The following is a 126,624-nucleotide window of genomic DNA, read 5'->3' as shown; positions in this document are numbered from 1 at the left end:
ATTGGAGGGAATGGTAGGCAATGGGAGGGGGATGGGTTAGTGACATTGATCATCACCAAGGCCTCCACAAGGGAGCGTGGGCAGGATGGCCATCGTTAAAGTGCAATACCGGAGTTAAGAGGACAGGGAGACACATATTGATGAATTTCAATGTGATGGATCACCACAAGGGGGAGGCTGGATGGAAATGAACTATTAGAATAAAGGGAGGTAAAAGGGGACGTGCAAGACTTTGGGGGTACTTGCCAACCACCCCCCGCCAGGCACGGTGTCCATTGCAAGCTGCATTCCCTGCCATTACTTGCAGTTCTTTAAATGTGAAGTTCTGCTCCAGGCTGAGACAATGTCCAGGGCAGGTGAAGTCAGTGTCACTTTGATGGGTGAAAGCACAGGATCCACATTTGTTGAATGGTTAATTTGCAATCCTTTCATGGCCTATTATACATCCAGAGTGAAGGTGCTTAAGGGTCTATAAGGCTGGTCAAAGGCAATTTGCAAGACGGTATTTGTGCTTGCAGATTGAACTGGAGCATCTTAATGATTTTGAAGTCAGGAGCAATTACATTACAAAAGGCCAATGTTGGCAGGATTAATTGTGCAACTTTCAAGGGTGGGAGTGGTATGTCAATTCTTTATCTGACAGATCCATGTCATGAATTTAATTCACTGAAAGCAAAGTTGAACATTTGACGTGGGTGCAGTAGGAAGAAGTGTTGGAGCACAGCAGGCATTCCGTGTTTGATGCCAATGTGTTGGTCACTCAGCTAGTGCAGCCCATTCACCAAGTTGCTGCACTCTGAGCCTGAACGTGGATGATGATGGAGACCTGTCCCTTTGTTAGCTGGGTGCAGTTTGTCTTGGTCATAGAGTCATAGAAATGTACAGCATGGAAATAGCCCCTTCAGTCCATGCCGACCAACCCAACCCAATCTAGTCCCACCTGCCAGCACCCGGCCCCTATCCCTCCAAACCCTTCCTATTCATATACCCATCCAAATGCCTCTTAAATGTTGCAATTGTACCAGCCTCCACCACATCCTCTGGCAGCTCATTTCATACATGTACCACCCTCTGCCTGAAAAAGTTGCCCCTTAGGTCTCTTTTCTATCTTTCCCCTCACCCTATACCTATGCCCTCTAGTTCTGAACACCCCACTGTCTATTTACCCTACCCATACTCCTCATGATTCTGTAAACCTCTATAAGGTCACCCCTCAGCCTCCGACGCTCCAGGGAAAACAGCCCCAGCCTGTTCAGCCTCTCTCCTTATAGCTCAAATCCTCCAACCCTGGCAACATCCTTGTAAATCTTTTCTGAACCCTAGTGTATGGAGGAGTTGGCTGAACCCTTATCTCCAGGGTATGCCATTGAAAAGTTTTATGACATCTCAGAACCTCTTCCACCTCCTCTTCCCAACGCAGATCATTTCCACTGTGGGTCCTGCACCCAGTTGTTGGTGGCTGTGGCTGCCTTCCTAAGAAAGCAAAGGCACATACAGGAGGAGCAGCAGCTTGTTTTAGAGGACAAGGAGCCCCTAGCTCAGGGTGAGGCTGCTGCTTCAGGATGTGATGGGGGCACAAGAGGCCCTGATGTATTTTAGCCCTGACTCCATTTCCTGTGAACAAGTGAGGTGCAGTGTCAGTGCAGACTCTGTATGTCCTGGGAAACTGTGATGGTTGCAGGAAGCTGCCTTCTCTCTGCTGTGAAGGTGACAGCTACTCTGAGTTCCTACACTCATGGCTGCCTCCAGGTTGCAAAGGGTGATCTGTGCAGGATTTCAGTGGCATTTCAACAAAGCATCAGGACAGTGACCGATGCGACCTGTGCACAATCACACAATTTGTTTTGTTTCCTGATGAAGAGATCAGTGCTGCAGCCCCAAAAAGTAGGATTTGGGAACATAGCTAATTTCCCCAGGTGCAGGGTGTCATTGACTTCCCACATGGAACAGAGAAGGCTGTCAGCTGATGCTGCAGAATTCTTCAACATGAAGGGATTCTATTCCATTAATGTTGAGGAGATCTGTTTTACTGTTAGTACATCCTGGAGTTGTATGCCCACACTGCATGGGCAGCTGCCATGATTCCTCTATCCTGGAGCAATTTGTGGGCTTGGTTTGTTTGAGAGTCCAGATGCCATACAGGCTGCTACCACTGAGTGCAGATTTAATGCAGGACCATGGTGGAACAGAGTACTGGGCTGGTGAAGATGTGGACCAAGCTGGTGAGCCCTCCAGACAGGCTGTGCTCTGTGTAATTAGCACAGGCATTAAAGCGATATGCTGCATTCTGAACTACTTCAGCAAATCTGAGAAGGAGGACAAAGACATTGAGGAGATGTCTTTGAACACGACTGAGCTCACCAGGCACTACAAGCACTACAGGATCACATTGATATCTACTTCCAGTAGGTCAGAGCTGGGGAGAGCAGCATTGATTGTAAAATAGTCATTGGTGATATCAAAAGCTGGTTTGTATTGTGAGGGCAAACATTGTGTTCATTTTTGCTGTCTGCAAGTAAAAGCTCATGTTTGTATTTGTCCAAATGCTTGCCTGTATGTGATGTTCCTCTACTGGACAAAGATGAGCTGTACATCTACAGTAGGCACTGGGTCAGGGTAGCATTGAGATGGGATGTAGCTACAGACAGGCAGAGTGTCTGGTTTGGTGTTTACACAATGACTAGGGTAAACAGACAGGGGTTAGATTAAAGATTTTTACCTTTGTCCACCCCACTGCAATACTAGCTCCTCTACATCAAGGATAGGGGTTGTATGTGTGACAGAGTGATTTCTATGTGCTGTGGATGTTGCTGGACTGCCAACCCTTGTCCAGGAGCACAGCAGCCTTTGTTGAGCAGCAAGTTATTCTCAGAACATAGTGTGATAACATGGGGCCAGAGTTAGATGTGAGAGATGCCACAGGATTGGGGTAGGAAGTTAATTTAGTTGGATTGATAAGATAAAACAAGGAAACTTGCAAAGCCTTATGGTGAAATTTCTCCAAAAACAAACCCTGTGCATCTCAGCCAAAGAGTCAGCCTTTAGCAACTGTCTGAATAATACATTACCATGGAAAGAAAGATACTACATGCTGTAGGTGGGAGTGCAGTATATACATATCTCACGGAAAATGACCATCTAATGAATTCATTTAATCTATGCAGAGGAGGATGAGAGTAATACGTCAGCTCATCAAGCCCTCAAAGCCTTTCAATCCATTGGTAATCTACGTCTGATTATTCTACCTTGGACTTCTAGCACCTGCTAATCCCTAACTTGATAAATGTGAAGTTCCTCCCTCGACCTCAGAAACCAGCTTCAAGATGGGCTGTAAATATGTCACTAATTTGCAAGCCCCTTCTTAGCATATAACAACTTACCTCTCCACCGACTGACTGACTGAAATTAAACTTGAAATACAAATGGTATCAGCTCCCAAACACTTTATAGAAGTAGCTACAAGACATGACTGAGTGAAGCTCAGTCTGTTTACACAGTGTGCGCAAAAATACAGAATGGACATCAATATAACTTGCTCTCCCCTTCAGCATGTTTATCTGTTTCCCTTAAATGCAACAGGCATGTAATGTCATTATAGATTCAAGGCATAAAAATTGTTAACTAGTTGGTCAATGCATTCAAATTAACAGGTTAACTACTGCAAATCAAAGTCTATAACTCTAGCAAAACACCATGTGACCATGCCACTTTTAACATATCTACAATTTTCCTCATATTCTTCTGTCTTCTCCTGGCTACTCTTTCTGTGGGAAGAGATGGTTAAAGATTTAAGCACACCCAATTGATTACCCATTCTCAACATCTGGTTGTGGATAGTGAGTGGCAGTTAATTCTTTGTTGTGGTTCTGTTCGCCAAGCTAGGAATTTGTGTTGCAGACGTTTCGTCCCCTGTCTAGGTGACATCCTCAGTGCTTGGGAGCCTCCTGTGAAGTGCTTCTGTCATCTTTCCTCCGCCATTTGTAGTGGTTTGAATCTGTCGCTTCCAGTTGTCAGTTCCAGCTGTCCGCTTTGCAGTGGCCGGTATATTGGGTCCAGGTCGATTTGCTTATTGATTGAATCTGTGGATGAGTGCCATGCCGCTAGGAATTCCCTGGCTGTTCTCTGTTTGGCTTGTCCTATAATAATAGTGTTGTCCCTCCCAAGCACTGAGGATGTCACCTAGACAGGGGACAAAATGTCTGCAACACAAATTCCCAGCTCGGCGCACAGAACCACAACAACGAGCACCCGAGCTATAAATCTTTTCACAAACCTCGAGTTAATTCTTTGTCTGTGGAATCACCACACAGTTCAGCTAGAATTTTGTTCAGGCATTCAGCTTTTCCAGCATCTCATGCCTTCAACAATTTCTTCATATCAGGTGGAGTGAATTGAATTGGGTTAAGACTAGTATCTGTAATACTGGGGAGCTATAGAGGAGGCCAAGATGGATTATCCAAACTCCACTTATGGCTGAAGATTGTACAGTTCAGCTACATTCTGCATTTCCATTCAATAGCCTGGGCTCTTGCCATTGACTGGTTTTGCCTTTTATAGTAGTGGCCCCATTGAGAAACAGTTTGTTGAGTAATCTGGTTTCTTCTCATGCTCACAAGTATTTCCTGTTTGGTTTCATTTAAAAAGGTCTGTTTAAATGATTTGATATTATGACAATCTAACCAGGTCAGAAATATTGGGGGAAAAAATTATTTTCTTTATGTAATGATAGATAACATGTTTGCACCTGTCTGGGTAGTAGGCAATAACAAAGAAACAAACTCTCAATAGAAAAAATATTTGATGGCCACTTGCATTTCTGTTATGAAATATCATCTCAATTGCTTAATATTCACCCTTTCACTCAATTGGTTACAAAATGCAAAACTGAAAGACAGACTCCAAGTCTTTTATTTTCCTTTTTTAATTAAAAGGCAGTTTCACTCAAGTCTCAAGGAGTTTCATAAAAATTATCACCACTATAATAGTGCTGAACAGTCTGTACATCTAAGTTAACATGTAGCTACAGGAAGCAATTTAGAAAGAAAATTATATGATATATTCCAATACTTGAGCAATAAAGATCTCGAGAGAAGAGGTTTTACTGGCTTGGTAAGACCATATCTGGCATCTTCTGTACAGGAAAGAATATATTTACCTTAGAGGGAGCAAAGCAAGATTCACTAGACTGATAGATTAAGGCTTATATACCTTAGTGTAGAGAAGAAGGATCTTCGTGAGGCATATTCATGTGAGGTATTTTGCATGTAACGGAATTAAGAGATATGGAGATAGGAACTTGGGACCAGGGGTAAGTCATTCAGTCCCTCAAATTTGCTTTGCTTTCAATAAAATCATAGCTGATCTGTGACCTAACTCCATATGCCTGCTTGGCCTATATCCTTTTATACCTTTGCTTAATAAAAATTTGTCTTGGATTTAAATTTAACAACTGAATTAGCATCAACTGCTGTTTGAGAAAGACAGTTCCAAATCTCCACTACTCTGTATAGAAGTGTTTTTTCACATCTCTCCTGAAAGGCCTGGCCCTCATTCTTAGAATCTTCAACCAGTGGAAATAGTTTTATTGAATCGGTCTTTTCCTGTTAATATCCTGAAAGCCCCGATTAGATCATACCTTAACCTTCCAAACTCTAGAGAATAAAGGCTGACTTTGTCTAATCCTTCCTCATGATTTAATACCTGAAATTCAGGTATTATCCGTGTAAACCTGCATCCATCCAGGGCCAAAACATCCTTCCTAAGGTGTTGGCCAGATCTGCTCACAGTACTCTAAGTGAGGTCGAACTAGGGTTTTGTATAACTGCAGCCTAAATGTCTGTATCCGTATACTCCAGCCCTTTAGATATGAAGGCCAGCATTCATTTGCCTTGACTATTTTCTGCACCTGCTTGTGACATTTTAAAGAGCTATGCACTGAACTCCAAATCCTGTTGGACATCCACTATCTAATTCTGTGCCTTCTTAAGAATACCCTATTCAATCCTTTTTCAGTCCAAAATGGATAACCTCACAATTGCTGATATTAATGAGTCTGCCACAGCTTTGCCCTTTCACCTAATCTATCAATATGCATTTGTAAGTTTATGCAGTCAAAGTCAAAACGTGTGGCGCTGAAAAAGCACAGCAGGTCAGGCAGCAGCCAAGGAGCAGGAGAGCATAAGCCCTTCATTAGGAATGTCATCAGGAAGACCTGCTGTGCTTTTCCAGCACCACACTTTTCGAATCTGACTCTCCAGCATCTGCAGTCCTCACTTTCTCCTATGCAGTCATCAACACCATTGACAATGCTGCCCAATTTAGTAACAAAAGCAAATTTGGGTATTTGACTTTTTATGCCATTATCCAAGTTGTTTATGAATATTTTGAATAGTTGAGGCCCCAACACAGATCCACATAGGACACCGCTCGTCACATCCTGCCAATTTTAGTATTTAATCTGTTTCTTGCCACTTAACCAATTTCCTATCCACGTTAGTATGAAAAAGATAGAGTTGAGGCAGATTAGCCACAATCATCCTGAAAGAAGCACATGTTTGAAGGGTTAAATGATTTTTTTCCTTTTGTTTTGGAATTGGAGTGGGAAGAGACCATCGATCCTCTGGTATGGGAAAGAATGATTTGTGACTGTAACAACACAGTTGCATAGCATGTTGTGAGATTCTGAAAAGACTTATTTCAATGAGCTGCAAAAACTTACAGGCCTTTATATATGGAACTGAGGGAGCATTGACACAGGTTTAAGAAGCAACAATACATAGGAGAGAGATCAAGAATGTGGTGGTAGTTTGCAAGGACAGAGGGACCAAATGTATATTTTTAAAGAGAGGGACAATGAAACTGGATTTGAATGGAGGACAACAGTTCCAGAGGAGAGGAAACACTTAATATTAGCTCATGTGGATAAGAAAGAAATTGGACAGTAATTGGTTATCTAGTATGGTGACAAAATGTCTAAAAATGAACCTTCTAGCTCAGTAGCAAACCTACATCCAGAGTAAGTGGTTTAGCTGAAGGAGGGAGCAGGACGTAGGCCTCAAACGAGTTCAGCTTGGTAAAGGCAAAAGGGAAGATAGGAGGGATACTGGAGAAAGATGCAAGTTCAGGTCCAGTACAAGGGTTCTCTATTTGTTAAAGCAAGTTTTTTCCAAGTGCACTAGGAAGAAGGGAAACAGCAGAAATTACTGAATGCATAGTCTTAATCTTTGTGATAAGAAAGGTCCATGAGGCCCTACCTTTTTCTAATGAAGAGAGCAAAAGGGCATGTGGGTGAAGAAGGATACAAGGAATTAATCAAAGATGGGCTTATCTATAATTGGGTGGCCAAACATATAATGAAATAAGTTAATATGGAGGGAGAATATTCTCAATTGAGTTAGAGATTAACAGTAAAGTCACTTGCTACAGAAGTAGAGGGGACAACTAAATGAAGATATTGTGGTAAATTCTTCTGATCGGTCTTCTGAGTGTAGAACCTATACCGAACTACCTTCAGCCAGAAGTGCAAATTCAGTGAGCCATTTTGGTCCTGATGTTTGTACGATCACAGGCCAGTTAACAAACCAATTGGATTAATTCCACATTATATCATGAAATGGCTGAGCATGCAAGATGAGGCAAAGGCTGGAATAGGGTAGACAATGTCCAGCTACAGTGGAGGCTTGTGCTTTAGAACTAGCTACATTTCTAAACAAGCTATTTTACTTATCCTATATCTGACAACTTCCTGGCCAAGTGGAAAATTCTCAGATATATTCTCTCCACTCCACCCAACTACCACCTTTCTACTTACAATTCAGAAAGTGATGGAATATTGTTGACAGTGCTGTCATGGTTCACTTTCTCACCAATAACCCACTCACTAAGCTCAATTTGGGTTTGCCAAAGTAGTTGGCTCCAGGCCCCAATTCAACTTTAGCTCAAATATGGACAAGAAGTTAAATTCTGGACTGAATTGATAGTAACTGATTAGATTAGATTAGATTACTCACAGTGTGGAAACAGGCCCTTCGGCCCAACAAGTCCACACCGACCCACCGAAGCGTAACCCACCCATTCTCGAACTTTTACCCAACACTACGGGCAATTTAGCATGGCCAATTCACCTGACATGCGCATCTTTGGACTGTGGGAGGAAACCGGAGCACCCGGAGGAAACCCACGCAGACACGGGGAGAATATGCAAACTCCACACAGTCAGTCGCCTGAGTCGGGAATTGAACTCGGGTCTCTGGCGCTGTAAGGCAGCAGTGCTAACCACTGTGCCACCGTGCTGCCCAAACTGTGACCCTAATGAATTTAAATGAATTAGAATTGGAAAAAACTCACTAGCTAAGTCATACCTAAATCTATAAAATTAATATTAGTGAGTTTTGAGAAGGTTTGTAGCTGAGGTTGAGGTTCTAGATATAGGTTTGCTCGCTGAGCTGGAAGGTTCATTTTCAGACATTTCGTCACCATACTGGGTAACATCTCCAGTGAGCCTCCGGACAAAGTCAAAGCTCTGAATGAAGCTTTGTCCAGAGGCTCACTGAAGATGTTACCCAGTATGGTGACGAAACGTCTGAAAATGAACCTTCCAGCTCAGTGAGCAAACCTACATCCACCAAATTAATATGGTTGAGGAAGACCAATCATCTCAGACCCAAACTATAGCTACTTAATTTGCTCAGAGTCCAACTAGCTCCAGCTGTCTTCAGCTATTTTAACGTCCTTCTCTCCATTTCAAAAGGTCAAGAGTAGGTTGTTCTATTCAACTTCTCAGATAATCCTCAGCAATAAACAAACTCATTGTCTTCAACAACAGTCTGACTAATTCACTTGAAGTTCAATGGCATGATCTTTGTTGAATTCCTTCATATCAATGTGCTCGAATCATAACTGACCAGAAACTTAATTTGGTTATATAAACATTCTGACTACGAGAGCTGAAAACACTGCAGTGAGAATCTTACCTCCTAATCCCAAAATCCTGCCTATTGAAAACCACAAACTGGAAATGTAATGGAATATTTTCAACTTGCCTGGGTAAGTACATTCGCAAAATTCAAGAAGCTTAACATTATCCAGGACAAAACAGCCTACATGATCTGCATCCCTTACATCACCTTAAACATTCACTTGCCCCACCACGAGAGTAGTATCATCTACAAGATGCAGTAACTCATCAAAGCTTGTCTGGCAACAGCTCTCAAACCCTCAACTTCAACTGATATGAACATAGTGATATATGTTCATGTGTGCTTCCTTTCTAAATTTCTCTCCAAGTCACAGATGATTCGAGTGTGGACACATAATTATTCCATCGCCAAAACCTCATCTAAGTAAAACTCTCTAGCCACCAGCACTACCGGACTTCATTTCACACAAACTCAAGTGCGAAAAGGCAGCAGCTCAGCACCACCCTCTCAAGGAAAACTAGTTACAAGGAATAAATACTGGTCTTGCCTGTGACACTCGTGTCCCAACAAACAGATTTGTGAAAAAAAATCTTGTTGTACCATGCTACAGGTTGATTTGCAAAAGAAAAATAAATGAAAGCAAGTTATAAATTCTTAAGACAATAATTATATTCAGCAGAGTTTCTCTTTTTTTAAACCAAACCTGCAGACATTGACACGAAATATGGAACATAGATCACTTCAAGAAATACAGACGTGTATCACTTCAAATTGCGACTGTAGGCAGTTGTGGTGACTAAGGGCCTTATACAAGTCAGTGGAGAAGTGAATCCAGATCCCTGAAAGCTGCCACCCAGGTTGCTCGGATTGCTAAGGCAGTGTATGGTGTGTTGCTTTCATTGGTAGAGGGATTGAGGTTTGGAGCCACTAGGTCATGTTGCACCTGTACAAAACTCTGGGTGAGGCCACACTTGGATATTGTGTATAGTTCTGGTTGCCACATTATAATGTGGAAGCATTGGAAAGAGTGCAGAGGAGATTTACCAGGATGTTGCCTGGTATGGAGGGAAGGTCTTATGAGGAAAGGTGGAGGGACTTGAGACTGTTTTTGTTAGACAGAAGAAGGTTAATAGAGGCATACAAGACAATCAGACGATTAGATAGGGTGATCAGTGAGAGCCTTCTTCCTCAGATGGTGATGGCTAGCACGAGGGGACATAGCTTTAAGTTGAGGGGTGATAGAGATAGGACAGATGTCAGAGGTCGGTTCTTTACTCCGAGTAGTAGGGGCATGGAATGCCCTGCCTGCAACAGTATTGGACCCGCCAAAATTAAGGGTATTTAAATGGTCATTGGATAAACATATGGATGACAATGGAATAGTGTAGGCTGGATGGGCTTCAGATTGGTTCCGCAGGTCAGCACAACATCGAGGGCTAAAGGGCCTGTACCGCGCTGTAATGTTCTATATGGTTCAATAGTTATAACCCCCATAGGTGCTATGTTAGCAATACAAGAGATGATTTAGTGAATGTGCCCCCAGTTCCAACAAACGTCGAACTGGTCTTGGTGGATGGTACCACCAACTATTCTACCAAAATGGGAAAATTTTGTATGTGCGCCAAGGAAGGCAGAGCCAATTACACAGTCAGGGCCAAAACCGCTCCTGCCCTCACCAAACACCACCTACGTGTGCAATTTCCAGTTGTTGTCAAGGAACAATCAGGAGCAGGAGTGTTGGCCAACTCACCTCATTGAGGTACCCTTTGCTTCAACTATTTTTCTGTTGGGATCAAACCTAATTCTGTCTTGTCTATCGGGCCCAGTTTTAATAACTGATGCAGATATAAAAATTAAACTTTGATACACCGTTTCATAAAACAGAAATATTCACAAAAATGGTAAAGTGGTACAGATTAACTTAATTTATTTAATCAAGGTAAGACTTTTGTAAAATTTATTCTTCTATAGCATTTAATGTGTAAAATAATTACAGCATAAAAGTGACTTTGGATATAGTTTATTCAAGATATGAAATTGAATTATGAATACATGTATCATATTTACAAAAATGGAATGAAGACAATTACCCAAAGGCATTATAATAATGGTAATAGCCAGAATATAATGATTGTAAATATGTACACAATTTATAGCAACTACAAACCAGATAGTTAAAACATTATACATTCCAAGAGTAATGACATTAACAATATATGTAACAGTTTACTACTGCTGGGACAGAACCACAAGAACTTACTACACACCTTGAGGTGTCCAAGCCCTCACTTTATTTCCATGCAAAATCCTTTCAGAGAAGAGCTCAATTCAATTGTTGCAAAAACACACTTGAAACCAAACATCTATCATGAAGTAAATGGAAAAAAACACTATTAAATAACCAACTGCATAAGTAAGAGGCTTCTTAAAGGATGTTTTTTAGATTTTTCCAAGAGACCTTCAAAGAGTCAGGAACAAATTCCAAACATTTTTTAAATCCTCTACTGAAATTTTCTCAACAAGAACAAAGCTTCAGCTTTAATTGATACTTAAATACAAAAGTGAGCGGCATTCTGTTCAAGTTATTTTAGAGTGCTATCTTCAAACACTACAGGTTTAGGGAGGTTTTACATAAATCATATCCTCCTATTGCCACAGTATCTTTCCTTATACAATGGAACTTAAAAAAAACTCCACCTAAATCATGAATTTCAGAACTGTTTTTACCATAATAGAAGGTGATGAGCACCATTTTGATATCTGACCACACAAAGGACAGAAGAATTTCAGAATTTCAGAAGATGAAAATTTTCCACGATCAATACTCAGGCTGAGAACTGAGTAGTACACATATAAATCAGTGCATTATTTTGACTGGATTAATAGTACCTAACGTACAAAAAACATTGTGGATGACAGATTCTAGATATGGACTTACTGTTTGTGCAAAAATAAAGAAGGCGCGTAAAGGATATTAAAGTACCGAAAAAATTATCCTCTTAACTTTTCTTCCCTTTGCAATTATATCAATTAGGATGAAAGTTCCTCTACTGCCTTACTTAATTTGCCATTCTATATTTAGCAGAAGAGGCAAAAAAAGACTACATTGTATCAATGACCAGCTAGACCCTGTTCTTGCTCAATATTGTCCAATAGGAATAGCACTAAGGAGTAAAAAAAAACCCACTGATAACTCGCTCTTTGATTCATAGAACACTGACTGCCATTACTGTCATGCCAGCAAAAAATAAAGGGATTAAACCGGAAATTTCTGTTCAATATGGTCCAGTAACCTTGCTTTTTTTTAAAAAAAAGAAATTAATCACAGTTTTATATTATACAAAGAGTAACATCCAAAGATAAATCACTAACCAGAAATAACAGAATTAATTTGAAACAAATAACCGCTTCAGCTAATTTAGGACTAAATACATAGGTCTATTTTCTTGGAAAGGGGTGAGTCCTGAAGCTGGGACCATAAGCGGGTCCTGAGTCTGAACAGATGGGCAGTAATACCACAGTGGCAGTTTCCCTTGAAGAGGCCTCTTAATGAGCTGCTACCTAATCTGCGCTTAATTAAGATAGTGGCCAGGTAATCCACATTGCCAGTCTAAGTCAGACAGTTGGAAATGTAGACGTTTTCACAGTGCCACAGAGAGGTGGCCACTTCTGAGACAGTAAGGAAGGCAATTCAGTCCTACCAGCCTGCTCAATCATCCAATAAGATCATAGCTGATTTGATTGAGGCATGAACTTCCTATTTCAATCTACTCTGGATGACTAACCACTCCCTTTTTACCTCAACTTTACAATTATTCAATGATTATGCCTCCATTATTCAAGGGAAGAGTGCCCCAAAGATTCATGTCCCTCAGAAGAAAAGTCATCCCAATTTCTATTTTAAATGGAAGATCCCTTTTTAAACTGCGTTTTCTTGTCTTTCCAACAAAGGGAAAACCTTCCTGCTTTCTGATATCCTTTCAGCATATACCCTGTCAAATTCCATCGGTATTTTGTGTGTTTCCATAAGATTACCTTTCATTCTTCAAAACTCCAACAGTTCAAGGCCCAAATCTGCCTAACCTTACCTCTCTGTCCAATTAGTTAGATGGCAGTACAGAATAGCTATTGAACTTTTATAATAAAATTTATCAATTATGTCAAAGTCAGCAACTGTGTCATTTTCTTTGGATCCAATTAGTCTAAGACAATCAATGGATTGAAATCATGGTTGTGCACAGTTCAATAGTGTTGCATCTCTATTGGTCCAGCTAGTAAGACTTTTGGGGACAAAAATTCATTTACAAAATACTGACACAAATACCTGTGCACCAATTCATGTCTTAAGTTTTTTAAGATATTCAAAAGAAAGAAATAAAAGTCATTAGCTAAAGATATAGAAAAATGGTTTTAAAATTATGGTTAGTTTCTTTCTCACAATGACTGATAATTAAAACTATCACAGCATGTCTAAATCTAGCAGCTCAACTTTGTGCCATAATTAGGATTAGACCTCAACTGCATTCCTGCACTTTTCAACATGATTTGTTTAACACTGTTGATAGTCATTGGATAAATCAACACCAAACCAGTTCCTTACTCTTTTATATTACGTTTTTGAAATGTTTCATATTGGGTCAATTCCTTGAAGTCTTTATTATCTACAAAATGGGAAATAAAAATCCCCTCCAATCAATCCCTAATAAACCACCTCTTGCTGAAGTAAAGGTTGTGTTCACTCATCATAAATCTCATTCAAACAGCCATGTTTTAACGTGGTGAGCATTGTCAGAAACTATTCAAAGATTACTTAATACAATGAGTCGACCCTCATTCTTTTTACATGTCAAATATCTGCATTGGGGTATATTGGCAGTGGTTAGGAACGTGACTGTGAACTGAATTCACCCCCCCCCCCTTTCTGTTTCAGGATTGATAAATTCTCAGTGTAACAACACTCTTGCTATGTTCCCAACATCAGTGAATCAGAAACCATTTATCATTCTTATCTTAAATTTTGTCAAACCATTTCTTAGGCTTCCAGTAACCACACTTTCAACCAGGCATAAAAATCAGGCCTGCTAATCCACCTTTACATTTCATTTAATATTAGGCAAAACATTTTAATCAATTCTAGTTATCAAATGAAAATTAACCAGTTCATGTTGCAAATGTATTTTACAAAATGATTTTGGCAGGAACTAAATGCAATTTTGAAACCACAATTTCAACAAAATATTTCAAGCAAGTTCAATACTAACCTGCTCATCAAAAAAATGGGCATGTGCCAAGAATTAAAGCCATCCAATCAGGATGTACCATGTTGCTTAAAAAAAAATCATAAGTTTTGCATTTGTAGCATGTATAGGTGTCATTTTAAACATAGATTAAGAAACCTATCAAAGCAAGAAAAAAATTATCAATCAAAACTTATCCAACTGGTATGTTGGAGTTACTTGGGGAAGTAAAAAGGAGTTCAATTAAGAAAATTAAGGCTCAAGGTGGCAGGTTGCAAAGTCAGCAACCACATGAAGCAAACAAAGGAAATGTAAACAAACTCACATACTTCATACAGTACAGTTTTGTATCTGAAACCCACAGGCAGGAACTCATCTCTTATAGGTATTAACAATAATGATGTGTCTGTCACCTAATTTAGTAAGATTTTCTGAGCAGTCAGACATTGGAATACAAGACAAAGCAGTTTTTCAGAAATGGAAATTTCAAAAGCCATTAACAGATTACATTACTGGGATTTCTGAACCTGGCCAAAAAAAAGGTTGCTGTACAGACACAGAAAAACAATTGAACCTCAGTTTAAAGAGGTGAGGATCACAACAGTTCACACAAAGTCAAGGAACATTAGATACTACGCTTTACTAAAATTGAAAAAAAAGCCGTAATTTCAATCAAGTGCTAGAAAATTACATTAAAAGGGACTTAGTTCAAGAAAAACAAAATTTTCCAAAATTCCCTTAATTAAAAAAAAAATCAGTTTGGCTCAGTTGGTTGCACTCTGCACCAAGTCAGATGTTCATGGGTTGAAGCACACCCCCTCCTTCCTCAGTCAAGATTTGAGCACTTAAATTCTGCCTGATACAGAAGCTGGAGTGCTGGCTAAGCAGTACATAGTCAGGTGCTGTTATTTGGATGAGACATTTAATCAGGGCCCTGTTCAAATGAGCAAAAATCATCTCTCAGAACTATTCGAAGAGCAGCAGCAGTTCCACTAGTCTCTTTGTTAACATACCTCCTTCAACCACAACCAAACTTTTTTGAGCATTCATTCATTGCATTGCTTATTCTGGCATCTTATTGAACAAAAATTGTCTGATAATTTACTTTCAAGTTTAATAAATGGCTGCATTACAAAAGTAATCCATTGACTGTGAAGTGCTTTCAAATATCCTGAAAATTTTATAAAGCACGATATTTATTTCCTCTTAGCTAGCAAGCTAGCTAAAACATTGATGTTATGTTTATTAAGCCAATTTTCTTTTGCATCAAATTGATGTGCTTGGAAGCATATACTTATCGATATGTAGAATTTCTAATTAAAAGTTCAAACTGCAGAACAAGACTGTTTACAATCTGCTCATACAAATACTCCATGTAAATTTACATATGATGAAGGCATACTCGCTAGTAATTTACAGTTTGCCAAATAGGATTTTGCATTTGTTTTACTGAAATTCTGTCATTACTTCAACAATTCAGAAATGTAGACAGTCTAACAAAAACAAAATGCATTTCTAACATTCTCTGCACTTTGTTTTAGCTTGAAAGCTTTTCTTTTTATCTCAGTTTTGCTCTTTCTTGTGCAAGTAGTGATAGAATCATGAATGCAAATAGTGTTTAGTTTTCTTTGACAATAAATTACAGAGGATGCAATGTGGCAGTTTTTTCATTTTTTGTGCAGATAATAAGAAAATGGAGCTTCGTGCACTGGAACACATGGCGACTATGTTTACGTGTCAGACTGAATCTCAGTTTAAGAAATATTGAACAATAGAAGTGTAATCATAAATTGATGGATTGCTATAAAATAACTATCCTCAAAAGGAAGAAAAAAAGGTGATGACGAGTGAGAGTTTTCAACTGTATAATCACAATCAGTGCTCATTGCTCTATCACCATCAATTTCAATTTAAAAATCAATGATCAGAAGGAGAAATACTGAAGTAAACAAATTTTTTAAAGATACAGTCTCCCTAAACTTACATTTAAACTTTACATCACATTGGAATTGCACAAAGCCCTTAAATTGTGCACCAAGAATTCTGCAATAAAAACTAAACAAACATTCTGAAAACTATAAAAAAAGGTGGTAAACACATTGAATGAGTTTTAATTATATAAGCCCTCTTTAAACATTTTCACAAACTGTACAGTATTATTTTGATATTTCACTTATCAAATGTTTATGGATGGCATAGAAAGAAAGGCAGGAAACAGAAATCTACTCTACCAGGCTAGAAAGCAAAAAGTCCTTCCATCTACTGCAGTCAGCTAACCTTCAAAAGGGAAAGATAAATTTTGGAAGCGAACACCTCTTCCAAACCCATCATATTTGGAAAACAAATAAAGTTTTGTATAACAGGTTTTAATTCAAGCCAAATTTTGTCAAATTAGTTGCAATGAAAAATAATAAGTGCTTTGAACAACATTTGCCCAGGTGTCTTTTACTTCTCATACAGGTTTTGAAGATTTATGACTTCTATGGTTCCACTTATTCATTTTGATTACTTTTGTTTTCCCTAGCTTTTTCTGAATACATTTTCACAGTTTTAAATATTACAAATTATATCTCAAAGTTGTCATTTAGTGACATTCCCAAGCTCTCTGACTATGCACTGTGGTCACAAGTACAGGAAACTGATTGTAGTGTTGCTAACTATATTGCAAAAATGTGATTTTTAAAAACATGCAGAGTATTTGACAATAAGAGTGTAATTTGTTGAAGTCAGGAGATAATTGCCACTAAAAAAATGTCACAACACCAATATTAGAATGTGATTATATGCCACTTTTGAGACATTAAGTTGTTGTACATCAGTGATGCACAAGACCAGTGCTAGATAATGTACACTGGTCATTGGAGTATTTCCTATCTCATCTTCTAAAGAAATTTAAAAAAGGATACTACTCAGACCTGTAGGTTCACATTTAAACTTGCTGAATTCCAATTATGCTTGCATGTCTGCTTTGCCACTTCTCTATTTAAAAATAATATTCAGCTAAAATAAAATTTGGAGGGTCTCCCAGGCCTTCACATAATTAGTGTTGACCAATTCAATAGCTGAATACTGTGCAATGCCAAGGGTTTACTTTGTGTTCACAGCTGGTTGCTGCCTCTTATAACAAAGAAGGTTCAGATCACACACACATCTCATTCTTTTGTTCTTTGCCCTGTTATTTTGTACAGGATAGCACAAATGATTGTCAAAATTTCAAACTCCATGTTACTATTCCATAAGCTTTAACCTTACAATGGGAGAATAATCACCATCTAATTGTATAATGGAAAGATGATATTTTAATCCCACTGTTCATTAGAATTGCATTTAAATGCTGGCTGCATATTTAGTGGCTCCTGAGAGTGTTGCAAATGAAGTTTCTTTCTTGCATGTATTCCAATAAACAAGTTGCTGTTGTTTTGCTGATGCTGGCTGGAGTTACTTTACACATTTTGAGGACAAATGTGAATTTTGAGAGTTTTCATTTCTCTATTGATATTTACCAATAAATTCACACAATTGTTTCACTGGAATCTTTTCTTATGAGCTTTGATGAGAGGAGAGAATGCTGAGTAGCACTGTTATGGTCTGCAGCCATCAATCGGACCTTTTGGTTGGTCCTTCGCCATTCGGAGTAGAGCTGGCAGTGATAACGGAAGGAAACCTTTGGGCAAAAATCAGCATGTGTTACTTTTACAAGTACTGAACATATCTCTTCAAATTTCATTCTTCCCACTTACTGACTTTCCCCAAGAATCTGAGGATATTCTGGAATTGACTTTGTGTCAGCTTGGAAAACATATCGGTAGGCTGAGATCATTGATAAATATAGCTGTGTCCTCAAGAACAGCAAGCATAAGCAGGAATTTGAGTTTATTTCTTTCTCCCTTTCTTTGCACGGGGACACAGAGGCCAGTTACAGTATCATCAAGACAGATTCGTTGATAATTAGAGAATCTAAACTTGAACAGGGTTTGAACCTTATACTTTAGGCTCAGGAAAATGTCACTATGTGCTAATAAAGTCACAACACAGGGAGTTTGTCCTGTAATAATTCTATAGCTTTAATTTCACTTTGCACCATCGAAATGTGTTATTAAGTGGGAAAACATTCATGACAGACATTTGTCTCAAAACTTGTCATTCTTGGGTTTTGAGATAAAGTTTTAAAACTATGAGGACATGCATCATGTATCCAAAAACTTTGCAACAATAATTTTACATTTACATTACAGAAGGTGGGCAACAACTCCTGAAAATGTAGTGGAAGGTCAGTGTCTCAATTCACGACTCCACACATAGCTTCAGAGTGGCAATTCTACACACAGCGTATGTTGCAAACTACACTGGTGTTGGGAAGCAGCTAACTGGAGCTACCCAATGTTCTACAAGATAATTAGTAAACACCAGTCATTTTGCACCATTTTCACAGTATCCATGTGCCAGTTCTGAAATGATATTGATTGTTATGTATTATAGTTGAATATGTCACGTTAGAACAGTGTTTCTTTAAGAGGTGAGCCATTGGTGAGGTGCTTGGGATTGTTCCGATTTGTTTCAGGTTTTGAGAGTGCATAACTTTGGAAAGAAAGCATCCCTGTTGTATTGCAGCAAATGACAAGTTCATATATTCTTTAATTCTGACAGGAGCATAGTAACTGTCCAGTATAGAATACCAATGAAATGGATAAAGAAATTAAAGCAATTAAATCAATAACCTTAAAATAAAGGATGAGGAAAACAAAATTACGTGCATATTATAAGTCTCATCATTGCAGTAAGATTTGGAGACAGAATATTATCACTTACAGCATTGTATCATGTAGGTTGTTGGAATAAATTTGGAATAAATTTTATATTAAAATACTGCCACTTAAAATTAAATGGCTAAAACAAACAACCAACCAACCAACCAATGATTTGGAGAGGGTGCAGAAGAGATTTACCAGGATGCTGTCTGGATTAAGGAGAGCTGCAATTAAGATGGATTAAGCTGTAAGGAGAGGCTAGAAAACTTGGGCTGTTCTCTCTGGGGTGGCAAAGGATGAGGGGAGACTTGATAGAAGTCTATAAAACTAGGAGATGCATAGACAGGGTTGACAGAATCTTTTTCTCCAGAGTTCAAATGTCTAATACTAGAGGGTGTGCACTTAAGGTGAGAGGGGAAAAGCTTGAAGGAGATTTGAGGGGCAAGTGTTTTTTTTTTTACACAGTGTGGTAGGAGTCTGGAACACATTGCTATGAGTGGTGTTGGATAGAGACATGATAGGGGTGTTTAAAGGAATTTCAGATAAGCTCAAGGATTGGAGGGATGTGGACCAAGGGCAGGCAGAAGGGATTCATTTAATTTGACATCATGTTTGGCACAACATCAAGGGCTGAAGTGCCCGTTCCTGTGCTGGACTGTTCTAAGTTCTAATACTGGATAAGCAGCAATTTCCTGCAACTAGATACTAGGCAGACCAAAGTCACTGTCTTTAGTCCTTAACACAAACCTATACAACAATTCCATCTGCCTAGGAATCGCCCAGGCTCAACCAGCATGTTTACAACATTGGTGTCATACTTAACTCCAGCATGCGTTTCTGATTATATATCTATACTAATAGATCATCTGTTTTAACTTGTACTCCTGCCTTACCTCATGTGTCCTTCAAACCATAATCCATGCTTTATTCCAATATATCTCTGGCCAGTCTCCTTACTTTCTACTCTCAGTAAATTTGAGGTCATCCAAAACTCTGCGATCAATGTGCTAAGTTATGACAAAACTCATTCACCCATCAGGTCTGTGCGTGGTGACCAACTAGGCTCCCAATTAAGCAATGTCTCAATTTTAAAACGCTCATCACATCGTCAAATCCCTCAAGGCTTTGCCTCTCCTCACCTGTGTAACCTCTTCCAGCCCAACCTCCCTCTGACATGTCAGCTTTCTTCCAATTCTGGCATTTTGGGTAACACCGATTTTAAATGTTCTACCAAAGTACTCTTGGTGGCCATACCTTCAACAGCCAAGGCCCCAAATTCTGAATTCCCACCCTAAATTTCTCTTTTGTCAGAAAGAACCTGCAAACTCTCTGTTTGAATAAGATTTTGGTCATTGGTCCAAACATCTGCTTAAGCTATCTTATGCCCACAAAGTTCATCTGCCCGGAAATCTAGATCCATTACATCTCTGCCGCTCATAGCACATATGAAGAGCTCCATCAACTATGTAACAATGCATTTTGAAGTAAACGGCTTAATTAGGCAACACTGCTATTATTATTTAGAACTCTGAGGAAAACTTGCCCATAATCCAACCTGCAGCAACTTCAAAAGAACAAATTTCCACAAAACCATACAGACAAAAATAAACTTAACCTTTTTTTTATTCATTATGAGATGCCAGCATTTATCACCCATCACAAATTGCATCGAGGGCAGTTATGAGTCAACCACATTGCTGTGGTTCTGAAGTCACATACATACCAGAAAGATGAGGATGGCAGTTTCCTTCCCTAAAGGACCTCTTCCATTATGTTTGAAGGTATTGGCCCAGATGGTCTTTTTGTTTAAATAAGTAAACATATTGAAAATAGGGCTGACTCATTTCTTTAAATTTTTGGTGAAACTTGGACCAATGCTACCTGGTTGTCTCCGATGCCTGCCCTTCATTGAGTGATTGATTTATTCATTGAAAAAACTACTGAGGCCATAATGAGTTTATATTGGAGTGTATAACTCTGTTTATCTGTTACATCAGCCAGAGTAAAATGTTCATGGCGTACATATCAATTTAAAGGATGCTAAGTTTTTATAAAACATAAAATCAAATTTGTGGAGACTACAGAAACTTTATGGACTGAAACATGGTTTTGCAATTTTTTGCTTACTTAATGAAGGACAACACAATTCTCTAAGTATTTCAAAGACTTATTTCTGATCTAACCCATCAATATTTAAGATATTAGTTAATTAAAAAGGCAAAATCTATGAATTGAATTGGAATTTATCCAAATGAATATAGTTAATCCCACCTTCATAATGAGTGATAAAAAGAGGAAAGCATTGTTTCAGAGTGAAATTATTTTAGGTGTAAAGTTTAGTAATTCATGTTTATTAAACTTATAAAATCTACAATTGGAATGTTGGTGACTTGATTACTATTGTTTACCATCAATTCACAAAGTGACATTAATACATAGTTATCATTGCGAGATGAGAAAGGAAGAACCTGCTAGAATGTTTAATCTGTTTAAATAAACAAAATTACAATGGAATGACTCAGTGATGCTTAATCTCATATTTTTCTTAATGCCTTAATGGGTAGCATGGTGGCTGCTGCCTCACAGTGCCAGGAACCTGGGTTTGATTCCAGCCTTGAGCAACTGCCTGTGTGGAATTTGCACAGTCTCCTCATGCCTGCGTGGGTTTCCTCCGGGTGCTGTGGTTTCCTCCCACAATCCAAAAGGTGTGCAAGTTAGGTGAATTGGCCACGGTAAATTGTCCATAATGTTCAGAGATGTGTAGGTTAGGTGCATTAGTCAGAGGTAAATGTTGAGTAATGGGGAGGGGAATGGGTCTGAGTGGGTTACTCTTTGGAGGGTCAGTGTGGACTTGTTGGGCCAAATTGCCTGTTTCCATACTGTAGGGATTCTATGATTCTACTCACCAGTGTCCACAGGACATAGATGGTGAAAAGTGCAACAGTGAGTGCAATGAGTCCAACTGCCTCCAGGCGGCTGTTGAATTGTAGATGATCCTGTGCTCCTCGCAAACAAAGCCAGCCAGAGATTGCTGCTAATGGCGTGATGAAAAGAAAGCAAATCATGTCACAAAATAACGTCCTCTTCTCATTCCTGGGACCTGGATCTCTGAGCCACTGAAAGACAGGACAGTTGCATTATCTATCTAAATACAAGTACTTCAAAAGAAAGATACAGCAGAATTAACTTGTTGTGTCTTGATGAATACCATAAGGAAATGGTCACATTTGTAATGCCAGGAAAGTAGAGACAAATTCTAGTGTGCAATGCAACAAAACTATATACTTGTTCTTTATAAACTAATCTGTGATTTTTCTTTACAGGTAGTGTGTTGTGGAAACCTTCCCCAAACTGCACTACAAGGTTGGATGATTGTAGTCTGATTGCTACTATAGTCTCTTTTAAACTTGGCACCAATTCCAATGGACTAAATGCATTCAAAGCCCAATAACTTAGACTTGCTTTTTGAGAAGGATAATAATTCAAACATGACAGCATGCCACCCAGTACGAGAGACAACAAATTGAGTGTTTTTCTTTTCTCTCAGCTAAATAGAAGGTACAATATAAATTTGAAGTGCTGCTATAGTATTTTTTTTAAAAAATCTACCAATCATGTCAAGTAGTATCATAGACTACTTCAGGGCACAAAACATTCCCCTATTGTCCCTCCATTTCTTAGATCTCAGATGTCCGATTTTTAAAATTTAAAGTGAAACATATCAACAGCATTCACTACTCCTTCTCCATATAATTGTTCCTGAAATTACATGGTCTTCAACTAGAAACGTCACAGTTCATAGTTTCATAGTAATAGAAACAGGAGTAGGCCATTTGGCCTGAACAGAATACTCTGCCATTCATTAAAATCCTGGCTGATCTATCCATCATCTCAGCTCTGCCTACCTATATTATCCCCATAATCCTCAATTCCCCTGCTATAGAAAAACCATTCAACTCTGGTGTCTTGAATATATTTCTTGAAGCTGCCTCTACTGCTTCTTTGGGCAGAGAATTCCATAGATTCACTATTGTCTGGGAAAAGCAGTTCCTTCTCATCTCTGCCCGAAAACCATTCCCCCTAATGTTAAGGCCATGTCCCTAAGTCCTAGTCTCACCCACCAGCAGGAACAACTTGCCTGCCTCTATCTTACCGATCCATTTCATAATTTTGTATTTTTCTGTGAGATTCCCTCTCATTCTTCTAAATTCTAGTGAGTACGGTCACAGGCAGCTCAACCTCTCCTCATAGGGTAAACCCCTCATCCCCAGAATCATCCTGGTGAACCTCCTTTTCCAAAGCCAGTTTATCCTTCCTCAAGTAAGGAGACCAGAACTGTGCACAATACTCCAGGTGTGGCCTCGCCAACACCTTGTACAATTGCAACAGAACCTCCTGCTCTTAAATTCAATCCCTCTAGCAATGAAAGCTAATATTCCAATTGCCTTCCTGATTTACTATTGTACCTGCAAATCAACTCTTAGTGATTCACTAAGCATTCCCAACTCCCTCTGCACAATAGCATGCTTCAATCTTTCACCATTTAAATAATACTCTGACCTACTATTTTTACTTCCAAAGTGGATAACCTCACACTTACCAGCATCGTATTCCATCTGCCAGACTCTTGCCTGCCCCACTCACAACCTATCTAAATCTCCCTGCAGACCCTCCACATCCTCTGTACAGTTTGTCTTTCCATTCAATTCAGTTTCATCAGCAAACTTGGATACGTTACACTCGGTTTCCTCTTCCAAATGGATTATATATATCACGAACAATCGAGAGTGACCCCTGTGGCATCCCGTTCACCACTGATCTCCAACCATATCGGCACCTTATCGAACACCTTCTGGATGTCCAAGTATACAATATCTACCTGTCCCCCTCCATCCACTGCGCTTACTATATCCTCAAAGAACTCCAGTAAGTTTGTCAAACATAACCTTCCCTTCCTGAATCCATGAAGAGTCTGCCTGATGGAACCCTTTCCATCCAGATGTCTCACTATTTCTTCATTAATGATAGCCTCCAGCATTTTCCCAACTGCAGATGTTAAGCTAACTGGCCTATAGTTACCTTTTTTAAACAGCAGTGTGATATTCGCTGTCTTCCAGTCTGCTGGGACCTGCTCGGAGTCCAGTGAATTTTGGTGAATTACCACTAACACATCTACTATAACTTCCACCATTTCTTTCAGCACTCTGGGATGCATTCCATCAGGACCAGGGGACTTACCTACCCTCAGACCCTCAAGTTGCTTAACACTACCCCTTTAGTGATAACAACTAAATTGAGGTCCTCACCTCCCATTGCATCCTTAACATCATGCTTTAGCATGTTAGTCACATCTTCCACTGTGAAGACTGAAACAAAATAGTTATTCAAGACCTTGGATGTTTCAGCCTTACCCAGTACTAATTCCCCTTTCTCATCCTGTGAAGGAACTATGTCCACTTTAGCCCCCTTTTTTGTTTTATATATTTATAAAAACTTTTCCTATCTGTTTTTATATTCTGTGCTAGCTTGTATTCAATTTCTTTATTGCTTGCTTTGTGGTTCTTTGTGCTTTTTAAAGTTTTCCCAATCTTCCTGTTTCCCACTACTCTTGGCTACTTTGTAAGCCTGAACTTTTAATTGATGCCTTCCTTTAATTCTTGGTTATCCAAGGCTGGCTCTTCCTATCCTTGCTATCTGCGCTTTTGACAGGAATATACTTTCCTTGAACACTGTGAAAAACCTCTTTGAACGTCCTCCACTGTTCCACCATATAACTTGTGCTTCTGGTCGAATGTAGCCAACTCCTTCCTCATCTCATTATAGTCTCCCTTGTTTAAGCGTAGCACCCTGGTTTTAGCTAATACTATTTCATCCTCCATTTGTATCCAATATTAAGATCATACCATGATCACACTTCATAAGAGGATCCTTAACTACGAGATCATTAATTTTATCTGTGTCATTACACAGGACCAGATCGAAGATTGTGCGCTTCCTTGTAGGTTCGGTAGCATGCCGTTAAAAAAGTTATTATGGATGAGTTCAATGAACCCCTCTTAAAGACTGCTTCTACCGACTTGATTCAGCCAATCAATGCGCATGTTAAGCTCCCCCACAACTACTGCTGTTCCACTCTTACACGCATCAGATATTTCTTGATTGATCACTTTGCCACTGTACAATTACTACTGGGTGGCCTATAGACTACTCCCACCAATGACTTCTTCCCCTTACTATTCTTGAGCCCATGCAAATGGATTCAACATTTTGCTCCTTAGATCCTACACAGTGTCTCCTTAATCTCATCCTTAATTAAGAGCATGACCCCACCTCCCTTACCTTCCTGCCTATCCTTCCTAATTACCTTGGATATTTAATTCCCAGTCAACACCACCCTGCAATCATGTTTCTATAATGGCAATGAAATCATACCCCTTTGTACTGATTTGCACAACAAGTTCATTGACTTTGTTTCAAATACTATGGATATTCAGATAAAGTGCCCTTATACTCATTGTCCCTTTAGAATCTAGCAATCTCCCTGTCTTTTGCATATAGAGTCAGAGAGTCATAGAGATGTACAGCATGGAATTATTCTGTTGCCCAATTTCACTTTGCTCTTTCCTAACTTTTGCTCTGGTTTCTGCACTACATCCTTTTGCCTTTCTGCCTGGACTCCCATGCTCTAGTCAGTTTAGCCTAACCTTCCTCAGTCTTTCTGCTCGTTGTATCTACCTTTACACTCAGCTGCTGCATCTTCCGACCTGATGATCTGGTTCCCACACCCCTGCCAACTTAGTTTAAAGTTTTCCCAAAAGCTTTACAAACCTGTCCACAAGGATATTGTTCCCCACCCCATCGAGTTCAGGTGTAACCCATCCCTTTTATACCAGTCATACCTTCCCCAAAAAAGAAGCAAATGATCCACAAATCTGAAACCCTGCCCCCTGGACCAACTCTACAGCTATGCATTTGTCTGCAATACCTTCCTCTTCTTGCCCTCACTCGCAGCACAGAGATTACTACCCTTGAGGTCCTTGTTTTTAAACTTCCTTCCTAACTCCCTAAATTCACTTTTCATAACCTCATCCCTTTTCCTAGCTATGTCATTAGTACTGATGTGTACCATGACTTCTGGCTGCTCACGCTCCCTTTTAAGAATGTCGTAGACTCGATCTGAGACATCCCTGACCCTGGCACCCCGGAGGCAACATACTGTCGAGGAATCTCGTTCTCATTCACAGAATCTCCTGTCTGTTCCCCTAACTAATGAATCCCCTATCACTAGCACTCCCCTCTTGTCTCCCCTTCCCTTCTGAGCTACAAGGCCAGACGTAGTACTAGAGGCCTGGCCGCTGTGGCTTTCCCCTGGTAGGTCATTTCTCCCCAGCAGTCTCCAAAATGCTACACTTGTTATAGAGGGGAATGGCACAGTGGATCTCCGCATTGACTGCCTATTCCCTTTCCCTCTTCTGACAGTAACCCAGCAACCTTCATCTTGTAACCTAGCAACCTTCATCTTGTAACCTAGGTGTGATTACTTTCCTGTAACTCCTCAGCCTCCAAATGATCTGGCATTCATCCAGCTCCAGCTCCCTAATGTGGTCTGTGAGGAGCTGAAGCTGGATGCACTTCTTGCAAGTAAAGTCACCACAAACACTGATAGTGACCCTGACTTCCCACATCCTGCAAGAACTGTAGCCTCTATCCTCACTGCTCTAAAATAGAGGTGAAAAAAAATCTTACCAGAGCCTCACTGTTGTCCCCTCTCACCAAAATCTTCCAACACGAAGCCATGACACTTTTCCTGACACAGCATTACCCCTCAGCATGACTGCTCTTAAGATGAAAATCTTTCCTGTCCTCTTCAAAATACCTTTTTTGTTTGGTTAGAGGATTTGGGGCGGGTGAGCGGGGACACTAAATGTAGTGGGTTTCAGGCTTAACCACTCCCTGATACCAGTCCATCTGCGATGTTCAGACCAATCATGATGACTGCAGTGCCATCTCACAGAATGCCTCTCAGTGACGTCATTTCCAACGTATTCATTATCTCAGTGATTTCAAATTTTTTGGCTCCCAATTACCAGAGTCTTTCTTTGTTAACAAGTTTTAATTTCCTTCTCCTTTACAGCATCCTTCCCTAACATTGCAGCCTTCCCTTTCTGAAGACATTTTCTCAGCCTGTATTTCCTTCTTCATTCCTCTCGCAGTCCTCTGCCCTCACCCTTTGCAGGTTCCAGCTCCTACACAACTCATCCTGCAGCCTCTTCTCATCCCAACCCTCTGGTAGCCTCTTCCTGTTTCCACCAAACATCTTGCAGTGCTTTCCTGCTTCTCAACCATTTTGCAGCTTCTTCCTGTTCCCCCAAGCTATCTTGCAAGTGCTTCCTGCTTCCTCCAACCATTTTGCAGCCTTTTCCTGCTGCCCTCTCCTCTTGCCTGACACCCCAATAAACCTTGCAGTTGTCTCCACTCCTCTGGCAGACACACCTCTGCTGCCCCATTGCACCTGGCAAATGGCTCTCCACTGCACAAAAGACCCCCACCCCTCAAATCATGATAAAAGTTGATGCTAACTCCCCAATAACTCCCTCCCTTTACCATTTTTCCAACTGTTTGTTGTAATTTCAATCACAGGCTGTTTCTCCCCCATGTTTATTGCTGGAACCTATCAGTAGTAAACATGTGAAAGACAACCAGCCTATGCATGCAGATACAGCCAATCTTGTTCATGCTACCTATTGGGGCCACTTAACTCTGATTGGTTGCCTCCAATTGAAAATTGCCTTGCATTTTGGTGACTTTCAAAGGCAAATTTGCTCACTTTCCTCATGCATTTGGAGTCAAGCTGTACTTTGCTCTTTTTCTTCCTTCTCTACTCCACCAAGTTTAATTACATCATCATTATAAAATCCTGCATTTACACATCTGGTCAAGTAGTGGAAAAAGTATTACGTAAAATATTGCTCAGCTGAAACTGGAGAACTTTTGTTTTATTTAGCCTTTACAGTTTGAAAAAAATTAATAAAATATTGCTATTTATGATAACTTAATATTGCTTACAATAATTTTACTAACCCTACCTCTCTCAAAGGTCTAGGCCTTCGCTCCACTACAAACTCAGTGTGACAAAGTTCGCAGTAGCTGGTGTTGGAAGATGAAAGCCATCGCTCCAGGCAAGTTTTGTGAACTGTCCCAAGTGTTCCAGTGCAATCACAAGGTGAAAGCAAGCCTTCCATGTTGCTGCCCTCATGACATATTCGGCAAATCGGCCCATCACTGGAAATGAAACGTGTATACATAATTTACCATACAAAATGCATTTAGTAAAGTACCCTACTGCATGTTATAAGCTGATAGTGCAGGAAGCAAAGGAATCAAAAAAATTGATTAGGTATCCCACAGCAGTGAGACAGACTGACCAATATCATAAGCAGAATGTACAATAAAAGTGGAAATACCACTGAGCTGTAACCTAATCTTGGCATTTGATGAGCTTTATTAACTGTCTGAAATTCACACTCCTTCATTTTCAACCATTAAATATGGCTTTTGATTCCCTTTTGCACTATGACATGTTACTTATGCCAAGGAAAATCAAAACTTTTATAATAATCTCTCAGATATATAGGGCTCTTTATAATGTTTACCTGAAATTACATAGAATTAAAATACATTTTATATTTTATTAATTATTAAGGAATTCAGATTTATTCATCTGGTGAATCTGGAAGACAATGGAAAGGTTGAATTACTACTCTACAGTATTCAAATTCAAGAAAAACAAATAAAAGACCTGACATAATTCTGAAGTGAAGGGGGGAAAAGAAAATCAAAGTCTGCCTGTCTAGTGCTTGGTACTTCTCACTATCCAGTTACCCAGAAAACACTGAGCAAGAATATGATGTAAGTAGCTAATACTCACAGAGGTCCCCCCAACAACCCACCCTCCCATCTTGGCACCTTCCCTGCCACCGCAGGAGTTGCAAAACCTGCGCCCACACCTCCTCCCTCACCTCCATCCAAGGCCCCAAAGGAGACTTCCACATCCAAAGTTTCACCTGCACATCCACCAATGTCATTAATTGTATCCATTGCTTCCCAAGCGGTCTCCTCTACATTGGGGAGATTGGACGCCTCCTTGCAGAGCACTTCAGGGAATATCTCCGGGTCATCCGCACCAATCAACCACACCACCTCCTGGCCCAACATTTCAACTCCCCCTCCCACTCTGCCGAGGTCATGCAGGTCCTGGGCCTCCTCCACCGCCGCTCCCTCACCACCCGACGCCTGGAGAAAAAACGCCTCATCCTCTGCCTCGGAACACTTCAACCCCAGGGCATCAACATGGACTTCACCAGTTTCCCCATTTCCCCTTCCCCACCTTACCCGAGTTCCAACCTTCCAGCTCAGCACTGTCCCCATGACCTGTCCTACCTGCCAATCTCCCTGCCCACCTATCCACTCCACCCTCCCCTCTGACCTATCACCTCCATCCCCACCCCCATTCACCTATTGTACTCTTTGCTACCTTCTACCCAGCCCCACTTCCACACCCCCCATCCCCTCCACCCCGCCCAGCCCCACTTCCACCCCCCCAACCCCTCACCCGCCCAGCACTTATCTCTCCACCCTGGAGGCTCCCTGCCTCCATTCCTGACGAAGGGTTTTTGCCCGAAACGTTGATTTTCCTGCTCCTTGGATGCTGCCTGACCTGCTGTGCTTTTCTAGCACCATTCTAATCTAAACCCATCCTGTATCATCTCAACTTACCAGAAATATCTCCAGAGTTTTAATTCTGTAATAAGTTTAGCTTTGATTTTTCATTTCTCTCAAATTTTAATTAAGTTTATTTATGAATTTAAAAAATAAATTGTTTTTGCGACTCACATGGTTGTACTCTCATCTAATCAAAGAATTAAGGATACAGAAAACCATTCCTTGAGATAGGGAAACTGCTATGTCACATCCTATTTAAGAAAGGAGAGAGAGAGCACAGCTAGGGAATTAAAGAACACTTACCTAAACATCTGTTGTAGGAAAACTACTAAGCTTATAATTAAGGATAGGATGACTGAATACCCAGAGAACAAAAAAAAATCAGCTGATCAGACCAAGCCAGCATGGATGTGTAAACATCAAGTCACATCTGACAAACATTATTTTTTTTGAAGAGGTGATGAAAGTAAAGTAGCAGATGTTAAAGTAGTGGATGTTATTCACATGAACATACATAATTGATAAGTCACTCATAAAAGACCATTCGCTAAAGCTGAAGCTTATAGACTTGAAATCATATTACTAAATTGATCAGCAAATAGGTGGACAGGAAGGGGACAGAGAGGGGAAATAATGCACAGGATTACAAGATGTTACCATGCAGCGTCCTGCAAAAATGGAAGTTAAGGCCTCACTTTCACTGTATTCCTATATTAACAAATATATAAAGCTACATATCTAAATCTGCTGTGACAAAAGGTAAGTGGCATCATAAATAGTGTATAAATTAAAGTATAATAATATGGACGTTAACACGTTCAATGAATGGGTAAAACTGTTACAAAGGAATTTCAAAGGAGGCAAATGTGCAGTCATCTATTTGACATTTTCAAAAGATAAACAGATTACTTTACAAATGGTGAAAAGCAAGGAGTAGCTAAGATCCAAGATGTTAAAAGAGAAGGGATAAGGTGTAAAAACAGGCAACAGCATGCAAAAGCCTAATCCCCAGTGCACGAGACAGCCAGTAAGACTGCACAGGATCACACAAGAGCACAATGACTGAAAAGTCTAAGACCATGATTGAACAGTCAAAAAATTAGAGCTACGCCTTTCGGGAATTAAATTAGAAATCCCTTCTTTACACAAGGTGTGAAAGCTTAGAACTCTTTTCCACAAAAGGCAATTTATGCCAAATCAATCTTTAATTTTGAATCTGACACTAGATTTTAGTTAATCAAAGCAATTAAAAATACTATGCCCAGTTTTGTCTCCTTAAGATGTAATTGCATTTGAAACAGTTCAGAGAAGGACCACTTCATTGCCTGGATTAAGGGATTAGGTAAAAACAATCAATGACTGCAGATGCTGGAAACCAGAGTTTAGATTAGAGTGGTGCTGGAAAAGCACAGCAGTTCAGGCAGCATCCGAGGAGCAGTAAAATCGACGTTTCAGGCAAAAGCCCTTCATCAGGAATAAAGGCAGTGAGCCTGAAGCTTGGAGAGATAAGCTAGAGGAGTGGGGGGGGGGGGGGGGGGGGGGGTGATGTGGGGAGAAAGTAGCACAGAGTACAATAAGGCAAAAACAATGACTGCAGATGCTGGAAACCAGATTCTGGATTAGTGGTGCTGGAAGAGCACCTGATGAAGGGCTTTTGCCCGAAACGTCGATTTCGAAGCTCCTTGGATGCTGCCTGAACTGCTGTGCTCTTCCAGCACCACTAATCCAGAACATAGAGTACAATAGGTGAGTGGGGGAGGGGATGAAGGAGGGTGGAGTGGATAGGTGGAAAGGAAGGATTTGATTACATTAAATTACATTACAGTGTGGAAACAGGCCCTTCGGCTCAACAAGTCCACACCGACCCACCAAATCGCAACCCACCCATACCCCTACATTTACCCCTTACCTAACACTACAGGCAATTTAGCGTGGCCAATTCACCTGACCTGCACATCTTTGGACTGTGGGAGGAAACCGGAGCACCCAGAGGAAACCCACGCAACACGGGGAGAACGTGCAAACTCCACACAGTCAGTCGCCTGAGGCGGGAATTGAACACAGGTATCTGGCACTGTGAGGCAGCAGTGCTAACTGCTGTGCCACCGTGCCGCCCACAAGGTAGGCAGGTAAGACAAGTCATGGGGACAGTGCTGAGCTGGAAGTTTGGAGCTGGGCTGAGGTGGGGGAAGGGGAAAATGAGGAAACTGGTGAAGTCCACATTGATGACCTGGGGTTGAAGTGTTCCAAGGCGGAAGATGAAGTGTTCTTCCTCCAGGCGTCGGGTGGTGAGGGAGCGGCGGTGAAGGAGACCCAGGACCTCCATGTCCTTGACAGAGTGGGAAGGGGAGTTGAAATGTTGGTCCACAGGGCGGTGTGGTTGATTGGTGCGGGTGTCCCAGAGATGTTCCCTAAAGCGCTCTGCTAGGAGACGTCCAGTCTCCCCAATGTAGAGGAGACCGCATTGGGAGCAACGGATACAATAAATGATATTGGTGGATGTGCAGGTAAAACTTTGATGGATGTGGAAGGCTCCTTTAGGGCCTTGGATGGAGGTGAGGGAGGAGGTGTGTGCGCAGGTTTTGCAATTCCTGTAGTGGCAGGGGAAGGTGCCAGGATGGGAGGGTGGGTTGTTGGGGGGTGTGGACCCGACCAGGTAGTCACAAAGGGAATGGTCTTTGCGGAAGGCGGAAAGGGAAATATATCCCTGGTGGTGGGGTCCGTTTGAAGGTGGCGGAAATGTCGGCGGATGATTTGGTTTATGCGAAGATATGTAGGATAGAAGGTGAGCACCAGGGGGGTTCTGTCCATGTTACGGTTGGAGGGGTGGGGTCTGAGGGCGGAGGTGCGGGATGTGGATGAGATGTGTTGGAGGACATCTTTAACCATGTGGGAAGGGATATTGCGGTCTCTAAAGAAGGAGGCCATCTGGTGTGTTCTGTGGTGGAACTGGTCCTCCTGGGAGCAGATACGGCGGAGGCAGAGGAATTGGGAATAGGGGATGGCATTTTTGCAGGAGGTAGGGTGAGAAGAGGTGTAATCCAGGTAGCTGTGGGAGTCGGTGAGTTGGTAAAAAATGTTGGTGTCAAGTTGGTCATCATTAACGGAGATGGAGAGGTCCAGGAAGGGGAGGGAGGTGTCAGAGATGGTCCAGGTAAATTTAAGGTCAGGGTGGAATGTGTTGGTGAAACTGATGAATTGCTCAACCTCCATGTGGGAGCACGAGGTGGCGCCAATGCAGTCATCAATGTAGCAGAGGAAGAGGTGCCGGTGTAATTACGGAAGATGGACTGTTCTACGTAGCCAAAGAGACAGGCATAGCTGGGGCCCATACGGGTGCCCATGGCTACCCCTTTGGTCTGGAGGAAGTGGGAGGATTCAAAGGAGAAATTGTTAAGGGTGAGGACCAGTTCGGCCAAATGAATGAGAGTGTCGGTGGAAGGGTACTGTTGGGGACTTTGGGAGAGGAAGAAACGGAGGGCTTGGAGGCCCTGGTCATGGCGGATGGAGGTGTAGAGGGACTGGATATCCATGGTGAAGATGAGGCGTTGGGGGCTGGGGAAACGGAAGTCTTGGAGAAGGTGGAGGGCGTGGGTGGTTTCTCGAACATATGTGGGGAGTTCCTGGACTAGAGGGGATAGGACAGTGTCGAGGTAGGTAGAAATGAGTTCAGTGGGGCAGGAGCATGCTGAGACAATGGGTCAGCCAGGGTGGTCAGGCTTGTGGATCTTGGGAAGGAGGTAGAACCGGGCAGTGCAGGATTCCTGGACTATGAGGTTGGAAACTGTGGGTGGGAGATCTCCTGAGGTGATGAGATTCTGTATGGTCTGGGAGATGATGGTTTGGTGATGGAGGGTGGGGTCATGGTCGAGGAGGCGGTAGGAAGACGTGTCCTCGAATTGGCATCTGGCTTCAGCGGTGTAGAGGTCAGTGCGCCAGACTACCACTGCGCCCCCTTTATCTGCTGGCTTGATAGTGAGGTCGGAATTGGAGCAGAGGGATTGAAGAACTGCACATTGTGAGGGTGAGAGGTTGGAGTGGGGGAGGGGGGTAGACAGGTTGAGGCAGTTAATGTCCTGGCGGCAGTTGGAAATGAAGAGGTCGAGGGCAGGTAATAGGCCAGTGTGGGGTGTCCAGGTGAATGCAGTGTGTTGGAGGTGGGTGAAGGGGTGCTCGGAACGTGGGCGGGAGTCCTGATTGTGAAAGTAAGCGCGGAGGCAGCGGAAGATATATTCGACGTCACGGCGTGTATTAAATTCGTTGATGCTTGGGTGGAGGGGAATGAAGGTGGGTTCTTTGCTGAGGACTGATCATTCGTCCTCAGTGAGGGGGAGGTCTGGAGGGATGGTGAAAACCCGGCAGGGCTGGGAGCTGGGATCTGGTGTGGGTGTGGAACTGGGAGTGGGGGCGGAGCCTGTAACTGGAGTGGGTGTGGTGGTGGGGGTAATGGGGGTGGAGTCATGAGCAGGGGTGGTGTTCCCCTCAGGGTTCTGGGGCGCGGGGATGGTGACTGTGAGATCTGTGGGAGGCGTGTCAGCAGAACGCAGGTGAGTGGCGTTGGTGGGGGAGGAAGTTTTAGCAGACACGGCAGTAGGGGGTGCGGAAGTCACTGAGTGTGTGACATCAGCGATGATGTGAGTGGCAGAAGTGATGTCACGTGTGGTGCATGAGAATTGAGGGGCGGAAGTGGCTGTGGAAGTGGCCATGATGGGGGCGGATTAAGAGATTATCATTGAGCAAAGTTTGGACCAGTTGGGTTGGTATCCACTGAAGTTTGGAAGAATTAGAGGTTATCTGATTGAGACATACAAGATCTTGAGAGGACTTGACATGGTGAATGCCAGAGGGACCAGGTCTATGGTCAGGATACCAGATGATGAAACTTAACTCAGCTTTGAAAATAAGTTAGTGGGTGGATTTTTTTACCCATTGACCTCACTTCATGTGAAGGGTCTATATGTAAGAGCATTCTCATTCAACTGATGGAAGTCTGCAGTACAACCTTGCCAGGCTTTGGCTGACAGCTCAACACCATGAATCTGTATGGATACCACTTGAACTCATTGTCCTCAGTAGGCAAAGGTGACCAATTAGGTGACCCAGAGGGGGCATAACTGCAAGCTCCAATGGGAGATGAAAAGTAGTTATCTTCATTGTTGGGCATGTTCTTTCCTCCATGAAGGAGAAATCTTCATTGGTGCGTCCTCATGATGTACTTGTCCATGTGCCTCTGGCTTGCCCAGAAGAAAACCACTTCCTAGAACTTGAAATGTGGTCTGTAGAGTCACAGAGTCATAGAAATATACAGCATGGAAACATAGACCCTTCGGTCCAACTCGTCCATGCCGACCAGGTATCCCAACCCAATCTAGTCCCACCTGCCAGCACCTGGCCCATATCCCTCCAAACCCTTCCTATTCATATACCCTTCCAGATGCCTTACAAATGCTGCAATTGTACCAGCCTCTACCACTTCCTCTGGCACCACATTCCATACACGCACCACCCTCTGCGTGAAAAAGTTGCCCCTTAGGTCTCTTTTCTATCTTTCCCCTCTCACCCTAAACTATGCCCTCTAGTTCTGGACTCCCCCACTCCTGGGAAAAGACTTGGTCTATTTATCCTATCCATGCCCCTCATGATTTTATAAACTTCTGTAAGGGCACCCCTCAGCCTCCAATGTTCCAGGGAAAACATCCCTAGCCTATTCAGCCTCTTCCTACAGCTCAAATCCTCTAACCCTGGCAACATCCTTGTAAATCTTTTCTGAACCCTTTCACGTTTCACAACATTTTATCGATGGGAAGGAGACCAGAACTGCACATCCTGTACACCTGCAGCATGCTCTCCCAACTCCTATACTCAACACTCTGACCAATTTAGGAAAGCATACAAAGTGCCTTCTTCACTATCCTATCTACCTGCGACTCTACTTTGAAGGAACTATGAACCTGCACTCCAAGGTCTCTGTGTTCAACAAGACTCCCTAGAACCTTACCATTACATGTATATGTCCTGCTCTGATTTGTTTTTCCAAAATGCAGCACCTCACATTTATCTAAATGAAACTCCATCTACCAGAGACACCTGGCACCTGGACATTCTGCTTTACTACAACTCCTGTCAAAGTAGGTCATATGCAGTTTCAAGCTCAGAGAGTTCATGCCCCGAACAAAACATGGCATCTACACATCTCACATTCCAGCTCCAACTAACCATGAAACTTTCTTACATATAGCAACCCTTTGATGTTCTGTACTTCCTCATGGGCCTTGTAAAATTAATCTTCCCCTTTCTCAAGTTCTGTCACCAAGTTTCAAGAGATCGACAAAGCTGCTCTTGCTCTTAAATTTTACTTCTTAATCACAGTCCATTTGCTGGAGCCCCTCTATCCCCATCTTAGCTACAGCCTATATAACTCCATCCCACCAAGAATGAAACTTCGCCTGTTCTGACTAACTCTATTAACATGCTGACAATTTTGTCATTCTGTAAACACGTCAGGTTGCATTGGTTGCATTATCCTGTTTTCCCATCATGCCTAGCAAATACTGATAAAATACCATTTGAAGACATGGAATTTGCATTAGTACAGGGAAGAGGGGGATAGGGAAAAGTATTTGCCTTTAAAAAAATCCAACAAAAAAAAAAAGAGACAGGAAGATCCCTTAACAATCTGTTGTTTCACAGATTCTCCCCTTTCCACCATAAGCTCCCTTACCCTGCAACTTTGAGATATCTGTATTAATTTAGTTTGGGCCTCTGAAGCATATGTGATTTTGACGGTCATAACTTCAGCTATCAAAGAAATTCCCTCCTGAAACCTCTCAAACTCTCTTTCCTCCTTACAACCTCTCTCTTTAACCCAGTTTATGGCCACCTGACCTAATGTCTCCCTTATGTGGCATACAGTGTTTCTGCTTTATTATAGCAATATGAAGTATCTTGGGATGTCTTATTATATTAAAGACACAATATAAATATAAAGTTGATTTTAAAAAATGTACTCATTCATACAATGTTGTTGTCATCACTAACTGGCCCAACATTTAGTGCCCATCCTTCATTGCATATGAGAAGGTTGTGGTGAGTTGCCTTTTTGAACCATTGTAGTCTGTTATAGGTAGACTCACAATGATGTTTGAGAGGGCGTTCCAGAAATTAGACCAACAACACTGAAAGAATAGCAGTATATTTCCAAAACAGAATAGTGAACAGCTTGGAGGAAAACTTGCAGGTGGTGGTGATCTTATGTACTTGTTGACCTTATCTTTCTAGGTACAAGCAGCTATGGGTTTGTCCTGTCTAAGGACCCTTGGTGAATTTCTGAGTGTATCTTGTAAATGGGGCAGACTAATACTACTGAGCACTAGTGGTCGGCAACATAGCAACAGGTGTAGGCTATTCAGCCCCTTGAAGCCCCTCCACTATTCAATGCAATTATGGCAGATGAACTCCATAAACCACCATGGTATTATCACTGACTGTTAATACAGAGACCCAGGAATGTTCTGGAGTCCCTGGTTTGAATCCTACATGGCAGATGGTGGAATTCGAATTCAATTTTAAAAAACAGTCTGGAATTAACAGTCTCATGATGATCATGAATTGATTGTCAAAAAAAAAAACCCATCTGGTTTTAATAATACTCTTAAGGGAAGGAAACTGCCATCCTTACCTGGTGTGGCCTACATGCGACTCCAGACCCACAGCAATGTGGTTGACTCTTAACTGCCCTCTGAGCAATTAGGGGTGGACAATAAAAGCTGGCCTAGCCAGTGATGTTTCCACGACTGAATGAAAAGTCCTGCCCTTGGTCGAAGTCTCTAAATATCTTTGCTCCACAAAAAAATCTCAGATTTAGAATTAGCAACAAATCCAGCATCCGTTGTTGTTTGTGGAGAGAGTTCTGAACATCTACCACTGTTTGAATATAGAAATGCTCCGTACATCTCTCCTGGATGGTCTGACCCTAATTCTCAGACAATGGCCCTTAGTTCAAGAATCCCCAAGCAGTGGAAATAGTTTATCTATATCTATCCTGTCTTTTCCTGTTAATAGAATAGGAAAGATTTAGAGGGATATGGGGTAGGAGCAGACAGGTGGGACTAGTTTAGTTTGTGATGGTTGGACTGAATAGTCTGTTTCCATGCTGTATAACTCTATCTTGAATTATGATTAGATCACCCTGACCCTTCTAAATTCTAGAGAAAACAGGCCTAATTTGTGTAATTTGTGTAGATAGTTTTACTATCCTTTTACTAAGGGTGGAAATATCAATACTAGGGGTCATAGGTTGATGGAAAGAGGGAGAATGTTTAAAGGAGATTGCAAGGCAAGTCTTTTTTACACAGAGGGTGATGGGTGCCTGGGACACATTGTGATTGCTTCTACCACCTCTCCGAGCAAATAGTAACATTTAAGAAGCATTTAGACAGGTGTATGAACAGGCAGAGAATACAGGGATATTGATCATGTGGAGACAGATGAGATTAATGTAGAATGGCAAAATGGTTAGTACAGAAATGACAGGCCAAAAAGGCCTGTTCTTGTACTGTACTGTTCTATTTTCTAACTTGAGCCCTAAAGTCCAGGTATCAGAAACAATGTGGACGCTTGTGGATATGGTACCAGTCAAGCAGCTGCTTTGTCCTGGATGTGTGTTGCTGCAGGTGTATTCATCCAGGCAAGTGGAGAGTTTTCTGTCGCACTCCTGACTTGTAGATGGTGGAAAAACTAGAGTCAGGCAGCAGATTACTCGTGATTATTGGCATGTTGATTAACACTGGGGAAGCAGTGGCATTGTGGCAATGTCATTGGATTAGTTATCCAGAACCCCAGGTTAACTTTCTGAGGACATGGTGACATTTGAATTCAATAAAAATGTGGAATTATAAAGTTGGCCTAATGGTGACTCTGTGATCACTGTTGATTGTTATGAAAACCCATCTGGTTCACTATTGTCCTTTAAAGGAGGGAAACCTACTCCTTAATTAGGCTGGCCTACATGTGACTCCACAGCCACAGCAATGTGATTGACCTCAAACAGTTGGCAATGGGCAATAGGTCTGACCAAACCAGCAACATCCATGAACGAATTTTGAAAAAATGGAATCCTGCAGTTACCAAAGCTTATTGTAATACCTCAAGCCAACAGACATGCAATTTGGTCTTCCAAAAAGCTGCAGAGAGAAAAAAGGCCTTGTTGACAGGTATAATAGTCTCTAACATGTTGACAATATGCTTATTTCATAACATGCTCAAAACACTAGCAACAATAAAGGGCACATGCACTTGTAGTTTCTCATATGAGCACTTAACCTCCATTTACCTTTGAGTGCTTAGAGCCTTAATGACAGTTGACAGTAGGCGTCCATTTTTTGCTGTTACTTGTGCGATGTACTGTGGTCGCCCTGCATCAGCCGCTGTTACCGTCTTAGAAAAGGCGGCACTGCCAGTACAATCACAAAGAGATCCTGGAAGATGACAGCAGTCACCTGTTGTCATGGCAACAAGGAGTTAATGGTTCCTACATTCACCTGAAAAAAAATTATGAACACCAATGCTTTCAATATAGTTTGGAAAAGCTTAGTTTCCTCATCAGCAATGAGTATAATGAAACCTCATTAACACAGTATACAACCTTTGACTATCCTACTTCATTAAAGGGCAAAGTAACGATAATACACATCGGGAACTAAGTTGCAAAAAGAATACTTGGAAGTATCCACAAAGTGTGTGAATCATCCATTTTCATCACTTGCAATGCCAATTCCTAAGAAGGGCAAAACTATAAAAAGGATTTCCAATTTTCAGAAAAACTCTGGAAATTCCCCAGAGCATGATAAGTCAAACGAGTGAGTTCCAGTACACCAATGTTCACCATAGCTTATTGCTTCAAAAAAGAGACCTTAGCCCTTTCTCTACCTATGTTCTTTAACCAGATTTGTATACAATTTGAAAAAGTTGTGTCTTCTGACATTATCTACTGACTTGCTACATCGTTTCTCTCATTCCCTTCAATAGTCCCAATTACCAAAATATTACCATCTTCACATCTGTAAAACTTGTACTGCCACTCTCAATATGGGTATTTCACACACTTATTCATATCTACCCATAAAATCAAATTCTCTTATCCTAGAGTTTGTGTTAGTATTGAATGTCATCTCAAGATCCTGTTGATCTATTCCTCTTCAATATCATAGGACAATACTTTAAAATACAAAATGAAAAAAATAGCAAAACTTGCATAAAACTCCGGTCAGACTATATTTAAAATAAGGTGCACACTTGTGGTCTTCATATTATCAAAAAGAAAGAGGGCTTGGAGAATGAGTGGAAAAGGTTTACAAAAAACATGCCAGAACTGCTAAACGTTTGAAACATTGTCAATTGTATCACTGCTTCACTTTAAATTCACACTGCTCTATTTGAGTATGAATAGCAACAGGAATAACTGTAATAAAAACAAGATAAATGCTCTGTAATCTTTTTCTTCCTTTCCTGGAGATAAAGACTGCTTGCGATATGATGCTGTCAACACCAACACAAGGGCAACTTGGTACAGCAAATAAATGTTGTTCAAGGCAGTGCCACCCATGTCCCATCAGTAATTTTTTTTTTAAAAAAAGAGGATTACAGCTACCAGGAAATGTTGAATAGATTGGGTCTCTTTGGAAAAGGGAGGCCTTATAGGTGCAAAAACAGAAATTGCCAGAAAAGTTCAGCAGGTCTGACAGGATCTCTGGAGAGAAATCAGAGTTAATGTTTTGGGTCCAGTGACTCTTCCTCAGAACTGGACCAGAAATGTTAACTCTGATTTCTCTCCACTGATGCTGCCAGACTTGCTGAGCTTTTCCAGTAATTTCTGATTTTGTTTCTAATTTCCAGCATCCATAGTTGTTCCTGTTTTTATTAAATCTTTAATTAAAACTTATGGGTGATGTGATTGAGATCTTAAAAAAAAATGAATGAGTTGAGCAGCCCATATATGGAAATAAAGAATGCTTCCACTCGTGGGAAATTTAAGAAAGCAAAGTCCAAAAGATCCAAAACAGTTAACCATGAATCCAACAAGGAAATAAGGATAATTTTTTTATTTACAAAGCGGTTAAAATGTGGAGGTCACCACCACAGAAATGGTTGTATGCAAATAGCTCAGATACTTTTTAAAAGGAAACCAGACAGTATGTGAGAAAAGGATAAAAAGAAAGTTGCAATAAGATGGATGGAATGGGAGGAGACTCGGGTGGAGTACATCATCAATATAGACTAGCTAGCCTGTTTAACTGCTGAATATTCTATGTAAGAGGCAGCTGCAACATTGGCATCAGCAATAAAAGATCTTCTTACAATCCATTAAAATTGATCAGTTTAGAAAGAATGACACTCCTTTCTTTCCACCATACATGTTCGACTTAGGCTTCTAAAAGTTGCAACTTCCATCCTTTTCAGTGTACCTTTTGTTACTGTCGCTTGCAATCTTAAAATTTACACAGAAGTAGGGATAGGAAAGAGCAAAGAGAGACATATGGCTTTAGATAGGAGTGCCAAGAATCACTGATTTGTATTAAAAGTTTTCCCAAAAATGTGACACAAAAATATTTCACATATGCTTATCTTTATTTTCCAGAGTACAATTGAAGTTTCTATTAACAAGGAGTTGAATTGTACCTAAACAAAAAAAAAACTATCGAAGCTCGTTGGTTCTAATAGCTTTTGAGTTCTTTATGGTATGCATATCTGATCCATTAGAGATCATTTTATGTAATCAGGGACTTTGTTGTCACGGAAAATTCAGAGCAAAGGTTTATGACTTAATTTGTTAAGGTTAAAGAGGCCTACGAAAATGTCTGCCAATTAAAGCTTTATAAAAGTACTGCCTCCAATGGCCCTTGTGACAAAACTGAAAGCTACAGGAATGCCTGGTTGAATCATTAGTTACTCCAACATCTGTGTAAAATCAGATGGGACAATTTAGCACTACCCCACCCCCAACCAAATCATTCTCTCGAAGTAGGAGCAAATCTCTGCAGATAATGGAATCTGAACTGAAATCAAAAAATGCTGGAGATCACAGTGGGACAAGTGGCATTCATGGAGAAAAAGCAAACTAACGTTGAGTCTGCAGTGAAGGCAAAGTTGTCCACTATAAACCACAGTTTTGGCTGGCTAAATCACATCAACTTCATTACATTTGGGTGTCGCTAACCTGAGATAAGTAGAGTTTTTCCCGAATGCATTCCAGTGAGTTTTTAAACAATTGTAGATTTGGAAGCACAATTCAATTGGAATCTCAAACAAAGGCAGACAGCCAGCATTACACAAGAAAATGGATTTTATTTGTCACATTATGGAAACGCCCGAGTTGGAAGCTGTGTAGGAAACTTTTCACTCACTCACACATCTGGAGGAGGTTATAAAATCAAGTTTAAGAAAGCATAAATGACTGCTTGAATGTAATTCACAGCAGTACAGACTGAAACCATATTGTCCTTAGCTCACACAAAACTTATTAAAAACAAAACAGAATGTTACAGCAGTCAGAATTTATAACAATGAAACACACTTTACATCACATCTTCAGTAATGGCACAAACCTGAGTTATACTTGGCTTGCCTGTCCCATCCAAACTCCTAAGCACCAATTCACAGCTTAACCTTTCCCACAAATATTCTGCTATGTCCTCATTCAACCATTTAAATCTGTTCCACTTCTCAAGCTCCCTTCTAAACTCCTTGCCATCTATGAAGTCTAATCCTGAGTTTCTCACAGAATTATAGCTCTTTAATTCTTCTTAAGCCACAGTATGACAATTCACACTCATGCTCCATTTCTATTTCTTCTGCATGCTGTACCTTCCCAACTCTCTCAATCCATAAAAAAAAACTCTCCAGCCCATAATCATTAACCACCTCCTGACCATACTGCATCCTGTGCCTTTAATGACAAACAAGTTTATCACTGACCTTTATCACAGACATCTCTATTTACCCCAGATAAAAAACAAAAACTAACTGACTGTTACAACCATATTCCAAAATCTTAGCCTTCTATTTGCTTGACAATTGTCTGCTCAATTGATGGCTACAATGAAGCAAGCCATGGGTCAGTTGATAGCATTCTCAGGCTGCATCATAAACTACCACACCACATCAAACTAGAGGGGATAGGTTTAAGGTGAGGGGGGAAAGATTTAAAAGCGACTTGAAGGGCAACTTTTTCACACAGAGGGTGGTGTGTGTACAGAATAAGCTACCAGAGGAGATGGTGGAGGCTGATATATTTACAATTCTTAAAAGGTATCTGGATGGGTATATGAATAGGAAGGGTTTAGGGATATGGGCCAAATACTCGCAAATGGGACGAAATTAATTTCAAATATCTGATGGCATGGATAAGTTGTTCTGTATGATTCTACGACTTGAACACAAATATGAAAGCTGGCACTCCACTGCAGAACTGAGCAAGTGTTGCACTGTGGATAGTGCTGTCTTTCAGATGAACTATTAAACCAAAGCTTTGGACGTCACAATCCCACAGCAATATGTCAAAAGAATAGGGAAGTCATGTACAATGTCTTGATCAATATTTATCCCACAATCCGCATCACAAAAAAATGATCATCCAGTGATTATCACTTTGCTGTTTGTATGAGACTGCTGTGCACACATTAGCTGCCATGTTTGCTACATTGCAAGAATAATTACATTAAAGTATAACATTGATTGTAAAGTTCTTTGAGATGTCCAGAGCACATGAAAGGCTCAATATGAATGCAAAGATTTTTTAAACAATGCCCCATCAAAACGTATATCACCTATCTTAAGAACTACACATGATGCCATCTGACTCCCTCAAATCAAAAAACACGAAAGCAAGCATCCTAGCACCTAATTAACACAGTCAATCACCAGATCTGGCTTGACCACATCAAATTTTACTGTGCCTCATTTTCTTCTGTTTGGGGTGGCACGTTAGCTCAGTGGTTAGCACTGCTGCCTCACAGCGCCAGGGACCGAGGTTCGATTGCGCCCTCAGGTGACATTCTTCTCATGTCTGTGTGGGTTTCCTCCAAGTGCTCCGGTTTCCTTCCACAGTCCAAAGACGTGCAGGCTTGGTGGATTGGCAATGCTAAATTGCCCATTGTGTCCAGGAATGACTTAGGTGAGGCGAGTTAGCTATGGGAAATGCAACAAAATAAGTGAGGGGATTGGACCTGGGTGGGATGTTCTTTGGAGCGTTGGTGTGGATTCAATGGGTCCAATGGCCTGCTTCCACACTGTAGGGATTCTATAATCTATGAAAGGACCATCTTGAACAACATAAAAAAACACTTGGCTCCTTTTCTCCTATCAACAATTTTCGTAAGACTCATTTTCCACTGCCTCTTTTCTTGCACCCAACATTATTAAAGAGTTTAAAGATTTCTTGTCACCAAAAAAGGCATCTGTTCAGTTGTTTTTGCTGCTTCCCTTGTCAGCTATACTCCTAGTTTCCTCCTAAGTGTCTCTACTTGGACTCCCATCTTTTCTACATTGTACTGTAAACTTCACTTCTATTAGAGCTTCCTGCTGCCCATACAACCCAACCTCCACTTCATCACGCATTGTCCTGGTCCAATGTTAACTGACGTTGTGAGTTGCTTCCTTTTCTTAGATATGGAATATCTCCCTTTCAAAAACTACTTTCACCACCCTACTTTCAAAAGCTCCTGTCTTCACTAACTGCCATCCTATTTTAAACCTTTTCTTCTCCAGCATCACTGGACTGCTTTTGTCTCCCATATTTGTGTTCACTTATTGTCTGAACTTCTCCAGTTTGAATCTGTGGGAGAATCCGAAATCAACATCCCAAACCATCTGTTACTGTTGTGCATTCTTTCTTAATTGTCCTTTCTCTGAAGTCTCTGATATAGTTAACTGCAGCCATTTTCTTTTGATGACTTTCCTCTATTTCCAGGTTGGGGTGGTCTCTCTTGCCTTTGTCTGGTTACTCAGCGGATCACAACCAAAGCAATCCAATTACCTTCCATTATCCACCCTCCGTAAAATTAAATTGTTTAAATTCTCTGCTGCCTGTAACAGAACCTGCACCATCACAATGATAGGTCTCAGTTTCGCAATGCAGTCAATTTGAAATTCTTGTCTTGTGATAAAATCCTTTAATTCATGGTTCAATTTATCCTAATTTCCCCCGAACACTCCAGTGTAGATCGTTGGATTCATATTTTTTTCCCCAAATCATTGTGGCATTGCTTTAAGATATCCAGGCTTTGTTCTGGGACAATGTCACTTATCCAGCACCTTGTCATTACTTTCCTCTCTTTATACAAGAAAATAAACCATTGTTTCTCATGTAGTCAAAATTCAATAAACTATTATTTTCATTTAATTACTTCAAGACATGTTTGAAAATTTACTTAAAACAGGGCTCAACAGAATAGGGTCTCATTTGGAATCTACAATTTCTCTGTTACATATGTGCTGATGTTCCCCAGAGTACTGGAATGATGCCAGACACTTCTACTCACAATTAGGCTGGGAGGGGAACATACAGAATTTGATATGTGCATGACACTTGTTAAATAAAGCATGCATCAATCTCTATTTGAATATTAAATATTCACCATCCAAGCACATACATCAATAGCCAACAGCCATTTGGAAGCATCATCAATGGCATGCAAGGGTACCTAGTAAGATCACGATTAATCTTTTAATTTGTGATTAAGTGGGGGTCAAGTAGAAATAAGGTTTTTAAACAAATCTTTGTTAACTTTTTCTGGCATCTCCAAATGCATCAATTCCTTGGTGCCAGAGTTACTCACTCATGGGGCATTAACCAATCATGTTCATACTTGTTCTAGAAACCGGAAGTGGGGTGTATATAAAAAGCAGGAACCCAGGAAATTTCTCGGATGCGCTGTGGAAAATTGTGTTATTCTTGCTGCTTGACTGGATGGTTAGAATTAGTTGATTCAAAGTACAGGTATTGAACCCAGTATATTTAATGCAAGTGGAGATCAGAAAACATGATTGAAATTGAAAAATAGAAATTAGGTTTTTGCATTCAAACAATTACTCAGAGTCATAGATTCATACAGCATGTAAATAGACCCTTTGGTCCACACTGATCAGAAACCCCATTCTGATCTAATCCCATTTACCAGCATATGGCCCATATCCCTCTAAACCCTTCCCATTCATGATTCCATGTCTTTTAAATGTTGTCAATGTACCTGCCTCCACCATTTTCTCTGGCAGCTCGTTCCACCCTCTGTGTGAAAAATAGTTACCCTTCAGGATGTTTTTAAAACTTTCCTCTCTCATCTTAAACCTATGTCCTCTAGTTTTAGACTATCCTTTCCAAGGAATAAGACCTTGGCTATTCACCCTAACCATGCCACTCATGATTTAATCAACCTCTGGAAGGTCACCCCTCAGCCTCCAACCCTCCAGAGAAAAAAGCCCTAGCCTATTCAACCCTCCAATCCTGGAAACATCCTTGTAAATCTTTCCCGCACCCTTTCAAGTTCAACAGCATCCTTTCTAGACAAGAGCAACCTCATATGTAAGTTGCATGATCAAACAACATAAAGTAACCTACTCTTGGAATTTTAATAATTCAATGAAAGGCAATATTTAACTTCCTTTTAAAATAGACTGAAAATGTCTGGTGCTTAATGTACTATTTATGGAATATTTTTATCAATTGGAAGTTATTTTGTTGTCTATCTTGTATAAAATGTCAGAAAAAGATACATACGCTATAATCGTTTAGCACTTTATTGATATGTTAGAGGTTAATCACCCTTTACCCAACTGCAAAATTGTCAAGGAGCAAAGAAAAACAATGCAATTTTAAAATAATTATTATAGAATGGGAGCAGAAATTAAAATGCTGCAAACTACTACCTTAATAGTTCATCTGATAAATCTACTCAACTTCCCTATGGTGTATTTGGGTCCTCTGATCTCATACATACATTACATATTTATGCATCCTATGTCAAATTGCATACAGAACAAGTGAAGAGAATACTCATTAAAGCACATATACTCACCATTGTCAAAAAGTTACTACAATTACACAGCATTTCTTCAGGCTGTTCCCTGCTGGTGGATGCTCTGCAACTTCAAAGCAGAAAAAAAGTCTTTTTTGTAAGAGCTTTCATCTCACTGAGGGACTTCAGGCAAATCCACAGCTCATCTATGCAGTGAAGGACTAATAATAAGAATGTATGCAAAAGCATGAACATCCATGAAAGGAGATATGTCATAGTAATGTCAGATCAGTGGGATTTAAGAATGTCTATTAGGCTTCAGTGGCATGTCCTTTCTTACTGTGCCTTGTAAGTTGTTATGTTGAATGAAACCGGTCATTGTTCGCTCAGATGAATACAGACATCACTTACTACAACAACCTGCTCTGAATACTTTGCTCACATTTTGACAGATGTGAAAAGTTATACTACAGCAGCCAAGAAAATTCATGATATTCTGAACAACCAAGTACATTCTATATGACATAACTTTCGACATGCTTAACAAAGGTCAATTCTGCCCATCAGGTAATGTTAAAAAAACTGAAATTCCAGTATTTAGTTCTGCATCTTTACCAAACAAATTCCTTACGGCCATTGCCTTTCTATATATCATGCTTTGTTGAAATATGTCCATTGTTTTTTTGAGATATATTGTTTTCATTGGCAGGTGTAAAGCAATCTGACAGAGATCAGTAATATAGAATGAATCAAATACCATGTCTTTTTAGTTTTCTGCTTTTTGAAACTGAAACAAAAAGGATTTGCATTGAAATCCAGAGATTTACAAGGGTGGTTGCATGTTTTGAAACAAAAGAATTTCATACCTATTATAAAATGTTTGTGTAGCTGTGGGATCCAGCAACGTGGAGATAAACTGGAGTTGAGAGGTTGCTTTCAAGTGAAGTGGTTTGGTTTTTGGACTAAAGACTAGTTATTATTGACAAAGGACCTTTACCTACAAAATTAACAAGGTGATAGATTGTCAGTTACTTGAACAGTTTAGCTCTGAACAAGACAGAAAAGAAACTAGGTTAGACAAGAAGAGACACTAGCTGATTTGCACAGCCAAGAAACTCTCAGTTCTCTGCAGTAAGTCACTTTAAACCAGAGAAAATCAGCTTATCTGTCTTCCAGCAGATGCTGCTTCCACACTATACTTACTGTATTCCTGTGACAATTTGATTGTGTGGCCAAATTCTGTCCTAGATCCATCCACAATTTGCTAACTATACCACTGTAGTAGGCTAGATCTGAAATAACAATGAGACAAAATAGAGGAAAGACATAGAGGGCTTGGTGGCGTGGTGTAATGATAACAATCTCCCCCTCCATGTCAGCAAAATGAAGAGCTGGTCATGAACTTCAGGAAGCAAGGAGGGGGGCACGCCCCAATCTACATCAATGGAGTGGAGATGGTCGAGACCGTCAAGTTCCTCGGAGTGACGATCACCAACAATTTGGTCCACTCACGTTGATGTAATGGTCAAGAAAGTACAGCAACCCTTCTATTTCCTCAGGAGGCCAAGGAAATTAGTCTCTTACTAACTTTTGCAAACGTGCAATAGAAAGCATTCTATTCAGATGCATCACAGCTTGATAATGTAACTGCTCTGCCCAATATCATAAGAAAGTATGGTCTATCATGCAAGCCAAACTTCCATCCATTGACTCCATCTATACTTTTTGCTGCCTCAGCAAGGCAGCCAATGTAATCAAAAACACTTCTCCCCCCTACCCTCTTGGTTATGATCTCTTCCTACCTCTTCCATCAAGCAGAAGATACAAAAGCTTAAACGAACAGACCAACGGATTCAAGAACAGCTTCTTCCACGCTGTTATTAGACTTCTGAATAGACCTCAAATTTCAAATTTAATACTGACCTCGCTCATAGTGTATCTTCTCTGCAGCCATAACATTGTATTCTTTGCTCTGCTCTATTACCCTAATGCACTTTGCATGTTATGATCTGCTTGTACTGCACGCAAAACAAAACTTTTAATTGTACCTATGTATATGTGACAATGCAAGGTTTGTGAAGGCTTGTAGCTCAGGTTGAGGTTTAGGGTGTAGGTTTGCTCGCTGAATTGTAGGTTTGATATCCAGACGTTTCATTACCTGGCTAGGTAACATCATCAGTGGCGACCTCCAAGTGAAGCGAAGCTGTTGTCTCCTGCTTTCTATTTACAAGTTTGTCCTGGATGGGATTCCTGGGGTTTGTGATGATGTCATTTCCTGTTTGTTTTCTGAGCGGTTGATAGATGGTATCTAGATCTATGTGTTTGTTTATGGTGTTGTGGTTGGAGTGCCAGGCCTCTAGGAATTCTCTGGCATGTCTTTTCTTAGCCTGTCCCAGCATAGAGGTGTTGTCCCAGTTGAAATGGTGGTTTTCTTCATCCGTGTGTAGGGCTACGAGGGAGCGAGGGTTGTGTCTTTTTGTGGCTAGCTGGTGCTCATTATCCTGGTGGCTAACTTTCTTCCTGTTTGTCCTACGTAGTGTTTGTGGCAGTCCTTACATGGAATTTTGTAGATGACGTCGGTTTTGTCCATGGGTTGTACAGGGTCTTTTAAGTTTGTTAGTTTTTGTTTGAGACTGTTGGTGGGTTTGTGTGCTACTAGGATTCCGAGGGGTCTTAGTAGTCTGGCTGTCATTTCTGAAACTTCTTTGATGTATAGCAAAGTGGTTAGGGTTTGGTCTGCTTGTCGTGATTTGTTCTTGAGGAATCTGCGGACTGTATTTTTGGAGTATCTGTTCTTCTTGAATATGTTGTATAGGTGGTTCTCCTCTGTTTTCCAAAGTTAGTCTGTGCTGCAGTGTGTGGTGGCTTGTTGGAATAGTGTTCTGATACAGCTTCGTTTGTGTGTGTTGGGATGGTTGCTGGTGTAGTTAAGTATTTGGTCAGTGTTTGTCGGTTTTCTGTATCCGCAGGTTTGTAGTTCTCCGTTGTCCTTTCTTTCGACTGTGATGTCCAGGAATGCGAGTTTGTTGTCGGTTTCTTCCTCCTTGGTGAACTTTATGCCACCATCAATCATATTACCAACGAAAACATCATGAAACTAGTGGACCTGTACCTCACCACCCACTTCACCTTCAACAACATAATCTACAAACAAACCAACAGCACACCCATGGGATCTCCGCTATCAGGATTCATAGCAGAAGCAGTAATGCAAAGACTAGAACAAACAGCCCTACCAACCACCAAACCAAAAATCTGGCTCCGTTACGTAGATGACACCTTTATCATCACAAAATGAAACAAGATAGAAGGGACATTCAACATCAGCAACAACACCCTCAAAGGCATAATCTTGCCAGTAACTAAGTCATCATCTAGCTCATCCATTCTCTATGGCAATGCCTCTACCAAGTCCACTCACCAACTAATTAGCACTCCTTTTTATTTCAGCATAAATTCTGTTTTTCTCTTTACAATGTTATTTGTTGCACATTGTCCTGATGAATGTAAAGCTAAAACCTTAAATAAAACATCTTTTTCAACAATACTCAAAAGAATTCAAAGTTGACTCAAGCTAGACATGTCCTCTTCTCCACACAACAATAAATACAAACTTATTTCTTGTTTCCACATCATCATGCTCTTCCTTTTGAAGAATAATTTCCATATAACTGAAGAATTAGTTTCTCGCATTTATAATTTTTTTTCAGTGACAATGTTGTGAAGTTTGTACATTGTTAGTAGGGAATCAAGGTCTGTGCACACAAAGATGTACAAGAGGCAGTCGCCCCTTTCAAATTTTAATTAAATGACATAAGATATTTTATCAACATTCCCAGCAAAAAACATCCTGTGTAAATCATCAGATTAACCCTGCTGATAGCATTAAAACAAAATTGAGTGTTCAAAGCTCACTTCAGCACACAATCAAGACAAAAACACACAATTGAGCCAGTTTCGCAACAAGTGTCAGGATGAGTCCTCATCTCTAACTACAGGTAAGTCCCCTCAAGGACAAAGGAAGGAATTTATATGTGGAGTCAGAGGAAATGAGTGAGGTCCTTAGTGAATATTTTATATCAGTATTCTAAAAGGAAAAGAACATGGTGGATGGTGGGTCTCAGGTTGGATACATGGGTATTCTCGGGTGTGTTGATATAAAAAAAGGTGTTGGGTATTTTGAAAAGCATTAAAAGATAGACAAGACCCCAGGACTGAAGGAATCTATCCCAGAATGCTGAGAGAGGCAGGTGAAGAAATTGCTGGATCCTTCTCTGAAATCTTTGTATCCTCTTTAGTCACAGGAGAGGTAATAGACAATTTGAGAATAGCTAACTTTGGTTAAGAAAGGCAACAGGGATAATCTGTGAAATTACAGGCTGATGAACCTTATGTCAGTTGGAGGGAAATTATTGGAGAAGATTCTTAGGGATAGGATTCACTCACATTTGGAAAAACTTGGACCTATCAACAATGGGCAAAATGGCTTTATGGAGGGAAGGTCATTTCCCTCAAACTTGATTGAATTTTTTGAGGAAGTGACAAAGATGATTGATGAGGGCAGGACTGATGTTGTCTACTTGGATTTCAGCAAGGCCTTGACAAGGTCCCTCATGGCAGACTGATACAAAAGGTGAAGTCACATGGATCCATGGTGAGTTGGTAAGATGGATATGGCTACATCATAGAAGATGGAGAGTAGCAGTGAAAGGGTGCTTTTCTGGCTAAGGTTATATGACCAGTAGTGTTCCACAGGGATCAGTGCTGAGAAACCTTTTGTTTGTAATTTATTTTAGATATATATCTGACAGTAAGTTTACAGATGACACAAGGATTGGGAGTGCTGCAGACAGTGAGAAGATTGCTAGAGGATACAGCAGGATATAGATAGAGATATGGGCAGAGAAATGGCAGGTGAAATTTAATCTAGACAAATGCAAAGTGATACATTTTGGACAGTCGAAGCAGGAGAAAAGTATATAGTAATTGGCAGAACCCTTAGAAGCATCAATATATATACACAAGGATCTAGGCATTCAGCTCCACAGTTCCTTGAAAGTGGCAACACATGTGGATAAAGTGGTCAAGGCGGCAATATGACATGCTTATTTTCATCAGTCCTGGCAGAGAACATAAAAATTGGCCAGTCATGTTGGTGGGCTGAAAGGCTTGTTCCTGCATTGTATTGTTCTTTTTACCATAGTCAAATTAATTAGTTATTCATCTCACTACTAGTGGACAAACAAGCTTTGTACAAAATGGGTGCATAACTGGAACAACTGTACAATACAACATGTTCTACACAAATCATTTGAGGATGAGATGTGATGAGAATGCAATATAAACCCAAGTTCATGTTATCCACTGATGAAATAATTCAGCCCAAATGTTCTATCCTTTCTTCCAACCGTGCAGCTTCATGTCCCTGAATGCCAGTCAAATTTCCTCTTGAAATTATGGATTGTCTCCACTTCTACCACCTTACAGGTAATGCATACCATCACCATTCATTTCATTAAAATGTTCTTGCTCATATTGCCCCACATTTCACAACCCTCCCCCAGCATCTGTATCTCTAATACAATCTTAAATCCATCACCTCATTTTTATATCATTAGTTAATGTGAAAAGCATTTCTTTGTTCACCTTATCTAAAACTGTTACATCTTGCAAAGTTGTAAAAAGTGCACTCTGAACCTCCTATGCTCCAAGGTGCTCCAGTGTCTCCAATTTAACCTTGCAGCTAAATTCCCTCAAGACTGATACCATTCTGTTAAATATCCTCTGCACCCTCTCAAAGACCTTTGCATCCTTCCTAGAATATGGTGACCAGAACGAATGAAGTACTCTAATTGTGGCCTAATCAGAGCATCATAAAAGTTCAGAATATATTCCCTGCTCTTCTTTTCAATATTTCTATTAACAGTTACATTTGTGTTGTTAACTAGTCTCTCAAAATGTCTTATCATCTTCAAACTTCTGTGGACATAACATCTCCAGGCCCCTCTGGGCTCAGACACCCATTACAGCCGTCACTAAGTATATTCTGCAATTCTCTAATGCTTTATCCAAAATGTAACACTCTACACTTAACTATTAAATTATATTTGTCTGCACATTCTGCTACCGTGCCTGTCCCATATTGTAGTCAATTGTTATCATTTTTACTGTACACACAGATTTGGTGTCAGTTTTTGAAATTTTACTTTGCTATCTAATATTCAAGTCAAATATATCAAAGGCTGTAGACCAAACACACATTCTTGGAAAATAACACCTCTAGCACCTTTCAGTCTGAAAACAAGTACTTACCATTTTGTTTTCTGTCTTAAGTCAATTTTCTACCCAAACTAACATTGACCCAACCATTCTAAGAGCCTCAAATCTGTTAGTCAGCTTTTATCCTGGCTCTTCATTTAAAATCCTTTTTTTAAAAAAAATCCATACAGACAACATCAAATTCCCTTCATTAACCTTATTTGTTGTTTCAAGAAAAATTATATTAGATTAGTCAAACACAATCTATCTTGTACAAATTCATGCTGGTTCTTCTTTATCAATCTCGTCATGCCAAGTGTGACAATACTTTGACTTTAAAAGATGATTTTTTGTCTTTTTTTTAAAATGAAGAAAGATTGAGACAAACATGACGAGCAGTCTGCTCCAAAGCTAACAAAGTAAACAGCTTGTGAGGCCTTGAAATTGTTTTTCAAATATTGGAATAGAAGAAGCAGCCTGAATGGGTGGGGTCAAGCTCCTATACAACCAGGATTTTCTTTTAATTGTAGCCTTCAAGAGCATTTGCTGGGGTCTTGAAGTTTGGAAGTGGAAGCTTTTATTTCTCTGCCTGTCATAGCTAAAATCTGGGGTTCTATTCCTACTGCACAAATTGCATGTGAGACAATCTATTTCACTGAATTTGCCTTTGCCAAGGGTGTTTTTATGAGAAGCTACTGTATTGGAACAGTAAATTAGTGGTAGCGCATATATAACATGCTGTCAAGCATTTCAAAAGAGTTACAGTTAAGCCGATTCTTTTCTTGTATTTTTACGTTATCTATACTTTAGGTAAGGTCATTGAATAGAGTGTGTTTTGTTTCAAGCTTGGTAATTTGACCAATCAAATTGCACCCGAAACACAAAACTTTACACTTCCTTGAAAGAAAGAAAAAGTTAGGGTCCAGACTATCTTCTTAATATATTTTGAGGGGGCTTGGTCTGGTCCACAACACCAAGTAGCCAGTAATTCTTTTCACCTGGACTAGTTTCTAGAACGTTTTCCACCACTGATGTCAAATTAGCTGGACAAAAGTTAGTAAGGATATGCTCACAGTCTATTGTACAAGGGCATCACATTTCCCACTTTCCAATCTTTTGACACTCCTGATACAGAGGGAAAACCAAACAAATTATGGTAAGCCCTTCTACAAACTCTATCTTTCCCTTAGGAACCTTGAAATAAGTAAACTGAACCAGGGACTTATCCACTCTGAACATAATCGACCTTTTCGATACATCCTGACTCTCAATTTTTACATCATCCATTATTTACCATCACTGCTCCTATAACATTTATCAAAAACCTCCTCCTTAGTAAACTCCTTTGGTATTCTCGCTTTTCACTGTGATTTTAAGCATATATCACCTTTGTTGCTAATTGATCCCATCTTGGTTGTTAGTATCCATTTACATTTTAAATGCTAGATGATGGTTTTTGGGTTATGCTTTATGTTAACTATACTCCATTTTCAAATTCTCTCTTTTCTCATCTTACTTTTAGTCTTTGCCTCCCTTTTTAATAAATTGTATTGAGCCTGGTTTGCACATGATAACCAACAAATACCTTTATTGTTTCATCAGACACTCTTTTTTCCAGCCAAACAGTTGTTGCTTTTGCACAAACCTCAGTGCAAATCGACCATTTCACTGAGCTGTTCCACTTAATTAGAAAAACGCATACCAAAAGGTTTGTTTCCCATTTGTTACAAGTAGTGCCATTGTTCCTATTGTCCATACAAAGTTAGGAAAAAGTTAGCATTCATTTTATTACTATTATTGCAATATAGGAAATTATTGCACCACAATAGTTCAGATCTCAAATTCTGGGATGCAGACAGAATTCTACTTGTGCAATATCCAGTACATATTTTCCAACACACATAGTTGTAAATTAAAAGGTCAGAATATTGGAATGGTTATCAAAAAGAAAATGACTGAAATCTATTGATAGCTAACACTTGAAAATAACAGATCCAGCCTTGACGAACAGTCTATGAAATCTTCATCTACTTTTCAAGAAGTTGATGGCTTGTTAAATATTTCCAACACTGTAGTTTTAATCAATAACACTTGTTTGTTATCTTGATCACTAGCTTGTCCAACTTTATAAGTTCCATTCCATAACTTCACCCTCATTATAAACACAGTAGAAAGCTGATGTTACTAAAGTCAAAAATCAATTATGCTTTGTAACCAAACTGGCAGATGTTTTTAGTGTACAATAGTGAAAGACGTTTTCTTAAAAACCTTTCCCCCTCTCACAGGTGGCATTTAATGCTGATTGTCCCTGATGGATGCTCAGTGTTAAACTGCTAGATCTGAAATAATCCCATTTAGAGTGGTGGTAATCCCACATAATACAACAAAGGATGTTCTCTGCGTGACAATGACACTTAGTCTCCACAACAGCTGCTCAGTCATCATTCTTGCCAAAACTGTCATGGACAGATTCATTTTTGACAAGGAGATTGAAGAAGATTAGGTCAAGGTGGTGATTTCCTCAAATTCCAGGAGCAGCTATTAATGTTTTATATGCTGTTGCATTGTTTTGGAACTTTGAAGAAAAAAAAATGTCAAACAATGGCACTTTTAAAAGGGAGAAGGACAGACAACAGGCAGCACATAATCAGTGAAGGAGATAGAGTGAGAAAGAAACCTACACTGCTAACTGACACAGTAAAATTACAGCCTGTTTGAATTCATCTATCACTGGACATCAGAGTGCATCTATGAAAATGTAACACAGTGAAATTCACAACTAATCTTGGAGGAACCTGTTTGGGAGAGGTCATAGCACAGAAACAGATAAGTGCATAATTTTACAGGTAACCTTGCTATAAATCTACAAGGTGGAGTAGAGTCAGTTCTTTCTTCATTATGTTTAATTGAGATCCGTCTTGATTAAATTTTAAAAATAAAAGCCATAAGTATTAAGTTAGCCTATTTTCTGGGTCTGTAGATTGGAAGGAGCAAAAATGGCCTTTAGTAATGTGATTGTTTCTTCTTGTCGGATTTGGGAGTTTTGAGAGAGTTTACGTGTTACTGATGATTATATCTGCAATAAATGTTGTTGGTTGTAAATCCTATCAGATTGAAGGGATCAGATGGAGCGACAGTTCGAGGCAATGAGAAATTTACAAGAGTAAGGAGGTGTAATGGATGGCAGTTATAGGAAGGGGGAAAAAAGTCTCAGGTACAGTCACATAGATGGGTTAACTCCAGGAAAGGTAGGAGATGTAGGCAGGTAGTGCAGGAGTCTTCTGTGGCTTTCCCATTTCAAACAAGTATCCTGTTTTGGAAAATGTAGCGAGTGGTGGATTCTCAGGGGAATGTAGCATGAACAGCCAAGTTTCTGGTATCAAGACTGGCTCTAAGTAATGAGGGGTACATTGGGTCCCAAGTGATCGATTGTGTTAGGAGACTCGCTAGACAGAGACACAGACAGATGTTTCTGCGGCCAGCAACGAAAAATCAGAATGGTGTGTTACATCCCTGGTGTCAGGATCAAAGATGTCTCAGAGAGGGTGTAGAATGTTCTCAAAGAGGAGAAAGACCAGCAGGAGGTCATTGTACACATTGGAATCAATGACATAGTAAGGAAAAAGGATGAGATTCTGAAGGGAGAATATAGAATGTTTGGCCCTCGAGGATCATAATATCTGGATTACTCCCGGTGCTACGAGTTAGTGACGGTAGGAGTAGGAGAATACAGCAGATGAATGTGTGGCTGAGGAGCTGGTGTATGGGGGAAGGATTCACATTTTTGGATCTTTGAATTTTTGGATTTTTGACATCTCTTCTGGGGTAGAAGTGATCGGAACAAGAAGGACAGATTGCACCTGAATTGGAAGGGAACTAATATACCGCCAAGGAGATTTGCTTGGGAGGATTTAAACTATAAGGTTGGGGGTGGGGGGAGTTGGGGGACTCAGGGAAATAGTGAAGAGATCAATCAGAGACTGGTACAGTTGAGAAAAGAGACAAGTCAAACATAGTCAGGGCAGGCAGGGACAAAGCAGAGAACAAGCTAAGACTGATAAATTAAACTCATTTATTTCAATGCAAGAGGTCTAACAGGGAAGGCAGATGAACTCAGGGCAGGGCATGGTTAGGAACATGTGACTGTGAGATCATAGCAATTACAGAAACCTGGCTCAGGGATGGGCGGGACTGGCAGCTTAATGTTCCAGGATACAAATGCTATAGGGAAGATAGAAAGGGGGGCAAGAGAGGAGGGGGAATGGTGTTTTTGACAAGGGATAATATTATAGCTGTACTGAGGAAGGATATTCCCAGAAATGCATTCAGGGCATTTTTTGGTTGGAACTGAGAAATAGAAAGGGATGATCACCTTATTGGGATTGTATTATAGGCCCTTTAATAGTCAGCAGGAAACTGAGAAACAAATTTGTAAAGATATTTAGATATCTTTAGATATTAAGAATAATAGGGTGGTTCTGGTAGAGGATTTTAACTTTCAAAACATAGACAGGGGTTGCCATAGTGTTAAGGTTTAGATGGAGAAGAATTTGTTAAGTGTGTACAAGACAATTTTCTGATTCAGGTATAATGTATCTACTAGAGAAGGTGCAAAACTTGACCTACTCTTGGGAAATAAGGTAGGGCAGGTGACTGAGGTGTCAGTGGGGGAGCACTTTGGGGCCGGCGACCATAATTCTATTACATTTAAAATAGTGGTGGAGAAGGATAGACGAGATGTAAAAGTTGAAGTTCTAAATTGGAGAAAGGCCAATTTTGATAGTATTGGGCAAGAACTTTCAAAAACTGACTGGGGGCAGACGAATGGGAAGCCTTCAGAAACGAGATAATGTGAGTCCAGAGAAAGTATATTCCTGTTAGGGTGAAAGGAAAGACTGGTAGCAATATGGAATGCTGGATGACTAAAGAAATTGAGGGTTTGGTTAAGAAAAAGAAGGAAGCATATGTCAGGTATAGACAGGAGAGATCAAGTGAATCCTTAGAAGAGTATAAAGGCAGTAGGAGTATACTTAAGAGGGAAATCAGGAGGGCAAAAAAAGGGGACATGAGATAGCTTTGGCAAATAGGGTTAAGGAGAATCCAAAGGGTTTTAACAAATACATTCAGGATAAGACGGTAACGAGGGAGAGAATAGGGCCCCTCAAAAGATCAGCAAGGCGGCCTTTGTGTGGAGCCGCAGGAGATGGGGGAGATACTAAATGAATATTTTGCATCAGTATTTACTGTGGAGAAGGACATGGAAGATGATAGAATGTAGGGAAATATGTGGTGACATCTTGAAAAATGTCCATATTACAGGGGAGGAAGTGCGGATGTCTTGAAACACAAAGGTGGATAAATCCCCGGGATCTGATCAGGTGTTCCCTAGAACTCTGTGGGAAGCTAGAGAATTAATTCTGGGCTCCTTGCTGAGATATTTGTATCATCGATAGTTACATGTGAGGTGCCGGAGGATTGGAGGTTGGCTAACGTGGTGCCACTGTTTAAGAAATGGTGGTAAGGACAAGTCAGGGAACAATAGACCGATGAGCCTGACATCAGTGGTGGGCAAGTTGTTGGAGGGAATCCTGAGGGACAGGATGTACATGTATTTGGAAAGGCAAGGACTGATTAGGGATAGTCAACATGGCTTTGCGCGTGGGAAATCATGTCTCACAAACTTGATTGAGTTTTTTTGAAGAAGTAACAAAGAGGATTGATAAGGGCAGAGCAGTGGATATGATCTGTATGGACTTCAGTAAGGCGTTCAACAAGATTGCCCATGGGACATTGGTTAGCAAGATTAGATCTCATGGAATATAGGAAGAACTAGCCATTTGGTTGTAGAACTAGCTTAAGGTATAGGACAGAGGGTGATCTTGGAGGGTTGCCTTTCAGACTGGAAGCCTGTGACCAGTTGAATGCCACAAGGATCTGTGCTGGGTACACTACGTTTTGTTATTTATGTAAATGATTTGGATGTGAGCATAAGAGGTACAGTTAGTAAGTTTGCAGATTACACCAAAATTGGAGGTCTAGTGGACAGCGAAGAAGGTTAACTCAGATTACAACAGGATCTTGATCAGATGGGCCAATGGGCTGAGGAGTGGCAGATGGAGTTTAATTTAGATAAATGCGAGGTGCTGCATTTTGGAAAAGCAAATCTTAACAGGACTTGTACACTTAGTGGTAAGGTCCTGGGTAGGGTTAGTGAACAAAGAGACCTTGGATTGCAGGTTCCTAGCTCCTTGAAAGTGCAGTTGCAGGTAGATAGGATAGTAAAGGCAGCTTTGGTATGCTTTCATTTATTGGTCTCAGTCTTGAGTATAGGAATTGGGAGGTCATGTTCCAGCTGTAAAGGACATTGGTTAGGCCACTTTTGGAATATTGCGTGCAACTCTGGTCTCCTTCCTATCAGAAAGATATTGTGAAACTTGAAAGGATTCAGAAAAAAATTACAAGGATGTTGCCAGTATTCAAGGATTTGAGCTATAGGGAGAGGCTGAATAGGCTGGGCTGTTTGCCCTGGAGTGTTGGAGGCTGAGGGGTGACCTTAGAGAGGTTTATAAAATCATGAGAGGCATGGATAGGATAAATAGACAAAGTCTTTTCCCTAGGGTGGTGGAGTACAGAACTAGAAGGCATCAGTTTAGGGAGAGAGGGAAAAGATTTTCAAAGGGGCCTATGGGACAATGTTTTCAAACAGAGGTTGGTGCGTGTATGGAATGCACTGCCACAGGAATTGATGGAGGCTGGTAGAATTGCAATATTTAAAACGGCATCTGGATGGGTATATGATTAAGAAGAGTTTAAAGGTATATGAGCCATGTGCTGGCAAATGGGACTAGATTAGGTTGAGATATCTAGTCGGCATGGACGAGTTGGACCAAAGGCTCTTTTGCCGTGCTGTACATTTCTATGACTCTAAGTAATTCTATCTCTTACATTGATTCTCAGCCACCTGCTACAAACCTAGTCTGGCAGCCATCTCCTCAAGGACTCCAACACCTTGGTCAGCGGTGATGTACCAAATTACTCTTGGAAATGGATATCGAAATCCCCACCCTGGGTTCTGCTACCCTGAGTGCCTTTTCCAAGTCATGTTCAATGTGAAGTAGAGCTGGTTATTCAAATCAAAAGTCCATTACTGCACTGCTCCCTCTAGTTCTAATGGTATGACAGGACACACTCAGGTATGTTAATGGAGGAATCTGTATCAGGGCGAGGGACAAAAATCACAGACGGTGGTGCCCCCACCAGAGCAAAGTGGGCCCTGATTTAGCTACCTGTCCCAGACCTGGCATGGTTGAAAGATATGGTTTGTTTCTGTCAGTATAACTCTGTCAGGTTTTCTGCTGCAACACCGCTACATTTAAACTAAGTAGCGGGGGGGAGGGGACAAGCTGGATGTTTAAAAAGGAAATTGAAGGGGTAGTTAGAACAAGAGAAGTCAAGAAAGACAACTGTATCAAGGAGGCAGAAAACTGGAAAAGGCATCATGCTGTAAAGTTGAGTGAAATAAGGGTTGAGGGGAAGGGTGAGAGCAGTAACAAATTAAAAATTCTATATATGAATGCACGAAGCATTAGACACAAGGTGGATGAGCTTGAGGCTCTTTTGGAAATTGGCAGATACGATATTGTGGGGATAACTGAGACGTGGCTTCATGGGGACAGGGCCTGGGAAATGAATATTCAAGGCTACATGTGCTATCGTAAGGATAGACTGACGGGCAGAGGGGGTGGGGTGGCCTTGTTGGTAAGGGAGGATATTCAGTCCCTTGCGCGGGCGGACCTAGAGTCAGGGGATGTAGAGTCAGTGTGGATAGAGCTTCGAAACACTAAGGGTAAAAAGACCCTCATGGGAGTCATCTACAGGCCCCCAAACAGTAGTCTGGATGTTGGAGGTAAGTTGAATCAGGAGCTGAAATTGGCTTGTCGCAAAGATGTTACTACAGTTGTTATGGGGGATTTTAACATGCAGGTAGACTGGGAGAATCAGGATGGTATCGGGCCTCAAGAAAGAGACTTTGTGGAGTGCCTCAGAGATGGATTTTTAGTGCAGCTGGTGCTGGAGCCGACCAGGGATAAGGCGATTCTGGATCTGGTATTGTGTAACGAACCAGAATTGGTCAGTGACCTCGAAGTGAAGGAGCCGTTGGGAAGTAGTGACCATAATACAATAAGCTTCAATCTGCAATTTGAGAGGGAGTGGGTACAATCTGAAGTGACAATATTTCAGTTGAATAAAGGGAAATATGGAGCTATGAGGAAGCAACTGGCCAAAGTTCAATGGTATAATACCTTAACAGGGAAGACCGTGGAGGAACAATGGCAGATATTTCTGTGTATAATGCAGAAGATGCAGGATCAGTTCATTCCTAAAAGGAAGAAAGATCCCAGGAGGAGACATGGGCGGCCGTGGCTGACAAGGGAAGTAAAGAAGCATATAAGGTTAAAAGAGAAAAAGTATAACTTAGCGAAGATAAGCGGGAAAACGGAGGACTGGGTAGCTTTTAAAGAACAACAGAGGATTAGTAAGAAGGAAATACGCAGAGAAAAAATGAGGTACGAAGGTAAACTGGCCAAGAATATAAAGGAGGATAGTAAAAGCTTTTTTAGGTATGTCCAAGGCAAAAAAATGGTTAGGACAAAAATTGGGCCCTTGAAGACAGAAGCAGGGGAATATATTACTGGGAACGAAGAAATGGCAGAGGAATTAAATGAGTACTTCAGATCTGTGTTCACTGGGGAAGACACAAGCAATCTCCCTGAGGTAACAGTGGCTGAAGGACCTGAACTTAAGGGAATTTCTATTTGCCAGGATTTGGTGTTGGAGAGACTGTTAGGTCTGAAGGTTGATAAGTCTCCGGGACCTGATGGCCTGCATCCCAGGGTACTGAAGGAGGTGGCTCGGGAAATCGTGGATGCGCTGGTGATTATTTTCCAGAGTTCAATAGAATCGGGGTTGATTCCTGAGGATTGGAGGGCGGCTAATGTTGTGCCACTTTTTAAGAAGGGTGGGCGGGAGAAAGCAGGAAATTATAGACCAGTTAGTCTGACCTCAGTGGTGGGAAAGATGCTGGAGTCTATTATAAAGGATGAAATTACGGCACATCTGGATAATAGTAACAGGATAGGACAGAGTCAGCATGGATTTATGAAGGGGAAATCATGCTTGACTAATCTTCTTGAATTTTTTGAGGATGTAACTCGGAAGATGGACGAGGGAGATCCAGTGGATGTAGTGTACCTGGACTTTCAGAAAGCTTTTGATAAAGTCCCACACAAGAGGTTAGTGAGTAAAATTAGGGCGCACGGGATTGGGGGCAAAGTACTAGATTGGATAGAGAATTGGTTGGCTAATAGGAAACAAAGGGTAGTGATTAACGGCTCCATTTCGAAATGGCAGGCAGTGACCAGTGGGGTACCGCAGGGATCCGTGCTGGGACCGCAGCTTTTTACAATATATGTAAATGATATAGAAGATGGTATCAGCAATAACATTAGCAAATTTGCTGATGACACAAAGCTAGGTGGTAGGGTAAAATGTGATGAGGATGTTAGGGGATTACAGGGTGACCTGGACAAGTTAGGTGAGTGGGCAGATGCATGGCAGATGCAGTTTAATGTGGATAAATGTCTGGTTATCCACTTTGGTGGCAAGAACAGGAAGGCAGATTACTACCTCAATGGTATCAAATTAGGTAAAGGGGCTGTTCAGAGAGATCTGGGTGTTCTTGTCCACCAGTCAATGAAGGCAAGCATGCAGGTACAGCAGGTCGTGAAGAAGGCTAATAGCATGCTGGCCTTCATAACAAGAGGGATTGAGTATAGAAGCAAAGAGGTGCTTCTGCAGCTGTACAGGGCCCTGGTGAGACCACACCTGGAGTACTGTGTACAGTTCTGGTCTCCAAATTTGAGGAAAGACATTCTGGCTATTGAGGGAGTGCAGCGTAGGTTCACGAGGTCAATTCCTGGAATGGCAGGATTGCCTTACACGGAAAGACTGAAGCGACTGGGCTTGTATACCCTTGAGTTTAGAAGACTGAGAGGGGATCTGATTGAAACGTATAGGCTTATGAAAGGATTGGACACTCTGGCAGGAGGGAACATATTTCCGTTGATGGGGGAGTGCCGAACCAGAGGACACAACTTAAAAATACGGGGTAGACCATTTAGGACAGAGATGAGGAGAAACTACTTCACCCAGAGAGTGGTGGCTGTGTGGAATGCTCTGCCCCAGAGGGCAGTGGAGGCCCAGTCTCTGGATTCTTTTAAGAAAGAATTGGATAGAGCTCTTAAAGATAGTGGAGTCAAGGGGTACGGAGATAAGGCTGGAACAGGATACTAATTAGGAATGATCAGCCATGATCATATTGAATGGCGGTGCAGGCTCGAAGGGCAGAATGGCCTACTCCTGCGTCTATTGTCTATTGTCAGGCTAGTGCTTGACTAGTTTATGAAACAGCTCTCTCAACTTTGGTCCTCGCTATTAGTTGCACAACCAACCAGGCTGGGTGTACTCAATGCCAGATCAATTAGTAGTATGCCTTGTTTTATATTTGTTTGACTGTTTTATCATGCTTCAACACAACTGTGTGACTTTGCTAGACCATTACAAAGTGCAAAAAGTCAGCCAAGTGCATTTGGAGTCACATATTGACAAAACCAAATTAGGACAGTAAATTGCTGTCCTAAATAGGACTTTAGTGAATCAGATCAGTTTTCATGACAATCTGTTAACTCTATGGTCATTATTAATGTTCATAGATTTTTACTATTTTTTAAAATTACTTGAATTTCTACTCTGCCAGTTGTATTGAGATTTGAACTCACATCTTCAGAACATTAGTTTACACTAATCCATTACCGACACAGTAATACACTGTACTACCATTTTGCTATTGTTCCTGGTGCTAAAAACTTAAAATGTTACACTGCTCGACACAAACGATGAGATAGATGCTTTATAGGGCAGAACAAATAGACATCACACATAATACAGAAATGCTACTGGGAAAAGGTGTATTCAAATTACAAATTGAGAAGTTTGAAAGCAGAGGTTATAGGCAGACAGGCCAAAGAATTTAGATAGAAATTTGTGAGTGTAAGATATAGTTGATAAAAGAAGAATTGTTAATGGTGGGCCAGAAACAAGACGTTGAAATGAAAGCACTGGCCGTAGGTCACTGAGGCAGGTTGAGCAAAAAATAATCTCATGTTAAAAGAATGGAGTTGCACAGTCAGTATACTAAAAAAAATGAGGTAACTGGGGAGATGGAGATTAGAGCACAGAGACTTCGCACAAGCAAAGTTGTGAGCCATGGCATCTGCGTAAGTCATATGCTGTGGAGGCCAGAAAGCATCGAATTCAGGAATCAAATTTCAAGATTAGGGTATGGTTAAATCTTTGGAAGAAGTAACCACCTAAAAAATTCTTGCTTATTGCACAGTTCTTTTAAAAATGTTGTTCATGCTGTTGCCTAGTGGAATCCAAACCTGTGACTGTGTCAGCTGAAGTGAATTAAAATTAGCTACCTGTATGTTGTTGGAATTAATAAAAACAACCAATAGTATTTCCTCAACCATTATGTGTACCAATTCTTTAAAAACCAAACAGATACCTAGCTGTGAAGTCGTAACTTTTTGAAGTTCATTATTTGTGACACATTTTTAATACAAATATTTAATATAATTAAGTTAAAACAATACAAATTAAATCAATGCTAAAATAATCTCGTTTTGGATGACCATAGATTGGAACTTCATATTTTATGAACTCTTTACAAGTTATAATCAGTCAATTCAAACAACGTACATCTGTGGCATTCTGAGAAACAGAAAAGGATATTTCAAGAACCGCCTCCTCCATTGTGGCTAAACACATTTTAAACAGTAAATCTCCATCTGCTTTGGGAACAGTAATGTTCTAAAATATAGAGGCAGAGCAGAAAGGAAAGAAATTCCTTGCAATATGCAAGGAGATAAAGCAAAAATGTTCTCACAGCTCAATAAATTAAAGAACCAGTAAAATTAATAAATGACATCAATAGATGAATGTTTCAGACATTTGTATAAAATTGCTCTGTTGATTTATTTTAAATGGGTTGAAAACCATTCTCCCAGATGACAAATCTTCATCAATGTAGTGTCTCCCTTATAAAAATTGACAAAAGTAATTGTTCAGCACAGTATGAAGCACCTCATACTCTTTTAAAGCATCAAGATAGACTAAGTAGTTTCCTAGAAACAAATGCAAATAAATTGTAGGAGGGAAGAAAATCAAAATTACTTTACTTCCCTAAATCTAATGCTAACTTGTAAAAAGAACAATGATATAAAATATGGAGTATGATTGCTGAACAATGGAGGTTTTCTTGCCCTTATACTGTGTTTGTTATGAGACTCTCCTCATGAATAGGATAGATTTTCCTATCAACTGTTTTGTTCTCTTCTACGTTTGCTTTTTTCAAAAATTGAAAAATAGACAAAGCAACATAATATATTTTAACACAGTTTTTAAAAAGTACAACATGAGTAGTTGATAGCTTGTTTTTTTAAAAAGTCAGTAGATTGCAGGAAGAAAGAATAATTGAGGGAATTAAAAAATTGTGCTTTCCTTTGAAAAGACCTTGGAAAAATAATGAGTCCAATGATTATCAATAAAGTGAGGATTTAAGGTGGAGAAGGCTGATTGGCATTTGAGAAATCATTAATTAGTTTTCAGTGACATCAGTCAAGCAGATATTGGGTTTTCAGGATAGTGTTTAATGTGATTTTAACATATGCATGGTGTGAAAGCAGTTTTGGTTCATGTTAATAAAGTCATTGAGATTATAGCACAGAAACAGACCCTACAGTCCAACTCGTCCATGCCAACTAGATGTCCTAAATTACTCTAGTCCCATTTGCCAGCATTTGGCCCATAATCCTCTAAAGCCTTCCTATTCATATACCCATCCAGATGCCTTTTACATGTTGGAATTGTACCAGCTTCTACCACTTCTTCTGGCAATTCATTCCATACCACCCTCTGCATAAAACAGTTGCCCCTTAGGTTCCATTTAAATCTTTCCCCTCTCACCTTAAACCTATGCCTCTAGTTTTGGATTTCCCTACCCTAGGGAAAGATCTGACTAGTCACCATATCCATGCCCCTTACGATTTTATGAACCTCTATAAGGTAACTGGCATTCTGCAGAGTGTTAAAGGACAAAGACGTGCAGGTGCTTGGTTTCTTGAAAGTGGAGTCACAGGCAGACAGTGTAGTAAGGAAGGCATTTGGCACACTTGGCTTCATTGGTCAGAACACTGAGTATCGGAGTTGGAATGTGTTGGCTGGACAGGTCACAGGTGAGACCATCTTTGGAATAGTGCATACAATTATGGTCACCCTTCTAATAGGAAGGATGTTGTTAAACTTGAAAGGATTTGTTACTAAACTTGAGATTTACAAGGATATCGCCAGGACTGGAGCCTCTGAGTTAGAGGGAGAGGCTGAATAGCCTGGGGCTTTTTTCCCTGCTGTGTTAGAAGCCGAAAGGTGACCTTATAGAGGTTTATAAAATCATGAGGGTCATGGATAGGATGTATAGCCGAGGTCTTTTTCCTCAGGTTAGGGTGAACAAAGTTAGATGGCATAGGTTTAAGCTGAGAGGGGAAAGATTTAAAAAGGACCTATAGGGTAGCTTTTTCACACATAGGGTGATGAGTGTATGGAATGAGCCGCCAGAGGAAATGGTACAAACACAACAACTGAAAGGCATCTAGATGGGTATATGAATAGGAAGGGTTTGAAGAGAAATGGGCCAAACGCTGGCAAATGGGACTAGGTAAGATTGGGGTGTCTGATCGGCTTGGACAAGTTGGACTAAAGGGCCCATTTCTGGACTGTACAACTCTAGGACAACATAACAAACAGTTCACACCATCCCCAGAAAAAAATCCCAGTGATACACTGATTTATTTTTTCAATTCCCAAAAGTTTAAACGGATTGAAAAATGCAAACTAGTATTTACCATTCTCCTTTTGTAATATTCTTGTTAAATATGTACAGCATTCAATGAGATCATTCAATTATAATTGCATTTATTTTCATATTTGAGAAGGTTTGGAATGATCGAGAAAAATTTAGGAGAGTACCAGTACTTGTTCATTTGGTTTTAGAACTCATGAAATTGTATATAGATTCTAGGAAGTTGATTAGCTCAGTTGGTTTACAGCTAGTTTGTGATGCACAGTGATGACAACAACTGACTTTAGATTATCATCAAGGACTCTCCTTCTCAACCTCTCTCCTTGCCTGAGGTATGGTGACCCTCAGATTAAATCACCACCAGTCATCTCTCTCTAATGTGAGAGTAGCCCCATGAATCGATAGAACTTTTACATAAACACAAATTTTCCCTTTTTAAAGAAGAAAATAACCACCTGAATTGAAAACAAAATTCTGTGAATGCACAATAGATTCACTGGTGTATTAAAGGGCAGTTAACATTTTGGATCCATTTGAGTTCCAAGTAGATGACTAATAATTCCTGTAAACTATCAGGTCATCAAACTTATTCTTCATGTGAAGTGAGCCAGAAAAAAAAAAATCTTTTGGAAAACTTAGTTGAGACAGTCAGTTTGTTAAATGAAGATGAAAGTATTAGGCTTAAATGTTCTACTTTTAGATGTTTATCACTTTTGCTGAGCATTTCCAACACTCTCTGAACAGAGACACAATGTCTGTTACGTTTACAGCCAACTTTAGGAGAAAAGTAAATACACTGTGGAAGATCAAAATCAACTTTTTTGAAGGTGAAATATTTATCCACAGTTTTAAGAAAAGATTAGGTTATGTATGCTCTTTTAGTCATTCAAGTGCCATTGCCTTCACACACCTTATCATACTTATAATTTTAAAAATCCATGACTTTACGATCATAACTACCTTGTCAATTGATTGATAGTTTATTAAAACCACAATATAGAGAACTGAACCGGGAAACATACCATTTCCTCCAAGGCTGAAGCCAACAAAATTTGGCAATGCAACTTATAATTGTATAAATTTAGTCAAGATATGACATTGGTTCCATGGTTCACTTCAGAAAATGGCTACATAAAATTAACTTTTTGCAACAGAAAGCCCATTTTAGTACATTTGTCATCCATTGGTAACGGGTTACAGAAAAAGCAGGTTACCTTTCATGCAACTCATATCTCACCAAAGACAAACAATTTCAAAGGAAACAAAGAATTTCAAATAAAAGCTTAACTTGAGAAAAACAATTATGAAAAAAAATAATAAGGAGATAAAGAGAAAACAGAGACAGAGATATTGAGATTAACAACAAGTTACAATTCTTTCTCACTCATGCAAGGTAAATTTGTTATCTGCTGCTCCCATTGTGTATTCTCTAGATAATGTGTTCTGGCTATTAAACAATTTCCATACTCTACACATAAGTTTTGCATCTGGAAACTGGGCCACTATTCTCCACACATGAACATATTTGTCTGCTCCATTTTTCCATTAAACAGCAATTACTTGGCAACCAGAAATGTTCCTGGGAGCCAAACAGTTATTCACATGTACTATTCATCAATCTTACAGATATGTTTGTTACTAAAAGACTATTCACACGTATTTTCTCATATCACAGTTATCCAATTGGTTCCAATTCTCAGTAAATGTAACTTTCAAAGTAGATCTGAACATTTCAATTTAATTTCACCATCCCTTCAAACAATACATTCCACACCATAAGGTATGTTCTTCTGACCATGAGACATAGGAGCAGAAATTAGACCATTCAGCCCATCGGGTCTGCTCTGCCATTCAATCATGGTTGATATGTTTCTCATCCCCATTCTCCCCGTAACCCTTGATAATCAAGAACCTATCTATCTCTGTCTTAAATATATTCAATGATCTGGCTTCCACAGCCTTCAGTGACAATTATCTTAACTCTGTATTGTTTGGTTACAAACCACCTGCTGGCAGAGAAAGTTTCTCCATACCTACTGTTTATTTTCTTTTCAGAAACAGCCAAAAATTATTTGTTCATAAGTAAAGCAAAGTAGATTTTAGAGTTTCTTTTAATCCTATGAAGATATTTTGTAAACTTAGATTTATGGCAATACAAAGCAAGTTTCAAAGTATTTACATTAAACTGATGAAGGCAAGATCAGAGGCTTTCATTGCACAGTTGAATTTAAAGAACCATCCCAGTAGATGTCAGAAAAGATTCAAGGCCTTTGATCATTTAAGTACCCAGGAGCTCTCAGTAAATTGCACAGTCCTGCACAATAACTTACTTATCTATCCACAACAAATTATTTATCTAAACAAAGTTTTTACATAAGAACTACCAGTACGAACCTATCATTGAAAAGAAAAAGAAACACAATTCCCCTATTAAATGGCCACATAACAGTTTTCAGTATTGAGAAAATATAGTAATACATTACAAAAAAATGAGTACAATGTATGTTTGCTTTCCAGTTACTTATAATATGCAAAGGAAAAAAAATTAATTTAGGTAGAAAGTAAGCCAACTAACCTAAATTTAAATAAGTATGTCAATGATAACGCAGCATCAATAACCACTAAAGAGGGGCAGCTCAATAAAAATAATCTATATTGGTCTTGCCCTTTGCAGAGAACTAAAAAAACAAAATTTGACACCATACCATATAAGGTGATATTAAACAAGATTACCAAAAGCTTGGTCAAAGATCTTTAAGAGACATTTTAAAAGGAGGAAGGCAGCAATGTGCCAGAGAGTTTTATCAAAGCAATTTCAGAGCTTATGAAGTGGCAACAAAAGACACAGCCAATTATCAAGGTGCAACTCAATTTAAGGATGCTCAAAAAGCTGGAATTGCAGGAGCACTGGTATATAGGGTCATTATGGGGCTGCAAGAGATTACAAAGATAGGAGCGGTTGAAGCTATGAGAAATCTAAATATTAAAGTCAGGATATTAATCAGACAGAAGTCAAGAAAGGTGAGCAAGCACATGGATGATGAGCTGGTGGTACTGTATGGCTAAGTTCAGAGGTAACAGCCTACCTTAGGCTTCAATGTAGGCAACTGTACAGGAGTACTTTGAAATAGGAGAAAGTGAGGACTGCAGATGCTGGAGATCAGAGCTGAAAACGTGTTGCTGGAAAAGCGCAGCAGGTCAGGCAGCATCCAAGGAGCAGGAGAATCGACGTTTCGGGCATGAGCCCGAAGAAGGACTTCCTGAAGTAGGGCTCATGCCTGAAACATCGATTCTCCTGCTCCTTGGATGCTGCCTGACCTGCTGCGCTTTTCCAGCAACACATTTTCAGTATTTGGAAATAGTCAAGAGTAATGAAGGCACAGATGAGGTTTCAACAGCTAGGCGAAAGCGTGGACTGCAGATGCTGGAGATCAGAGTCTCCAGCACAAGTTTAGAATGATGCTGGGAAAGCACAGCAGGTAAGGCAACATTTCAGGAACAGGAAAATCGACGTTTCAGGCAGAAGCCCTTCATCAGGAATGAGAACAGCTGATGAGCAAGGCAGGGATGGAGTCCGGTGATATTTCAGAGGAAGAAATAGACTGCTTTCATGATAGCCCTTTATGTGATCAGAGGTTCATCTCCAGTCAAATTGAACACAAGCTTACAAATGTTCTAGTTTTGACAGCTCCACTATAAAATTAAATTTATAGTTCCACAAGATAAGTTGATTTGGAAACTAGCTCTAAGAAATACTGTGGAAACACTCAATTGATAACGTTTCCTATTCTGTATTTGTCCAAGTTATGATTCAATAGGAACAAAGCAAAAGACTGCAGAAGGTTTAAGCTCAGAAGCAGTGGCGAAAAATAATAGTCATAAAAATTAAGTTGCAGTATATGATAGCTCATTAGTGGAAGCTTTTTTTTCAATGTAATACTAGTCTAGGTTCACATATCCACCATGAAGTATGTCAGTACCATTTGGTCTCCACTATCAACAAGCTAGACTGCTAACCAAACCGTTCGGAACCATTTGACAGCTCACCTGGTACATTATTTCAGACACACATGGATGTTATTGTGAAAACAACAAGAAGCCATTGAGGCTTTGATGCTACATTTATCTGTGAGGATTTATCTGGGACTTCTATGAGGATTATGCAAAGAACTGTACGATGTGCTCCATTTCCTCCGAGTTGTGACAGCAGACGGTGGGAGAGGTGGGGGGGCTAGCCCTTGCAGCGATGTCTGGCTGGGGCTTGCGCTCCACACAGCTGCAGAACGAGTGACAGTTCACTCGGACATCTACTTAAAACATCACTCGAGGAGACATTTTAACTAGAAAATAAACCAACAAGAGACTCCCAATCCCAGGACTATGACGCACAACACCTCGTTAGAAGAGGAGAACCGCTGCATGTTTAATGTTAAAAATATTTTTTAAAATCACTGACTTGACTCCTCGTTCATTACCTCAGGGTGATCACTTTCGAAAAGGCTGTCTCGACGATTCGCGGGTCTCGGATCAATAGTTCATTGGGCCCATCTCTCAGCCAACATCACCGCTCCCAATCTACAATCCTACTCCTTAAAGAGAGAGGAAAAAAATCCGTGCCGGAAGAGGAGCGTGTTCTGGACTAGCTGTGAATGACGAAGAATCTACCCAATCATCCGCGGCATACTCGTATCATTGACAGCTTTTGTAAACAATCGGTGAAGAGGATCCAGCAAAAGGCGGGACTAGGATCCGGGCTGGATGACTTCACCCAGTCAGGCGTTGCAGTGTGGGGGCGGGATTTATTGCCATAGTGATGGAATCTCTATGGTCCGTGGCACGCATGCCGCTTCCTTATTGGCCACTGAGCTGTCAATCAGTGGGCGAGTCAATAGTAGTTTCCGGTTGTTGGGTAGAGGTTGGGCTTGTGCCTGCGCCAAGAAAAAGGAAGGATTTCTTTGCGGTCGTTGTAGGTTTGCACCCCGGCATAAACCGGTTATATCGACGCTAAAATGGGAACCAGGGATGATGAGTACGATTATTTATTTAAAGGTAAGGTAAAGGCTATCTATAGTGGTGTTCAAATATATTTGTCCTCTTTTACATTTAAGTATGTTAGGCGTAGGCCTCAGGCTTTGTGCCTTTAACAGGCGAAGGAGGGTTGGGTTAAAAAAAACTTATTCGCTCTGGACCTGATAAGTTTTTTTTCTCTCTCTTATCGGTGTTTTGTTAACTTGATACCAAGAAATTTGGAGGGACTTCATAGGGATTGAGAGTAGGATCTGGAACCTAGAAAGAAGCCACCCAAAAAGCTATCGTCTGCAATAATGTTAATCCCCATCTATTACCCATATGTGATCTGTATGTTTAATCCAACTAATACTGTTTCTCCATTTAGCTGCACGTTAAAACTTTCTATCCTTCTGCATTTAATTTTTATTTCTGTGAACTGGAGTCTGTTAGTTGTAGGCATTGTCTACTTTTCTTTCCGTGTTTACTGGAAGTAGTTTCATGTACTTTTCAAAATGCGTATGACCTATTCCTTGACTGTATTTTATACATTTAAGTTCAAAAGCAATTTCTTTTCCGCCACGACATTGCATTTGGGGGCACGAAGGTTTCGCTTAACTGCTCTAAGCGCGTAAACTGCGAAAAACAATTAGTACAAATGTTTTTTGTTTTTCGACCCTTTATATTGAAGGGAACATTTTGTCACCAATAGTTTGCATCACCGTCGATTAAGATGCTGGATATAAAGTAAATTGTATGGCCACAATAAGACTGATTGGCTTAAGGTTGTTTTTCAGTTAGTAGTTACCAATACACCAAAAATGCTTGATGCCATCAGTTGTCTTCGATGTTGTGGCCGATCTTTTGTTTCTTGCTGGTCTTTCACCCTCACAATTCAACTTTTTCTTCCACCTCAAAATGAACTCTTGTTCTACAAGTCAGGTTTTTGTAGAACTCTTGTTCTACAAGTCTTCTATCCTTTAGCAGGAAAGAAATGGTGAAAGTTGAAAACTAGGTAGCAAGGAATTAAACTTTATCATCCAGTATTGACGTTAAAAGTAGAGTGGATTAAGTACTGTCTTTTTAATCACAATTTGCAAGTGCATAGACATGCATGCTATCTACCTGTGTTAACTTGTGGTGGGAGATGGGTGGACTTGTGTTTTGGTCTAAACCTTTGTCTGAATGCGCCTCTGTGAGGTAACTTTCGGTGCCTTTCAGCTTCAAAGGTGCTATATTAGTGCAAGTTGTTGTAAGTGTATGAGTTTGAAGAATAACTGCATAAAAAGTTGGTTAGATGCAGTCAGTATTGTGTGCAATTCTGAAATTCACAACGTAGGGAGGATGTGATTGTACTGGAGAGGGTGCATAGCAGATTTGCTAGGATGTTGCCTGGCTTGCAGAAGTGAGACTGGAGTTGTTTTTCCTTGATGGAAACTGAGTTGAAACATGATTGAGATGTACAGAATTGAGGGGCATGATTGTGATAGACAGAACTTCTTGCTTTTGGAGGGATAAATGACCCAGGAGTGTCGACTTAAGATAAGGAGTGGAAGGTTTTGAGTGGGTTCAAGAAAAATCTTCACATGAAAGGTAGAAATCTAGAACTCATTATCTATAAGGGTGGTTGAGACAAAAACCCTTGCAACATCTAAACATCTTGAGTGTACACTTGTGCTGCTAAGCAAAGCCATGCCTGAAATGTTGATTTTCCTTCTCCTCTGCTGCCTGACCTGTGTTTTTCCAGCACCACACTAATCTTGACTGCTGTAGAATTGAGTTCAATAGTTAGGTGATTGTTTTTGACTGGTAAAGACTTGATGGGCCAAAGGGCCTTTTTTTGGTGCTGTAGGATCTCTGATTCTGACTCTAAATGTTTGTAAGGTGCTTTCGCTACTGCTTTTTGACTAATCATGTTAACTGAATGCAGTTTCAACTCCATAAATTTAAGTTTAAAAACTAGTAGGGCTTCAAAAATTAGGAATCGGGTAGGCTGTTTGGCTCCCCAAACCTGTGCCATTCAGTCAGATCGTGCCTGGGTATTTGCCTATTTGAACAATTGTATGCGGGCTGTATATAATTTTGCACATGCTTTTCATTTCATTTCTCTGCTTTGATTTGCATAACCATTCTCAAACATTTTTTATTTTTCTTAACTGCAAAGTTCAAGGGCACAACATGCATTCTTTGTCAGATAAAGCCAAAGCAATTGCAAATGCTGTAAATCAGAAATGGCTGCAAGAGCTCAACAGATCTGACAGCATCTGTGGAGAGAATACGGATAACGTTTTGCATCAAGTGACCCTTCTGGGTCACTCAACCTGAAATGTTAAGTCTGGTTTTTCTGCACAGATGCTGTCAGGTATGTATGTTTTAGTTTTGGTCTCTGTAGTTCCTCCTGGTTTGCATTTTGTGGGTGAACTTTGGAATGTCGTTATTCCTGGAACTTGGTTCTATTGGGTTGTTGAGTGGATCCTGCATGGTTGGCATCTTTGTTTAATATAGGCAGCAGCTAACCTATTTATTCAGCTCTGGTATTACCAGAGCGGTAGCTTTTATCTGTAAAATATCATTCTAAACTGTGACTTTAGATTGCAATATTTTATGCTTCCCTGTTTTGAGAATGTATTTTGAGAATTAGTATGAGAAATCAATTTGAGAATTATGAAGATCTTTTAGTTAAATTAAGATGGTTGTGTTTTATGTTCCAGTTTAAAAACAATTCTATTCATAAACTCTTTCCAAAAAGGAACACTTTTTTTTGTATTTTAAAGGGAGGATAATATTCCTTCATTTTGTTTGTGGAATTGGTCAAACTCCTTAGTTTGCAGAAGGGTTGAAATTATAACAAGATCACTGTTATATTGTCCATTGTCTACTATAGTTCTATATACAAATGATAAAATATTTGCCTAGATAAGCAGAAGTTCATATTTAAACTTGATAACTAATATTCCCAAACAGATTCAACTGCACTTTTGCACCTTGCATGTCCTCTCAATTCTGTTGAACAAACAGTTAAAACATTTATTTTTCTACTCTTTTTAATTTTAGTTTTCACTAAGTAGATAGTTTGTCTATTTAATCAATAATTTTATAATTATTTCTTGTCAAAATGTAGACTAAATGTGGGCATGGAGTAGGAGATAAGGAACAGGTTGTAGAGGGAGCACAAATTATTGTATAACTCAATCTGTACTTGTATTATCCGATTTCACTTCCTTTTGGTATTATATACAATGGCAATTTGGGGAGCAGTGCTAGTTGGACTATAAATACTGTATATAGTTTTACTGTAGTGTACTTATTGAGAAAGGTAATACTGAACCATTAGTTTTCCAAAAAGCACAAGGATGTAGCTAGTGACATTAATGAAGGCTGTCTGTTTTCAGTTAGGATGTGGAAATGTAGAATGAAAAAGTTGATCACCACCTGGAAACAATTGTCTGAGTACTAAGGCTTTATGATCCCAGTGGGTGGTAGTACTGGACAACTCAGCTGAGTGAAACCTGGCTTGATTCTAAATTTTTTATTCTTTTGCAATTTGGTTACTGTGGTGGTCAGTTAATGAACATATTCATTCAAGGCTATTGATATATCTTTAACGCAAGTTTATTTTGTTTTAAAAAAAAATTCAAAGCTAATTTTACTCTTCTCAAACAGCATGTTTTTTAAAAAAAACACACATTCCAGCAATATCCTTTTTAAAATCACCCTATTCCACTGAAGCAGCACTGCTACTTAACTTTTTAACTTATTACTCTGGCTGTTTCAAAACTTTGTCCTTGGATTGTTGAAGCAGCTTAAAATGTTTGAAGCGCTGATGGCCAGAGTACTTCCAATTCTAACCACCTGAGAATTTCTCCAATTTTGTTTTCAAAAACTGACCTTTTTCTATTAGTCTCTATCTTCTTCTGACATCAACTTGCTAATGGCCCTTGGACTTCTGTTTTTGTACATGTCGTAAAAGATTTGTTAACTTCCCAGGTTGATGTTTAAACATTTAACTTGAATCATGCTTTCTTGCAAAAGTTGTATTTGGATAATTAAAATGACTTGCTAAACTAATTTTAAAAAAAAAACAAGTCACTTCACAGAATTGTAAACTAACGTACTTCCTTCATTTTAAAATCCAAGTTTCGTGTGATAACAGTGCAAACCTATATCTCAACATTTTTTTACTTCAATTGTTTTGACCTTCCAGTGTCATAAAATGTCACAAGCCAGTATCATAAAATTTAATATCTAACCAGATGAGGTATTTGGGCAGAAGACCAAAGGCTTGGCCCAAGAAGTGTCTTAAGGGAGGGCAGATGTTTAGTTTGGGAGTTACACAGCTTTAACTTTTTTTTGCAGCAGTGTAATTGCAAGTGGTGGAATATTTACAATAGGGGATGCATACAAATTTGAGCTCGTCTTTTGGTCAGAGTATTGAGTACAGGAGTTGGAAGGTCATGTTGCAGCTGTACAGGACATTGGTTAGGCCACTGTTGGAATATTGCGTGCAATTCTGGTCTCCTTCCTATCGGAAAGATGTTGTGAAGCTTGAAAGGGTTCAGAAAAGATTTACAAGGATGTTGCCAGGATTGGAGGATTTGAGCTACAGGGAGAGGTTGAACAGGCTGGGACTGTTTTCCCTGGAGCGTCGGAGGTTGAGGGGTGGCCTTATAGAGGTTTACAAAATTGAGGGGCATGGATAGGGTAAATAGACAAAGTCTCTTCCCTGGGGTCGGGGCGTACAGAACTAGAGGGCATAGGTATAGGGTGAGAGGGGAAAGATACAAAAGAGACCTAAGGGGCAACTTTTTCACGCAGAGGGTGGTGTGTGTATGGAATGAGCTGCCAGAGGATATGATGGAGGCTGGTACAATTGCAACATTTAAGAGGCATTTGGGTGGGTATATGGATGGAAGGGTTTGGAGGGATATGGGCGGGTGCTTGCAGGTGGGACTAGTTTGGGGTTGGGATATCTGGTCGGCATGGTCGGGTTGGACTGAAGGGTCCGTTTCCATGCTGTACGTCTCTCTCTCTTTCTAGAAGAAACAAATCATGGAGATTTGCTGAGTTGAAGAGAGATAGGCGTGGAAGTGTTTGAAAACAAGAATGAGCATTGTAAACTCGAGGAACTGCTACACCAGAAGCCAGTGTGGTGACCATAGTTGAATGGAATTTTTTGCAAGTTTGGACGTGGGCAGTGCTTTCTTGATAACCTCCTGTTTTTGCCTGGTGGTTGATGGAAGATGAGCCAGGAGAGTATTACAATAATCTAGAGGTAATATAGTAAAATACACCATTTTTTTTTTCTGAAAAAAGATCATGCATGAGTCACAATTGTTTACTATATGGAGTTTCTTTTTTTTTGCAACATCTTTTATTTCTTTTAACATCTTAATTCCTCTTAGTTTGCATATTGTCTGTATTTTAGCATTGTTTTCTTCTACGTTTCCATCTGGCCTATAATTAATTTTCAAAGCTTACTTTGGCTCAGTGAAAGCACAACTTTTTTCAAAACCTACCATTCTGCTAGTAACTTATTTTCTGAATGCAACTTATTCATGGCCCTTGACCTTCTGTTTTAAGTGTGAAGTTTGTGTTCAAGCCCCACCCAATGATGTAAGTATAATCTGAATTATTGGTTTTGTTTAGTACTGACGATTGAATTGTCGGAGGTTCCTTTTTTAAAAGTTGTCAAATTGTGGCCAAACCTTTTCAGGTGTACATAGAGCTGTTTGGTCAAGTTAGTTTGCCAGGCTATAATGTGCCCCTCTTGCTAAATACAAAACTTCTAGTTGATCTGTTAGTGTGTGGGAAGGCATGACACAATGTAACCTTCAGGTGAAGGTAAGCTAAAGAAGGATAATGGGGCAGTGTTTATACCCTCTCAGTAATTCAAACCCAAGTTAAAAGTTATAAATTTGATTGTTTTGATTTAAATTCTTGTTTCCATAATATACTTCTGACCATGTGTTGATACTGCAGCACTTTCACTGTCAGGAAGGCCTGGTTCTATATAAGCTGTAACTATCACCAGTGGAATTTTGTAATGTTCTCTTAAATAAGCAGTCTTGAATTCCTTTCATACTTGTGGTTGACAGTTTCCACTAATCCAGTTTGAGTTCCAAGGACCATGTTCATTATTTGAGTAGTTCTTTGATAATGATACTGACTGTCTTACCCTGCCTTGTGCTAGCTACACGTTGCATGGAATTTCAGAATAGTAATAATCAAATTGGGTGGTGATTCATTGTTTCATCATAAGGAATAATTTGGTTGTCAATTTACTTTTTGAACTTTCTACCCAAGAAACTTGATTTTCAAATTGGGAACATGTGAATTACTTTAATCCAGTGTCAATGACCATCAATAATTAGATAACAAAGTACATTGTATAAACACAGGATTACCTAATGTAAGCTACCTAATGTAGCTTGAAAGCGACTGTTCAGGATTTTGAGGGCTTGCTTTATTTTGAACTTTAAACTCTCCCTGCATCATGCACTCCTCAGGACCCAGGGTGAAAGCAATAATCTGTGAATACCACCCTCTGTTATCTCTCTTTACCCACTAATTTATCTAAACGTTGTTTTAAGAAGCAGTATGGATATATTATCAAGTGATTGGTAAAACAAACTTTTATAAAACAACTTGGTGAATTAAGATTTTAAGTTTCAACAATCAGATTAATTATGAACTGGTCGTTTAAAATGTTGAAATCAAAATAACTCACTTATGATAACACTTTTTTTTGTATTGCTGACAAGTAACATTTGTGTAAGTATTTAACTATTTGAAATTTGGAATGTTTACAGTGAGAATACGTGAAGGCTAAAATTTAAGGATCAGCAGTTCTGTTCTTTTACTCTTGAGATCCTTGCACAGTTGATGCAACTGCAACACACCAACTTCTCCTGAACAAGCAACCAAATGTAGTCAGCACAGTACAGTGCAAGCTTTAGAGAAACCCTGAACACTCTTCACCATGCTTGCGAGTTGTGTGGAGACGTGTCTCTGAACAAAAGAAGGTCGTTCCTTTATACAAAAATCTTTAAATCGCACTTAGTAATGCCCACAAGATAACCCTCAACCATCCCCTCAATCACATGCCATTCAAGATACAATGCAGTGACTACCCTAGCTTCTGAGACAGTGTTGTGCAAATCATACCTTAATGGTCAAATCTGTTGCAAATAGTTTTTTTTGTAACTATATAGGGGAGTAGTCAAATTCCAACTGTAATATTCTTATTGACTTCTGGATGGAAATGTAAATCACCTCTGAATGGCAAGGAAATGGCCATGTAAACATAGAAAAGTACAACACAGAACAGACCCTTCAGCCCACTATGTTGTGCTGTGGATTATTCCTAATCTAAAATAACTAACTATGCACTCCTCCATTCACTGCTATCCATGTGCATGTCCAGCAGTCTCTTAAATATCCCCAATGACTCTGCTTCCACCTGCACTACTGGCAATGCATTCACAACTGTGTAAAGAACCTACCTCTGACATCTCCTCTGCCTTCCTCCTAACACCTTAAAACTGTGAACCCTCATGCCAGTCAATCCTGCCCTGCAGAAAAGTCTCTGGCTATCAACTCTATCCATGCCTCTTATTATCTTGTATACCTCAATCAGGTCACCTCTCTTCCTCCCCCTCTCTCCAGGGAGAAAAGTCTGAACTTTAGTCAACCTCTCTTAAGACAAGCCCTCTGGTACAGGCACCCTTTCCAAAGTCTCTATATTTTTCCTATAGTTGTGTGACCAGATCTGGACACAATATTGCAAGTGTGGTCTCACCCAGGGTCTTGTAGAGCTGCATCTAAACCTCATGGCTCTTAAACTCGATCCCCATGTTAATGAAAGCCAAAACACCATATGCTTGCTTAACAACCCTATCCACTTGGGTGGCAACTTTGAGGGATTTATGCACTTGAATGCCACTGTTCCTCCACACTGCCAAGAATTCTGTCTTTAATCCTAATTTTAAGTATTTAAGTTTGCCCTTCCAAAATGCATCAGCTCGCATTTATCCAGGTTGAACTCCATCTGCCATTTCTCAGCCCAGCTCTGCATTCTGTCTGTCGTGCTGCAGCCTGCAACAGCCATCATATTATCAATGCCACCTCCAACCTTTGTGTCATCAGTAAATTTAGTAACCCACCCCATCATCACCCTCATCCAAGTCACTTATAAAACTACAAAAAGCAGAGGCCCAAGAAGAGAGCCTGCGGTATACCACTCACCACTGTCCTCCAGGCAGAAATCTTTTCAACTACAACCATTCTTACCTCTTTTTCAGCCAACCAATTCTGAATCCAGACAGCCAAATCTCCCTGTATCCATACCTCCTGACTTTGAGCCTACTGTGGGGAACCTTCTCAAATGCCTTGCCGAAGTCTACATACACCACATCCACCACTCTGCCTTCGTCGACCTGTCTCATCACCTCCTCCAGAACTCAAAGCCATGCTGTGTGCTTTTCCAAATAGTCAGTCATAAGTCTTATCCCTCAGCATTCTTTCCAAAACCTTGCTCTCCACAGACGTAAGACTGACTGGTTTCCAGCATCTGCAGTCCTTGTTTTTACCTACTTTACAGACCAGAGTCTAGATTAGTGGTGCTGGAAAATCAGCAATTCAGGCAGCATCCAAGGAGCAGTAAAATCACCGTATTCCTGATGAAGGGCTTTTGCCCGAAACATCTTTTTTTTTTTAAATTTTTTTTTTCCCCCAGCTCCTCGGATGCTGCCTGAACTGCTGTGTTTTTCCAGCACCATGCTCATCCTGACTGACTTGGAGATGCCGGTGTTGGACTGGGGTGTACAAAGTTTAAAAATCACACAACACTGGGTTATAGTCCAACAAGTTTCATTGGAAGCACACTAGCTTTTGGAGCGACGCTCCATCAGGTGATGAGTATTGCTCTGGAAGCTAGTGTGCTTCCAATGAAACTTGCTGGACTATAACCTGGTGTTGTGATTTTTAATCCTTACTGGTCTGTAATTGTTAGGGATTTCCCTTTTGAAAAGAGGAACAATGTTTATCTACCTCCAATTATCCGCTACAACCCCTGTGGAGAGTGAGGAAGCAAAGATCTTCACCAGCGGCTAAGCAATCTCCTTTCTCTCTTCCTGGTAAACCTCCCACATTCCACCTATATGACAAAGACACACCACCTTGCCCCTGGGGCATTCAATTTCTTGCAGGTCAGTAGAGTAAATTAATATCTGACTGTGACACCCAGACTTGTCCAATATTTGACTTTAAATTGTTGACTATATTTAATGTTCTGTGCTGGTTTGCCGAAGTCTTGATATTTCAAATATCATTGAAATGGAGAGGGGATAAAATGGACAGTGGTTCGTAGAGATGTACAACATGGAAACAGACCCTTTGGTCCAACTTGTCCATGCTGACCATTTATTCTAAATTAATCTAGTCCCATTTGCCAGCACTTGGCCCAAAATCCCCTCAACTTTTCCTATTCATGTACCCATTCAGATGCCTTTTAAATGTTGTAATTGTACCACCCTCCTTGACTTCCTCTGGCATTTCATTCCATGCATGCACCACTGTCTGTGTGGAAAAAGTTGCACCTTGGGTCCCTTTTTTTACATTTTTTTTTTCCCCCCCATCCCCCTCAAACTTTGCCTTCTAGTCCTGGACTCCCCTACCCAAGGGAAAAGACCGGTGTTGCTGGGTATCTCACCAAGCAAAAGGTGTATCTTTTGGTTTACTTAATTTGACAACAGTTACTCTGGCTTCCAGTTCTCTCAGTAATGTTGAAAAGTACATTCTTGGAATATTTTTGAATTGAATATCTTTTAGTTGAATAATTGCTTTCAGGAATCTTATGAAAGTAACAGCCAGTTTGGTAATAGAGATTAAACAGGACTTGCCAAGTAAGCATTTAGAAGGAAGGTTAAATTTTAAATAATGGAGTTCCTTTTGAGTTTGTGCATTGTTGAATTGGAACTGATTTTATTGTCACTAATGATTGTGATTAACTGACTAATCTAGGGCATTCTTTTGAAAACTTAAAAACCTTTGGCATCAATCTAAAATTTCCGATCTGAATTGCATTAATAATATTTGCCATAAGACATAGGAAGTAGGCCATTCAGTCATAGTCTACACCACTATTATGGCTAGCCTGCACCGAACTCCATAGACTAACCTTTGCCTCATACTCCTTTTAATATTTTTGTTTAATGAAAATTTATCAATTTCTGTACTTAAATTTAATGCAGCATCTATTTCCACTGTGGAAGAGTTCCACACATCTACCACCTTTTTAGGGTACAGAAGTACTTCTGTACATCTCTCCTAAATGCCTTTGCCCTAATGTTCTGACTGTGCCACTAGTTCTAGAATCCCCAACCAATGGAAGTAGTTTCTGTTATCTACCCTGTCTTTTCCTGTTATATCTTGACTGTGATCCGATCACTCCTTAGCCTTTACTGTCCTTGAGAGAACAGGACAAATTTGTATAACCTCTCCTCAAACTTAATCCCTGAACTACAGGTATCATTCTTGTATTCTCTCCAAGGCCATCCTTCCTAAGGTGTGGTGCCCAGATCTGCTCTCAGTACTCAAAGTCCAACCAGGATTTTATATAATTACAGCATAACTTAACTTAAATAACCTTGTACCACAGTCCTATAGAAACCAGCCTTCCATTAAATTTCTTGGTTTGTTTTCTTCTACATTGGTGACATTTTGAAGACCTTCTACCGCTAAACCTCTTTTCAGACATCCACTGTATATAACATCATGCCAGCTAGAAAGTACCCTGATCTTTCTGTTCAAAAGGAATAAATTTGTTTAAATTGAATCCTATCTGCCATAGTTTTGCTCATTCACTTAGCCTGTCAGTTTCCTTTTGTAATTCTATGCTATCATCTACACTGGCTACGATGCTCCCTAACTTTGTGATCAGCAAACTTGGATATTTGTATATGGCTGTATACCATTACTTATTAACTTGAATAATTGAAGCCCAAACACATCCTTGTTAGACATCACTGGGCCCATCATGCCAAAGACTAGTAGGATTACAAGGATGAGTACATATTCATTATCCATACGCTTTGTTGCTTGCCACTCACCCAATTTCCCAGCCGTGAGTAATTTGCCCTCAATTCTGTGGGCTTCTACCCTAAAGCTCCACATAAGACTTAATTATCAAATGCCTTCTAGAAGTCTGTTTAAACAACACCTATAGATGTTACCCTGTCCACGAGCCCCAAACTTTATTTTCCTGTTTCCCCCCCCACCCCCCCACCCCCTCCGTAACCCTTGATTCTATTACTAGTTAAAACCGTGTCCATATTAGTCTGAATATATGTATGATCCAGCCTTGACAGCTGTCTTTGGTAAAGAATTCCACTGATTCACTGCTGTGTCAAAGAAGAAATTCCTCCTTGAAACACTTGGATGAATGATACCTTATTCTGAAATTGTCCTCTGCTCTTAGACAGTTCCCAAATAGAGAAACGACTTAACTGCATCTGCCCTATCAAGCCCTCAAGAATCTTGTATCTGTCAATAAGGCTGCCTTTCATTCTTCTAAATTCCAGTAGGTAAGGTATTAGGTTCTTTTTTCCAAAGGTTTCACACACGAGATGCAATTTGTGCGCGCACATTTCTGAAACCAATTAAAATTTTATTAAAGCCTGTACAAGCTAGATGATCGCTTTGACCCTTTTTGCAGGCATGCAAAGTCAAGTTAGAGGCTCTGAACAAAGAAAACACATCCTCTTATTATACAGGTTAGTTGGTCATGCTCACAGATACTCTGGCCACTCTCCACAATCACATGCCACTCAAGACAACCCCCAGCCACTCCCTAAACAGTCACATGTTACCCCAGGTACACTGGTAGGATACAATCATCCTCTGAGATAATGTAAATGCCCTGAACTTAGGGATTTGTTATGCAGATGAATTCCTGACTGATTCCCCAAAACAATGCAGGTCTGACATGCCGAGCTTTGGGGGATGGCTATGAAAGCATTTATGACTGGAAGTCACTGGTCTGATTTGATAATAGTAGGGGAGTTGTAGCAAACTACTGTCCAAATGGAGTGGGAGTCATCAGGATTCCTGCATGAGTCGCCCCCACCCATTTCCATAATGTTCAGTCACTGCAGTTTAACTGTTCAATATTGCACTAATAGCCAGAGAGAGATTCCAATTGAATCTTCTAACATTACACAGGCACATCTGGCTTGATCTCTCCTATAATATAGTCCTGCCATTCCAGATACCAGCTTCTCAGTTTATATTCTATTCTCTTTAAAATGAAGGCCAACATTCCATTGACTTTCCTCATTACCTATTGAACTTGGCTGCTAGTTTTTGATTCATGCACAAGGCCTGCTAATTCACTCTGCTGTAGCTTTCTGCAGTCTTTCTTCATTTAAATAATATTCAACTCCTGAATTATTCCCTCATTCATAACCTCATTTTCTCTATATAATCCATCTGTCAACTTCCCCCATTCAACCTATCTATATTCCTCTGCAGACTTATCTTCCTCAACACACTCCTTCCCACTTAATTTTATCATCTGCAGACTTTGCTGCAGTATGTACACTTTTTCCTTATTCAAGTCTTTAATATATTTTGTTACCCCAGTATTGATCTCTGCTGCACTCTACTTGTTACAGCTTGCCATCCAGAAAATACACGCCCCCCCCCCCCCCCCTCCGAGTCAGATGTACAGCACGGAAACAGACTTTCCAGTCCAACTCATCCATGCTAACCAGATATCCTAATCTAGTCCTATTTGCCAGCACTTGGCCCATATCCTTCCAAACCTTTTCCTATTCATTTCCCCATCCAGGTGCCTTTTAAATGCTCTAATTGTACCAGTCTCCTCCTCCTTCCTCTGGCAGCTCATTCTATACACTCATCACCCTTTGCATGGAAAAAGCTGCCCCTTCAGTCCCTTTTTAAAATTTTTCCTTCTATCCTGTGTTCTAATAGTTAGCCAATTATTGATGCTAAATGCTACCTCCAATTACATGAGCTCTTGACTTGTGGCCTACGGTTTGGTACCTAATCAACACCACATTAAAGTCCAAATACGTTAAAGCCACTGTTACTTCCTCTTTACCTATCCTGCTTATTGCCACCTCGAAGAATTCTAGTAAAAATGTCAGGCATGATTTCTGCTTCATGAAGCCATGTTGACTCGTGTTTCTGCGCATCTAAGCAGACCTTTTATTAACAGGCATCACAGGGGTCAGGAGTGTGCCTGTTAATCAAATATTCCAGTTAATCAAGAGGTCTATATTTGTCAAAAAAAACCATAGAAATAGAAATGTACTGCAAGGGGTTATTTACTTTATTGAAGGAACTATTGTAAATAATGCAATTTTACCATAAATAAAACTTACTGGCAGAGAGCTTTCTCACTTGTACCCTCAATTGACTACTTGCAGACTGCAATAATACAGTAAAATTGTATTTTGAAGTATTAGAGGTATCTAATTTTTTTCTGGTTTATCAAGCATGCCAGTTCATAAGATGCCAGTTAAACCCAAGTGCTTTGTACTTCTAAATGCTTGCGATAACATCCTTTATGGTAGTCTTTAACACTTTCCCAACGACAGGCATTCAGCTAGCTAACTAGCCTATGTTAACTTTTGTTTGCTCCTTCACTGCTTAACTGAAAGTGTTACATTTGGTAGTTTTCCATTCCCCTGTGGACTTTTTCAGAATCCAATGGATTCCTGGAAGGTTATGACCAGTGCATCTACTATTTCTGTAGATTTGGGAGATTCAGGGGACTTATTGGTCTTTAGCCCAGTTAGTTCTCCTAGCACACTTTCTGTCATGGTAGTTATTTATTTTCTTTCTTTTTGCCCCTTTTTAGTTATTTAGTGTTTGGAAGGCTTTGCATCTTCTAGTGTGAAGACTGATGTAATGTATTTATCCAACTGCTCTGTCATTTGCTGATTTTTCCCTCGCCTCCTTCTCAATTGGGCCTTTAGTTTCTCTTTTTTTTTAAAAAAAAAAAGTTCTTTAAGTTCTCTCGATCTATTTCGGGTGGCATTGGATGAATAACAGAAATTATGCCCAAAGCAGCTACAATTTAGGGTAATCACAAAATAGAAACATACGCTGGCCTTTCAAGAGGTGTCCAAAATTGATTCTGTCATGCAAGAATCAATGTGTAATTCTAGTTGGACAAGCTAATTTTGTTTGGTAATTTTTCTATTCCCTGATTTCTTACTCTGAAGATCCAGTTGGGAGAGGGTGTGTAATTGATGTAATCTGTGCCAGTGACTTAAATGAGCATCAAATCATTCGCATCCAAGGCAAATAGACCTATAAAACTTAATTTAAAATTGCTTCTGTTCCAGTAGCTGCCACCTTCTCTAGAATGGTGGTTGAACAGTTAATAAACAAAAGAAAATATTGAGTTATGATGGATACATGCCTCCAAAAGTTTTGTGAATAAATCTCAGTTTTATTCCTTGTTGATCACTAAATTGCTTACAGCAGATTTCAATGTTGCTAATTTAAAACTTGTGCCCATCAAGTTGCAGTAAACTGGCTTGTCTGAAGAAGTTGACCTTTACTTAGCAACATAGGTCTGATTTGTTTCACCTTCAGTTGAGTTAGCTATCAACAGATAGGTTAATTGATATTTGTATTACCATACGTGGAACAGCTTCAGCACTCTTCTGTTTAACAAGTTGAGGCACTTGACCTAGAAGTATTGTACCAGTCTAAGTGGTTATGTACCAAATTTTATCATACAAGCTGGTATTTATTTGTTTATTAGAAATCGTCTTCCATCGCAGTGGAGTGAAAATTCTTAACACTAAACTTTCTAGCTAAAGCTAGAAACATAACCCCCAACACCCCCCCCCCCCCCCCCCCAAAAAAAAATCTGTGGATTGCCATCTTGAGGTCGTGGGGGAAGCTTGTTTCTTATGAATCTGTGTTTGGGAGCTCCTTGCTCTTGATCGGGCCACTCATGGTAGCAGGATTGGGGGAAGGTGTCAGATTAAAGTATAGTTCAAAAATCTGCAGCAGAACACATCTGTCCTGTAGCCTGCCAAAACGAGCAGTATCCAATCAGGACCAACATTGAGATTTCTTGTTAGTTGTGTTCCTGATGAAGGTGGTCTCCAGCATTTGAAAGTATATTGACAAGTTTGAATCAGGAGGGTGACTGCAGCAGGATTCAAATCCCATTGTGGTTTCTCATGTCTAATTTGGTTGCAAAATTGAGTTGTTTCTACCAATTGCTTTTGGCATATGGAAGTGTGCAGATTGTTCGTTCCAGTTGTTTTAACACAGCAAATCATTATTTTTTTTAAATTCTTTGGGATTCACAACTGAAACAAGGAATGCCCAGGATGCTCTGTAAAACTGAGTCTAAATGATTTGAAAACTAATGTGCATGAATTTGAGGTTTTTGGGGAAATCAAGTTATCATCCAGTAATTCAGAAATCAATTGTTGCACTGTGATGAAAAATGTATAACATCTTTTGGAATTTGGTCAGTTATTTGGACAGTGACCTATAATGCATCAGTTCCAAGGAACATGATCGTAATCCAGTAGAAGCAGCACAGTGGCCTGATGGTTAGCACTGCTGACTGCATTCAATTTTCCCCCAGGTGAGTTGGTTTCCCCTCAAAGCTCAAAGATGTGCAGGTGAGATGATTTGTCCATAGTCTCATGGAATGTGTAGAGTAGCCATTGTAAATATGGGGTTTGGGTGGAATGCTCTTGAGGTCATTGTAAATGTGATAGGCCTTTTTCCACACTCTTCTATGAATTGAATGCTTCAAACTTATTAAAAACACAAAAAAAACCTCTGCTTGCTGTAAATCTAAGAAACAAGCAATTGCTGGCAAAGCTCGGGTTCTGAGGAAGGGTAACTCGACTTGAAACATTAACTGATTTCTCCTCACAGGTGCTACCAATTTGTATTTTTGTCTGTGTTCAAAGCTTTAGCTTAGAAGATGGAATATTTCCTAGGAAGAGAACAGGGCTTTTTTTTTGGTTGGGGGGAAGCATAATAGCTCAGGGCAGTTGTCACTTTAGTTTTATCGTTATAGTCTGTGAAGCTTCCAGGTCCGAAGAGTTCCATGTCATTAGAACTGAGAACGTTGAGGCCATCTGAATTGTGAAAGCTTGTACCATCAGACTCTGAAAGGAGTAATAAAATTGTCTCCAATTGAAGGAAAAGCAACCGTACAGCATCCATTAATTTGCTGTTCTAAAGCTGAGAAAGGAGTGGGTGTGATATTTCATTGGGATTGAATCTCTAAAGCATGGAGTTGGGAGATAGGGTTAAGGTTTTTTCCTAACACATGCAAGTTTTTTAATGTAATAAACTTGCCTTCTGTTAAAGAACATCTGTCATGTTTGAATGCTTTGTGACTAACCATAGTTAACAAAATGTAAATATTTTAATTTAACCTATTAAACATAACACATTTTGAAGATAGGAATGGGCCATTCAATCCCTAGAGTCTTTACTGCCATTCAATATGGCTGATCAGTGCTCCATACCCTAACGTAACATCCTTGTCCCTCGCTTCCATCTCCTAAGCAACAAAATACCCCTTTAGCCATGAGCTAGATCTACCACCACCTTGCAAATGCATTGACTGGTGAATGCCACAGGCTCATCTCACTCTTCTGGATGAAGAAATTGTTCCTGGGATGTGCATTCGATTTTCCCCCAGGTGAGTTGGTGAGAGAACTTGTGTGGATGCTCCTTCCTGTAAGATGACTATCTAATTCATTAAGAAACTGCTCTTCCAGAGAAGACCATTAACTCGTATGTACACATAAGCGATTGTTCTCTCCCTCCGCATCCAACCGGTCTTTTTAAAAAAAAAGTTGTCCCTTACCCTTAAGATGTGATCTGGATTCCCCAACATCTGGAATATAGTTTCTGTATCTAACCTGACTGGTCTTGTTAAAGTTGTTTTTTTAGTAGGTTTATAGGTACACCCTCAGGGTTATATTTACTAGAGTTTAGAAGACTAATGTACTGTTTGTCTGCTCCCCAATTAACCACAGAGTGGCCTTGCCAATGCCCTGTATAATTGCAACAAGATATTCTTCCTGTACTAAAATTATTGTTATAAATGTTACGGATCAGACCAAACACCCTAAAAATATGTTAAGATGGTAGCCTAGACTCTGAATCTTTTTATTTTAAAGGTATCAAATTCCAAATGTAACTCAGTTGGTCAAAGTACACTACATTAAGCAAAACAGTTTATTCATAAGTTGTAGTTAAAATACAGTGCCAAGAATAAAGAATAAAGAACAGAATTGGCTTGGGTTTTCCAGTAGGGTTATAACTAACAATAATATATTCATCTTAGTACAGAGGAACCTCCGATTATCCAAACAAAATGGGCGGGGGAGTATTTGTTGGATAATCTAATGCAAGATAATACCATTTAGCCAAGCATCAGGAGCTTGCGCGGATAATCGAATGCCGGATAATCAAGGTTGCTCTGTAATTAACTCTCCCAATCTCGTAACATCCCATAAACACAGCCTTGACGAAAGGCGGATTCAGAAAACAATGTCTCGCATGCAACGCCAGCAGCCCAAGAGGAAGAACATTGAGAAGTCAAGAGTGTAGCAGGGATAGACATACTGCAGCAACAGACCCGGCAATAACTAATGAGAAACTTAAATTCCAAATCTTGGTTTGGAGAGCTTGACCACCCCCTTTCAAGCTGTTTCTAACTTAGTAGAGGGGGGGGGGGGGAAGAAACTTAGTAGTTGGCATTTCAAATAGCTTAACCAGTCTTAAAACATTTCATTTTTTTATATATAAAAAGGACAAAATAAATCTCAGTATCACAAGGTCACCATACAGTCTGCATTTATTGCCTGTTGCACATGTTGCTAAAAGCAACCGTACAAATGTGTGAAGATACCCAGGTCTTGTTGAACATTTCTTCCCCTCAACTTGTAACAATTCAAATCTTCTACTAAAATGAATTGTCTTGTACTGCATCTGCCATGTGTTTGCTCACTCAGCCTATCCAAAACACACTGTAATGTCTCTGTGAAATCCTCTCCGCTCACCCCTTCACCTAGTGTTAACTGCAAATTTTGAGATTACGTTTAGTTCTCTCATCTAAATCATTTTAATAAATATTATGAATAGCTGGGGTCTCAGTACCAATCCCTATGGTACTCCACTAGTCACTGCCAGCCATTTGGGAAAAGGCTCATTTTATTTCTATTTTTGTGTCCTAACCAATTTTCTATCCATCTCTATATACTACCCACCAATCCCTTGCACATCAAGCTAAGTTTCTTTTTGGGATCTGACTTGCCTAGTATTTCCATCAGATGGGATCATAACTTTACTGTCAAGTAACAGTTTACATACATGTTGTACCTTCCTGTTCTCGCAATTTCAATTTGACGTGTAATGCAGAGGTGAATCATGTAGTTCTGCATTTTAGTTGTCCTGACGAGCAACAAGGTAATCTGTTCAATTTCATTTTTGTAACACTCTCTTGTTGAACTCTAGCCCTGTCTCTGTCATGTCAGCATCTATGATCCAACAAATTCTACTCCTCTCCCTCCCCATAATTGTACCTCCATCTTTTATTCTGGGCTTTGGAGGGAGAGAACAATCGCTTATGTGTATACACGAGTTCACTGTCTTCTCTGGAAGAGCAGTTTCTTAATGAATTAGGTAGTCATTTTACAGGGAGGAGCATCCACATAAGGCAACATATTATTGGGTGACCATTATAATCAGCAAGTGTCTTTCGTAAAGGTTAAGCCATCTTCTGTTTTATACAGTGAATAACTGGCTCTACATCATTTTTCTACCTTGTTAACCTATTATCCTGCCCCCACCCTGTTGTTAACTGCAAGTTCTTAGCTGATCTGAGTCATGCTCAGATGAACCTCTTGTTTCACACAACTCAGTAATTTTTCCCTACCCGCTCATACCTGGCATACATTCTCACTGTGATCTGGCCAAGGCAGGCAGATTGTGAAAGTATAATCTGTATCTTGTTTTTGTCATTTGGAAACTTACTTTGCATATGTGTAATGAGTTGGAAGTTTCTGGGTGCTATAGGAAACTTTGAACTTTTAAAACTTATGTCTCATCAGTAATCAGAAATTCAATCTGCCATCACTGTAGTTATCAAACATAATGTCATTGGATGTATCATAGCTGCCTATTTTGAGCAGGACTGAAAGGACCTTCCCTCATTTGTAAGCCAACTTTGTTTGGGTGGCATTGTGGCTTAGTGGTTAGCATTAGTGCCTCAGACCCAGCGGCCTGGTTCGATTCCAACCTCTGTCTGTGGAATTTGCATGTTCTCCTGGTGTCTGTGTGGGTTTCCTTCAGGTGCTCCAGTTTGCTCCCACAGTCCAAAGATGTGCAGGTTAGGTTGGTTGACCATGCTAAATGTCCATAGTGTCCTGTGGTTGGGTCAGTTGGATTAGCTATGGGAAATGCAGGGTTTCAGGTAGGGTAGAGGATGGGTCTGGGTGAGATGTTCTTTGGAAGGTCACTGTGGACTCAATGGGCCAAATAGCCTACTTTTCACACTGTAGGAATTTTATATATGCAGTGTCAGGGTTGTCTTGCTCGTCCTGTTCAGACCACTGCTAGAACCTGACTATCACCTGTCAAAGTTGTGAGAACAATGATGGTACCTTATGTCCCCAGGTGAAATGAAGTCAGGATTCCACCAGGATCCACACTCCTACCCTGTGGTGAGGTAGGGCTGGGGATCTGGAAGACCCTAATCAAGGGGGAGGAAAACAAAGGTTATGAGACACTGGCATTGGAACTTTGGTGCCTTTGGGTAGTTGCAACTGTCACCAAATTGACCCCTTCATGCTACCATTTGTGAGAAAAGTACCCTAAAGAGTGCCTCGCTTTCTGTTTGTGGAACCGTACCCATCAGAGTTACCAGCTTGTTGTCAAAGAAATAAACTCCTAAATTTTCCACCTTTTGGCATGACAGAATACTCTCTTGAATAATCTTGAGTGACCACCCTGAAAGAAGAAATGAAATTCTATTAGGCAAGCTCTCTAGTCCAAATTGACATACCTATCTTTTGGGGAGGGATAGCTGAGGAAATCAGTTAGGAGAATACACCCACAAGACAGCTTTCAGTGCTTCCAAGTGTTTGTGGATTTGGTATTGAAATGAGGAATGCAATTGTGAACGTGTTGGAGGAACTTCCCATTTATACATACATCAGGTACTTCACCTATGGCTGGGCTACAGGTGATGTGCCACTGCCTTTAGAGTTCATGCCTCTAACTTTTTGATTCTGAAGTTCAGGGAAGCTTGCCATGATGCTGCATTGTTTGCAAAAGATGATGGGCAGGAAACCTTCCATGGAAGTTTTCATGCAACGATTGGCACACTCCTCCTGTTGGAGCTGAAACATTGAGGTGGGAAAAGCCACAGTAAATTGTTCTCCTGCAGTCAGTGAGCTCAGCATAGCCTAATTGAGTCATCAACCAGCAGGGCAAATACAAAATCACATGACAGTATCCTAGATTAGAGCATTGGTGCCTCTTGAATCATGTAACTCTTTTTAGTCCAAGATAGATACTATCACTCAGTCCATACAGGCCACCAATCTGGACAAATCAACTTGATACTGGCTTACCTCCCAAATCTACAACCACTTCCATTTAGAAGGACAAAGGAAGCAGATACATAGGAACAATTTCCTACAACTTCCCCTCCAAGCCACAGGCCATCCTGACTTGGAAATATATTGCTGTTTCTTCACTGTGTAGCTTGGTCAGAATTCTGGAATTCTCTCCCTAACAGCATTGTGGGGTGCGCTGCAGCAATTCTAGGAGATGGCTCACGTGGCAGGACAATAAATGCTGGCCAGCCCAGCTATTCCCATGTTCCATGAGTGAATTAAAAAAAATTAATATCTATCTAGTGCTAGGACAATGCAAGGCCCAAGATGCAGATGATCTGTGTCAGCCCTGAAACTGTGTAATTAAACAGCAATTCTGCAATTACTCTGGAAAATCTTCGTGCATCTATCTCAGTTGGGATCCAATAAAGTCAGCTGCATTAGCTATATCAAGATCATTGCATTTGAGCCTTGTTGGCACCAGGATTGGTTTGATGAAGAGGTTTGATAAAGTTTGTTTTCATGAAACAAACAAGCAGGCTTTTTTCCTGGCAGAACAACCCAAAGTCAGAAGGCTGCTTTCCATCTGTTCAAGGTATGCATCCAAAGATGAAGGACGTGGTGAGCATAGGCGTCCATGAATCCAATGATGTACTGACTTTCAAGACATGCAGTGTCTTTTTGGAGCCATTGGGTCACTTAATAATAAAGACCAAATGGACAAACTTTTTTTTTTCGCTTGTAGAGTGATAAATGCTAGAATAAACATTTTAAACAGTGAATCTACAGTAGCAGTTGAGCAGTCTCCTCTGAGCCCCACTCCTTGGTGCATCAATTAGAGCAATAACTGGAGTATAAATAACATCAGCTGCAGATGCTCCTCTTAACTACAGGACTGGGCAATCTGTCTTGTCTGATAAGACAGGTGAAAGTTTGGGAATAAAATGAAAGATTTCTTCCATAAATGAAGAAGAAAAATATCAAGTCAGTCATACAGCATGGAAACACTCTACACCCACAACAGTCCTTGCTGACCATAATCCCAAACTAAACCAGCCCTACCTGCTTGTACTTGGCCCATATCCCTGCAAACATTTTTTATTCATGTTCTTCTCTAAATGTCTTTAATCATTGCAACTGTACCACATCCACCATTTCCTCTGGAAGTTCATTCCACATACAAACCGCTCTCTTTCAGTTGAACTAATTCTACAATCTGGTGGTAAACCACCATGATTGGTATGCTGAATAGAAACATTTTACACTTCCTGAGAAATGTCCAGATGTGGTCTTTGCAAGAAAATTTGTGATTCTACCAGAACATCACCAGTGCATTAATTTGAGCTGACCAAGGCATTTGACTTGATTTACTGAGACTGTTTATTCAAATGTAGGAGTCTGAGAAACTACTTCATAATTTGACCATTCATGAAATAACTGTAGCAGCTTCACTGGGAAATCTGAAATAGGTGCTTTAAACCAGATTGGGGTGAAGCAAGACAGTGTGATGGTCTACACATTGTTTACAGTCAACTTGACACTGGCTACCCATCTCATCATTAATAGATTTTTTTTAAAAATAGCATCAAGGTAGAAAATCTCTAACCTTTGACATCTCTGCCAAAACTAAACTGAGCACCAAAAATGTGCATGATTTTCAACTTGTGAAGGACTGCAGTGTTATTTCTGTATTCTCTCCGATCCCTTGAATCGTACAAGCAAAGGCTTGTGCCTGTTCTTGAATGTTGTCAAAATAAAACTCCTTTCGCTCACATCTAGACAGTCAAATATTCTAACCTTCCATATGTTGAAGGAGAGACACTTGAACATAGCTCAAATTTTATTTTTCCAAGAGCTATGTTTTGGCTTTTGGATGCTTTTTCAAACTCACCAATTAACTTGCTGATGCAGTCATGTAACTATGTACATCAGCGCAAATACAGAAGGTATTGGAGATTTCAACTACTACAGCAGAATTATCTTTAGTTGTTACATGTCCATTTAATTGAACTAGATTGCTCAAGGAAAGCAAAATTTTGAAGTGTTTGAATTTTTACTATGAGACAGTAGGCATAAGTTATCAAGATTTTTAAATAATTAGCACCTAGACACACAACACAATCATGTTTTTTTTATGGGCTGTTGATCTCTGAAAGCTTTATAATTCAGTGTGCATGATGCTTTGATAATGGCACAAATGTGTGTGCAACATGCTCCCCTCCCCCAAGTGGATGAGGCTCATCAACTGAGGTGCAGCAGACCACGGCTAGCTTTTGTATGTATCAAACAATTTGTCTTAATTTACCCCCGTCATACTATTACAAAATCTGTACTTGTTCTAAACTGGGTCGGAAGTCCCATGTGACCAGGTTCTAGTCCAAGTTTATTTGAAATTGTAAGCTTGCGGAACACTGCTCCTTCAAATAACCCTGTTGGACTATAATTTGGTGTCATGTGACTTCTGACTTTACCTACCCAGGTCCAACACCACCACCATATTCTAAACCAGATTTACAACATTGAAACTTTCTTGTTTGCTGCATAAGTATTATGCCTCCTAAATAGCAATCACTTCACTGTAAGGTAGCTTCTCTACCACTGTCTCTTTCCTCTATAATGCTCCATTAAAACCTGCCTCTGTAGTCAAGTGTTAGGAAGGTGCAGTGTGTACTATACTTTTTTAAGAGAGCTGAAATTTCTGGCTGGCGCAAAGTGTTCTGAAACAAGTTAAAATGTAATATTGACTGTGAAATCAATAATGCAGCTAGGTTGCCATGATACAGAAACAAATACAAATTCAAATTCAGCCAAGCAGTTTAAATTATGCCCCAATACCAAAATCCATTCAAATTTGCATTTAGTATTTTGACAACATCAAACCAATGAAATGATACAATGTTTTGGGGTATAAAACAAGTTATTTTGAACAGTTATGGGGAGAACTACCAAGAAAACAAAGTATAGACTGTAAGCTGAACAGCTCTGACAAGTACCTCTTCATATGAAGACCTGTGAAGCAGAATTACTGAAGAAAAGACGATAGAGGAAAATCTATAGAGGAAGATACAAAGATTTGACAGCTGGCTGGTTTTGATATTTGGGTTTTTTAAAATCTGAGTTTTATCAGACCAGCATTAAAGGGAGGTAAAAAAATTAGGTTTAAGAGGAAAGTTGCAAATAGACATTGGTTTAATATTCTCTATTGGACTTAAAGAATAAAATTGTTAATTTTTACTTTAAATAGTGACCTCTGGGATAGTTCTTTGCCTTAATTTTAAGATTATGATGTGAGGTGAGGTGAGCTTCTGTCAGGTCGAAATTAGCAGAGGTTTACCCAAATCTTTTGGCTTTCTATTGTAATGTAACCATGAGCTTTGTTTAAATTTACTTTTCACTAGTGTGAAGCATCTTGAGATTTTTCTCATGTTAAATGAGATTCACTAATACAAGTTGTAGACTCACATCTTGTTTGGTTTAGTATAAATGGTTTATGAAAAGACATAAATAGATCCCTAATAGTCTTTGTACTTGATTTTGTACAGTAATTCCTTAGTCTCTTATTGTAAATAAGCTGTGCCACAGGTGATTTTTGCTACCTGCATGTTGTCCGGCAGCACATTTTGGCAAATGACTTCCTTTTTAACAAGACTGTTATTAAATCACCACAATTACATGTATAATATAATTGATCTCTTCTAGTTGTCCTGATTGGAGACTCTGGGGTCGGAAAGAGCAACCTCTTGTCCAGGTTTACACGTAATGAATTTAATCTGGAGAGTAAGAGCACCATTGGAGTGGAGTTTGCCACCAGGAGTATCCAGGTTGATGGAAAGACCATTAAGGCCCAGATCTGGGACACAGCAGGACAGGAGCGATACCGTGCCATCACTTCAGCGTAAGTATTTTATTAATATAGTTAACTTGTAGAAATGAAACTAGAAAATAGGAGGTGAATGAGTCTTTTGAGAGAGACATTAGGTTTTGTGTAGTAATTCTTTTAGAACTGAAAGATTCCTAAGCTAAGTCAAGTAGATCTCTTTTAATCAATCCATTTGCAACATTGAGACTTGAACCTGGCCCTGCTAGCCCAGAGGTGGGAACCTACTGCTGCACCACGAGTTCTTTTGATAAATGGTAGATTTTATTTAACAACCTGTTCAGATTGTTAGAAGTCCCTGCAGCAGGTGGGAGTTGAACACAGGCCTTCTGGCTCTGAGATAAGAATGTTACCACTGTGCTGCAAGAATTCTCAGTCTGGTATACTTTCACTTTGGTCATTAAGTTAATTAACTTATTAGTTAATTTCAAAGTTGGAAAGAGGTCAAAAAAGTTCTTAACACTCACACCTAGTGAGTGAACAGTGATTTTGGTGAAAATGGCTAAGTAAACAATGGAAGCAGTTTTAAGAGTGAGTGTTGAAAAGGAGCAATAATATGATTTGCTAAAGTAATTGTTTAGAGCAGAAGAGCATGGTCACTTTGGCTCCTCTGGTTTGCTGCTTAGTTGGAATGGGAACTTGACTGTTAGTCCACTTTTTCAAGATCAGTATTTTGACCTCTTCCACCACATCCACCACAAAGAGTAGTTCATCAGCCTTCAGCTTGCAGTTACTTCCTAACTGATTTTTAAATTGGGAGTGTTGATACATACTCCAGTCAGACCTCACTTTTCACAGAAGAGAAATGAAAAGTACATCCTGCACATGTAAGGACTGACGCAATCTGGGTTGTGCTCTCTCAGGTACTACCGTGGGGCTGTCGGTGCTCTGCTCGTTTATGACATTGCCAAACATCTAACATATGAGAACGTCGAGCGATGGCTAAAAGAGTTGCGTGACCATGCTGATAACAATATAGTCATTATGTTGGTTGGGAACAAGAGTGACCTCCGTCATCTGAGAGCAGTACCAACTGATGAGGCACGAGCCTTTGCTGGTAGGTATAGTATATTAAAAATCTTTGCCTATGTAGTATAGTCATGCCATATCTAGTGGTAACGCTGGCTAATTGCAAGAAGTCAGCATTAGAAAACGGTACCATGGTAGACCTTGAGATTAAAACAATGCAGCAACTAAATATTTTTTCCTTTTTTGTATGCTCCCTCCCTATCCAGTAACGAACTCCTGTTGAAATGAATATCTCTCTTCAGTAGTTGAAGAGCTGGGGTATACAGTAGGAGCATCTGGGTAATTTCATTATTAACGCATCCTCTTCCTAAATTTACATGGTTACAAATCACTAGTTTCCTGATGAAGGAGCAGTGCTCCTTGAAAGCTAAACTTCCAATTAAACCTGTTGGACTATAACCTGGGGTTGTGATTTTTTTCACCCAGTCCAATGCTGGCACCTCTGCATCATAGATTTACATGAAGAATAGATACTTGATTGAGGATCAAAGATCATTTTTCTTCTGGAATGTTATTCCTGTTCAATGAGAAAAGTGTGCTAACAGCCAACATCCTACTATAGTAAATTAGCTAACTAATGTAGGCCTTTTCAAGTATTGGTTGAGTTAAGTTTGATCTGTTTTATTGCATTGCCATAATGCCAGTACATGCACACCCAGCGTATACATAAATACAGGATCAGTCTCTCATGGGTTCCTAAGACACTGGCAATAGGTTGCTACAAGGTCATCTTTGATTTCAATTAAAGTAAGTGCTGCAGAAATTGGCACAGCTCTCTGGCTTCAAGCATTAATTCATTGATAATGTTTATTTTCAAATCAACACTAAATGTGATATCATACTGAAAATTTTGATATTCTTTTGAATACCCATTTGGCAGTTTATCACAGTAAGATCTTTTGGATATTGCAGTATCAGCAGCTTGAACTATGGTCCTTAAATTGATTTTTTTTTTTCTCTCTCCATCTGCTGATCTCACCTGAGACAGAAGTTCAGGTGTGGTCATCCCACAATTGTTTCTATTAGCTTTAGCCTAAGAGGATCAACTCTGCAAGGAGTCACGTTTCTGATGACCATTTGGGTACTAGGATATTTTGTATTATGGATGGTGGGTGATTCCTTAAGATAGAATAATATGCTGCTACTGCTATGCACGTTGTCTTGTGATTAGCTGGATGAACTAAAAAGCCACCATCAAAGCTAGGGTCAAAGGAGGGAATTGGTTTGAAAAGCAGGAGACTTTTTTCTAGGTTCACTAGTTCTAAGTATGAATATCTCTGTAATCATTTAGTTCCAGATGAACAAGACAGATATGAAGCTGTCTGATTAGAGTCTCATCCTGTTTGTGTTTTAACCATACTTTGTTCGTTCACTTAATGCAGTTGACTACCAGCTTTTCAGACTACTATGAAAGTTCTCAGCATCAAAAATCAAAGGGTGGCACTGACTAAATATCTTTCAGACTGAAAATTGGTTTTGTGTGGTGTTTGTATTAGTGCCGCCTTTGCTCTCTAACTCTAGGGAGTAATATAATGCTGTTTGTTTACTACTTGCCAAGTTTGATTTTTATCTGTAATGATGGAGGTTACACACCTGGAATGGTGAAATGGGCACATGAAGTTAAATGTGTGAAGTGCTGAACTTTTGAGATGACTAATATGGAAAGACAATATACTGCAAATGGCACAATGTTTGAAAAGTGCAGAACATAAGGGAGATATTGGAATGCACTTACAAATCATTATATGTAGCAGGACAAGTGATTACAAAGCCTAAATGCATAGAATGTAGAAGCATTAGTAATGAGAGATTGGAAATAATTGCTGCCAGTGTGTTCTTAAGATGTGATTTTGATCATACAGAAACCTCATGAATAAGTTGAATATTTAAAATCAAGCAGGAAGATTTGTTTGTCAGAATCGGTTGTGTTTTACCTAAACATTTATAAAAACTGATTTCATAAATTTTGATAAGGCGATTAGTTTTTTTCATGAGGAATTTGGTTATGGCCAAGATGTGGGATTAAGCACAGCAAATATTATAGTGCATGAGCATGACTAGCAGAAGGAATGATCCCTCCCTGTTTGGAGTTTTCATTTTCATGAAAGTAACCTGAAATATACAAGTAGGTGGGTAAAAATAGTATGTTGCTTAAATTGTGCTGAACATGAAGTCTCTCTTCTTTCAGAAAAGAACAATCTATCATTTATTGAAACGTCTGCACTGGATTCAACGAATGTAGAAGAAGCATTTAAGAATATTCTTACAGGTAATAAACTTTAAAAGCAAAGGCAGAAGCAACTGATCATGGTGCTTGGAATTAGTCTGCAACACTCCTGTAGTACTCTTTTGATACGTAACTTTTTCAATATCTTGCTCTCTGTATTTTGCATCAGTTCAGATTCAACTAACCAAAGCTGAGGTTCTTGGATATCTCTGCTTTCCAAGTCACTCTTAAATTAATTGAGATTACAATATATTTTAATTATTTACCCAACCACCATTTAATGCACATTAAGAGGTTAATTTGTCAAAATTCAGTGAGCGTGGGAATTTATGCATTTTTTTTTTATCCTCAAAGTTTGGGAGAAGATTTGTAGCTCGGGTGCTCATTGTTGTGGTTTTGTTCGCCGAGCTGGGAATTTGTCTTGCAAACGTTTCGTCCCCTGTCTAGGTGACATCCTCAGTGCTTGGGAGCCTCCTGTGAAGTGCTTCTGTGATCTTTCCTCCGGCATTTATAGTGGCCTGTCTCGGCCGCTTCCAGTTGTCAGTTCAAGCTGTCCGTTGTAGTGGCCGGTATATTGGGTCCAGGTCGATATGTTTGTTGATGGAGTCTGTGGATGAGTACCATGCCTCTAGGAATTCCCTGGCTGTTCTGTTTGGCTTGCCCTATAATGGTAGTGTTGTTCCAGTTGAATTCATGTTGCTTGTCGTCTGTGTGTGTGGCTACTAAGGATAGACTCCATTAACAAACACATCGACCTGGACCCAATATACCGGCCACTACAGCGGACAGCTCGAACTGACAACCGGAATCGGCAGAGACAGGCCACTATATAAATGCTGGAGGGAACAGCACAGAAGCGCTTCACAGGAGGCTCCCAAGCACTGAGGATGTCACCTAGACAAGGGACAAAATGTTTGCAAGACAAATTCCCAGCTCGGCGAACAGAACCACAACTTGTTTTTTTATCCGCCCACATTATTGCAGTCCACTACTTCAATACAACCATGAACTGTGAACTGCTTTGAAAGCATTGATTTTGTGAAGTGTATAATGAGCTGCTTTTCCAGTTTTCCTGCATTCTTCTGGACTGCACGAGTTAATGAGGGAAGTTTTTCCCATTCAAGTTGTCAGTATTGAGTAATTTCGTGTCGATGCAGGGTGAATCTCTACAATCTGTTCTGATGTCATTGTAAAGGACATTAGTTAGGCCACTGTTGGAATATTGCGTGCATTTCTGATCTCCTTCCTATCGGAAAGATGTTGTGAAAGGGTTCAGAAAAGATTAACAATGATGTTGCCAGGGTTGGAGGATTTCAGCTATAGGGAGAGGCTAAACAGGCTGGGGCTGTTTTCCCTGGAGCGTCGGAGGCTGAGGGGTGATATAGAGGTTTATAAAATTGAGGGGCACTGATAGGATAAATAGACAAAGTCTTTTCCCTGGGATCAGGAAGTCCAGAACTAGAGGGCATAGGTTTAGGGTGAGGGGACAGATGAGACCGAAGGGGCAACTTTTTCATGCAGAGGGTGGTACATGTATGGAGTGAGCTGCCGGAGGCTGGTACAATTGCAAAATTTAAGAGGCATTTGGATGAATAGGAAGGGTTTGGAGGGATTTGGATTGGGTGCTGGCAGGTGGGACTAGATTAGATTGGGATATCTGGTTGGCGTGGACAGGTTGGACCAAAGGGTCTGTTTCCATGCTGTACATCTGACTCTTAATAGTTCCATTCATGTGCAATCCCATGATATAAGAAAATCTCCATAAAAGCACCATTTAAACCAATGGGGTGTAAAAACATTATAGCCAATATAGGAAAGGAAAGTTCATGTTTTACAAATGGTCTAAATTCTTCATGTGAAAGTCAATTCACATTGAAGAAATGCACATAGCAGAACTGACTGTACTGCTAACAGCTGCCTCCAATCCCAATTCTCAACTATAGAATGTAAATTATAACACTAAATTTAGGTCCAGTACATTTGGACTTGTACATGTCACTGCCATCAATGAACCTATTTCCAATAAGTCTGCTGGTGATCTTGTGAAGTAAAGCTATTCACTGCTCTTCCCACTCGTAGATAAGAATTCTTCATGCAGATGACTTGTACAGGTCGTTCTCACGTGCATTTGTCAGTGCGAACTTGCTGTAACTCAATTGAATTGGGGATGCTGTTTCCACAATGTGAAAGTTTAAAACGTGTTGACTGTAATGCAATTATAGCACCAGCATTAAGTGCTGTTTCTAAAGAGTGCATTTCTGTAATGCAGGGTTGCACAAGAATGCGACAAACTGACTATCTCCCTAAAGCTACACAGAATGGAGCAGAGCTATTGTCAACCTCAGTATAAGCCATCCTTCAAGGGTTAAAAAGCTTCATTAAAGTAAAATCCTTCTTGGATTTCCACAACTGGCATTTAAGACTTCATGAATTGGAAGAAGGCTAAAATGCCAATCAACATGCAGTTGTGAAAATACTGTATTATATTTTCAAATGCATTTTACCTATAATTTTTTTCTTTCTGCAGAAATTTACCGCATAGTTTCACAGAAGCAGATTTCTGATCGATCGGCTCATGATGAATCACCTGGTAACAATGTGGTAGACATCAGTGTACCCCCAACGACTGATGGGCAGAAATCTAATAAACTGCAATGTTGCCAGAATATGTGACCTGCTTCAGCAACCCCTCTGATCCCTATTTCTGCCTGTGCATTGTAGTGTGTTGTGAATGCTTCTGTCCAGTGTCCTGTGACTAATGAAATCCTTTCTAATGAGTTGTAGCAGTAGAGCTGATTCATTTCTGCATTTGGAACATCCCTTTTTAATGTGATTTGAATTGCATGTGTCCCCCTGCCTCTTTCATTTACCTGTAATTATGAACACTCAAGACGAAGTCAAGCAATACTTTATGTACATAACTTTTTTTTTTAAAAGACAAACACATCACCCTTCTGCATCTTTCAACAGAATTTGGGCTTGTGCATATTTATGCTTCTATAATTGAGGGTTCCTGTATGAAAAGGTCAAGATCCCACCATATTTCAACTGTGGAACATCTTTTTATAATGCTACTGAGGCCTTTATATTCTATCAAAAGTATTTATATCTTGTGCTTTGAAGTGTTTTCAAAGGAAAACCATATTTCCCTTTCAGCAACTAGTGATATCTATCATCTATAACTATTTAATTATAGCCTATTTGCTGTGTCTTAATGTAGATACTGAAGCTGCAGTGCTGCTTTGCATTTACTAGTTAACAGCTTAGTGCATTAAAACCTGACACATTCCTGAAGCATGTAAATATCCACACTGTCAGCAGTGCTACCTTCACTTTACTTGTCACTTGGAGATTTTCATAGTCATTTGGTGGGGGAACCGTTATTAGGGATTGAAAGAATATGCAGCTTGCAGGGAAAAGAACAGTTCTCCTTTGAACTGAATTTAGATGGACTTCTCTAATTGTGCATTTTTTTTTGTACTCATTGTTTTGTTCAGATTCTGTCTTCAATTCCTTTTAACCAGGATGACATTAATGAGCACAGCAAACCTAGCTATTTCTGACCTGGAGAGTTACCTTTTTTCATTTCCAATTTAATGCTGAGTTAAATCAAGAAATGTGTTGCTGTCCATCCAATTCTCTCACTTTTCTCATCCCTGCTGACCTTAAGGGTTTTTTGCCTGTGACTGATACACTGGAACAATGGCTGTTAAAATTATTTGGAGCACACTGTTATTTCCTTGTCACTAATGGTTCCTCCATTCCATTAAGTGCAATCCATTTTGTAAATATGTATTGTCACTTGATTGTGCATGGTTATTATATATGGTGGATAAACTTGTTGCCAAATCTTTTACTGTGTGATTCCTTCTGCTGTGCCACTAACATTGCATTTACTTCAAATTCATGCAATCCAATGTAATGCTTTATGCTTTTTTGAAAAAGAAACTTCCCCCACAAACAGGGCATCTCCCTTTTTTACTTTTGAATTTCTGGTCAGGAAAAAAATGCACTTCAATGAATTTTTACCTCCAATAGGGTTGTATTCTGGTAACCTGCTGTACAATTTTTTAAACTCTTGGGTAAGCACAGAACAAACTTTTTGTACAGCTAAATATAGTGTAGATTTCTGCATCCACAATGTACTTTCAATTACATAGGCTGTTCAGTTTGAAGTGGTGGCAGAATGATATATAAACAAATGCAGTGAAACATAGGAGGTCAGGTTCCAACATTTGTTCTGAAAAAATGTCTGGCTGTTAATTATAACTGAATAAATTCAAATTAGATCAGTTAAGTTCCTAACCTTAAGCCTTGGTTAAATCACAAGTAGAAAGCTCAATGTGAGGTCTTGGTACCACTTGTTGGAAGCATGGTCGGAAAGAGCCCATGTGTAACTGAAATTACTGGGTATCGAGAAAATCTCCCCTCCCTTTTTTTTTATTTTGACCTCAAACAAGCAAATATCTTGCTTGGTGTTTGGTATGATTCCAATCATCACTGTGCTCCCCAAGGTGTGATCTAGACTCTGCAATCTTCAGCTGCTTTCTTAATGACCTTCAGAAGTGATGATGTTCAGCTTAATGATTTGCATAATGTGAGCACCATTTATGACTGTTCTGAAACAGTTAGGCCTGGGGTAAGTGGCAAGAAACCTTTTCTTAACAAAACCGCCAGGCAGCAGGACAAGACAAAATCTAACCACTTCTCTTAGGACTGGAATTCAATTATGGCTGTCCCTCTGAATATCAATCAACACTTTTTGTGCCCATCATTCACTGCTGAATTTCCAGTTTCTTTTTAATGACTTAGCTGGTTTCTCCACAAGGAGTTTATCTAAATGGTATGATTCAGGACTGGGAATGCTCCCTTGGCTGGATAATGTAGCTCCAATAGTATTCAGGAGGTTTGCACCTGATCATAAAATCAGATGTGCAGCACAGAAACAGACCCTTCGGTCCAACTCGTCCAGGCCTACCAGATATCCCAACCTAGTCTAGTCCCATTTTCCAGCACTTGGCCCACATCCCTCCAGCTGCCTTCTAAATATTGTAATTGTACTAGCCTCCACTTCCTTTAGCAACTCATTCTATACATGTACCACCCTGAATTTCCTTCAACATTCATTCACTTCTCTACTGCATTTGCAAAGGTAACATACAGAAATTCCTCATTCAATTACATTGGAAATTATAACAATGGAAAACAGTCATTTTGACACTAGAGAGCATAGATATGGTGGGTGGGAGAGAAAGAAATTTTGAAAAGCAACTTAAAGGGGCAATGTTTTCATATGGAGGGTAGTTGTGAATATGGAATAAGCTGCCAGAGGAAGTAGTGGAAGCTGGTATAATTGCAACATTTAAAAAGCATCTTGCTGGGTATACATATAGGAAGGGTTTGGAGGGATATGGGCCATGTGCTGGCAAATGGGACTATATATTTATCTAGGATCTCTGGTTGGCAAAGTAGAGTTGGGTTGAAGGATCTGTTTCTATGCTGTATATCTATAGGACTGTAACAAAATTAGCTATAATTAACGGAGTTTCTATTGTCATAGAAACTCAGACTCAAGACACAAACAGAATGAAATAGGATTTGATCCTTGAACCTATCCATTCAGTAATAGCATAGCTGATGTTTATCATCACCATTACACATTCCTTATTTTCCATAATATGGTGTACCCAAAAAAAAGTCTTTAGGGTGACCAACAGCCTAGATTCATAGCACTTTTGAAGTGTTCTGGAAATAAGATTAAAACCAGAGGTAAGTTTCCATTTCCTGCATACAGGTTTTAAAAGCTGCTCTAAATGTTCCAGCATTTGAAATTTGTATTGTCTAAACCCTATCCAGTGTATTCCAGCTCCACAAAATAATTGTGATCAGAGACAAACACTTGATTCCAATTTACACATGTGGGAGTCCTTCCATGAATATCTGAGGAAAGCAGCAGAAAAGGACAACACCAGGAAAGACCCATCTACCAAATCGGCTGGATCTATTTGGGCTGCTTACAACACTCCAGCTGTTAGTACATTGCTGTGAAGTATGATACAGCAAGTGTTATGTGTCTTGTGAGAGGTAACCTATTGTTGACATCTTATTGACACTCAACAGAATGCAATAATATGCATCATATCTGTAATCCTCTGCCATGGCTTCTTCATCTTATAAATTTCAATCCTCTTTACACTGAGAAAAATCCACAAGCTGGATGATAGCATCCATGCTGTACCTCACTTAACTCCATAATGACATTCAATTCAGCTATTGCCTGCCTTCCATCTTAATGCTCCATCTGGAGAAACCTTACCAAGATAGATCTACTAGTAGAGATTTCTTGCATCAAGAAATAGGAAGTCAAACAAATTTGTCATGGTAACCACTTTCTACTGATGACAGGCTTTGAGCTATGATGGAACAAAGGTTCTGGAAAGCCACCCCCTGCTGATTGGGGCCTCAGTACAAACCCTTTATGCACTTGGAGGGACACAAAGCCACACATTGCCTGCAGACTAGGCCCTCTGATCAGAGTGATGAACTAATCACTTTAAACTCAGCAAATTAGGAAATTGCTTAATGCCAAGGATTTACATTTGTGAAACAAAATAAATAAATTAGAGGACCAGACAATGTGGGAATGGCAAAAACTACTCCTCCAATCACAAGTTCCAGCTTTTCCACAGTAGCTTTCCCAGTTGTAGAAATGGTAGAGGTTTGGAGCCCTCTTTCACAAATAACAGATGCTGGGTCAGTTGTGAATTTTAAATCTGAGTTTGATAATCCCTCTGCTTAACAAAAAGTTAAGGGATATGTGACAAAAGTTGGTATATGGAGTCAGGCTACAGCTCAGCCATTACATTGAATAGTGGAACAGGCTTGAAGGGCTGAGTGGCCTATTTCTGTTCTCTGTCATATAGAATTTGATTGCAGGAGCAGCAAAGGTTATAAAAAAAAAGCAAGAAATCTGAGATTGAAGATGCTGGAAAAGTTATTCTGATGCATAATGCAACCATCAAATAGGAGACTTTGCTTGTGCTTGGATCACTATTACTCAAGTGCTTAATATGGAAAAGACTGCAAACGCCAGGCTCCACAGCTTGCTCTTTCCTGGAAGTGTAGATCCAACTGCTAGGTGAGTTACTTCCATTCTCTAGGAGAGAAATTCAGCTTTAAGGGAATAGGAGGTGGGGATAACCAACATAGATTTAACACCTTGGGCTTTGAGCCTGCTCCATCATTCACTAAAATCATGGCCTCAACTCCACTTCTTATCTTGTCTTCCATAGCCTCTGACTCCCTTCAATATCAAAAGACTAACTCAATCTGCAATAAATTCAAATGATTCAGCTACATGCTGTACATATATACAGATGTCATGATTCACATAGTGTACTAGGTCACTTTCATACCTTGATACTACAGGTAGCTGCAGTCTTTCTCTATTTAAATAGCATCCTGCTCCCCTTTCTGACAAAGTGGACAAGGTCATAGTTTCAAGAGTGTGGTGCTGGAAAAGCACAGCAGGTCAGGCAGCATCCAAGGAGCAGGAGAATTGAATTTTCGTGCACAAGCCCTTCATCATGCCTTCCTGAAGGGCTAATGCCCAAAATGTCAATTCTCCTGCTCCTCCGATGCTGCCCAACCTGCTGTGCTTTTCCAGCACCACACACTCTACTCTGATATCTAGCATCTGTAGTCCTCACTTTTTCCAAGGGAATAGTTTCCCTCATTAAACTCCATCTAGTAATTTTTTGCTCACTGTCTTAAGCCATATACTGTATATCCTTTTGCAGACTCTATTTTCTGCTGACAACTTGTAATTATTTTCATGTCAATGGCAAAATTTGCCTCCATACTTCACACTCTCCATCGAACTCATTGGTAGAGGTTGCAAGTGATTTTTGAGATTTGTAGCTCAGGTTGATAACGTCTAAAAACTAATCTACGTTAATACTTATGTCACCATAGTAGGTAACATCATTTTACTAGAAGTCATTTCTAATATGTCTTTGATGCAAGGTAATGTGGATATAGTTTTTGGTTGGGTTGTGTCTGCTTGTTTGGGTTTGTTTCAGAGGAATTGGTGGATTGGGTTTATTGGGTATCCATTTTTCTTGAAAACATTGTATAGATATTTTTCTTCAGCTTTTTGTAGTTCTTGGGTACTGCAGTGTGATGTAGCTTGTTGAAATAATGTCTTCATGGAACTCTTTGTGGGTGTTGGGATGATTGCTTCTGAAGTGAAGTATTGGTCCAAGTTTGTTGTTTTTCTGTAGATACTTACATCAAAGACATATCAGAACTGATTTCCAGACTCCTGAGATCCCTTGGCATAATGGTAACCCACAAACCTACTAACACACTTAAACAGCAACTAACAAAACTTAAGGATCCATTAGATATTACCAGCAAATTTAATGTCATTTACAAGATACTATGCAAGAACTGTAAAAAAACCTACATTGACAAACAAGCAGGAAACTTGTTCGTGTATCCTAGTGACAACAACTAGCCACCAAAAGACACGACCCACTATCACTAGTTTCCATACATACAAAGCAGGACACCACTTTGACTGGGACAACACACACATCCTAGAACAGGCGAAACTAAGACACACACAAGAATTCAGAGAGGCATGGCATTCTAACCAGAACTCCATCAATAAACACATCGATTTAGATCTTATCTACCTTCCTTTGAAAAAAAACCCAGAAATTACATCACCCACCTTAAGAAACCATGACCTATAAATAGAGAGGCAGGACATACCACCAGCACTTCACCGGAGATTCTCGCTGATGATGTTACCTAGTATGGTGATAAAACGTCTGAAAATAAACCTTTCAGCTCAGCAAGCTCACTTACATACTTATAGATTGTAAATGGTTGCAGCTTCAACATGGATCCCATTTAACTAATTACAGCTTGTCAACCCCCACCCCCTAAAAAAGTCATTTATCTCTACTCTGAGCAGTTCTAAATCCACAGTAATATTGTACACCACCGAAGGTTATTTCTTCAAATGCTAAAATGATGCACCAGAATGTGCCATTACAAAGCAAGTTATTGGAAGTCTCCACTGTTTGGTGGTAGGAGGGTGCATGTCCAACTCTTCGGAACCTTCTTTCTACACCCCTGCCCTCACCCCGCCAAAACAACTTGCCACCTTCACCCAACTTCTCACTTTTCTCCCTGCTCCCAAACAACACACCCTTGTTTTGTCACTTTGCTGCCTCACAGGTTTCATTCATTTCATTAGCTCATCATGACAATTGCAGTCATGATGATAGAAATACAGTTCACAATGACAGGTTTGACCAGCACAATCACATTTATTCTGATCTATAGAAGAGTGATGAAACTTCAAGCATTACAAAATTCCCAATTTTCCATACATTTTTCAGCAAAACTGCCATAAACCTTAATATCATTCAAACAATAAGAATATTCTGCACTCAATGTGAACAATTTTCAAAATGGTTGGTTCTGGAGCATAATGACTGAGCCAATTCCTCTCTCCCACACACTAAAACCAAAATAATGTGTCATGTAAGTATAAACAGAAACATATGCTGATAAACAAAAAAAGGGAAATGCTATGTAATGATGACCAGGATTACAAGAGACATCCTTTTCCCTTTGCAAACATCTGCTTATCATTAGGTTTTGTAGAGTGAAAATGACATTAGGAAAAGATCTTGCTTAATTAAAATATGATGTAGAGGAGCCAGTGTTGGACTGGGGTGGACAAAGTTCAAAATCACACAACACCACGTTATAGTCCAAGAGGTTTATTTGAAAGCAATAGCTTTGCTCCAAAAGCTAGTGCTTCCAAATAAAATTGTTGGACTATAACCTAGTGTTGTGTGATTTTGAACTTAATTAAAATAGTAATCCACATGCTTACAGATCTGCAAATAAGAGTTTATGTAACTATTGACAGGCTGAAAAAATTGCCACTGCATGTTTTAGCCATTGCAATTACCTATGCTTTTATCTGTATTAATTAATTATTAATCTGTAAAAGTATGAACAGTGCATTTATGACCAATATTGGAAATCTTTCAACAGTACCCAAATCTTTATGGAAACCCAGCACTCACCTTTGACAACATGGTAGAAACTGATGTATTTTAGCACATCTAGTATTGATCATATTTGCATAGCTGCTTTGTATCCTCCCTTGCTCACTCTCCCCAGTCTTCATCATCAGTACAATCTGATGGAGGTGCCGGTGTTGGACTGGGATGGACAAAGTTAAAAATCACACCAGGATATAGTCCAACAGGTTTATTTGCAACTACTAGCTTTCAGAGCGCTGCTCCTTCATCACGTAACTAGTGGGGCAGGACCCAATCACGAGCTCATCATGACAATTGCTGTCATGATGATAAAAATACAGTTAACAATGACATATTTGACTAGCACAATCACATTTATTCTGATCTATATGAAGCTGATCCTGCCCATTAGTTACCTGAAGAAGAAGCAACGCTCTGAAAGCTAGTACTTGCAAACAAACCTGTTGGACTATAGCCTGGTGTTGTGCGATTTTTAACTTCGTATAATCTGAAGCCATATATGAATAAACAGGGCCCTATTTTTTTGTAGGCAAAAAGATGCACATGTTCAACTAAGTAATAGCTATTTGATTATTCATTTCTTAGGGCAGTGTCCTGACCAATCAGAATCAACTTGCCTGGTTTAAAACTTAAAACAAAACCTGTTGTTAACTGTCAAACAGTATTAATGAGTCTCTAGGAAAACCTGAGGAGATTGTGGAGACACTGATGGTGATCTTTCAAGAACCACTGGAGTCAGGGAGAGTCCCAGAGGACTGGAAAATGGCTACTGTATCTCCCTTAAGGAGGGAGGGAGGCAGAAGACCGGAAATTACTAAAGATAAGATTGCAAAGTACAGAAGGAACCTCTATTAGCTGGCATTTGATTAACCAAATTTCAGATTATCCGAACAAGATCACAAGGTCCCTTAACTTGGCTAACTACATTATCCAACATTTGATTAACTGAATTGAATACTCCCTGCCAGTATCCTTCGGATAATCAAGGTTACTCTGTACTTGGAAGTGCAAAGGTAAAATATGGCTTTTGACAAAGGGAGATCATGCCTGACAAATCTGTTAGACTTCTTTGAGGAGAGAATGAGGAAGTTAGACAAAGGAAAGCCAATGGATATAATCTATTTGTATTTTCGGAAGTTTTTTTTTTACAAGGTGTTGCACAGGAGGCTGCTAAATCATTGTTGATTGTTGGAAAAACTCATCTGATCCTTTAGGGAAGGAAACTGCCATCTTTGCGGGGTCTGGCCAAATGCAAGTCCAGACCCACAGCAACATGGTTGATTTTTAACTGCCTTCTGGGTAATTAGGTGCAGTCAATAGTGCTGGCTTGGCCAGTGACACCATAATCCTGTGAATTATTAATAATTTTACAAAATGATCTGGATTAATGAACTGAGGGCATTGTTGTTAAGTTTGTGGATATACAAAGATAGGTGGAGGGACAGGTAATGTTGAGGGAAACGGAGAAGGATGGAAAAGGACTTGAACAGGCTTGTAAGAATGAATAAAGAAGTGATGGAAGGAATACAATGTGGGAAATTGTAAGGTTATGCACTTTGATATGAAGAATAATGGTGTAGGCTATTTTCTAATTGGGAAAAGACTTGAGAAACCTAATGGACTTGGAGACCTAGTTCAGGATTCTGTTAATGTTAATATGCAGGTTCAGTTAGCATAAAATAAATGCAATGTTAGCATTCATTTCAAGACAGCCAGAACACAAGAACAAAGAGATACTGCTGGTCAGACTGTTTTTGGAATCTTGCGAGCAGTTTTGGGCCCTGTATATAAGGAGAGCTGTGCTGGCATTGAAGGGGCCCAGAGGAGATTTACAAGAATGATCCTGGAGATGAAGGGCTTGTCATATGAGGAGCAGTTGAGGACTCTGGGGTCTGTATTCAGTGGCATTTAGAAGATGAGTGGGGGAGGGGGGAGGGGAAAGGGAAATCTCATTGAAACTTAAAAGAATACGGAGAGATGTTTTAGAGTGGTTGCAGAGAAGATGTTTCCTCTCATAGAAGAGACTAGGACCTGAGGCACAACCTCAGAGTGAAGGGAACTGAAATGAGGAGGAATATCTTCAGTGAAATCTGTGGAACTCATTGCCACAGTGGTTTGTGGCGGCCAAGTCATTAAGTGGTCATTAAGACAGAGATAGATAGCTTCTTGATTAGTAAGGGGATCAAGGATTAAAAGGAGAGAAGGCAGCAGAATCAGGCTGAAATACACCTCAGCCAAGACCGAATTGTCAGGAGACCCGATGGGCTGAATGGAGTAATTCTGCTCCTATATGGGAACACTTCTACAAATCGGACGGCACATGCCAAACATCAACATTTACCTCTTATACTGTATGAATGTATCCTTTCTCTCCAAACTAGTATTCTTGCAAAAATGTCTTAAATGCAAGATGAAAACCTTTGTCAAAAAGGTTTTTTTTCCCCAGTAAGAGTGAAAATATTTGTTTGACCCCTAAAAGCTTTACCTCTAATTTCAAAGATAGCTCTCATCTGTGTCAAAGTGCTACTGCCGCACTAATTTCTACACTACTTTCCCTTACCCATTCCAATGTTTATGCCCTTTGAAATCAATTTCTACATATCCTCATTCTACACTGCATAGACCACCTTTTCCGCTTACGTGATATTAACACTATCGAGTCAGAGATGTACCACATGGAAACAGACCCTTCGGTCCAACCCGTCCATGCCGACCAGATATCCCAACCTAAATTTAGTCCCACCTGCCAGCACCCAGCCCATATCCCTCCAAACCCTTCCTATTCATATACCCATCCAGATGCCTCTCAAGTGTTGCAATTTTACTGGTCTCCACGACTTCGTCTGGCAGCTCATTCCATACATGTACACCCTCTGTGTGAAAAAGTTGCCCCTTAGGTTTAGGGTGAGGGGGGAAAGATATAAAAGAGACCTATTCCCTCTAGTTCTGGACTCCACCACCCCAGGGAAAAGACTTTGTCTATTTATCCTATCCATACCCCCCTACTATTTTATAAACCTGTATAAGGTCATCCCTCAGCCTCCGATGCTCCAAGGGATAACAGCCCCAGCCTATTCAGGGTCTCCCAATAGCTCAAATCCTCCAACCCTGGCAACATCCTTGTAAATCTTTTCTGAACCCTTTCAAATTTCACAACATCCTTCCAATAGGAAGGAGACCAGAATTGCATGCAATATTCCAATAGTGGCCGAACCAATGTCCTGTGCAGCCGCAACATGACCTCCCAACTCCTGTACTCAATACTCTGACCAATAAAGAAAAGCATACCAAATGCCTTCTTCACTATCCTATCTACCTGTGACTCCACTTTCAAGAAGCAATAAACCTGCACTCCAAGGTTTCTTTGTTCAACAACACGCCTGAGGACCTTACCATTAAGTGTATAAGTCCTGCTAAGATTTGCTTTCCCAAAATGCAGCACCTCGCATTTATCTGAATTAAACTCCATCTGCCATTTCTCAGCCCATTGGCCCATCTGATCAAGATCCTATTGTAATCGGAGGTAACCTTCTTTGCTGTCCACTACATCTCGAATATTGGTGTCATCTGCAAACTTACTAACTGTGCCTCTTATGCTCACATCCAAATCATTTATGTACATGATAAAAAAATAGTGGAGTCAATATGTGGTACTCCACTGGTCACAGGCCTCCAGTCTGAAAAACAACCCTCCATCACCACTCTGTCTTTTACCTTTGCGCAAGTTCTGTATCCAAATGCTAGTTCTCCTTCTATTCCAGGAGATCTAACCTTGCTAACCAGTCTCCAATGGGGAACCTCGTCGAACGCCTTACCTGAAGTCCATAGAGATCACATCGACTGCTCTGCCCTCAATCCTCTTTGTAACTTCTTCAAAAAACTAAATCAAGTTTGTGAGACATGATTTCCCATGCACAAAGCCATGTTGACTATCCTGAATCAGTCCTTGCCTTTCAAAATAAATGTACATCCTGTCCCTCAGGATTCTCTCCAACAACTTGCCCACCATCCACGTCAGGCTCACTGGTCTATAGTTTCCTGGCTTGTCCTCATAACATTTCTTAAAATAGTGGCACTACATTTGCCAACCTCCAGTCTTCCGGCACATCACCTGTGACTATTGATGATACAAATATCTCAGTCAGAGCCCCAGCAATCACTTCCCTAAAAAAGCCTTTGGATTCTCCTTAACTTGATTTGCCAAAGCTATCTCATGTGCCCTTTTTGCCCTCCTGATTTCCCTCTCACATATACTCCTACTTCCTTTATACTCTAAGGATTCACTTGATTTATCCTGTCTCTACCAGATATATGCTTCCTTCCTTTTCTTAATGAAAAACCTCAATTTCTTTAGTCATCGAGCATTCCCTATGACTACCAGCCTTCCTTTCACCCTAACAGGAATATACTTTCTCTGGATTCTTGTTATCTCATTTCTGAAGGCTTCCCATTTTCCAGCCGATCCTTTACCTGCAGATATCTGCACCCAATCAGCTTTTGAAAATTCTTGCCTCTAACTTCAAAATTGGCCTTTCTCCAATTTAGAACTTCAACTTTTAGATCTGGTCTATCCTTTTCCATCATTATTTTAAAATTAATAGAATTATGGTTGTTGGCCCCAAAGTGCTCCCCCACTGACACCTCAGTCACTTGCCCTGCCTTATTTCCCAAGAGTAGGTCAAGCTTGGCACCTTCTCTAGGTAGGTACATCCACATACTGAATCAGAAAATTTTCTTGTACACACTTAAATTCCTCTCCATCTAAACCTTAACACTATGGCAGTCCCAGTCTTTGTTTGGAAAGTTAAATTGCCCTACTATAACCACCCTATTATTCTTACAGATAACTGAGAATTCCTTACAAATTTGTTTCTCAATTTCCCTCTGACTATAATACAATCTCAAGGTGATCATCCCTTTCGCATTTCAGTTCCACCCAAATAACGTTCCCGGATGTATTTCTGGGAATATCCTCCCTCAATATAGCTATAATGCTATTCCTGATCAAAAAGGCCATTCCCCTTCCTCTCTTGCCTCCCTTTCTGTCCTTCCTGTAGCATTTGTATCCTGGGACTCTTTGTAAATTATCAAAATTTTTTAAACTTTACAAACATAAAATGATTGAAAAATACAATGAACAAATATCAGTATAATAAAAAAAACACAAATTACAATAGAACTACTGTCTCCTAACTATTAACCTACCCTCTAATACAAAACAAACCAAGTATCCTGGGACATTAAGCTGCCAGTCCGGTCCATCCTTGAGCCACGATTCTGTAATTGCTATGATATCCCAAACCCACGTTCCTAATGAAGGGCTTTTGCCCAAAACGTTGATTTTCCTGCTCCTTGGATGCTGCCTAAACTGCTGTGCTTTTCCAGCACCACTCTAATCCAGAATCTGGTTCCCAGCATCTGCAGTCATTGTTTTTACCATATTCCTAACCATGCCCAGAATTCATCTGCCTTCCATGTTAGACCTCTTACATTGAAATAAATGCAGTTTAATTTATCAGTCCTATCTTGTTATCTGCTTTGTCCCTGCCTGCCCTGACCATTTGACTCACCATTGTTCTCAACTACACCAGTCTCAGATTGATCTCTTTCCTCACTATCTCCCTGGGTCCCCCCCACCTTACTAGTTTAAATCCTCCTGAGCAGCTCTAGCAAATCTCCCTGCCAGTATATTAGTCCCCTTCCAATTTAGGTGCAATCCGTCCTTTTAGTACAGGTCACTTCTACCCCAAAAGAGATTCCAATGATCCAAAAATGTGTACCCTTCTCCCATACACCAGCTCCTCAGCCATGCATTCATCTGCTCTATCCTCCTATTCCTACTCTCGCTAGCTCGTAGCATCGGGGATAATCCAGATATTACAATTCTCGAAGACCTCCTTTTTAAATTCCTGCCTCTCTAATCTCCCTTCAGAATCTCAACCTTTTCCCTCCCTGTCATTGGTTCCAATGTGTACAATGGCCCCTTCCCTTCTGCCACCACCCCCCCCACCCCCCAAGAACATTCTGCACCCTCAGACATCTTTGAACCTGGCACCAGGTAAACAATACACCATTCTGATTTTACACTGCTGCCCACAGAAACCTCTGTCTGTACCTCTGACTAGAGTCGCCTAACAGAGTCGATCACTTAGAATCCGACATACCTCTCATTAGAGCAGGTCTTAATACCAGAAACTTTGCTGTTCATGCAACGCTCCCAAGAATCCATCGCCCCCTACATTTTCACCAATTTTATCTTTATAGCCTTCTGTTCATTGATCATTTATCTCAAAGCTACCCAATTTCTAGTCCAATCCAGGCTTTCAAATATTTACCCCACAGCCACAAAAAACTTCACTTATTCCCTTCTCAGTGAAATTTGTTTCATTTGAGTGTATTCTTTCTTGGTATGTGGTTGTCACTGTCAAAGGCAGCATTGGTAACTCATGCTCATCTGCTTTCAGATGAATGATAAGCCCTTACAATATATCCTAGGTAAATTGCTTTTTCAAATTCACCTTTGGCTAAATTTATAACTAAGTCAGCCAACTGTAATTGTTTGAACAGTCATCTACTGATCTTTCATGTTCTTCCATAGGTCACTATATACACCACGATATAATTAAATTTGAATAGTTATGAACCTCAATTTTGACTTGATTCTTAAGTCTCTGGAAGTAACTGGGATACTCTTTAATCCAAATGGTGTCCCTCGACATTGGCATAATCCACTTGATATAACTGAAGTAGATATTTCTTTAACCCTTTATTTTAATGGCTCTTGCCAATACCCCTTCAACAGATCATTCTTAGAAAATAATGAAACACTGGTAACATTATCAATGTAAAATTAAAACCATAGATTCTCAATATGAATCCATGCCCATGATGCATTTCTCTCTAATCTATACAGAGGGCTAACGGCATTGCATTTAGAAACTAACAGTACCAATGAGTTCTTGCTGCTTTAATCAACTGGTTTTCCTTTTGTACTGAATCGGTGTTTCTACCGGAGCTTGTTTTCCTGGGCTCAACTGATAAGGATGCTATTTTATCAGCCTTAATTCTTCTACATCACAATTTGCATAGCATCACAATTTGTAGTCCAGGTGTATTGCATGGGCATCAAAAGTGTTCGTTTGATGACATGTTAAGGTTTTCTGACCACCTGACATAAATTTACAGAACTATATCTTTTTTAAGTCCTGCCACAAGTAGTGTTTATTGATCTGTGTTCTTTTGTATTCCTATAAGTCTTGCCATTGGAGTAACATTTGTTACTTGCAATATCTGTTAGGATATTTGAGCACCACTGTTTGATGAACAACCGTCCAATCTTTGTCCACAAGTTTGTGAGGATGTTTCCATTCCTCATCACAACTCATTTCAATATAACACCACTATGGAACTTCTTCAGTCTCAGCTTCACTTGAAGTTGTCCCTGCTAACCTAATAGCTAATATTCCCAGAGCCTCAATTAATTCTGGTTAGGCCACTGTTGGAATATTACGTGCAATTCTGATCTCCTTCCTATCGGAAAGGTGTTGTGAAACTTGGAAGGGTCCAGGATTTACAAAGATGTTGCCATGGTTGGAGGATTTGAGCTATATGGAGAGGCTGAACAGGCTGGGGCTGTTTTCCCTAGAGCGTCGGAGGCTGAGGGGGCACCTTATACAGGTTTATAAAATCATGAGCGGCATGTACAGGATAAATAGACAAGGTGTTTTCTTTGGGGTGGGGGAGTCCAAAACTAGAGGGCATAGGTTTAGGGTGAGAGGGGAAAGATATAAAAGAGACTTAAGGGGCAACTTTATCATGCAGAGGGTGGTACATGTATGGAAGGAGCTGCCAGAGGAAGTGGTGGCAGCTAGTACAATTGCAACATTTAAAAGGCATCTGGAGGGGTACATGAATAGGAAAGATTTGGAGGGATACGGGCCGAATGCTGGCAGGTGGGACTGGATTAGGTCGGGATATCTGGTTGGCGTGGACGGGTTGAACCGAAGGGTCTGTTTCTGTGCTGTACATCTCTGACTCCAAATGAAGACATGCCAAACATTTCTTCTGAATTATCCTCATTTTTAAATACTAATACTATTCAGCAATACTAATATCGGTTTGGGGTTTTACTGTAATGTCTGGTAATGGACTTTGTTAAGCCATTGCTCTGGTCACTACGCGGGATGGAAAAATAACTGGAACTGTTCCATCTCTTTCACCTTAACTGGACTTCCATGATTCTAGGCGAGGCTATAACTTTCACTCCTGCGAAATAATTCCCTAGAAGTAAATCAACTCCTTCCGCAGTTAATTTCTTAACAACTCTGATCACCACCAATCCAGACAAGTCACATGCCATTTGGATTTTTCCCTTATCAGCTCCATGAAGTCCTGCAGGGTTTCTTTTGCAACTTCCAGCATTCTGAATGAATACCTTCTAATGGAAATATCTGACCTTTTAGTTTCACCTCTACCTTCAGTACTTCCCCATCTGATCTGAGATTATGGCATTGGGGCATTCTTAGCTACTTATACCTTCCCTTCCCTACAGTCTCCTTTTTCCTATTCCTTTCAAATTTATGAAGGTGACAGAAAAAAGGTCCACTTTTATGGATTACTTCCTAATCTTCAGCCATTGTTGTTGCCTACCTAGAAGTTGCAAACCTTTGGTCCTCAACATGGATTCTTACTATAGAAGATAGTGAATTCTTAAACCTTCAAAGAGGACAATCTCCTAGCCATCTTCATAAACAGTTTCAACTTCTAATGCTTATATCTACCTGTGAAAATTACTTTACTCCACTTTTTCAAATCAAACATAGGTTTGCCAAGGCTGTTTTCTTAAACTCCTTTGCACTTATGCCATAAGCATAAATTCAGATGCTACCAATGAGTTTTTCTTTATAGCATCATAATCCTGAGAACTCTCCCCTGACAGTGAAGTTGACAGTACTTGTCAACTTTTTACTCTTGGTGAGTTATGTTCAGTCCTCCTTATCTTCTTCGTTTGAACAACCACATTCTCCAGTGATATGAATTATGCCTCCAAAACCTTTTCAAATTTTGGTAAGCACTTTGTAAACTTAATTATTTCCTTATTAGACTTTAAAGCTCATGACAAAATACTTCCTGTCAAGCTTTGCATCAGTATCTGACATGTTTCAACTGCATCATTTCATGCTGATGTTCATATTCCCCCACCTTTCTCCTCACATTGGAGAATCTAATTTTCCCATTTCCAATTTTTTTTCAACTCCATTGCCTGGTCTTTTTCTTTCCTTTGGAATTTCATCTCCAGTGGTTTTCATTCTGTCCTCACGCTCAAGATGCTTTACCCCTAATTGAATGTCATCTGATTCTGACGTTCCACTACTTGGAGTAAAAACAGGCTGTCTTGTATTTCCTCTAAACCAAAGCGCCTTGTCAGTACCTCAATTATTTCTGCTTGGCATTGCTACCTTCAACTTACCTGCCCAGTTAATAACATGGTTTTTGAAAGTTCCCTCAAGACTGCCAGGACCAACTCTGTCATTGCAGAAAATCCTTTGCTGTTTTCATTATTATATCTTAAATGAAGTACAGAATTTGTGTTTTCCTTCACTAATTTTATTTACCAATACCTCACCCAGACCCTTATTGATTTGAAATAGAGCCTAATTCAGCAGGTCTTTCACACTCAAGTTGACAGAAACCATTGACCAGATTTCCATGATGAACAAGAATGACTACTTATAAAAGTAATTAGATTCAATGAAAAGGTAAACAATTATAAACAGTTATCGTTTACCTCTACCCTCTTCTAAACTACCCCTCCACACACAATACAGAAAAACAAACCTGGACATTATTGGCAGAAGAAAAAAACTAGGAAGCTGGCTCAGTTGTGCCTGTCCACAGCATTTACGGAGATGATCCTTTTGTTGAGCTGAGTGCTGCTCTCAGCTTTCCTTCGCCGATATTTTCACTTGTTTGCAGTAGGCACTGGGTGACTGGATCACAATTACGAGTCTCTGCCTTATTAATTAAAAGACATAGCTAACAGCAACTGAAAAGGAGGAAACAAACCAGCTATTTTCAGACTGGAGATGCTTTTCACTGCATAGACAAACACAGTCCCTTCATTTCCAGAGACCCAATGGTTCCTGTTCAAACATTATTACCCCAAGCTGTTCAGCTGGGAGACAACCACAATTTTCATAAGTATGAGTCCATTGTCATTGACAACTGGTCACAAGTCCACAGACTAACCAGGTCCCCTGGCACTAACTCAAAAACTAGTCATCCATTATTACCTGAACAAGCAGGTATCCAAACAGCACACACAATGGGTGTGTCAAGTTATTTGCTTTTGAAAAACACATATCCGAACAGTTGTTATAACCGCCTTTTTCCCATTTCATTCCACAAATACAGAAAAATGACAAAGGTATAGGTTTTACAATGAGTCAGAGTTTGTTACAACTGACTGTGTGATAACCTATACACATTAATCTGGTTTTGGCACCATAATAGATGTGCTCCAGATATGATGACTCAATGTCATTGAGAATCATGAACTGGATCTTTTCTGTCACTTTCACTAATTTCTCAACTAAATATATAAGGATGTGCTTTATGGGCAATGCATCCTCTATACAAGGATCGTCAAAATGATTCCTTCCTCCCCCCCCAAAACATCTTTTTAAGTCTTTTGTAGTTTTTAACAGGCTGGTTAGAGCTTTTCTGGAATTGTTCCATAAACACTTAATATCCAAGCTGGTTAGCAGAAGGTTAACTTTTGAATTTTCAGAAATATTGTCCATGAGCCTTGGTTTATGCATTTTTCTTTAAGTTAAAAAGATGTCCTCCCATTGCCTATTAATATATGGATATGCAATCAGATTTAATTGAAATGAGGCTTTCACTGCCTGACCTGGCACATCTGGCAAAGTTTAAAAATCTCAATCTTTGTGAACTTGATTAATAAAAATTAGCCTTTATTTTTCCAACAGACAAGTGATCTACCATACTTAAGACCCACTTGATAAACTATTGCCTATCCCTGGTCAGTTGGTATTTGGTAGTCTCTAATTCCTCACTAACACTTGTTATTATTTGATTCTATTTCTTTGTAAGCTTTCTCAATGCAGATCTGTTCATTATATTTCTGTTAAAGAAATTGGGATAAATATATTATTTTCTTTTCCATCATCCTTTACATTCAAATTTCAAAAAGTCAGATTACTGAATTTTCACATCTCCCCTTTGTGTAGACTCCTTTATCCATCTAATTCAATGGATCGGAGACAAACCAGATGTTACAATACAATCCAGGCTGTTTCTTCTCTAGTGTCCCGGTTTCTTTTACTTTCATTGGGTATTTCATCACCTTCATTTTTGGAACAGCCAGGTCATTCTCCAAGACCAACATTGTTTGAAGCAGTGATGGAGAGATTTTGGCACTAAGTGTTAAGGATACAGTCCTTTGCTTGATTGAGCTGCAAAATGCTAAAAAGATAAAAAAAGTGTCAGGGTGAGACATGTAGACACAGAGATCCTGCAAACTGAAAGCATTCATCTTTCCAGTTTTCGCATATGGGGGAAAAAAGAGAGAACGACCAAGAAGATTTTGAATTTTTCTTTTAGGATAGACCCAAGTTCATCCAATCAAAACAACCACTACCATACAAAAAAATTGTCGTCATTACTAAAAAAACAAAAACAAACTGAGAAACAATTTAAACCCACCCCCGAAATCCAAAACTCTGCTCACCCTGTCCATACCTTTCCTCCCACATTGAACCATTGTCTTGTCTTAATCGTGAATAAAGTTAAAAATCACAACACCAGGTTATAGTCCAACAGGTTTACTTGGAAGCGCTGCTCCATCATCACAACCACCCCAGTCTAATACCAGCACCTCCAAATCATTAATTGTGAGTGTGGGTGTCTGTTTGGGATTTTTAAAGTATTGTTCAAGTTGCATAATAGCACAATAGAAATAACAAGCAAAAACAGAAAAATAAGTTACAATAATGGAAATTGAGATTTTTCTATTACTAAGAAAACTTGATGCAACTCATATTGAATACAGGGAAAACCAGCCATTTCGATACAGAACTGACTCGAAGGTAGCAGACAGAGGATGGTGATGGAGGGTTGCCTTTCAGACTGGAAGCCTGTGACTAGTAGTGTGCCACAAGTATCTGTGCTGGGTCCACTGTTTTTTTGTCATTTATTTTATGATTTGGATGTGAAGATAGGAGGTATTGTAAGTAAGTTTGCAGATGACACCAAAATTGGAGGTGTAGTAGTTAGTAGAGAAGGCTACCTCAGAGTACAACAGGACCATGATCAGCTGGGCCAATGGGCTGAGGAGTGGTAGATGGAGTTAAACGTAGATAAAAGGAGAGGTGCTGCATTTTGGAATGGCAAATCAGGCCAGAATTTACAGTTAATGGTAAGATCATTGGGAGAGTTGTTGAACAGAGACCTTGAAGTGCAGGTTCAGAGCTCTTTGAAAGTAGAGTCACAGGTACATAGGAAAGCAACGGTAGCATTTAGTATGGTTTCCTTTATTGGTCAGAGCATTGAGTATAGGAGTCGGGAGGTCATGTTGCAGCTGTACAGGACATTGCACACAATATTCCAAAAGTGGCCTAACCAATCTTGTCTCCTTCCTATCGGAAGAAGGTTGTAAAACTTGAAAGGGTTCAGAAAAGGTTTACAAGGATATTGCCAGGATTGAAGGGTTTGGACTGTTTTCCCTGTAGGGTAGGGTGACCTTTGGAGGTTTATAAAATTATGAGGGACATAGATGCCTTTTTCCTGGAGTGGGGGAGTCCAGAACTAGAGGGTGTAAGTTTAGGGCGAGAAAATATTTTTAAAAAAGAACCCTAAGAGGCAATTTTTTTTTCATGCAGAGGATGGTGCGTTATGGAATGAGCTATTATCGGAAGTGGAGGAAGCTGGTACAATTACAACATTTCAAAAGGCATCTGGAATGGGTATAGATTCCCTACAGTGCAGAAACAGGCCGTTCAGCCCAACAAGTCCACACCAACCCTGTGATGAGTAACCCACCCAGTCCCATTTCCCTCTGACAAATGCACCTAACACTACAGGCAATTGAGCTTGGCCAATTCACCTTTGGATTGTGGGCGGAAACTGGAGCACCCGAAGGAAAGCCACGCAGACACGGGGAGAATGTGCAAACTCCACATAGACAGTCACCTGAGGCTGGAATCGAACCTGGGACCCTGGTGCCGTGAGGACTGCTAACCTCTGAACCAACGTGCCACTTCCTATAGGAATAGGAAGGGTTGAGGGATGTGGGCCAAGTGCTGACAAATGGGACTAGGTTAGGTTAGGATATGATATCTGGTCGCCATGGAGGAGTTGGAGAGAAGGGTCAGTTTCCATGCTGGACATCTCAATGACTGATGCAAACTGCTTTTGCTTGGAATCATAGTCAGACAAATCAGCCAATTGGTGGTCTAATTGGGACATTTACACATTGAGATGGCTTGTAGAGTACAATTATCAGCATATTCATTCCAGTTGTGACACTATAGTTTCCCTCTAATTTGAAGTGCAAAGAAACACCTCTCCCTTTGAAGTAAAATATCCAGAACATCCATTAGTCAGGCTATATCTTTATCTATTGAAATGTTCGAGTGTCCTGAGCCAGCTCCCCCTCCATATTACATTTTGAGGATACACACTCCACAATGTACTCCTGATAGATCTCTTAACACTTTTTCCCAATGCATCCTTATCCAAGGATTCTTTTGTGCAATAGGAAAACCTGTGTCCCAAATAAATTCCATCAATTAGTGTTAGTATTAATTTATTTCCTTCTCTATCCATGCTGTAATGCATTTGCCCCTTACAAAAACAATTGTCCCACCCATCATAATTGTCATCCTACTTATTCCCAGCCTGCAAACCCTAAATAAGTTCCCAAGACTATCTTGCTTTTACCTATCATAATTTATCTTCACGGACTGGATGCACTGACAGAGTCTAGCCACCTTGTGTGACCTACCTCACCATACACCATCAAACAATAAATACCCAGAAACCTGACTGATACCTGCACACCTCCCTGCCTGCTTTAGCCCTATACTCTGAATTGGCTGCTATGTAGAGCTACAGGACTAGCTGTGAACCATCCCTAAGATCTCCAGTTACTACGCAGAGATCTCATAGGATGGATGTCTCTATAGACTTCAGTGAGGGCTACTACCTTAAGATTGCATATGCAGCAAGCAAGCAGCCATATCTCTCAATGTGTTTGCCACACATGCTGCAGGTGCATGGTGTAGGCCAGAGATTGAAACAAGGCCACAAACCAGCAAGATGCATGACCCTTTAACAGAGGACAACTAACAAGCAAGGGAAGCTTCCTGCTCTGATGGCTGCACGAATAGCCAAGGGAAGGAACTAATTGAGCAAACAGCCATACCAATCCATCAGCAACATTCAGCCCATCAATGCAGGTCATCAGTGTGCAATGCAATGCAATGCAGTGGTCTGCAGTTCCTAAACATTCTGCAAGTGAATTAGAGATGTGCCATAGTACCTGAGGGTTTGGCAATTATTGGATACAATATCCATGTAGGTGTATGACTGGTGTCATTGGATTGTGCCATAAGATGCAATTACATGGTGACCAAAATGGAGGGTTTTGGAGCAAGCTGCAAGCTAAAGTCACCAGATACCTCCTTGATGTTCCACACTGAGCATTCTAAGCAACCAATTTGTTCATGCAGTACAATAATACTGTACAGTAATGAGACAAGATGTGCAGATATGATTTACAAGCAACAATTCTCCTTCATAGGCAATTTGCTGCTGCCTAGCAAGAATCTCACAGAGGCCCAGAAAAGATGCAGCAACTGGTTTCTAAATATGCCTTGCTGGATTTCTCATACAACTCTGCCACATTTCTCCATAGTCCATATCTTGTAGCCACCTATTTTATTCCAGCTAATGACTATGCAAGTTAAAAATGCAGTGCAGATGAGTGCAAGGAAAAATGTTTTACTTATGTCCTCTTTCCATCCATCAGTTCAAAACAGTGACTCAAAACCCAAGTGTTTACTGTGAGCTTTTTTTTTAAAAACACAATTAAAATGAATCCAACTGGGGAAAAAAGAACAAACAGCTCATTAGGTCTGGCAGCATCTGTAAAGAGAAATCAAAGTTAATGTTTCAGGTCAAGTGGCCCTTCCTCAGAACTTTGGCAAGTCTTTTAGACCTTCAACTCCGCTGTCACTGAAAACTCAATTGAAGCATAGATGATTAAGCTGCTCAGTTGTTTTGAGGCACATTGAACCACTTTACTTCTTGCTCTTCAGTTATTTATTCACAATGGCACACAAATTACAAAACAAAAATAGGATCCATTCCTCACAAAAAGTACCAATCATGGGCTAAACCGAAAGCTATCACAGCCATCACGTAAACATTCTTCAAAGTGTAATTTGTTTGGAATAGAAAAAAAAAAGCTAGTCATCTGAAATTGAGATCAGGACCAAAAGCAAACTACTGTAATTATCAAAAATCTGATGTCTCAAAACGTAGAATCATTCATTCAGGTCAGGCTGCATCTGAACACAACCGACATTTCTGGAATAAACCCTTCTTGGACCTAAGAAATCTGTTGTTGAATTTATTTTTCTGTTCTCCCAAAATTCTGTCTTGCCTGGCCTGGTTGTGTCTTGACCCCAAATCAGATCACAAGCAGTAGCACCATGGAATGTTGACAGTTTATAATAGCTGAAATCCCAGTTAGCAGACCTCCATTTCTACTCTTGCAGTTCTCATTGAAGACCTGATAGCTTTAAAATAGGATCACCATGAGAAGACATTTGGAAAGTGTTACTTGAAGTGCTCAAAATTGATGCCAGTAAAATGAGGGAGTTAAGACTAATTTAGTGTTAAGCAAGTAAACAACGATTTTGTTTCATGCAGAGTAGAATAGAAAAACATTTATGCAGTTCAAATTAATACTGTCAACATGATTCTACTGCCACCTAACCCATAAAGGAAACAGGATAGACAGTTTGATCTTGTTGGATCAAGGCCATTTTCTTATACATTTGCATAACTATACATTCTTTCCAGCTCAAAACCTAATTTTGTATATCCAGTTATCCTTTAAAAGCAGAAAAAAGCAGCACAAGTAATTGTTTATTAATAATCTTTGGGTATCGCCATTTTTAAAATCACAAATAGATGCAAAGTGAAGATTCTGGATTGCTGGAAACAGATGAATTTAAAAGGAAATGCCAATGAAGCTAAAATAATAAATCTTTTCAAAAGGAAACAAAAAGTTACTATGATGGGCTAAAGATGGCCAAGATACTTAAGTGCCAGATTCCAGCTCAGTTAGTTATGGAGATTTTTTAAAAATCCAACTGACTGGCAGATAGCACCTTAGTTCATTCTCAGCATTGTCCTGAGTATCAGCCCGACCTGCATGCTTAAATCCTGGATGAAGTCTTCACCAAAAGATGTTAAACTCAAATGATCAAAATATCATTAAGCAAGTCAAAACAAAACCCACACACCTCCAAACAATGGCCAGAGATCTTTGTTTTAAAAAGTCTGAGAGAATAGGACAAAAAGATTGAAAAAAAAATTAGTTACAACTGCGGATGTGACGAAGTTCCAGTCAACAACTTGTTGCCTTTAGGAAAAGGAAGTTTCCAAAGTGCTTCACAGCAGCATTTAAAAACAAAAACTAGAAGGCAACATTAAGGATGATCAAAGGCTTACAAAAAGCATACAAACTGAAGAAAGCAATTAAAACGAGCAGATAATTCTAGGCAGTTTTAGACATCAATGGCTGAAGGAAAAGCTAGTGATGGAGCTATTCCAGGGATACTCCAG

At 39.9% G+C, this 126,624-nt stretch overlaps 2 protein-coding genes across 2 annotated transcripts; one reads left to right on the top strand and one right to left on the bottom strand.

Annotated features, from left to right (window-relative positions):
- Window positions 1-10,982: 10,982 nt before the first annotated feature.
- Window positions 10,983-71,478, bottom strand: marchf2 (membrane-associated ring finger (C3HC4) 2). Its single transcript, XM_072593937.1, has 5 exons — window positions 71,346-71,478; window positions 38,957-39,164; window positions 27,990-28,185; window positions 21,810-22,019; window positions 10,983-17,819 (listed from the first exon to the last, which is right to left on the bottom strand). Exons 2-5 carry the CDS (start codon window positions 39,130-39,132, stop codon window positions 17,667-17,669), a joined length of 735 nt encoding a protein of 244 aa, XP_072450038.1. The 5' UTR covers window positions 39,133-39,164; window positions 71,346-71,478; the 3' UTR covers window positions 10,983-17,666.
- A 297-nt stretch (window positions 71,479-71,775) lies between these two features.
- On the top strand, window positions 71,776-103,508 carry LOC140494593 (ras-related protein Rab-11B). The gene is made up of 5 exons (XM_072593936.1): window positions 71,776-71,919; window positions 96,222-96,417; window positions 97,263-97,456; window positions 99,617-99,697; window positions 102,183-103,508. The coding sequence occupies exons 1-5, from the start codon at window positions 71,880-71,882 to the stop codon at window positions 102,326-102,328; spliced, it is 657 nt and encodes a 218-aa protein (XP_072450037.1). The 5' UTR covers window positions 71,776-71,879; the 3' UTR covers window positions 102,329-103,508.
- The last annotated feature ends 23,116 nt before the right edge of the window (window positions 103,509-126,624 follow it).

Source organism: Chiloscyllium punctatum, chromosome 24 (assembly GCF_047496795.1).
Source record: "Chiloscyllium punctatum isolate Juve2018m chromosome 24, sChiPun1.3, whole genome shotgun sequence".
NCBI lineage: Eukaryota > Metazoa > Chordata > Chondrichthyes > Orectolobiformes > Hemiscylliidae > Chiloscyllium > Chiloscyllium punctatum.
The sequence above is the reverse complement of the archived record's forward strand: the minus strand, read 5'-3'. Positions and strand labels throughout refer to the sequence as shown.

Excerpts from the sequence above, each read along its gene's own strand:
- marchf2 (XM_072593937.1), bottom strand. The coding sequence starts at position 39,132 with ATGACAACAGGTGACTGCTGTCATCTTCCAGGATCTCTTTGTGATTGT. Across the intron at positions 28,186-38,956 it reads AAGGCTCTAAGCACTCAAAG|TGATGGGCCGATTTGCCGAA; the intron begins GTAAATGGAGGT and ends TTTCATTTCCAG. Across the intron at positions 22,020-27,989 it reads GGCCTAGACCTTTGAGAGAG|TGGCTCAGAGATCCAGGTCC; the intron begins GTAGGGTTAGTA and ends CCTGTCTTTCAG.
- LOC140494593 (XM_072593936.1), top strand. The coding sequence starts at position 71,880 with ATGGGAACCAGGGATGATGAGTACGATTATTTATTTAAAG. Across the intron at positions 96,418-97,262 it reads TACCGTGCCATCACTTCAGC|GTACTACCGTGGGGCTGTCG; the intron begins GTAAGTATTTTA and ends GTGCTCTCTCAG. Across the intron at positions 97,457-99,616 it reads TGAGGCACGAGCCTTTGCTG|AAAAGAACAATCTATCATTT; the intron begins GTAGGTATAGTA and ends CTCTTCTTTCAG.